At 37.8% G+C, this 120,760-nt stretch overlaps 5 protein-coding genes and 2 long non-coding RNA genes across 8 annotated transcripts; 4 read left to right on the forward strand and 3 right to left on the reverse strand.

Annotated features, from left to right (window-relative positions):
- Window positions 1-5,563: 5,563 nt before the first annotated feature.
- Window positions 5,564-9,052, forward strand: admp (anti-dorsalizing morphogenic protein). The gene is made up of 5 exons (NM_001045692.1): window positions 5,564-5,890; window positions 6,242-6,384; window positions 6,532-6,654; window positions 6,999-7,191; window positions 7,622-9,052. Exons 1-5 carry the CDS (start codon window positions 5,584-5,586, stop codon window positions 8,026-8,028), a joined length of 1,173 nt encoding a protein of 390 aa, NP_001039157.1. The 5' UTR covers window positions 5,564-5,583; the 3' UTR covers window positions 8,029-9,052.
- On the reverse strand, window positions 7,060-18,847 carry LOC116412039. The gene is made up of 3 exons (XR_004223491.1): window positions 17,862-18,847; window positions 11,285-11,381; window positions 7,060-7,146 (listed from the first exon to the last, which is right to left on the reverse strand). It is a non-coding gene; the product is annotated as an uncharacterized LOC116412039 (long non-coding RNA).
- Window positions 18,848-23,629: 4,782 nt separating this feature from the next.
- On the forward strand, window positions 23,630-41,477 carry LOC100145428 (tetraspanin-3). The gene is made up of 7 exons (XM_002934794.5): window positions 23,630-23,922; window positions 27,714-27,905; window positions 29,168-29,242; window positions 32,960-33,049; window positions 39,653-39,799; window positions 40,472-40,555; window positions 41,324-41,477. Exons 1-7 carry the CDS (start codon window positions 23,860-23,862, stop codon window positions 41,408-41,410), a joined length of 738 nt encoding a protein of 245 aa, XP_002934840.1. The 5' UTR covers window positions 23,630-23,859; the 3' UTR covers window positions 41,411-41,477.
- An 8,462-nt stretch (window positions 41,478-49,939) lies between these two features.
- Window positions 49,940-66,127, forward strand: elavl1 (ELAV like RNA binding protein 1). Its single transcript, NM_001005461.1, is given in 6 exon segments — window positions 49,940-49,998; window positions 53,776-53,957; window positions 55,401-55,504; window positions 56,088-56,241; window positions 63,094-63,319; window positions 65,515-66,127. Coding segments are annotated over 5 exon segments (981 nt in total). The 5' UTR covers window positions 49,940-49,998; window positions 53,776-53,785; the 3' UTR covers window positions 65,840-66,127.
- Window positions 66,128-80,472: 14,345 nt separating this feature from the next.
- On the reverse strand, window positions 80,473-99,690 carry LOC100496215 (excitatory amino acid transporter 5). Its single transcript, XM_018097029.2, has 11 exons — window positions 99,332-99,690; window positions 90,277-90,356; window positions 89,884-90,096; window positions 89,014-89,056; window positions 87,277-87,499; window positions 86,040-86,139; window positions 84,570-84,803; window positions 83,966-84,160; window positions 82,762-82,896; window positions 82,560-82,659; window positions 80,473-81,738 (listed from the first exon to the last, which is right to left on the reverse strand). Exons 1-11 carry the CDS (start codon window positions 99,506-99,508, stop codon window positions 81,604-81,606), a joined length of 1,635 nt encoding a protein of 544 aa, XP_017952518.1. The 5' UTR covers window positions 99,509-99,690; the 3' UTR covers window positions 80,473-81,603.
- On the forward strand, window positions 81,688-101,184 carry LOC105945613. Of its 2 annotated transcripts, XR_001925254.2 has the most exons (4): window positions 81,688-81,773; window positions 82,226-82,304; window positions 85,150-85,209; window positions 100,302-101,184. It is a non-coding gene; the product is annotated as an uncharacterized LOC105945613 (long non-coding RNA). The 2 variants fall into 2 exon arrangements; XR_001169167.3 differs by lacking the exon at window positions 81,688-81,773 and having other exon boundaries at window positions 81,910-82,304.
- A 5,521-nt stretch (window positions 101,185-106,705) lies between these two features.
- mhc100494167 (HLA class II histocompatibility antigen, DP beta 1 chain-like [provisional]) lies at window positions 106,706-119,102 on the reverse strand. Its single transcript, XM_002934793.5, has 7 exons — window positions 118,879-119,102; window positions 116,391-116,478; window positions 114,343-114,609; window positions 112,493-112,753; window positions 111,718-111,996; window positions 109,736-109,833; window positions 106,706-108,014 (listed from the first exon to the last, which is right to left on the reverse strand). The coding sequence occupies exons 2-7, from the start codon at window positions 116,437-116,439 to the stop codon at window positions 107,919-107,921; spliced, it is 1,050 nt and encodes a 349-aa protein (XP_002934839.3). The 5' UTR covers window positions 116,440-116,478; window positions 118,879-119,102; the 3' UTR covers window positions 106,706-107,918.
- Window positions 119,103-120,760: the final 1,658 nt, after the last annotated feature.

The raw sequence follows: 120,760 nt of genomic DNA on the forward strand, positions 1-120,760 counted from the left end.
AGACTTGCAGAGTCAGCGGGCCAGATTAAGAAGGCCAACGGGCCGGACGTGGCCCGCGGGCCTTAGTTTGCCCACCCCTGCTTTAAAGTATGGCTACAGAGGTGCTTGTATTATAGTTTTGTGCATGAGCAATAGTGATTTTAAAGGAGAAGAAAAGTCACTTAGGGGTGCCAAAATGTTAGACACCCCAAGTGACTTTAATCGCTTTCCTTTTACCCCGGGCTGGTGCCCCTGCTATGAGAAAACCGCACAAGCCAGGGGTACCTGCGAGCGTTTCCTCTTACTTCTTTGCTTGCGCATGCACAGTAGATTGAAAAGCCGAACTTTAACAAAAAATTTGGCTTCTCCTTTAACCAGCATTCTGAAAGTTCTCTGCAAAGTAACCAATTTACTTTTCTACACATTTATTAGTTTATTTGCCTGTTGGCAAAAAAAAAAAAAAATTAGCCAAAAAAATTCAAATTTAAGATCTCCAAATTAAAATCTATTGGAAAAATGGTTTAAGTATGTTCTCACATATGTTTACTTAAAGGAAAAGTAAAGTTTTAATAAGGGGTACTAATGAGGAGCAACCTGCTATCATCTTCCTCCTTTTCTGTTTATCCTCTCTACTGCTCTTGGCAGCTGTGCATTTGCAGTAAAGTATTATTGTGTATAGCAAGCTAAAGTTTGGTTTTCACTCTGCAGTGCATGTGCACTGCATATATCAGCCACAAAAACTGAACATGGTGAAATGGTGTTTATATAGCAGTAGCGGTAAAACGGTGTTCTTAAAAAGCAACACCAGCTTGGTACCACTGAGGAATGCATAACAATTTTGCGCTCCCCCATGATGGCTACCCTTCTCCTTTAGGACATGGCTGACATGTGAGGCCTTACCCTTAAGTTAGCCATACACGGGCCGATAAAAGCTCCCAACGCTCCTGTGTATGGGGCCTTCGGATGGGCTTGCCAGATGTCAATAGGGAAGGTTAAAAAATTACCACTGTGGCAAGGAGCGCATCAGCACGTTGATGTGGTCCTTGCCCCAACATCCTGTATCCTGTCATGTTTCATGTGGTCCAATCACTTGGATCAATATGATATTGTAAACCTCAGGGTGGGCAAGTAGGTGAAAGATCTATTTGTTTGGCGACCTTGTCAAACAAGTGGATCTTACCATGTATGGCCAGTTTTACGATAGCTAAAAACAAGTATATCTGAACATGTTCTACAGCGTTGTTTATAAGGCATTAAACTGACAGTTTAGGGAGTAAATGAAAATGATTTTTACAAGAAACATCAATCCTTGTGCAAATGACAAGGTTATTCCATGTCCAGGGTCTTTACCCCATTTTTATGTATGCCTTATGTTTATGTATAATTTGTCTGGGAGGCACTACCATGGATATCTCAAACATTTTATTGTCTTTGTGCCTTTCCTTTCTGCTTAGGTGCTGTGTTCTCTGAGCTGTTGGCCTAACACCCACTAAGAGTAACCAAGCCCACCAGTCTTTTTGGTCCCCCCCTTCTAAGTTATGGAGTATTCCGCTGTTTTGGCTTAAAGTTTCCTATAATCAGCTCACAGTCAGTAACAGATTTACATAAAAGACAAGAAGCACATTACTCTTAATATAAGGGATAATTCCCCTAGTATTGATCATTGTCGAGAACCTTTAGCCAATATTCATATCATGAATATTGTTTACTGTGCCCTGCTTCATATATAGTGAAACCTAAATATAATTATGTCGATACAACCATGTATGTGTTGAATGATTAAAAAATATGGAAAAACAAATATCCAAAGCACATTCGCTGGATGCTATTGTCGAAAACTTTTTTTAACTACAAGTATTTCATTTTCTTTCATAAGCTTTCATAAAATTGTGTAGACTGACACAGTGGTTACCATTTTTCAGCCAGTGCATTTCATTTCTGCATTCCCCCTGTGTGAATGGGTTTACCTAGTTGCATATCTCAGAACTGATACAGTTATTTCATTGCCTAAGCTTTGCTAAATGTTCTTATAATTAATGCTCTTAAAATGGCTCAAAATCCTGCAGTCACGTAAACAGTTGGTTTCAAATAAAGTCTCAGTTGTGACCTCAGTGATCAGAATGCTCTGTGAAGGAGATGACACATGTGGCAATTAGTTGCTGTAACTTTTTAAAAAGTTGTGGTGACTAATCTGGTCAGAAAACCCAGCACACATTTAGCTGCATCGACCTATACAGTACCCTATTGTGTGAAAGTCGCCACAATTTGACGCTTCAACCAACTTAAAAGTCTAATCGACCCATGTGTCTTCGCCCTTACAAAGATAACTAGAAGCTTTGCGATAAGGGTAAGAACACACAGTGAACTGCTTGGGGTAATAGCACACTTTGGGGCTCATTTATAAACTTTGGGCAAATTTGCACCTGGGCAGTAATCTATAGCAACCAATCAGTAATTACATTTTTACACTCAGCAGCAGGTATAACAATGAAAGCAGACTACTGACTGGTTGCCATGGGTAACTGCCCAGGTGCAAATATGCCCAATGTTTATAAATGACCGCCATTGTGTTTTATTCTGCCACCAAAATACCTATGCATTCCCAGTCATTTTTGCAGTTACCAATAGAATGCTTTGGCACCAGATCATTTTGTAGCTTCATTGGAGGGGATTATATGTTCCATTTACTCTGAAATTGCCTGCAAGTGCCTGGCTCTGTCAGTCTGTCAGGCTTTTATTACTTTAAAATGCTCAGTGCCATATTTTGGAGTCATAAATAATAACAATAATAAAATGGTGATTTTTCCATTTTTGCATCTCGCTCCCATTTCATTAATTAGCCCTTTATCACTTAATTGTCTTGCTTCAGCACAACAGCTCCCTCTTGTGTCAGTACTGCAAATAAATGTGCAATAGAAAACCTTGGTAGTAATCTACCTGTTGCTGCCTCTAGTGCTTCTTTGCTTCCTATAGTGATTATATGGGACATGCGCTACTTAATGTACATTTGGCACTGACAGGCAGACCACCATTAAGGGCTGTGACAGACGGGGAGATTAGTCGCCGCACGAGTGCTAATCTCCCTAAAATGGCATCCCACCGGTGAGAATGTAATGTGGGATGGCATACATGGTGCCCAAAATCGCAGAAGTTTCCTCTTAAGGCAACTTCAATGATTTCGGCGATTTACATTCTCACCCGTGGGATGGCATTTTGGAGAGATTAGTTGCCCGCGACAAGGGAGATTTGTTGCGCGGCAACTAATGTCCCGTCTGTCACAGCCCTAAGAATGTGAAAGTAAACCTTTATTCCACTCTTTGCTTTGGGTGTAACAGGGTTATAATTGCAGATTTGGTATGACAGGATGGCAACAATTTCAATATGTGTCCTTATAACAGTGTAACTTGCAGGAAACCACGTGCATTGGTTAGTGGTGAAAAGTACACTTATGTTTTTTGGGTACTGGAGTATATTTTTTTCCTCTATTCCAGCCTTATTTTATAGCTACATTATTAAAAAGGATGAAAATATATTTGCTTTTACATACTTCATCCACTAAGGTCGAAGACACATGAGGCGATTAATCACTGCGTCTATTTAAAAAATTGTTTGCGGTGACTTACCGCCATAGGTTTCTATTCAAGTCGCTGTGACTAATAATGTGCCATTTGCACTGCAAGGATTCGTCACTGTGACTTTTTAAAAAGTTGCAGCTACTAAGCGCTGCGTGTCTTCACCCTTAAAATCTGCACCTAACAACCTATCTGAAATCTTCTTTATTGACATACAAATCAAAGACTAAATCTATTTCTGTTATTATCACGTAATTATAAAGAACACGTTCCACAGATTCCACTGTACAATAATTAGGTGTATACACTGAACATACCAATTACATATAAAAGGCAACAACTGAAAACTCATACCAAATAATAATCTTATTGCATATGACAGAAGTGCCCAGAGAAGATAAACAATATTAATTGATTCATTACATACATATAGGATATCTATCAGGATATCTATTAGGCCTATTAAGACCTTCAAATCGGAATTTACAGTTGTATATATATATATATATATATATATATACACACACAGGTATGGGACCTGTTATCCAGAATGCTCAGGACCTCGGGTATCTCCATGCTTAAGTTTACTGAAAAATCATTTAAACATTAAATAAACCCAATAGGATTGTTTTGCCTCCGATAATGATGAACTATAACTTACTCAACATTTAGTAAGAATCCATGCAGAATAGTCTATCGCTCCTCTCTCTCTGTATATATATTAGTATATATATATATATATATATATATATATATACTAACAGTATATCTTGCCCAAAGACTACATTGTGTGGCTAAATAAAATATTAGTAACACTGTTCTAAATAATTAAACAAGCACCCCTGTAGATTACTTGGGTGCATACACAGAAATGAAAGAGGGAAATACACATACTCATTACATATGCAGATTAGCAGAGAAGCGCAAGATAATGGAAAACTTGGCTGAGAGGTCAGAATCCTGTTCCCTTGTGAACCTCTTTATCTATTTCAACCCATCAGTGATCAGTTCATCTCTTCAGTCAATAAGTGCCCCTGTACCCAATACACATTAGGACATTAATCCGTCATTTGCAATAATATAAAACTCAATGCATTGTTAAACAGATTGAATCTGTTAAGGAAAACAGTTTTATCAGCTCTGTGTTTTTATTCAAATGTTCTTTAAAACTTATATATCTAACATATCATAAAATCTTTCAGGCCTATCTTGCAAAGAAATAAAATTTAATTTTTTAAGTTGCAAGTTTACTTTTATAGAACACCAAGTAAGGTTATAGTCAAATTAGTAAATGACTGCATCTTTTAATGGTAAAATGTCCCATTAAGCCAACAAATCATGAGCTTTGTTAAGCTTGACTGTGTTATTTTAGATTTGGAAAGCCTTTCTTTCTGTATCTCTTTCATTATTGATTCCAATCAAAAAGTAACAGATTTCAGCATGTACTTTGAAATCACATTGGGCAGCTATTGATATACTACAGGCAATCTGTGTAGTTAAAATCTCAAGGCACCTTAGTTATTTTCCCCCTGTATTTGCTTAAGAGTGTTTAATTCATGGAAGTAAATGTTCTCTTGTTTGCCCCATTAATAAATTCATTAGAAGGAAGTTAGTCTCCCAGGGAGAGCAAACTGTCCTCATTCAGCCTGGTACAATAGAATAATTTCACATTAAGTCCAGAAAAAATGATAAACAAACCAATCCTCTCCAGGTGTTTAAATCTTTGCTTGCTCTTTCTATACAATACTGCCCATTTTCTTTCAAAATAAGGAAAGTACACAGGACAAGAGCTTCCAATTTCAACCTAAATTGTGTACTGTAGGATAATTGCTGCCAGAGCATTGGTAGTCTTGTTTCACACCTTGTTAGCACGGCAATTAGGTTTCTTTACATTTACTGATTGCTGTTTTGCATATTTGACTTAATTCCATCTTGATTCAGAGCTCCCTGCTAGCTTTGATATAAATTCTGTGACTTTGCAGTCAGTGTGTCATTCAGTCACAAGAAACCACAAGAGCTGCAACTTGATGAGATGGACCTAAGGAAGATGTTGGGTTTTATATTCCTGTTTGTTATCATACAAGACTGCACCTCCAGACCTACTGATATAGTGGACACTACTGACCTTGAATTAGAAGACCCTGAGCTTGTAAGATCTCAAGCTCTTAAAAGACTTTTGGAAGTATTTGGTATTGAGGAACCACCACATCCTCTTCAGCATGTCAAACAACCACCTCAGTACATGGTGGACCTTTACAACACAGTAGCTGATGAAGATGGTGTAACCAAGGACCCAGACCTTCTAGAAGGGAATACAGTCAGGAGTTTTTTTGACAAAAGTAAGACATTATCATTATTTCCTATAGCTTAATCTGTCATTTCATTGACTTGTATAGTTTTTAGGCAATATAGACCTGGGGGTCTATATTGTGAATTTCACATTTTTATACATATACGTCTGTGGAAAGTTTACTTAAACTTTATGTAAAAAAAGTAAACTCTGGTAGTCTGTAGAACTTGTTTTACCATCATTTGCAGTTTTTATATGATTAGTTCAGTAAATGTATAATTATATAATGCCTGTAAAACAAAATGCCATTATTATGCAATTAAAATGTAGAAACAAGGTCTTTGAAACTGTGCAGTTTATTTTCTACAGTATTATATCTAACCGCAAAATAATTTCTCAGTTCACAGTGACCATATGCATTTCCTGTTTAACCTCTCAACTGTGGCCAGAAACGAGAAGATTCTAACAGCAGAACTCCATCTTTTTAAACTAAAGCCAAGGCCTTCTGAGCAAGCTTACTTCAAAAGGCACCACTTCTGTCAGGTAAGTCTAAAAAATGTTCTTTTATTAGTGTCTACTACTATTTGCAATTTTTGGCAAGCCAGTTGGGTATGCCCATTTAAGTTATATAAGATAATAACATATTAACACACACAAGGAATAATTAAGTCTTTGTTCTATTTTTTACAGATAAGTGTCTATCTGGTCCTAGATAAAAATAAAATACAGTTGCCACAAGGGAGAAAACTGCTATCATCCAAACTTGTGCCTATTCATTCTTCAGGATGGGAAGTGTTTTCTATAACCCAAGCTGTAAGTATGCAGATCAGCTGCCATACACCTTTTTTAATATGTAATGTTATTTGTAACTAGTTGGAAGATTTGCAGTTATCGGTCTTTGTTTTTGTGTTTTGAGGTAGCACTTGCATATATATGGAAGGACAGTCTGCCTGTAAATTATAATAATAATATATGTCAGCATATAATTTGACAAATGAATAAAGGTCATATGTCATAGATGCCTGCAGTGTACAGGCTAAGGACTGTGAGGCAACATTATATAGGTTATGAGGTGTAACACTTTAATGTCATCAAAACAAGTTTAGTAGACCATATAGGGCAGTATCACTAACATATGGGTTTCTGTATTAAAACAGGTCCGAGCTTGGAATGATGAAAGTGCTAATCATGGCATCCTTGTAACTGTCCGAAATCTGGGAGGCGCACAAGTTGATCCAAACATCATCCGTTTTGCATCTGGCAGAGATCACCATGAAAGCAAACAGCCCATGCTGGTTTTATTCACTGATGATGGAAGGAGAGGAATTGTCTCAGTGAACAATCAACCTGGTAAGACTACTCTACTTTACACAACTCTTAAAGATAACATATATCCCCCTTTTTACACGAGTTCATCAGGTTTAGAAGATAGAATCTGAAGCTTGAAGTCCTTTGTAAAAAATTTACATTTTTTTCTGGAAATAACCGAATGTTAAAAAGAGGGTATATTTAAATATTTTCCCTTTAATTAGTTTGGTACTGCACCTGCAATTTCCTAAAATGTAAGTTTAAAGCATAGTATATGAAAGTCAAACTAATTATAATATTTAATTGTATATTAGATGGGTAATGCCAACAATGTGTTTTTTAACAAGAGGTATGATTTGGAAGAATGTTAAAATATTACTGTAACTGTAAAATCAAAGCAATACATGAAGTTTTATACATCATGTGCCTTCTGATATGTTTGCCCTGGCTAATTGCATCCTTCTATATTTAGATGGACAGATGGTACCCTTACCAAATGGACCTTTTGTGCCAGCTTCAAACAGAACAAGGATTAGCAGATCAGTAGAAGATGATGGACAACTGCCATGCCAGAGACATCCACTCTATGTAGACTTTGAAGAAATTGGCTGGTCTGGATGGATTATCTCTCCTAGAGGGTATAATGCTTATCACTGTAAAGGATCCTGCCCATTTCCTTTGGGTCAGAACATGAGGCCCACAAACCATGCTACGGTGCAGTCTATCATTAATGCCCTCAAACTTACGAAGGGTGTTAGTAGCCCCTGCTGTGTTCCTGATAAACTTTTTTCCATCAATCTACTCTACTTTGATGATGATGAAAATGTTGTTTTGAAACAGTATGATGACATGGTCGCTGGCAGCTGCGGGTGCCACTAAAACCATTTTGGACAAACACCTACAAATGGTGGCGCTGTTTAGGGTACCATCTAGGATAACCTATAGAAAACAGACCCCATGTTTGGTGAAACACTGATAAGCACTGTATTTTCAGTTGTTCTACAACTGAAAGTTTCTGAGTCCAGGAATGGTAAAAGTGTTACATTTTATAGATCAAACATGCCACTTAGTTTCTACATTTCTAAGACATGATTAAAAGTTCAAAAAGGCCTGTATCTATAACTTGTAAAGACTGGGAGATAGTATTGAACTTTCCTATTGTTTAAGTAAGTATCTATAGCAAACTCTGATATTTAACTGCAACAATGAAATACAATGTAGTATCTAATATATACTGTCTAAGAGGGATGAATTTGAATATCCACATCCATATACATAGATTACTGTTAACAACTACAGAAAGTATCATTATAGCCACCATGTGGCCTCATGAGTGAAAATGCAGTACACCCCAAATCCAGTATGTATGCGTCTAGATGCATTTGCAATGTTTTCCAAAACATAAATGTTACATTTTAGGCAGCTAAGCGTGGAAGTTAATTACAGGTGGGTGCAGCACTAATGCAGTACCTAGTATCTAGCAAAATTAGAATTTAATATATCTGTCTAGCACCACGCTGGCTTGTTTGTAATTTTTGCCCAAATTCTATAAACATTCTCCAACAATTTTGTTCTAGAGCCTAAGTGAGCAGCCAGTACATAACTGAACACAATATTTGCCAATGAATTTAGAATGGAATTCCACCAAAAATGATTTTGGGTGGTTAGCCTTTAAATATTTCTGAGCTCATGTGGCTCTATGCAAAACTTGCATGTACTGCGTTATTACTCTTTGTAATATTTGTATATAAGCAAATTGTTAATATATAATGCTTGCATTGTAAATCTGTAAACTTAACGTGTGAGGATAATTTTCTTTTTTATAAATGTACATATTAAAATATATGCATTAAAATATAATTTCTATGCAAGAACCTTGGAAAAAATAAAAAATGAAGAACTATTTTTTGCTTTATTATTTATGCAACTTGCATTTTATAACCTCCAACAGATATTGTAAGTTCTCAAAACACGTTTCCACAAAAAGTCCTGTCCACATAGTCTATTTTATTGGCCATCACCCCCTACTGTGACTCCCAAATATAAAATAACTTGTAACCTAGGGTGAAACTACACTAAGCAGCTAAAATGAATGTTTGCTAACTATCATTTACAATAGGAGAGTGTTGGAGGCTGAAGCTTCTATTTCCTCTTAATTCACACCAAAAGTGTTGACTTGTGCAATTATTTAGCAGAAACTGTAGCTTGCTTAGCAAATACACTCCAATATCAGCACAAACATGATGGATTTCTTAGTACTAACTTCACATTCTTAGACATACTATTTTTATATCACTAGCTCTACAGTCAGTTTCACCAGGAACCAATCAGTTTTTTTTATATATCTACTATATCTACTGTATCTACTGTACAGCAATAAGAGTCTTTTTTACTACAGTATTCAGCAGAACAATGGGAGGAAGGACGCAATATAGGAGCTCCCAATAGATATCAGAACAGCACTCAATAGTGAGAAATCAAAGTTCTGTTAGCTACTCATCCAGTTACATGGAAGTAGGAGAAACAATGGGTTACCTGAAAGCAGTTATAATTTGTAGCACTGGCTCCTTCTGAAAGCTCATACTCAATGCACTGAGATGGCTGCCTACATACCAATATTACAACTAAAAAAATACATTTGTTGGTTCATGAATAAAATTTTAAATGGCAGAGTGAATTATTTGCTATGCAAATAGCGTAATTTAGAAATAAAAAGATTCTGTAAAAATCATTACAGAATCCCTTTCAATGTTAACAAAGCTGCATAAATCCATATTGGTTGCAAAACAATCCTACTGGGTTTAAATATTTTTGGGAGACTTAAAGGAACAGTAACATCGAAAAATTAAAGTGTTTTAAAGTAATTAAAATATAATGTGCCGTTGTTCTGCAAAAAAAACTGGTGTTTTTGCTACAGAAAAGCTACTATATAAATAAGCTGATGTGCAGCCATGGGGGCAGCCATTCAAGCTGGAAAAAAGGAGAAAAGGCACAGGTTACATAGCAGATAACTAGTAGATAAGCCCCATATAATGGGGGTTTATCTGTTATCTGCTAAGTAATCTGTGCCTTTTCTCCTTTGAATGGCTGCCCCCGTGGCTACACAGCAGCTTACTTATATAAACTATAGTAGTCTTTCTGAGGAAAACACACCAGTTGTAGCAGTGCAGGGCAACAGTACATTATATTGTAATTACTTTTATACACTTTCATTTTTTGGTGTTACTGTTCCTTTAAGATATGGTGATACAAATTTTTATTCAGAAAAACTCAGGTTTTAAGGGCAAGGGCACACAGGGTGGATTGTCAGCCTTCGGATAAGTGCAAACTGTATTAGTATTAGTATTCCAGATAATTGATCCGATACCTGCACTAATCTATCTCAAAGACTGATAGTCCTGTTTGTGTGTTTTGGGGTTTTCCAGTTGTTTATTTGTAAGTCAACAACCCTTTATAAGTAAATAAGATAATTTCATTACCGTGTAAAACTGGCAATACAAGTAACAATTTTTCTTTCCTTAACCACAAATTTCAGTGTGATCTGACACAACCGTCAAATTTTTGTGAGGTTAGTGTGCAGAAAATAATTGTACATCTAGCGATCTTTCATCTGACATCAGTCAGAAAATCGATGGAGCAGGCTTGAAAGTTTTCATTGCTAACAATGAAATTTGTCCATTGTCCAACTGTTTGCAGGACCAAGCAGATATCTTCCTAGCTTCAACTAGACAAAATTGCTTGAAATATTCATTTTTGTTGATGGCCAATCTTTTAAACAATCTTTTCAAAATAAGCTTGGTTGTATAATACGGATAAGATCTTTTAAAAATCTACACTTGTATGGCCTACTTAAACCTATTTTATAACCAGACCCATAGCATATGTGGTTTTCTGTTTACCTTTGCTTAATGTATTTTAATAACAGTTAACACTGTTAGTATGTTAGTAAAAGAGGAGCAGTAAATCTATTGATAGTAAATATTAGTATATTGCTATAATTACTAGTAGAAAAATAATCAAAACAATATCCTTTACCTTGCTTAGTAGAGTGCATACTTAAAATCATTAAACTGTCTTTGCATTAAAATATTTGGGCCATATTGGGATCTATATTTTTAAAGATAATTGGGCTTACTTGTTGGCATTTCCTTGGTGTTAAGTTTTCTCAGTGGAAAGTTGCTTAGAATTATATTTCTTCTATCATGCAAAAAAGAGGTTTGGGTGGAGTTGCCCTGTAATCAGAAAAAAATTTAAAGTTTCTATTGTTCATATTTCCACTTAACTAGCACAATAATATCCTAATAGTCTCTAAAGATGTTGATTGCTGAAAGTCAATTCCCATTCAAATTGGCCCAGTCAGATACTCAGGTATGAATGCCTTGTTTTATTTACAGCTTACTAAAAGAGCGAGGAGTCTTTCACTGTTGGGGTTAAGTGCAAATATAATTAGCATATCAAGCATTACACTGATGTGTTATATCATTTAAAGATCCAGCTTGTTGATGAGTAGAATTAAATTAAGTAGTAAGGGCAAAGACGCAATGTCACAGCAACAAGATACCAGAAAATTCCTTCTAATAATAGGTGCATTGAATTGATATAGGGAAAACACTTCTTCTTCAGCGGTTCCTCTCCGTATGCAGCTCCTTGCGCGGTGGTGACAGGCCCTTTTATAAGGGCGCAACCTTATAAAAAGGCCTGTCGCCGCCGTATAAGTAGCTGCATACAGAGAGGAGCCGCTGAAGAAGAAGGAGGAGCTTGTATGGGGGGTACTGTGTATGGGTGTACTGTCTCGATATTGGGGGCGCTTACTATGGGGGTGTTGAGTATGGGGGGTACTTTCTATGGGGGCACTGGGTATGGGGGTACTGTGTATGGAGGGGTACTGTCTATGGGGGCAATTTGGGGCACTTTCTGTGGGGGGTACTGTCTATGGGGGGTACTGTATATGGGGACACATTTCAGGCCTCACTGGGCCCTTTATCAAGACTAAAGGTGACCATACTCGTTAAGATTTTTCTCTCCCCAACGACCAATTTCAGTGTGATCAGACAAAAATGTCAAATTATCGTAAGGCTAGTGGGCACCAAGTGATCATACATCTAGCAATTTCTCATCCAGCATCAGTCAGAAAATTGATTGGGCAGTTTTAAAAAATGTATGTCCATTTATATTCCTAGACCAAGCATAACTTGAAATAGTTGATTTAGTTGATGTCCCATGGAGTGTGTTTGATGCCCGTGATAGATCTCTGCTATCACTGGTGACTAACCGCTTCGAAATGCCTTTCCACCAGCAAAAACAGGTGTCGACGGTGTAAAGGCCTTCACATTGCTTCGGTTTAATAAAGTTGAGTGATGTTGCCTGCATACCGCACCTCAGACCTTCAATAAGGTGTTCAATTGTATGTTGGTTTTAAGCATTCATCTGTCTTGTGAAACTTCAGCTGTGTTAACCAGTGACTTGCCTAATTATACATAAATAGTGTGTGTCTATATATATATACACTATGGCTAGAATTATGGCATGGGTCACCTTTATGTCATAATTCTAGCCATAATTGCTTAATTAATACTGCCAATATTAAAAATAATTCAGTAAATATGAATTACTAAATATAATGAAATTGTTATCCCTTCACTGAGATTATACATTAGTCACATCAATTACTGCCCCAATGGAGCTTACAATCTAGGTCCCAATCACATTCACACACACTATGGTTACATATATCCAATGGACCTGTCTGTATGTTTTTGGAGTGTGGTAGAAAACTAGAGTACCTTGAGAAAACCCACGTACAGGGAGAACATACTTCTTGCAGATAGTAACCACAGTGGGACTGAATTCAGGCCCCAGCGCTGCAAGCCACAGTGCCGCTTAACAAATGTAATGTTACATAACTTTTTATATTGCTTCCGCAGACAATTTATAACCGTTCAAATCAAGTCTTTCAATTTCGAGATACACAAGAAAATCTTTTCAACTCATATTTCATAACTGGCCCTTTATATAGAATCTAGTAGTAGCAGTTGAATTTGCCATTTGTGGGGACAAAGGAGTCCAGTTGGACCTCTCCAAATTTGTGACATGTGAGGTCTCAAAAGAACTGGGCAACAGGCCTGCAAGTAGACCTTTAAAACTACACAGAAAGCTGTGTTGCCTGCTGTATACTGACAGTAAAAGTCTGCGTGCAAAACAACAACCTTTAACAACTCTTTTACCACAGACACTTCAGGACGCAACACAGTTTCCACATGGTTTTTTGTTAGGCCTAAGCTACGGTGATCCAAATTAAGGAAAAATCCCTGCTTCGAGGAACCCCAGTTTCTAAGCATTCCAGATAACAGCTCCCATACCTCTACAGTGATACTCTAATGGACCACAACTGGATATCATAAAGGATGCATTTGTTCAAAACTATGTTTCTTCCAAAATGTACATATTTGTTATCTATCCTTTCTCTTTCGCTTACATATTGCACAAAATAGTACATATTCCTGTGTAACATTTTTTTTTACAACTATGGCCATTGCCTTAAAGGGGTGAGGGTATACTACACCCTTAAAGGGATTTCAATTAAATGTTTTTTCACTATTTGAGTCTACATATATAAGTAAGTTGTTAATAATAAAAGCTATTTTTTAACTTTGCTTATTGTTGGTTTTTATGGACAATTACCGCTTTATGGGTATGGGGAACTGCCAGATAAGTGACCTTTGACTTTAAATCTAAGTTCAGATTTAAATGTGCAATAATCATGTAATACTGGATGCTGGATGAGTACTTCATGAATGAATGAATAAATACACAATAACTACCTGTGTGGGGTTAAAGAAAATTAAACCCCCCCGAATGAATACTTAACCATCATATTGAGTGGCCTATTAAAGAATTACATCCTTTCCCTTGATCCACCATTTAGTGAAAGGCTGTGTGCAGAACTCTGTCCATTATTTGGCTGATGTGGCCTAGCATGTATGTGTGCCTTGGCTTGCTTGTGTGCACTGTGAATCCTATGATCCCAGGAGGCCCTTAATTGTTAAAATGGCAATTTTCTATTTAGGAGAACCCAATAGCACATACTACTAAAAAAGTACATTTTTATAAAAATGTTTTGTTTAGATGAAGCAGGGTTTTACATATGATCTTGTTTATGCAATATATTTTTATAGAGACCTACATTGTTTGTGGGTATAGTTTTCCTTTAATTAACTGAGTTTTACAAAGAGTGTGGATTTACCTGAAACACTGTTATGATCTTACTGCCAAGAAAATAAAGGCATTTTAAAAATACTAAGGTGCTTTTTAGAAGAATGTGATATTGGGAATGGTGAAAGTGCATAAAGCCCCTGCGGGCAGTGCCATTCCCTCATTTATGAATTTGTTTTAAATTATAATGTAACAATTGTGATATGCTGTAAGGGTACTCACCGGCCGCTCCGCTGCCGCCGAGTCCCTCCAGCGCATAGCGCTCGGCGAGTGGAACGCATGCGCCATTTGCGTTCCAGCGCGCGCATGCGCAACGCTTGTACTTGACGCGCGCATGCGCGATGACGTCATGACGCTCACTACGTCGGCGGGAGATTTAAAAACCCATTTGAAATAGTACACTTTGCTCGGTTATCGCTTTTTGTGTGCCTAGCAATAACTTCTGATTGAAACTTTGTGATTTTGACCCTCTGCCTGACTCTCCGCTTCTGAACCCTGCTGCCTGCCTTTACCCGGACCTGTTTTGACTTCGCCTTCGCTTACTCCTTCGGTACTTCGCTATTTGGCCTTCCAGCCTCTCTCCACTGCTGCGCTTCCTGTCTCACTCTCAGGTTAAGCCTCCAGCCTAGTGTGAGGTGCTTGTGGGTGGCAATCCCGTCGGACTCGCTTGGCTTGACATATGCTTGCAACATTTGTTCGAAAATACACAGAAACTAAGGTGAGGCTGGTGCTTGGCATACTGTGAATTTGCTTTATTTACCTGTGCTTCTTTTGTAAATTCCACCCATATCTCTTCTCCCTTGTAAATCTCTCCACTAACCTCTTGGCTTCTGCGTTTGGGATATTTCTTATGAAGCTAAGGTTCCACCTACTGGGCAATACTGGGAACCACAACAAATATGCCAAGCACCAGCTTCAATAGTAAGAAACAACAAGGCTTAACAATATAAACATAGTAAAATTTGTGTCCAGCAGCTGGCTGGGGGATTTTTTTTTGTCATTTTCTTATGCAACATATTTCCTAAAAGACTGTGGCACAGGCAAGCACCAAACACAAGTGGAAGGCTTCAATATAGACCTGTATTTATTCTTGCATTTCCCTGAACTGGAACACATGAAAGATCCACTGAAGTGGGGAGGAATGTCCACGTGTAAAAGGTCTAACAGAAAAAACAAGCCTTGTTTAGGTGGATACATAACATTTTTGTTTTCAAATTTATATTAATATTGTTTGCCTCTCCACCATTCTGGTGTTTTATTGACCTTAATAATTATACCACCCTGGCCTGTTTTTCATTGATAGACAAAGCACATTATTGGTTTATTGTTAGTTTTAAGGACAGTCTGGCCACATGGGATGCTGTATCTAGAAATGATTTTCAAATGTCAAATGAAAACAAATTTAATGCCAGTGTTTGTAATTTGAAAATCAAATATATTTCATTTGAAGGAGGTACTTTACTTTCACCTCTCGAAATCACAAAAATGCACTAAGTCGGCCAACTAGATTCACTAGAAGTGCCACTGAAATCAAAGGAATGCAAAGTATTCTGCTGTTTTCTTAACAGAATATGTTTTTAATAACATTTATGATCTCTACATTAGTAGGTAAAATATTTAAAATTGTGGTATATAGGTGGTTTAAACTGTAGATTAAAGTTAAATAAATATAAACAATTTGTGTGATATGCAGAAGAGTATAAATTAGTGAATTGAGTAATGCTGAAAGTAGACAGTCTGTGCCAAGGTCAGTGGTGTAGAGCCTCGATACATACATACATCTAACTACCGTCCTGTCTCGCTTGTACCGCTTGCCTCCAATATCTTAATGCCCATAATTTATTAGACCCACTGCAATCTGGTTTTCGGCCTGCACACTCTACTGAGATGGCCTTGTGCAGAGCTACAAATGATCTTCAGGTTGCCAAAGCCAAAGGTCACTTTTCTATACTAATCCTCCTCGATCTATCGGCTGCTTTTGATATGGTCAACCACTTCCTCCTGATGCAAATTCTGCATTCTACTGGTATTCGTAGTCAGGCTGCATCCTGCATCTCTTCTTACCTCTCTAGCCGTTCATTCACTGTCTCCTATGCTAACAAAACCTCATCTCCAGTTCCTCTTAATGTGGGGGTACACCAAGGCTCTGTACTTGGGCCGCTGTTGTTCTCGCTCTACACGCTGTCCTTGGGAGATCTTATCCATTAATTTGTCTTTAAATATCATCTGTATGCTGATGATATCCAAACTTATTTGTTGACCCCTTCATTAACAGTTGAAACTGAGACTCAAATCTCTAACTGCCTCCTAGCTATCTCCAATTCGATGAACCAACGCCACCTCACCTAAACCTAACAAAAACTGAACTAATGATCTTTCCGCCTAAGCCTGGTCCTACCTCCCCCCCCTTTACTATCTCTATTGATGGCACCCTCATCAACCCTGTTGATTTGGCGCATTGTTTGGGGGTGGTCTTTGACTCCTGTCTCTCCTTCTCTGACCATATTAACACCGCTGTCAAAACCTGTCACTTTTTCTTACGCAATATTGCCAAAATCCATCCCTTTCTTTTACTGCAACAGCTAGGCTGCACATGCATGCTCGCATCCTATCCCGACTTGACTACTGTAACCTGCTACTAACCGGCCTCCCTAACTCCCACCTTTCCCCCCTACAGTCTATATTAAATACTGCTGCCAGAATTCTCCTCCACTCATCCAGAAGAGTTCAGGCCCTTTCCCTGCTAAAGTCCTTACCGTGGCTTCCTATTAAACAAAGAATATCTTACAAACTCCTTCTGTTAACCTGCAAAGCCCTCCATTCCTCTGTTCCTCATTACATCTCCTCTCTTTGTCTCCGTTCCTGGCCGACTCCTTCGTTCCTCGCAGAGCAACCGCTTGGTTGCGCCCCCCACTACTACTGATGTCTCCCGCCTTAAACCTTTCTGCCTTGCTGCCCCTTACATTTGGAATGCCCTCCCTGATTTCCTCTGGAGAGAATCCTCCCTCAGTCTTTTTAAAACTAAACTTAAAGACTACCTTTTGGAGCACTCACCCAGCACCTGATCTGGCACTTATTTTGTAATGACACCCACTGTGACCTACAGCACTTATATTTGCCTATTTGTCTCTGTAAAGTTACCCTCCCATCTACGGGGCAGGGACCTCCATCCTCTTGTGTCTTTGACTCTTAACTTATTGCAACTGTATCTTGTATTTATTTGTATTTACTGTTATACTGTGTATTTATCTATTATTATCTTAATAACCCCCTGTTTGTATTAATGTATTCTACTATACAGCGCTGCGTACATAAGTAGCACTTTATAAATAAAAATATACAAACATCTTACAGCCTCCAGTTTTGTGGTCTACAAAAATAAAACTTTCTCATAAAAAACTGTAAAAAGTGCTCACATAACACCAGCTTCCTGCTCTTCACTATGTTCTACTTTCTGATCTAGTACAAAGGGTTAAAGATTTATAATGTACAGTACTTACTCAGATTTTCCAGCAGAACAGTCAAGTGCCAGCAAAACCTTGGATCTCCTGGTATCCCATATCTTTGGCTACACCGAAAAAGGTTCAATCACAGGGCTCTAAAAAGTCTTGGTCTGGTGTTATGTTGAAATTAGAAACTGAAATAGGATGATGCCACTGTTTGCCAACCACATGATCATGCTGCAGTGAGGAAAAACGGAATTGTCTTCATTGTACAGTTACTGACATCATACTGTAGGCAAGAGTATCACAAATACCACGTGGGGTTCTGTGCTACAAGAAATTAGCCATGACCTGCTGCTTGCTAGAGTCCTTGTGGCTACATTTTAAATGCCTATGCAAACCTTTTCATTAACCAGTTCAGGTTAATTCTAATTCCCTATTTTCTGTGGGTGCGTAAAAGTGTGTCACCTATGTTGTTTAACTTCTAAAATATTCTGTTTGGTGGGCCTTTTAGTCTAGGAAATCCTTTTGTATTGGACTGCACATGTTAAGACAAGTCACGGCATGTTTTCAAAACAATTACGTATTTTAATACAGGCATGGGACCGATTATCCAAAAGAATCGGGACCTGAGGTTTTGCAGATAAGGAGTTTTTCCATAATTTGGATCATTTGGATCAGAACTTGGCTCCACTGAGCCCTCTACACCTCTGCCTCTATCCCCTGGCAGTTATGTGTCATTTATTACTATTTTTATAAGCCACAAATACATCTGTAAAGCATTCTGTCTTATGACAGTGAGGCCTGAGGATGAATAGCAACCAGTTGTTGACCAAAAAGCTAGAATAGACCAATACTGCAACATGGTGCTAATCTTCTGAACCCCCACAAATGGATCACATCTGAACTGACCAAATCTGTTAGACAAGGGGTCCCCTTTTAAATAATGGCCTTTATTTGGGTGGGCATGGATTGTCCTCTAGTTTGAACACGGGCTATAGTACATGGTTTTAATATGGCATCACTATAACTAGAGATGGTCATAAACACACCTACTAGAATACGCTTATTAGAAGTACATATCACAATGTAAAATGCTACAAGGCTACACTGCAGTATAATTCTTTTCACATTCGTGCTCTATTAAAGGTGAAGTGTCCATCTGCTCTTAGTGCCAATTTACAAACTTAACAGTTTAAGCACCTATGGGCTACTTCAGTATGTCTGTACAGATGCAGGTAAAGTAACAGGCTGCACACTTTCTCATCTGCTGATGCAGCTATTATGCACTGGGCAACATGGCGCATTGGCAAAAAAAAAAAAAAAATGGCAAATCTGCCTGATCCAGGGGCAATGCTGGAAAGTTACCAGGGGCGGCAAAAAGCAGCTTTATACTACATTAGTGCCTCCCCGATGCAAAAAAGGCACCATCATCTTGGCCGCCTGAAGTGGCGCTGGCTTGATCCCCAAATTGACCAATATTCTTAGTGCATAGTACATTTTGGTCAAGACCAACGCCATACATATGTAGATAATTGTTTCATACAATCTTATATGTGTGTGCATATGACCCCCTCACTGGTAATTTTTGACAAGAGCCAAATAATCTGCCCTGGTGGAAAACTAACAAACTGAGCTAAGGACCCCAGAGCTGCAGACCTACAGGCTGTGCCCCAGTGCCACTGCTGCACCCCTAATACAGGTTTCCCCAACCTCTATTACTCGTGAGCCATAGTCAAATGTAAGACTTGGAGAGCAACACAAGCATCATAAAAGTTCATGGAGGTGGAAAATAAGGGCTAAGATTGGCTATTAGGTAGCCTCTATGCACATTATCAGATTACAGGAGGCTTTATTTAGTAGTAAATCTTGTTTATTTTCAACCAAAACTTGCCACCAAGTCAGAAATTCAAAAATAACTACCCGCTTTGGGGGCACTGAGAGCAACATCCAAGGGGTTAGTGAGCAACAAAGGATTCTCCCATGTCATTTACAAAATAGAAATCTTTCTTGTTTCACTTTGGCTGACAGATAATTTTTGTTTAAAGGGATACTGTTGTGATTTTTATGGTGTACTTTTTATTTCTAAATCACACTGTTTACATAGCAAATGGTCATTCTACTCTCTATTGATGTGTAGGCATTTATCTCAGTGCATTGTGCCCAAGTCTGAGTTTTCAGAAGGAGCCAATGCTACACATTACGACTGCTTTCAGGTAATCTATTCTTTTTCCTACTCCCATGTAACAGAAGGAGTCCCAAGGCGGACTTGGATTTCTTACTATTAAGTGTTATTCTCTACTAGGACCTGCTATCTTGCTACGTTCCCAATGTTCTGCTGATCGGCTGCTGGGAGTGGATTAATATCACTCAAACTTGAGCGCAGCAGTAAAATTTGACTGAAGTTTATCAGAGCACAGGTCACATGCCTGTGGCAACCTGGGAACTTAAATATGGGCTTGCCCCCGTGTTTAAAACCAGACACATATTAAAGGGCATGTCAACCCTAAAATTCATTTTTTTCTTAATAAAAGAAAACATAATTCTAAGCAATCTTCCAATATGAAATAATTTAAAATTTGTAGCGCTTTAAAAGTTATTCGTAAATGTAATTGCAATTGAAAGCAGCATTTGCTGAACCCCTGGTTGTCACTTTTTAAACAATGTTGCAACTGTCAGTCTCCTCCAGCAAGGCAGGTGTCTGGATAAGTCTGGTTTCAAACACTGCTTGATGTGGTTCTGGCAGTGTGCATTTACCTCCTGAGCCACTGGAGGCGTTTTGGGCTAGTTCTGACTAATCCTCTTTTCTCTATTCTGGTATTCTGTTTGCTCCCTTTCCTCCGCCCACCTCATTATCCTCATGTGTCTCCCATCTTCTAATCATGACCCTTTATAAGCCTGTCCCTGACCATTGCCACTTGCTGCATTGTGCTACATTGTTTCAACAGTCAGAGCCCCCAGGGCAGAGAATAGAAAAGGACAGGCAGACATTGCTTTTAATAGCAATTATATATACAAATAACTCAAAAACCATTACAAATTTGTAATAAATGTATATTGCAAAGCTGCTTAGAATTTTGTTTTCTTTTATTAGGCAAAACATTAAATTTTGTGTTGCCTTGTCCTTTAAATTCACATTCTGGATAGAGAAAACTTCACCGGAGGGGAGGTTTAATAGGTGCTTCTGCCACTAAGCAAGCAGGGGGCAGCTAGGGTTGCCAACTGGCCAGCGTTTCAGCCAGGGCATTCCAACCCCTAGTACTGCCCTATGGAATGCTGCCCTACATCTCTAGTGCAGAGAGCACAATAGTGCTCTCTGCACTAGCAGAGCCTTAATTCCAATTTGAAACATTTTTGGCTCTTTACCAGAGCGGCTTGCTGCCACCTGAGGTGAGTATCTCAACTCACCTCATGGCAGCAGTGCCCCTGCCAAACCCACCTTCATCCTAGTCCTACCCATCATCTCTTTAACATTACCTCCTCCACAATTCTCTGTATGCCCCTTTTGTGGCTCCCAAATCAGTGGCTGGCAAGAAAAAAATAAAAAGGTGGCAAACCCTAGTGTTAACAGGGGCAGAAAATGTGGTCCCCCCCCCCACTTAGCATCAAGCCAGCGGCTTTAGGGCAGGACTGACAGCAGAATTGCTGCTTAGTTATTAGGCACCCCACAGTGAATAGTATTGCAACTAATATAACAAACTAGTGAATTTTATTTTTCATGTCCTTCAATATGTGCACAATATTAAATTGAGAGGTTGTAATCAAATTTAAATACTTGTTCACCTGAAAACTATCACCTCACACTTCTGAAACTAGAAACATAAGGCTAGTGCCACACGGACGTATTCTCGGCAAGCCGAAAACCGCTTGTCGAGAATACACCCTGCTACTGTTAATTCAGCCTACATTGTGCCTACACATGAATGAATGGAATACTCTTGGGTGCAGGCACATGTAACTGATATCCGTCAAAAAACACGAGACTTCATATTTTGGGGGATACTGGCTACATGTGCCTGCACCCGAGCATATTTCATTCATTCGGGTGCAGGCACAGGTAGGAGCGTATGGAGCGTATTCTCGGCAAGCGTTTTTCAGCTTGCCAAAAATACGCTCCATACACTACGCTTGGCATTAGCCTTAAATGGACACTGGAAGAACTTCCTAATAACAAGTCAAATTGAACACTTAAAGGAACAGTAACACCAAAAAATGAAAGTGTATAAAAGTAATTACAATATAATGTACTGTTGCCCTGCATTGCTACAACTGGTGTGTTTGCCTCAGAAAGACTACTATAGTTTATATACGTTAGCTGCTGTGTAGCCATGGGGGCAGCCACTCAAAGGAGAAAAGGCACAGGTTACTTAGCAGATAACAGATAAACCCCCATTATATGGGGCTTATCTACGAGTTATCTGCTATGTAACCTGTGCCTTTTCTCCTTTTTTCCAGCTTGAATGGCTGCCCCCATGGCTATACAGCAGCTTATTTATAAAGTAGCTTTTCTGTAGCAAAAACACCAGTTTTTTGAAGAGCAACAGCACATTATATTTTAATTACTTTAAAACACTTTAATTTTTTGGTGTTACTGTTCCTTTAATAGCAGCTTAGAAGCCTGTGCAGCAAGTCTGAGAATACATTTGTAATAGTAGCTCACCAGCTAATAAGTGTAACAATGCAAATAAAGGTGCTCTGTGCACTTGCCAAAGGGGGCCCAGTCGCTACATTTCTTTTCCCACAATGCAGTGTTTTTTTCCCCAAGAATTGTAATTGCAGGGCAAAAGGGAAATGTTCTTAATGCAACATCCCTGTACCTACCACAGTTGTGTCTGATTCTTCAAAATTAACACAACTGCACATACACTTTGATGTGCATTGGGCACTGTTGCACTAAATATTTTTAAAGTGTGCCTGGCACCATTTCTCTTGTGCACATGTGAGTGACGTGTGCCTGGCACCATTTCTCTTGTGCACATGTGAGTGACGTGTGCCTTATTCTTTAGGCGCAACTTAACTGTTGCATTTGACCTGCGTCAATAGGTGCAGCAGCGCTGAGTTTGGAGCTGAAGGCAGGAAGGACTGAGCAGCAGCCAGCTTAATAACTATACATAAAAAAAATACTTAACTCTAGAGCGCCCTCCTCTGTCCAGACTTCCCAGATGAGGTCTTATGGGGTAAAATAAAATAAATAAATAAAATAAAAAAATAGCGTAATACAGTTATATGATATTAATAATCACCCCTCTAAAACGTGTTTATATCTAAAACAAATCTAGTGAACACCGTTACTAAATTTACTTCACTTTTCTGTGAAAACACATAAATACAATCCACCGCAAAATGTTTAAAGTTCGTGTCTATTTAAATAAGTGAATTTCCGTATTTCACACTCTTCCGTGACTTCTTTTTATCCTTAGCCAATTGTGCATATACTTACAGACCAACACTGTGGTCTTGGAGCTTGTAACAAATTCCCTCGTGGTTGAACTATAACTCCCAGCTTCTCTTTTTCCACTTTCTCCTGCTGCTGGACAAATATACAACGGACATGTGTAAAATCCTAAAACTTTATTCTAAAACATATTAAAAGTTTAAACTCACAAACGCCATAAATATTGCGCAGCTTAACTATACATAACTGCAAAAAAAAACCATTTTCACTAAAGGAAATGGTTTTACTTGCAACCGACCGCGGGGAAATTGCAGGTACTACAACCGCACTTGCAGACGTATTGGAGCCCTATTGTGTGCAGCTGGAACCTCCGCAACACCACAAATAAAAGTCGCTACGTTCTCTTTGAGTTACACACAAATATCCTATAACAATTGCTTGTATGACGCAGCACTTCTTTTCAGAATCTACTAGGCGAAAGGCAATACGGACTGCTGTACCGAAGCCCCATATTGCCATTCACTGCACTTTACCTGGGTTCCTTTAAATCCCCTCAACCTGGCTGGAAAATGCTGAAGTCACCGCAGATCATGTGAGTGGAAAGGGCGGAGCCTGGGGGGAAAGTGCCGAGAGGCTGTGGATGTGAGAGACAGAGTCACCATGGGGAGATTGGTGGATACATCGTCCCGTCTGTGCCTAAGGATTCTTGCTCTTCTCTTCTGGGTAAGAACCCCCCAATCTGCTTGCCATTAGGATAAAGTCCCAGAATACTGAATGAAATGCTGTATACCTGCTAGAGAGGAGTCGTTTAGTTTGCTCTCTACCCACCCTTTCCTGCTTATATGCCTTGTCCCAGAATGGTAGAAATACACCACATATGTGCACTCTGTACCTGGATAAAATGAGGAGTCTTTGTTATTTGGGCAGTTCTGAGGTTGTCCTTTACTTCATTTCACCTGTTTTGTACATATGTATACTAAAAGTATTCCATTTCCTTTGCAGAGAAGTTCATTCCAGAGACAGTGGCTGGTTATTGCTCTATTTATAAAACTATTTTAGCATAAATATATCCTGCTGTCATGTAATATTTACCCTATACATCTCATGTTCCTATTCAGTGCCTGACCTAAAAGCTTAACTTGTTAAATATGTTGAATAGTTGGCTAAGAAAATATAGAAGCCCTAAATGGGGGTTACCAGATCCTTTGAAAATATTTGTACATATTCCCACAAGGGTATAGTGTATACTGGTAAAAACTGAATGGTCAGTGCAGCAATGCACCATGCTAGTACAAACAGGGCAAGGCCTTAGTTTAGGGTGACCAGATCATTTGAAAATTTAGGCTAGAAGGGCTTCACTGATTGCAATTAAAATACAGTGAATATCAGTGCAACATGCATTTATTATCTGCTATATATGGGGTTTTTTTTTTGGTCTTTTGGATGTACCTGTACCAAATACATAATTTGTATGTATAACTTTATAGATAGATATGCAGCACTGTACACCACTGTTTACTGAAAAGTAAACAGAGGGAGGATAAGCATTATAATAAAAAATAAATACATGTAAATATAAGTGCCAGGTGGTAGGAGACACAGCAGGAAGGAGGTTTCTTAAAGCGGTTGTTCACATTCAGGTTAACTTTTAGTATGTTATCAAATGGCCTATTCGTAGCAACTTTTCAATTGGTCTTCATTTTTAATAGTTTTTGAATTATTTGCCTTAATCTTCTGACTCTTTCCAGCTTTCAAATGGGGATCACTGACCCCAGCAACTTTGTTATTGTTACTTTTTATTACTTTTCTTTCTATTTAGGCCCCATCTCTTTTCTTATTCCTGTCTCTCTTTAGATTAGATACTAGCAACCAGATAGTAGCTGATAAGCTGGTAAACAAAAAGCTGAATAATTCAAAAACCACAAATAGTAAAATATGAAGACCAACAGCAAATTGTACCATAAAGGTGCCATTACATCATATTAAAAGTTAATTTAAAGGCGAACAACCCCTTTAACAGTAGAGCTTACAATCTTAGTGGATTCATACCAATTCTTGCCAAAAAGATTTTGCTTTGTACTCAAGTCTAAACCCTAATTTTCATATAAAATTTAAGCAAAATCCCTCTAAAATTTGTATTATCTAAAAAAAAAAAAAGTTACATTCAAATATATGTTAGGGATGATGGCAGAAACCAAAAAAAAATCAGTAACAGCGCCATTACCGTTCCTGCCTTCAGTTGCACCTACCTGATCTTGTAGACAGGGGGCAGGTTTTGGCTTAAAAAGTAACACACATTAGTGTAACTTGTTCCTACTGGTAAGGTCCTTGTAGCCATCTGCCCGTATAAATGACGAGAGAAGAGGCTTATGACATTGATAATACTGTTGCTATACTGTAATCAAATATTTTTTTATCCAGGTGCATAGTACATTTTTCTGTACTTAAGTATACTTCTAAAAGTTTTAGGCTCTTACATATGGGGGTTCTTATCTGTGTTCACCTGCAGTGGGTCTCCACTGCACATGAGGGGAACACAAGAAGAAACACAGCCCAATCTATTAGTTTATACTTACTGTGGTGCTGACAAATGCGTAATGCAGATGGAACGCAACTTGATGCATATCACCAGCAACAGACTGCACTGCGTTTCCCCGCAATGAAACGCATGAAAGATCCACTGCGGTGGAATGCAGATGAGATTGCCCATGGGTAAAGTGAGTTATTTATTTCTTAATTCCATTTTAGGTATTCTCGTCTGCTTTCCATATTGTTGCAAAAACACCTGACCTCATGATTGTGAGTCAGTTGTGTTACTGAACAATTTGTCAGCAGATTTTTATTGGGTTAAATTAGTTTAAGTAAAAGAAAACTGCATGCTTCTCCAGTCTAAGAACCACATTATGTATGTATAACTTCTCTATATGTGTAGAAAAGTAAATGCAAAGAGGGCAATATAAATTATAAGTAACAAGCATAGTAATTAAGTAAAAAATTGATAGAAATTAAGTGCCATGTGTTAAAAGACACAGTAGGATGGTGGTCCCTGCACAGTAGTGTACAATTTAAAGCATGTTATACATTTCATTAGTGCTCTTACCAGTAAACTCGCCTTAAAAGCGGTGTTTCCTGAAAGGAAACATGAAGAAGTGGTTGGGTGTTACTGACATAAACACTAAAGCAAGAGAAATTATTTCTAAAAGTCTCAGTTTTAAAACACATTATGCATCACTAGTTACTTGACACTGTTTTTTTTTTTAAAGATATATGCAAGTTTGTGAATTGTACAGACACGGAGGTAAAGGGAAGATCATGTACGACATGTATTTTTTGCTTAGAAACAATCTAAATAAAACTTTGCCTCTTCCTAGCATTGAATTTAAAATAGAATTTAACTAACTAGTTCCTGTAACCTTTGCAACCAGGAAGCAATTTGCTGGTGAGGCTACAGTTTTTTTTGTAATATCTTGTCTTTTAGTTCCTATTTTCTTGTCTGCCACAGATGTCATGCTGTGCATCATGTGAGTTCAGTGGTATGGGGGAGCAATGCTCAGATCATCATCAGATCATATTAGCATTATGTTTGTGCAGACAAAGTTATTAAAAGAAAACCTGTATCCCCAGAATAAATACTTAACCAACAGATAGTTTAGATCATGTTAAGTGACCTATTAAAGAATCTTCCTAAACTGTAATATATATAATAATGCAGCTCTAACTGTAACAGGAAAAGACTCTGGCTGATGTGGCCTAGCATGTATGTGTGCCTTGGCTTGTTTGTGTGCACTGTGAATCCTATGATCCCAGGAAGCGTCCCTTAATTCTTAAAATGGCAATTTTCTATGTAGGAGTACAATGTTCTATGTAGGAATAGCAAATGCTAATAAAAAAGTGTTTTTATGAAAATGGTTTATTTAGATGAAGCAGGGTTTTACGTATGAGTTTGTTTTGCAATATATTTTTATAGAGGCCTACATTGTTTGGGGGTATGGTTTTCCTTTAAAGGAGAAGGAAAGGCTAAGTCACTTGGGGGTGCCAAAATGTTAGGCACCCCCCAATTACTTAAATCGCTTACCTTGTACCCCAGGCTGGTGCGGTTTTCTCCTAACGGGCACCAGCCTGGTGTTAAAGGTAAACGATTAAAGTCACATGGGGGTGCCTAACATTTTGGGACCCAAAGTGACTTAGCCTTTCCTTCTCCTTTAATTGCAAAAAAGAGAATTGCCTAATCACATTTGTAACCAAGACTGCACATTTAAAGAATTTGTATGCAGAGCATACCTATATCTGTTTAAGAAAACTTTTATTTAGATATAAAATTATATATTGTTAGGTATAAACCTCTTTTGTATTAATACATTGGGAGACAAGAAAAACATAAAGATTGCCAAAACGCGCTTCATCTCAGGTTTTTTACACAATGAAAGTAAATGTAATTCTTTTTTAGAGTACTAGAAAATGTTTGCAAGAATGACTTTGTGCATAAATACATTTTCTTTTTTATACTATCTTAGACTGCTGCAGGTTGCCTACTGTATGCAGGTTATTACAATATCAAAACCTACAAGAGCTACCAGTCCTTCTTTCATGATCGATACATCCTTATACCTTCTGGCATGGCTGTTACTGGAACATTTTTCCTTGTAATTAATGGTTTGTTGGGGTGCTGCATCTCAAAGAAAGGATCGCGCTGCCAACAGGGATGCGTGAGTAATAAATAAAATTTATAGTTTGCAATGTAAGGTTAAGGATGGCAATTTATGCTTTAGAAAACATTTTAACCCCACCTTAATTATTGTATGTCATAAGAAATTGTGTTCCGCTGAAATTACAAGTACATATATGGGATCCACATGGTCCCAAGCATTCAGGATAACAGGTCCCATACCTGTATACTAGAAATTACTGATGAGTTACTTGATCTGTATAAAGGCTAATGAAACCGATACTTTGAGGGGAGGATCTTGCCTGTCAAAATGCCCTTCCCCTCTTGCAGTTACTTCCCATAAATATGTGTGGCACTTTCTCATTCAAAAAATTCTTGCTTTGATGTTTCTGATAAATTCCTGCCTAGTTGTGCTAGATGTGTTCAATTCAGAAAAATGGATATGTGCTGCAGGCAAGAAGAAGCATTTTGACCATCAAGATTCTTCATGAGAAGCCTGAAACAGCCAAAATACCCTTGTGCAATAGTGTAAAGCTCTCCTGCAGCTGCAGCCTCTAACATCTTATATGCTTATATTTTATAACAGGGTGTACTTTATTCTCTATATGAGTAGCAAGTGAAACCAGTTTAAGTGGTTATAGTAATGTAAATGCATCCTATGTAATATAGTATAAATGTAATGCGTTTTATATTACTTGCAACTCAGATTCAGTTTAAATTCACATCCCAGATTGTATTTTTTTTTTTTTTTTAATTAGTTGTGTTGAGAATAGTAGAGAGACCATACTTTGTTTAGCCTGCCTAATAGTTTCTTTTTGTATTTTTAGTTATTAAAAAGAAGAAAATAAATTGAATAGATTAAAAATTTGATAAGCAAATATTGTGCATCACAAGACAAGACACATTTATTGGTCAAACTAGATACCGTTTTAGTAGGTGAAAAAAAAAATTCCTTCATGCAGGTTTATTGGAGCAATCAGTGAGAAGGATACAGACGTTTCGGGAACCTCTCAATCCCTTTTTCAATGTAGCATTGAATGTAGCATTGAAAAAGGGAACGAGAGGTTCCCAAAAACGTCTGTATCCTTCTCACTGATTGCTCCAATAAACCTGCATGGAGGCAGTCACCTACTGAATCGTGAGTGACTTCCTTTTTTGTATTTTGCACTTAATATGTTTATAGCCGGAAGCCACGGCTTTTAGGAATACGCACTCCAAGTTAACTTTATTATAGACTCTATTTTGGATAGCACAACGATTTTTTCTTTTTGCATTAGATACCGTTTTACCTTTCTTTCATAGTTCATGTACTTCGTTGTGATCGTGCTCTGCTTAGAGGCTTCTGCAGCGGTGCTGGCATTTCTTTATATGGACAGGGTAAGTATCTAAAGGCACATGTGCAATTAGTGTATAGTGTATTGACACCTTAACAACTGAAGAGTTGGGTAAAGCAGACCATGCATGGGGTGATCCAGTCATTTTTTGAGATCTTTAAAAGAATAGATCTTTGCTGATTTCTTTGCCAGTGTTGTGGGCAAATCAGGCTGATTTGATCTTGTTATCCAGAAAGTTCTGAATTACGGAAAGGCAGTCTCCCATAGACTCTATTATAAGCAAATAATTCTAATTCTAAATATTATAAAATGATTTCCTTTTTCTTTGTAATAATAAAACAGTACCTTGTACTTGATCCCAACTAATATATAATTAATCCTTACTGGAGGCAATATAATCCTATTGGGTTAATTTAATATTTAAATTATTTTTAGCAGACTTAAGTTATGGAGATCCAAATTATGGAAAGATCCCTTATCCGGAAAACCCCAGGTCCCGAGCATTCTGGATCACAGGTCACATACCTGCACAATAAAATAAAGATGCCTTTCAAAGTTGCAGAAATACACTTTGTTGTTTAAAAAATGCATATCAATACAATTTGTGTTTTTGCACTTGAAAGAGCAAAAAAAAAAGCTTTTCTTCATATTGGTATGCCTTCTTTTAAACTGTATTTTGCTGATGCACATGTTCTTTTTTAGACAACATGGGATGCAAAGTATTCTAAATTGGGTAATTTTAGTCACTGATCGCAAGTAATTTGTGTGCTCGTTTCTTACAGAAGTGGTGTAACCAAATAAATTCTGTCACAGTAGGGTGCCCAACTGGTAGCCCTTTGCATCTAGTTGAATTGCAATTCACAGAATCCTTTAATATCTAAAGGATGATTAGTTGTAGTACAGCATAAGCATCTATAGGATCTACACTATGTTTTAACATAGTGGCTAGGACATGATGAAAACTTGCTTAAATAATTTCACTACATAATCCTTCTGGAGCATAAATCTCTGCACAGTTGTATAAATTTTTATTTAGTGTTAAAAAATGCAAGTCCACTTCTCAAAGGGAATTTACACAATACTAAAAATGTCGCATTTTGACATTGTGCCAAAGATAGATCACAGCAACTCCAAATCATATTTGAAAAATGGCAAACAGATATTTAATGCACACGGAATCATATTAGCAGTAAGGTTAGAACTGTTCTGTGCCCAACTTGTTCTGCCTGTTGAAATGGTGAAGCAAATTCTTCTCCAGCAAAGACTCCTACAATGCCTTGCATTTATGAAAACAACTACAATTAAATACATTTATTGAGGCATACCTAAAATACTCATAACCCATAAAAACAATACCGGAGGTAAAGGGCCCTTTCTCTAAACAATTACAAATTGTGATTACCATTTAACAGAATACATACATAGATGTTTTGCATACAGTGGCCAACTTATAGTAAAAATATCCATCAAATACTTTTACATGTAGATGTACACATATGCTATAAGAAGCACCATGCAGATCCATCACCAGAGTAAGGTAAAAACGCAAGTCCCATTATATTTCTGTCAAGAGTTTTTAGTTCTGATAATCAATGTAATGCCCCCTTAAAAATTACAGGGGGCTGCAATATTTAATAGGGCATTCACGAGTTAATAAATTGGTGTGCCTGTTCTCTCGGGTGTAAGATGCAGTGTGAACTCAAGCAAAATGTCCCAAAGTAAAATATTTGTGTATTAGTTATTTGGCTGTAGTTCCAAGACTAATAAATATTCACCCTAAACCTCAACCCAACTTACCTTTAAGCTTTGCTTTCAAGTGTATCTATGAGAGTAAATGACAGTTCTCTCAAAATAGTGTATACTGCCACTGATATAGTCCCACAATTTGGGAGCCACTGCCCTACATGTTAGAATAAAAACAATAAAAGCAACTAAACTGGCGTACCATCTTTTTCTGTGTGTATGGCAATTTGCTTATAATTCTTTGATGTTGTCAATGTTTTTTTTTATATTATGGTTCTGCATACACAGACATTGTGTATCTCTGTAGCTTACAGAAAAACTAAAATCTAAAGCCTAAAAATGTGTTTATGTTCAGTGCTTTCTGTATGAGACCAGAGGTTCAGTAGCCTTATAACAGTAATGTTCCATGCCTTTAATTTCGTCCACAGCAGTTCCCCACCTTTAATCATGTTAGGCCGTCTTTTGTATGCCGGTGGCACTGCAGATTGTTAGTGTGTTGGGGGGGGAGTTGAAAATCACAAAAATATTATCAGAAAGTGAGGTACAATGGCCGTAGTAGCTGATGCTACAAGGCTGATTACTTGTTTATTTTAATATAGAATGCTATAGATTATAAGCTGTCATGTAACGTGAATCTGAAATTAACTAGTCAAACTTGTTTTGTGATTTTTATTGGTGGACCCTAAGGGGCTGATTTACTAATCCACGAATCTGAATGGGAAAAATTCAGATTGGAAACGAACATTTTGCAACTTTTTTGTATTATGTGCGATTTTTTTCGTCGCCGTTACGACTTTTTCGTAAATTGTCGCCACTTTTTTGTAGCCGTTACGATTTGCTCGTATATTGTCGCCACTTTTTCGTATTGAGCGCTCGTTAACGGCGGGCAAAACTTTCAGACTTTGCATGATTTTGGAAGCCTCCCATAGGACTCAGTGGCACTCTGCAGCTCCAACCTGGCCCAAGAAAAGTCATGATACTGAAGCTTGAATGAATCCGAAACTTTCGTAGCGCGAAGGCTACAAAAAAGTTGCGACAATTCGCGCAAGTCATAACTCTATGAAAAAGTCGTAACGGCTACGAAAAAAATCGCAAAATAACGATCATTACGAAAAAAACACATTCGGACGCTTTTCGGACGTTCGTGGATTAGTAAATGTGCCCCTAAATTTAGATAAGTCACAGCAGCAAAGAGCATGTGCGGTGAAAAGAAGATGGGGAGCTACTGAGGGCATCTCTGGAGGCACAGATCTTAGGGCTAAAGAGCTGTGGTGGCCTTGTGCTGGTACAGATTCCAAGACATTCGGTGTGACATATCTAAACTAAGGGGCTGATTTACTAACCCACGAATCCGACCCGAATTGGAAAAGTTCCGACTTGAAAACGAACATTTTGCGACTTTTTCGTATGTTTTGCGATTTTTTCGGATTCTGTACGAATTTTTCGTTACCAATACGATTTTTGCGTAAAAACGCAAGTTTTTCGTATCCATTACGAAAGTTGCGTAAAAAGTTGCGCATTTTTCGTAGCGTTAAAACTTACGCGAAAAATGCGCAACTTTTCGCGTAAGTTTTAACGCTACGAAAAATGCGCAACTTTTTACGCAACTTTCGTAATGGATAGGAAAACTCGCGTTTTTACGCAAAAATCGTATTGGTAACGAAAAATTCGTAAAGAATCCGAAAAAATCGCAAAACATACGAAAAAATCGCAAAATACCGATCATTACGAAAAAAACGCAATCGGACTCCATTCGACCCGTTCGTGGGTAAGTAAATCAGCCCCTATGTGTTTGTTGAGATTTAGTTCTTCTTTAGACATATTTTTATATTGCTCAGTTTGCATTTGCATTCATTTATACACCCATGAATGCTTTACCATACAATTTTTGTATACATTTCTTTTTTTGGTCGATATTGTTCTGGGGAATCTTAAATCTTAGATTTTTTTGTGCATGCTGTACTATTAATGCCTTTCTAATTATTTTTTTTTTTTTTTTTTTTGTTACCTCATTCAGATGGATTTTGAACTGAAACCAATGCTCGAGGCATTTGAAAACTATGATGGAAGTAAATCTGACGTGACTGTCAATAAAATTCAAAAAGAGGTAACTAAAATCAATTTTCTTCATACCGGTGTAATTTTTTCTATGTCCAGAAGTAGTAACAGTGGGTATAGGGGTATAAAAAAACTAATTAAATAACAATTACTATGTGTACATATAGTGATATTTATTTTCTCACTTCTTCCCAGTAAAAATTAAAAAAAAAAACACTGATGTTGCACAAAGCAAGCCCCTGTCTGAGAATTATGCAGATTAAAGTGTTATGCTTTTGTTAACTGTTATAAGAGAAGGATAGGTTTATTTACTGGGGTGGGGCGGGAGTTGCCGACTTATCTGCCCATGTAGAGGACCTTCCAGTGGGCCTGCTAAACGGATACCTGGCAGAAAATTGGCCAGATATCTACCAGACAGGTTTAAAATTCCTGTCAGCACAAGGAACTTATTGGTCCTCACCTGGTAGCCTGCACTCTCACCATTGTGATCCATTTGGACGAGCCCAATATTGTCCAGTCTTGCATATCTTTCAGTAAATTCTCAGATTAAATATTTTCCAAAACTACCTTACAAAGCCTTACTGATCCATTATTTCACCACCTTTTATTCATTTAATTCACTATTGTAAAAATGTACTGTTACACATCATCAGACTTAAGCTGGCCATACACGTGGCGATCTCACGATGTTTCGTACGACCGTCGGTCGCACGAAACATCGTCAGATCCGCCACACACCATTCAGGGCTGAATCGGCAGGTAAGGAGGTAGAAACAATAGGATTTCTACCTCCTTCTGCCGATTCAGCTCTGAAGGGAGAATTTTGGTCAGGCGCCTTCTATGGCGCCCGATCAAAATTTTCTAACTTGGCCGATCGGCGAGTCGGCCGATATCAGCAGCTTCCTGCGATATCGGTCGGCTCGCTGACATGCCATACACGCACCGATTATCGTACGAAACGAGGTTTCGTACGATAATATCGGTGCGTGTATGGCCACCTTTAAAAGAAAAAGGAAAATCTGTAGAATTCAATTAATTACATTTGGGCAACAGGAATTACTCTGAGTACTGTTAAGTACTGTAAGGAAGCAATTTTAAATTCCACTGTGTTTTGTTTTTCCAGATAAAGATAATGCTACTTATAAAAAACATTTTAGAAAAAAACATGGCATCAAAATACTGGGCTATGTCTTTAATCTCTTTCCATAATGATTTGAGGGAATTAAAGGAAAAGTAACACAAAAAAATCTATTCTACCCTGCCCAAATAATTGCCCTATCCTCCTGAAAACCAGTTATTATTTTGAATGCTGTAGAACAAAATACCTGTTAAAAGTTGTCTTCCGGTCATTTGAAGAAAAGCGATGCAGGTAAAGTATCAGGGTAAGCGTTTGATTGAGCCTAGCCTTCCTTCTGTAAAGGAAGGAGTCAGACTAGGCTCGATCAATCTTTAACCATATTAAATAGGGTAGAATAGATTTTTTTTACTTAGAAATTTTTTGTGTTACTTTTCCTTTAAGCTATAGACTAAGTGAGAAACTTCAGTCTTAAAGGAGAATGCAAGTCAAAATTTAAAAAGCATACTGCCCAATAGTCCTCCTATTGTTTAGTAAAAACGCCACACTTTTGGCTCACCTAATCAAATATTTACTCAGTCACACTTACTTCACATTTTCTAGAACAGGCAGCCATCTCTAAAAAGGTATTCTCCCTTCCTTTCCCTCCTTGCTTCATACTGCACATGTTTTTCATTCCCTCCCCTCTGCCAGATCTGCTTCTGATTGGCTGGTGGGCATGTGTAGCTCAGAACAGCAGACAGGATCAAGTTACACACATGCTCAGAGAACAGGAAGGCTGCCGCTGGCAGTCTACAGGAAGGACAGAGAGATTTCAGTGATGTCACTGTAGTCTTCACACTGCTGTAGGCTGCCAGCACCATATCTCAGAGAAGCAAGCAGGGATCTGGGAATTTAAAAGAATGCCTTTAGACTTACTTTTAATTTATATTAACCTTTCATTGTCCTTTAAAGCATATACTGAAACAATGACTTCTGTGCTTTACTTGTGCCATAACTGCACTGAATTAATTTTAATCCTTCCCTACCAACAGCCAGTGCACATTCGGTAGAATCTGAAACACTTCCTATGGCCATGTAATGGTAAAATGCTAACAAACCCGTGCCGTTTGTCTTTTGTTTATAAAACATCAGAACATTTTGCAATGTTTTTTTGCCTTTATACAACAACAATAAGAAATATAATAGGGGAGTTTGCGAAGATTCTTATTCATCCAGGTCATGGTATATCTGTAGTAATAAGTCAAATCAACTGAACTTGCTGTGTTTTTCTTGAAGACAGTCATCCAACCGGCTTTCTCAGTTCATAAGATCTTCCTGGAATAAATACCCTTGGCAACAGAACAAAGCTTAAAGTCAGAGAGGGTGGAAAGCTAGAAATAGAGGTCTGCAGGAAACCAACCACACAGACCAGTACATGCTGTTTGACTCCCACCATCCACTAGATCACAAACTGGAGGTTATCAGAACCTTACATCACAGAGCAGAAAAGATCCCCACCAGCACAGGGGCGAAAGTGAAAGAGTTGGAACATCTCAGAGGGGCCCTTAAAGAGCAAGAAAAGGCTTCTACTATAGCCCTTAATATATTGTAGAGCCCCCTTGCCTGTAGCAGATCACCAACTTTATTTTTTAAAATAATGCTCCCTTCTCCCAAAAACAACAATGCACATGCGCCGCCTACAGTGTCTTGGTCGTAGGGTCTGAGCAGGAGTGATGCATTATGGGAATCCTCTTTACCCAGCTCAGCATTTTCTCTTCCTGTTTAGCTTCAGAGTCTTAAGGGCACTAGTGAGACAACTGAAGGTAAGCCTGCAGCTTGAGATTAACTCTTTATTAGCCTTTCCTTCTCCTTTAAGACATGTGGATATCCAGACTGGGCCTTTGTTAAAACCAGTAGAAAGAGAAGCAATAACACCAAAACTACTGGTGAAGATGGAAACCAGGACAGGCGAAAGAACTTGGTCTTTCCATATATAGCTGGGGTATCTGAAAAAAATAGAAAGATTTTTAATAAACACTGCATCCCTGTCTGCTTTAAACCCAGCAACACACTGAGGCAGTAACAGGTTCACCCGAAAGACCCAAACCATAAGAAGAGTAACATCACTTATGCAGTACAGTGCAGTGAGGAGTGCTCTGACGTGTATGTGGGAGAAACCAAACAACCAAACCCAAACCATAAGAAGAGTAACATCACTTATGCAGTACAGTGCAGTGAGGAGTGCTCTGACATGGATGTGGGAGAAACCAAACAACAGTTACACCAGCTTATGGTGCAGCACAGAAGAACCAGCCCCTCTGGTCAGGACTCAGCCATGTACCTACATCTAAAGGAAAAATGACACACATTTAAAGACTGCCAGGTCCAGATTCTAGACCGGGAGAGCAACTGGTTCAAAAGGGGTGTCATATATATGAAAACAGAAAAACCGAGTTTGAATAGAGGCGGGGGTGGATGACATCTATTATCTGCCACATAAAATGCTGTTTTGGCACCTCTTCCTGGAAGGTTTAATAACACTTCAAAGCTCCAATCATGCTAATACAATCAATACCTCACCTTCTTGAGATCCCTGATAATATGCTGGTTATGATAAACAGTTTATGGTGATTGGAGCAACATTCCAGGGTATTTATTCCAGTTAGATCTTTGTATAAGTCATTCTGAATTGAGAAAGTCAGTTGGATGACTGGCGAAACATCTTCAAGAAAACCACAGGAAGTCCAGCTGATTTGACCTATTATTACAGATATAGAATAGGGGAGGTTCATCTAGAGATCATAGCATCAAAGATTAAATAGGAGAACTTCTTAGTCATATCTACAACTTTTGGGATCTAAACCCATCCAGCCACAAGGGTTAAAAGGATAAAATGTGACTCTGGGGGCTGCTTTTAGAATGCTCAAGCCTTTGGGCACTAAAACCATGGGCTTTGAATAGCTTGGATTGCTTTTTTCCTAAATGGGGAAAAAAAATAAAAAGCTTGGCACTTAAAACCTAGAGAGGTTTCTATTTTTTTTTTTGGCAAATCTGTCTGGGATGTTTTTAGTGCCCGAATTAAATCTGCCAATATGTGTGTCCCTTAATCCCAGGGATTGCTCAGCATTCACTTTAGTTTTAGTTTAGTAAAACTAGGTTGTAAGCTCTATCTGCCAGACTCTTCTCTTCCAGTAATTAGAATTTAAGAATTCCATGTCCGTTTTATATACTTTATTTTCCTGTAATGCAATAGTGCAGATAAATTTAAATAAAAGTTAAAATAAAGCTGCAGTGTTTCAGGTTTGTGGTTGTGCTTTTGTATGCTTGATAGCATCTGCTGACCAAAATTGTTTACTGCAGTTTATTTTTGCTTAGGCAGCTATATGATTTTGTTGATTAAAAGTGGAGACTCAAACAAAATTCAAATAAGAAAAAACAAACATTTAGGAACACCATGAATAAACTGCTTGATAGGAAATGCAAAAAATAGGAATAACTTTGAAACTGTCCTCTTAAAGGGGCTCTAAACACAAAAAATCAATTTGATGTAAAATCAGAGTACATCTCTGAGCACTTTTGCAGTTTACAGTCATTTACTTTTTTTTAATGAGACATTAGCATTTTTAGACTGCTAATACCAAGCTTTTGGCTCAACTGTGAGTCAGGTATCCTAGGGTTAAAAGAATTCAGCAAGTGCATAGACACTATGGGCCTTGAAATAGAGCTGTTGAGTCAAGCCTGCCTAGCAGTATAAAACTGTCTAAAAGGGCAAATATCTAATAAAAAACACTTAAAACAGAAAGTGAATTCATTTGTAAAAGTGCTCAGTTGACCACCTTTAACAAGTTTACACTAATTTGTATTCTGAGGCAGGGCCACTATCAAGGGGTAGAGGGGGTACAACTGTACTTAGAAAGCTATGTATCTTGCCTAGAACTTAAGTAATTTGCAAAAAAAAATGCAGAGAAGCTTTGCAGGGACAAACTCCACTGACTCCCAATGAATTAAAAACACTTAAGGTAAATGGGCCCCTACGCTTACGCAATTTACATAACTTATGCAAAAACTTGCTTTCAAAGAAACTTATGTTACTTACATATAAACTCCACTGACCCCTCCGCCCCAATTAAGATACTGACTTATAAGCACATTAATTATTTAATATTATGCAAAAGCATCCATATTAAGCAATTACAGTACAGTACAGAGCAGGGGCAGGTAGGTGGGAAAGGGTTAAGCGTAGGGCAAAACCCCACTGACCCCCAATAAACTCACGGAATCATTAGCACATTAATCAGTGGAACTCTTTATCAGCTGCATATATTATATTGCAAACACAAGGGGCGTGGACAATATTTTTGTACTGCACGTGTTCATGGGGGGGGCCCCCATATAAATAACTTGTGCGAGCCCCAAAGCTTCTGATGGCGGCTCTGTTTTGAGGTATAGATTACCTTTAAGTTATCACTTGAAAGTCACTGGACTCTCTTCCATCTCTCCACGCTACCTTTAAAACTTATGGTAGGCCTTGTCTTATCACATATTGTGATCTGACCATTCTATACTTGAGTTTTGATGTGTATATCCTCTTGGTAATCACTTGTTAAATTTTTTATCTTCTCTGAAATAGAGGTTTCTTCTTGCATTTCATTCTTTATAGTGTGTAACTAATTCATTATTATTTTTCAAAATCTATGAAAGATGAGACAATGTAAATTCTAACATCTCAGATACATGATTGTTGGGTAGCTAAATGTCACTCTTCTTCAGGCCCTGTATAAAAAAAAAAAAAAGTCTCAATTTTCAAAAGGAAACTAATTTTTACTGTTTTTTCATAAGCTTTAATTTTGGTCATGTGTGGGGAAAAATTAGAGTGACCAAAGGGCAGTCAAATCAGATATTATCTAGGCAAAAATTAAGTTGGACAGAGACCTTTTTTCAATCAGAAAATTACAGGGGCTCCTTCCTCCTGCTCCCCATACAATTTGGTGGTCTCCATGTGGATCCAAATAATCTTGTGTTTACTTATGGTGGCATATTAGGGGTGATTCCATTTGAAATGGGACCTTCTGGGCCACAGGCTAAAGAGACAGACACTACACAAGGGACCATTCATTGTATAGCCACCAGAAAATGGTACATTGGCAGATCAACATTTTGAAACCTGTACGATTGACCTGATGGGTAGAGCCACTAAAGGTAGAGCACAAAAATGATATCAAGCTGAGAAGTGTCTTCTTAATCTTTTCATACAATAAAATAGTAGTGGTGGTATTTCACTAATATGTGTTTGCTACTGAATGAAAGAAGGGTGGGCATTTTTGTTTTTTCTTCTTGTCTTGCATAAACTCAACCTAACCATAGAATAAGAATTGTTTGATATTAAACATTTGTTCATCAAAATAATGATATTTTATGTTACTCACTTAGATGTAGAAATAATTGCCTCTTTAGTACAATCTTCCCTACCCTTTCACTTCTCTTAGCTCAAGCTCTGATAGTGAAATAAAGGATCATATATAGTAAATTAACTGCACTGACTGATATTATAAATATTACATAAATAGTCTTACACTGTGTTTTATTTTTCTAAAGCTGCGCTGCTGTGGCCTGCACAATTACACTGACTGGGAAGCCACTTCATGGTACAGGCAGAATTTTACCATACCGAAGACCTGTTGTAATGAAACATATACAACATGTTATGGAAACACTACAGAGTCAAAAGCATTTTATCAAGAGGTAATGTGTTTTAAAAAGATAACAGTGACCTTATGTGTCCATGTGTATACCTTCTAACATTTCAACTACCAAATGGACAAATTAAGCTATGCCCTTGCACCACCCCAGCCACTCCCAGTTACACCTGGACCATTTACATCCCCTTTTTTGTCTGTGATGTGGGACTTCCCAAAAACAAAGACCATTGGGAGGTAAGCATTTGAAATGCAGAAGTTGAAGATAACCCTGATGTGTTTTTTTTTCTTTTTTTACATGCGAGTCTGACATAAAGATCAGAGCAGAGCAGTAGAGTTCACTGGTGCCATCTTCTGTCTAGCTGGCTCATCTTCTGTCACTTAACCAAAACAGAGCTTGCAGGAGCATAAAAATTTGGAGAGAAATTTGGAGTCTGTTCTTAGCTTTTGATGTGCATGCACTGTCCTTGCAAAGTGAAAGAAGATGGCGACTGTGAACTCCACTGTACTATTCCTTAGTGATGGAGGCCAGTTGAGAGTGGCTTTTTTTTGGGGGGGGGGGTGCTATTGAGTTCTCCTTTACTATCCAATACTGTTTTATTTTAACAAAAAAAAGTATGGTAAAAATAATATAAATGTTGAAAGGATAATGTCATTTAAAGAATAGAACAGTCTAAAACTAGATCTTATTCTGTGAAAACTGTTTTTTTTTTTACAGGGTTGCTTTGATAAGCTGCATCATCGGCTTAACTATTTTATGACTTGGCTGTTTTGGTCATGTATTGCTGTATTAATTGCACAGGTAAAGAAAATGGGGATAAAGGGTTTTTAGAAAATGCTAATATGTGCAGATGTCTTTTTGTATAGTAAAGTATTTCAGTTATGTTTTTCACTGTCTATATACTTCTCAAATAGAATAATATAATTCTTAATTTATAGTAGAAAAATAGTAAAGTTTAAAGGGAAAGTTCATCCTAAAATTAATTTCTAATATGTGAAGACAGTGACATTTTAAGACAAGTAGTAAATGGTTTATATTTAATCACCCTAGTAACCAGGCAAGCATTTGGACCAAATCACTTTTTCACCCAGACTGGTAGACTTCATTAATAATAGTAAACCAATAGTTTGATGTAGAACTCAACCTGATAGCCTTTTCTGTGTTCCCAGGTCCCCACTGGTGCTTGGGCTGGCAGCATTCACAGTATAATAATTTTTGAAAGCCATAATGTACTGCATATGCACCCACCCTTGGCCACTGCAAGGGACTTCTGAGAGCACAGAATGACACTGCTATGTTTTACATCAAATTATTTTGGACTAGTTTTTATTTAAAAAAGGCACACTGGCCCAGGTTAAAAGGTTAGTGCTTTTGTTACCCTTTTGTTTTTTTTATTTTTTAAATCAGATTTTTATCACTTGCTTGGAGAAATACTTATTTGGTTACAGTTGTAATTATACTAGGGCCTTGTAAAGGAATGCTGAAAGCATATATATGGCTGCCATACATATATAAAGTATATATAGTTTTATTTCTTGTAAATTTGCTATGATTATCTCTGCCCAACAGGTACTGGCAGCTATTGGTGACGGGTTACTGATGACTAGGAATCCATTCCAAGATTTTCGAATTCTTGATTCCGCAACTTTTACCTAATACTGAAACATGGTCATTTTTTCTGTTTCTGTCTCTTAAGTTTGTTAAATATATTTTATTTAATTAACCCTTTTGTAAAGTATTTTCTACTGTTTTTCATTTGGCATTTTGTGGAGGTACAAAATGGACCATTTTAAATGTTTATAAATATATTTTAATTGAAATGGTTAGTGGTGAAAACTAAAGCATAGCTTTAAAGTGATACTGACACCAGAAATCAAACCTTTTTTTATAACATTGTCATAACATTGCCTTTGCATGCTATTTATAATTTTGCCATAAAAGTATTTGTCCAAGCTTTTGCATTCCCTATCTGTCCCCCATGTTCCTCTATGAGGGGGCGGCCATATTTGTCCAGCAGGAGGCCGTTAGCATTAGAAGCTGTAACTGTCAGGCTGAGAAGGGACAGTCAGGCTGGCAAAACAGTCAGGTTTCGGGATTTCAAGTAACAATTACTTACAAAAGCAGCCCTATCCGTAAAAAATGATCAACACGACCTATAGGCAACTTTTTATGTAGATTCATATTTTAAAAAGTTGTTTTTTCGTGTCAGTATCACTTTAAACAATAAAGGGTAATGGTCTAGGAGTACACTTTTTAAACATCATGCTTTTGCAAATATTTCTCCAGTGTTCCTAAACCTAGAGAATATTATGGGTATTTTTTTCTCCCCCACATAATTTTCCAGCTGACATTTTGTAGCTGTAATTAGAGCATGTAGGCCATTTATACTACAGTGGGGGGTTTTTTTGGAACAAAAGTAGGAGCTTTGGAAAACTTGCCTATGCTCTAGTACAGTGATCCACAACCAGTAGCTCTTGAACATGTTTCTTACCATCCCCTTTGATGTTGCTCCCAGTGACCTTAAAGTAGGTGCCCATTTTTACATTTGTGGATTGAAGGCAAGTTTTGGAAGTGCAGAGATGCAGTTTTATTCCAAGCAGAGCCTCCTGCAGTCCACATAGGGCTACCAAATACCCAATCACAACCCTTATTTGGTATCCCCAAATAACCTTTTTTCATGTTTGTGTGGCTCACAAGTAAAAAAGTTTGGTGATCCCTGCTTTAGTATCTCTTTTGTGCTGATGATACATGCACAAGAAGATGGGTTTGGTTTGCCCCACCATCTGAATAATATTTTTTAGGATTTCCTAAAATAGAAAATACCTTACTTTACTCGACTGGAAGCATGCTTCAACTTTATTTCATAAACAGGTGTATGCTGTTCTATATTTATAGGGGCACGTGCAACCTCAGATCAGGCAAAGAGTTAATACATCTTTTATAACATGCACTTACAAGACACTGCATGTGGGACCAAATAAAAATAGTTACCACTCCACCTGCAACTAGTAAATGTTTAAAGTTCTTTAGATGGGTAAATCCTGTAGAGTTTGTTTTTTTTGTATCTTATTTGAGGAATCATGTTCCAAATATAAACATAAAATATTTATTTTAAGTACAAGTCATTGTTGAGGCAACAATGTGATAGTTGGGGGGGAAAATAATCGGCAGAGGAGTGGCAGTGAAAAGATCTGACACTGCTTTCATGAGAAGGTGTGGCAGTTGGAAGCAGGATTAATACTCATTGGTATAAGACCAATTTGCCTGAACATATAGATACTGTACATAGGGCCATATACAGCATGGCCCTCATTTTATTTTTCCATTCCTTTTGGCTCCTCTACACTTTCTCATCTTACAATGCACCATACACTGGCAGACCATGCAAACATGTTAATCTTCTTCCCAAATAGCCACCTAAGGTGTGTAATATCAGGCTAATTTGATCATTTGGCCCTAAATGGTTGTTATAGGGACTGTCTGATCAAGGACCAAGATTAATTGTTTGGATAGCAGTGGGTTAAGTGATTCTGCTGTGTTGTACTGGTAAAGTAGTCAGAAAAGCCTAGTAACTTCTGGTACATTAATATAACATGGCAGGTAAACTTGTGTGAAAAGAGGAACAGGATAAAGAATCATAGACAAATGGCAAATAGTAGGAATACCCTTAACCAAGATGTCCACACAAGCAGAGGTTACTACTTCCTCCCTTTTAAGCAAAAAGTAGATCTCAACAATAAGGTTATAATAACAATACCAAACAAACAAACAAACAACTATATTTCTGAAAGATTTTAAGGCTGGAAATGTCTATAGTAGGCAATTATTCCAATAATTAAACAGAAAGTGCCACAGTCACTGGCAACAAATTTTCATTCAAGCTTTCCTAATTGTTTGAACAGCCCCTTCAGCTGCACTATTTGAAGCTGTGTGATAAAGTTGGGTAAATTTGTGCCTGATACCATTTTGTTTCAAAAAGTAATGGAATTACTGGAATGTGAATTGGGGTCCAATATCAGAAACCAAATCGTTTGGCAAACCATAGGATGCAAACATCTTACGCAACAAAGCAATAGTTTTCTTGCTTGTACTCATTTTAGTGGGTAGCACCTCCAACCACTTCAAACATCTGTCTTTAACCACTAGGAATGTTTGCTAATTTATTTCAGCATAGTCAACATGGATTCTTTCCCATGGTGATGTAGCCCATGTCCATGGGTGAAGTGGTGCAGTGACTGGCTCATTTTGTACAGAAGCACAAGCAGCACACTGACTTACAAACATTTCTATAGCCTCATATAGACCTGCCCACCATAGGTAACCACAAGCTCGTGCTTTCATCCTGTTTACACCTGAATGGCCCTCATGGAGTTAATGCAAGAGCCTCTTTTTGCCTGTTTTTGTGGGGTATGACAACCCATATCCCCCATAGTAAGCAACCTTGACTTATGGAAAGCTTGTTTCTCTTTTCAAAATGTGGCTTAAAGGAGAAGGAAAGGCTAGTAAAGAGTTAATCTCAAGCTTCAGGCATACCTTCAGTTGTCTCAATAGTGCCCTTAAGTCTCCCCATATTTCACCTGTTCAGAAGATCTGAAGCCAAACACTGAGGAAAAACGCTGAGCTGTTTAAAGAGGATTCCCATAATGCATCGCTCCTCCCTTGACTGTAGGACCGGGGACATTGTAGGCAGCACATGCGCTTTGCAGTTTTCAGTGTAACAAGCAAAATTGCAGATGACACAAAACTCTGCAGACCAGTCAATTCTATCCAGGATGTGACATCCCTGCAGCAGGATCTTGACCAACTGGCAATCTGGGCAGCTAAGTGGCAGATGAGATTTAATGTGGATAAATGTAAGGTCATGCACCTGGGATGTAAAAACATGCAAGCCCCGTATACCCTTAATGGGATTGCACTAGGCAAATCCCTAATGGAGAAGGACCTTGGAGTCCTTGTAGATAATAAACTTGGCTGTAGCAAGCAATGCCAGGCAGCAGCTGCAAGGGCAAACAAGGTTTTGAGCTGTATTAAAAGGGGTATAGATTCACGGGAGGAGGGGGTTATTCTTCCCCTTTACAGAGCGCTGGTAAGGCCCCATCTAGAATATGCTGTTCAGTTTTGGTCTCCAGTGCTCAAACGGGACATTACTGAGTTAGAGAGGGTCCAGAGAAGGGCAACTAAGCTGGTAAAGGGTATGGAAAGTCTCAGTTATGAAGAAAGACTGGCCAAGTTGGGGCTGTTTACACTGGAGAAGAGGCGCTTAAGAGGTGACATGATAACTATGTATAAATATATAAAGGGATCATATAATAACCTTTCTAATGTTTTATTTACCAGTAGGTCCTTCCAACGGACACGAGGGCACCCACTCCGTTTAGAAGAAGGGAGGTTCCATTTAAACATTCGGAAAGGATTTTTTACAGTGAGAGCTGTGAAGTTCTGGAATTCCCTCCCCGAATCAGTCGTGCTGGCTGATACATTATATAACTTTAAGAAGGGGCTGGATGGATTCTTAGCAAGTGAGGGAATACAGGGTTATGGGAGATAGCTCTTAGTACTAGTTGATCCAGGGACTGGTCCGATTGCCATCTTGGAGTCAGGAAGGAATTTTTTCCCCTCTGCGGCAAATTAGAGAGGCTTCAGATGGGGGTTTTTTGCCTTCCTCTGGATCAACTAGTAGTTAGGCAGGTTATATATAGGCATTATGGTTGAACTTGATGGACGTATGTCTTTTTTCAACCCAACTTACTATGTTACTATGTTACTATGTTACAAGCAGGCGCGCTCCCCCCTCCCCTACACAGAATGAGGAGCGATCAGAGCGAAGAACAGGCGAGAGCTGTGGGGAGCGGGGTTTGAGAGTGTGGCGTTGCGGGTTGGGGGTGCTCGGTCGCGAGCGTGGTGTATTTTGGTTGTGCAGGGACGATGCTGGGGGAGCCGGGGGTGAAATTCCAACATGGCGGCCACTGCAGGGTGAAAAGAGAGGAAAGTTTGAAGGCACATTTTGGGACAAGGGAGGGTTATTTAAAAAAAAAAAAAAAAATTGCCGATCTGCTACAGGCAAGGGGGCTCAACAATATATTAAGGCCTTTGGTAGAAGCCTTTCCTTGCTCTTAAAGCATTTTGTCAGAGCTGTAGCTGGGCCAACCTTTGGAAATATAATATCACATGCTAAACTTAGAGGTTTACTAGGGTCATAGATATAGCTAGCCTCTTGCTGTTGGTTTGCATCCTGAAATGCTTTTTTTTTTTTTTTTTTACATTCAGAAGTCCATTTGGTATCTTTCTGCAAAAATGTAAAGGTTGCAGCAATGTGGACAGGTTGAAAAAAAAACCTTCCATAGTAATTTAGCAGTCCTAGGAAAGAGCGCAGTTCAGACACATTTGGGTGAAGACCTAATGCATCTATACAGTATCCTAAGTATTTTGATAACACCCTATCTAACAGTTCACTGCAACACATGAACCTGTAATTTAAAATGTCATCAAGAAAACAGACCACATGATCTATTCCTTGGAGAATCTAATCCATAGAGTGTTGAAAGATTGCTGGTGTTGTTTATACTCTAAAGGGTAATTGCTGGTATTGGAACCAACCCTTATGTATGTTGATGGTAAGATATGGTTTTAAATCAGGGTCCAGTTCTAACTGTTGATAGTGATTTGATAAATCAATTTTACAAAGTATTTGCCTCCAGCAAGCGTTACAAACAAGTCTTCTGCATTTGGTAGTGGGTAGGGTACTGGTTGCACACAGTGATTGACAGTGACCTTGTGCCTACTAGTTCTTTCTTTACAGGTTATTTTAAAGCATGTGGCATGTCCTAAAATCACATTTTGATAAATCTGCCCTTTATTTCACAAAATTGAGTACTGTTGGTACTATACTTTCACAAAGAGGAAATGACAATAGTGGAATATCTGAATTTAACTTCAAATGGAAGATGAGGCTGCACTTATAAAGCGGCATTTATCAACTTTCTGATTTTAGTGGTTTTATTTCCCCTACAACTATGTAGAATCATTCCAAATATATGGTGTTACTGTTTCCTTAAGTATTTCGTGAAATTAGTATAATCCATGATTTTTGAAAACGAAAAAAATACTAATGTTAGAAAATGGCATTGTTGACATTGTTTCATAGAAATATACTATACATTTTTAGAACTGAGCCCTGCTCAGGAAGCTGGCAGTTAGGTCACGGACGGGGAAGGTGAGCAGGAGAGCTCAACCCGAACTTGTTGGCGACATGCAAGTTATGTGCTGAGGTTGGCTGGAACCTGCCAGACCCACGGGTATTGGGCCAGCCTGCACAACACTTTTGTGTTCTAACAGGAACTTGCTTGGAGGACATTTCCAACTTTCAGCTTCCTGGTGTAATTCACTGTTGTTGTTCATTTGGGTTTTATATAAAAGTATGAACAAGATAAAACATATTATATTGGAATTTCTTTTATACACTTGAAATCTTTGGTATTACTGTTCCTTTAATGCGCTCAGACATCTTTCTATGCAAGTGCAATATTTTATTGTACTTCTTATGATGATAACAATAAGTATGTATCTGTGTGGACCATCACAAAAAATCTGACATATTGCATATTTTTTTTTCCTTCTTTCTACAACCTTTGGCACTGATCATTTATACCAAAATTGTTTTTTATTTTTATAAAAGTGCTTACAAATATTTGACTACAAGTGTCTCAGAAGGAATACTAAAGAAGAGGCTTAATCATTGTGGATTGGGTACGAATATTCTAGTGATAAAGAATACATTCTGTGTGTGCAGATTCACCCACAGAGCCCCTCTAAATCGGATGAATTCTGTTCTCAAGCTAGCCTTAGTTACGTCAACTATAGCCTTGAAGACAGAACCACCTATTTCTGTGCTACTAACTGATATTTCTATGCCCGTACACTGGTAGACTGGTAACGCCTATGCTCATACATTTCTCATGCCATACAGTTTGTTACTGTCACAAAGTCTATATAAACCCTGTGCTGTCTTTGTTCTGTAGTTCTATCTTTTGCTCAGAACCCACGTACAGGTCTAATAAACCTTACCTATTTACCTAAAATGACTATCGGTTTCTGATATTTCCATAACACTAAGCACCCTCAGTGATTATAATTTCCAACTTTGCTGGTGCTCCTCTTTGCTAAAAAAAAATGCCCCAGCCCAGGGTTTTACTATAGGAAAAGCCACAATGCTGTGGCTCTCCCTACAATATTCGCTGAGATCTTTACTGCTGCTCTCTTGGTTGTCATATAGTTTTAATTTTGTTGTATTGTGAATGTGCAATGTGTAGGGCAGCACTTACGATTAATTAAGATGCAAGGTACTTTGGTACTTCCTATTATAGTACCCACATCTTGCAGCCTAGAGTGTTCTCCAACACGTTGCTCACCAACCCCTTGGATGTTGCTCCCAGTGGCCACAAATTAGGTGCTCATTTTTGAATTTCTGGTTAGGAGGCAATTTTTGGTTGCATAAAAACCAAGTATAATGCTAAACAGAGCCTTTTGTAGGCTGCCAGTCCACATAGGGGCTATTAAGTAGCCAATTAAAGCTCTTACTTCTACCCATAGGAACATTTTTCATGCTTGTGTTGCTCCCCAACACCATCTCCATTTAAATGTAGCTCATAGGTATAAAAGATTGGGCATCCATGTTAGAGAGTTTTTGCAAAGTATGGGCTGCATCTTCCTTAGTTGCCCTGCACATGAATGATTCACCAGAATGGAATGTGGGCAAAAATGCCAATGCCAATGCGTAAGAGCCCTTAGGATTTACTTGTCCTTGAGATATTAGGGCAGGGATCCCCAACCTTTTTTTTTTTTTTTACTGTGAGCCACACTCAAATTTAAAGAGTTGAGTAGCAACACAAGCATAAAAGTTCATGGAGGTGCCAAATAATGGCTTATATTGGCTATTTGGTAGCTGTTATGTGGACTGGCAACCTACAGCAGGCTCTGTTTGGCAGAACACCTGGTTATATTGCAACGATAACTTGCCTTCAGTCCAGGAATTAAAAAATAAGCACCTACTTTAAGACCACTGGGAGCAACATCAAAGGGGCTGGGGAGCAACATGTTGCTTACGAACCACTGATTGGGGGATCACTGTATTAGGGTATTTATAGAGCTGTCAACTTTCTTGAATTCAGCACAGGGGAGTCCATGGCTCACGCCAGTGGGCCAACGAAAATTTATGGTACCCGGAAGTGGCGCATGCTGCACAAATGCTTCTGTTCACATCACCGCTTCAGTACTGCATATGCATGCGCAGAATTTGATGTGAAGTTTGGGGGATTGCAAAAAAAGTGGGGAGAATGCAACAGGAGACCAGAGCACAAAGGAAAAAGTGGATAACTCCCACAAAATAGGGGGCTTGACAGCTCTGTAATTATTTAATCATATATTCCTAAAATGTGTACATTCATAGCTGCTACCCAAATTACTTAAGTAAAAGTTTATTTAAAAGTTAACTTTTTGCTAATGGACAAAAATGTTTAGCTGAAGAATTTGAATGCTTAAGAATTTGAATGAGGTAATGCAATAAAAGTTACAAACAATGCTCCAGAACAACTATGATCCCCAGGCAATCAGAGTGGTAGCAAGAGCAATAACCTTGAAATGAAACCGTTTATAACATACATTTTAAAAAAGAAGGTTTGCCACTATTCGGGAGGGCGGCAGATTACACATTATAACATACAACCCTCTTTGTGCTATATGCGCACCTTAGGTAACTGCATACGTAAAATGTATCTATGTTAAAATGCCCAAGCTGTTTCTCTCTACACACAGATTCCCTCGTAACATTGTTTCCAAGCAACTGCTTGTTTTTTTTTAATTCCCACGTATAGGTAAAGATGCTCTATATAAATTAAAGCAAGCACGCAATGCCTGCTGGGAGTCAGAGTACCGCCACTCTCCCGCTCACTCTCACAAACCATTCCATACTCTCTGACCGGATATGGCGCCTAAATTCCGCCCTCTGATAAACACAGATATTGACCAATTGCTTTAGACTGTCAAAGGCGCCAACCACTTAGGAATGGAAGTGGGCGGTGCTAGCGCCGGCGCTGGTGAATTCCGCCATGTTGGTTTCTTTTTTTTTTCTTTTTTTTTTTTTTTTGGACCGTGTGACGCTAGAAACTCGCTCGCTGTTCTGGGAACGTCCGAACCGGGACACGGACCGAGCCGCTCAGTAGTCTAATAAGAGCGGGAAGCTCCCAGAGGTAAGAGCTGTCCGAGTGTTATATCCCTTAGCGTTAAGCAAGAGACGCCTCAGAATAGAAGGGAACGCGTGTAGTAGGGTAGGCCCCTAGTGCAGCCCGCCTCCTGGGTACGCTTCCCTGCAGCAGTGCTGAGGGGGAGGGAGCGCGGCCTAGCCATACAGTGAAGTTCGCTGCAGAGTCCTGCTTTCTCTGTTGGGAGTGAATTCTGTTAAAAGATTGGGTTGTTCTCTTTTTGCACTTTTTATGTCATTAAAAGATTGCTTTTCGTGGATGCTGACAGTTCTTCTCTCATCCCATACTCGCAGTTGGGCTTGGAGGCTTTGTGGGGACAGCTTGTTCAATTGTCTGAGTACTTGTTCTCTTGTGTGCCCTCAGATTAAAGGAGCGCAGGGCTATAGTTTATTCACCGGTGCCACAGATTACAGCAGCTCATAACTGCTCTGTGCTTTACAAAGAAGTTGCACTGTAGGATTATTTGTTGAATTGCACCTTGGAGTTAGAATAGAGTTTTGTTATTGGATAGATCCAAACTCCTCTATCAGGCCTGAAATTCTACATTTTAATTCTAAAACATAATAAAAATGACTAATCGTGTTTATTTCTTAGTTGGCATCGGAAATGTGCACCCTTTATCTACTTTTTGTACATTTTATCCTTATATACTTTTCTCCACAGCAAAAGTAGAGACCCCCCCCTCAGATGCAACATTTAAACTAAAAGCCATGGAATGAGCACAAGATGGTAAAATTTGGTACTGCAAAATAAGTGGGACAAAATACTAGAAATTCCTCTCCCCCTTCAAAGTGAGTGGGAATGAGTGAAATCTACAAGTGACTGGCTCTACACTCTTCATGCAGGGCGCTGCATTTTCCAGCAATACATGCCTGTCATTAGACAGGACCTGTAATGTGATTTGTGCTCATTGTAAATTGGGGGTAATTGCTAGCATTTTGTCTCTCTCCCATAAAGCAACAACCATACACTGCTTGTTTATCTAGGTTACCAAATGAGCAGATCTCCCCAAATGCCCACCTAAGGTGGGTGATATTGGGCTAATTTGATCGTTGACCTAGGGCCAAGTGGTCAAATTAAAATAGCGTCCATAGCCGCAGTTGGAGCAAGGACTGCATCAGTGAGCCAATGCGGTCCCTGATCCAACGGAAAATCAAACCTGCCCGATTAAGATCTAGCCAATTTTAGGCCAGCTGTCAGTCAGGCCTGTTGGGGGTGCCCATACAGGGGCAGATAAGCTTTAGAATCGGTCTGAAGGGCCTGAATCGGCATCTGAAATCTGCCTGTGTATGGCCATCTTTACTATAGGGCTACACAGGTCACTAGGTGCTCAGCGTGATCCTGCTTTAGGCACTTAGGTCTTGTTAGTGTTTGAAAGCAAAAGGTGCGGTAGATTTATGCTGCAAAAATGTGGATTGAATACACTTTTTCCCTTTAAATGTGTGAAGCTTGCTATATACAGTTCAATAAATTATGATTATTTGGCAGCTTATTGGCCCACATCTGGGGACTGACCAACTGTTATCTTGCTGAAGATCAATACAATATTTATTGGGCTTGTTTGAAATTCCTGCTAAATGGGAACCACGTCAGCTTGTTACTGTGGTCAGCTCTCAAAGGGGCTGCATAGACCTGCATTAAGATCCAATTGTTGGTCCCTCAGACCAACAACCAGATAAGCCAGATTTAACCATGCATATGGATGACCAAATTCTGCAAAGATGTTTGGCTTGGTTAACAAGCAAGCAGCTTTGTTTGTGCATGGGCAGCTTTAGCTCTAGACCTGTAAGGGCAAGTACAGATGTAGCGGCTACAGGAGATTTGTTTTTTCCTGCAGGCAACAAACTATTTGAGATTACATTTTAATGGGGATCGCTGCATGTGATACACATTCTATATTACTTAATTGTGGGAAAATGCTTCCTTCTGCATTCTCAGCGATCCAGCTTAATTGCGTCAAAATGCAGAAGAAAACATTCCCACAATTAAGCTGATCAATTCATGTAAAGTGTTTTACATGTGGCGATCCACATTCTTCTGGGTTTAAAAGGTATTTTTAGATTTTGTTACCTGCAGGAGAGGAGATCGCCCGTCAGCAAAAACGCGTGATATTTCCCTAAATAAAAACAGTACAGTCTTTGATTCAGATTAAAAATAGCTGGTCTTTTGAATCTTGTGACTTCTGATTCTGTTTTAAAATCGGTGCCCAAAGGCAAGATGGGAGTGTTAAAGGGACGTTTTGGAGATCCACTTGAAATCTGATTGTTGTACTACCGTAATTAAAAAAAAAAATATGCTGTGGCAAAAACTGTCAAAAAGCCTTAAAATCCACCATTGCTTTACAATTTTAAATTTACTAGTAAAGAAGCTCAAGGGGTTTATATTCTGGTGCAGAAAGGTGCAGCGCAATACAAAGTGACCTATACACCCGATTTTAAAGCCATTGTTCCATACTTTGCTGCTGACAGAACCCTGTCCACAGTGTTTGGTTACTACATATGCAGATTCTGCAGCATGTTATGTATTTCATGGGATTCCAATTTTTAGCAACATCTTTCAGTAAAGTTGTAGTCTAGTCACTGTAGGTTACTACCCTGGCCAGCATTAACTTCCTTTACTCTAGCCATGGGAATTAAGGATTTTTCTGAGAGAGGAAGTCAGACATCCAAACATGTTTACAAAAAAGGAGAAAAGAAATCCCACATTTCTTTTGATAGAGGACTCAGTGCAGCTTTTCTGTGCTTATGGCTGTATTTACATTTGACCTTTCTGCTTACTTAGTTTTAAACTTTTCTTCTCATTTAGTAGATTGTTTTCTCTGCAGTTCTCCACAGTTTAAGTAACATTCTACCTACTAAGGAATCCTTTTTTGGTACTGCCCCAGTAAGTTTAAGGAGAAGGAAAGGCTAATAAAGAGTAAATACCGAGCTGCAGGTTTACCTTTAGTTCTCTCAATAGTGCCCTTAAGTCTCCCCATATTTCACCTGTTCAGATTATCAGAAGCCAAACAGGAAGAAAAAATGCTGAGTTGTGTAAAGAAAGTTCCCATAATGACTCACCCCTGCACCGAGACCCAGACCCGGTGTACATGCTCAGTTTGTAAGACTATGTGGAAGCTTCCTGTTGATTGGCTCAGATCCACATTCCTAACGGGGGAAGTGAGTTGTTAGCATTCTTGAGGGAGGGGGGAGAAGAAGAGAGCTGCGTGTCTGGCACAGGAAAACACACAACAAATCTTTTGACGGAGAACTCAGTGCAGTGTTTCTGTGAGTGCTTATGGCTGTATTTACATAGACTGTTCTGATAAAGCTTACTTAGTTTTTAACTTTCTTTCTCCTTTAAGCATTTTTATATTTTCATAATTTAGCTTTTCTGCTTGCAACAGCATGGTGACTGTCAGGGGATCAGAGCTCTGCCTGTCACCACCCACATTCAGATAGAGGAAGGCAGCGAATCGATTATATGTCACAAGCCTAAGATCAGAAACAGGCAAAGGATTGTAATAGAATGTTCTACCTTAAATATTGACAGTATAGTAACATTGGCAAAACCACTATACTGTGTGCAAGGTTGCTCTAAGGAGCACCAGGCCTGGGTCCAGGGTAACTGGTGTGTGCATAACAAGTTCCTCCCCAATTAATTGTCCTTTTGTTGTCCTTTAACTGTGCTAAGTTGACCCTGTCAAATTTGGATGAAGTTTTTTTCTTTTATCAAATTTAAAAAAAAAAAAAAAAAAATCTAAACTGGAAATATTTATCTTCACAGGTAATACAAAATGTCTAACGGTTATGAAGACCACATGGATGACGTGTGCAGGGATGACATTGGTAGGACCAATCTAATTGTGAACTACCTGCCTCAGAATATGACACAAGATGAACTGCGAAGCCTTTTCAGCAGTATCGGAGAGGTAGAATCTGCAAAGCTTATTCGGGATAAAGTTGCAGGTAGGGCTTAATTAATTAAAAAAACCCAGGTGTTTAAACCAGGTCACCACTTCTTTTCGCTAAGAAATGCACCAACCTGTTGTATTATACTAGTAAGCTCCACACTGCCACCTTGTTGAGGGTCCCATGTGTCCCTGGTGGCTATGCATGTGTGCAGTAGTAAAAGTTTAAACTTTTGCTCTACTGCGTATGTGGGTCACCCAGGGTCTTTTTTCATGTCCTTTAAGTGCTTGATTGCTGTAGTTTGTATAATCTATGGTGAATGCTTTCAAGGACCGGACTTCCAGTGCTGTGGATTTCCAGCTTTCATTTTGATGTATGACAATCCTGATGTTTACTGGCAACAAGCAGCATGTCAAGATCCAAAAACTTGTCTTTTTTAGAATGTTTTAGTTTGTCATTTTATTATGCAACTGTAATTAGTGTTAAGTGGTTTCCCTTACTAAATTTATACATTTTTCCTATAAATACATGCATTAAAATTGTGGTTTTGACTCCTTTGCTTGCTGTGCTGCAATCCTTTTATAGATAGCTAGAATTTTAAGACATCCATACATTTGCTGATCTTGCACTCTGTTCACCTGATCAGGCTATCGGGTGAAAATGGCAGTAAAAAGTTCGAGGTGCTTTTTATGTTATGGCCACCTTTCTTCTTCTTGTTCAGCTTTTCAGCCCAAATGATCAGAATAGCGGGTAATCTATAACTCATCTTCACACTTTTAATTACTGTTGCTAGCTTGTGCCGGGATGAAGATGTCAACTAACGCCATGTCATTATGTTGATTGGGCATTTCTGAGACCTTGAGTTTACCATTTAAGGCGAAGAATTAGGTTATTGAAAATTCCAGGGCGTAATCATTAGCATCCTACTGACATGACATTGACAGTAGACAGGTTTACATAAAGCTTGGCAAAACTTTATAGTGGAAAGGAAGACACCTAAGAATAGTTGGGTCTGCCATGTATTTTAGGTTTTTACACTGAAGAGGAAGAGAATTACTGTCTCCTATTTAAAGAAGGAAGGAAAGGTACAATCAGTGGGGGGTGTCAAATTTTAGGAACCCCTGTAATTGTAATCATTTACCTGATACCCATGGCCAGTGCTCCTATTAGCAAAAACTGCACCGGCCTGGGGTACCTGCGAGGGAACAATCCTCTTTCTGCCATCTTCTTTTTTCACAATGCCCGGGCAACACACGCAATAAAGTTAAAAAGACATGTAACACAAAACACATAAGACTGTCTCTTGGATAAAAACATTCTACTTAAGAATTCCACGTGCCTGGTTGGAGGATTGCTTGAGTGCCTGCTCCTACTTTATGTGTATAATTCTAATGAAGTGTACTGTATACTCTATATTTGTATTTTGTACAGTTGTGACAGTCATTTGTTGTGGTTGAGCTGCACATGCATAGTTGTAAAGATTTAAATTCTGTTTTGCAGGGCACAGTTTAGGCTATGGTTTTGTGAATTACCTTAATGCAAAAGATGCAGAAAGAGCAATAAACACTCTTAATGGCCTGAGGCTGCAATCAAAAACTATAAAGGTAAGTCTAACTTTGTGGTTGCAAGTGTTTTTATGTTTGCCTAAATCTGTTTAAAGGAGAGGTAAAGTCTGACAAGTAGAAATGTTTTTAGCTAAATGTACCAGCCCAGAGGTACAGTGTACCATAACAATCAATATCCATATATCTAAACATATATCGCAGCTTCTTTGCTGCTCAAACACCCATCATCCATGTCATCTCTCCTTTGGGATCTAAAAAAAAAATTAGACAGTGATATTAAGCAAAACTTTTTAAACAAAGGATTTACAGTTGGAGTCATAACTGATTACAGGTTCACAAACTCCCAAGGCCTCTAACTGCTTTGAAAAAACACTTTTGAAAATATTGGTATGCACAATCAAAGCAATAATTAACCTTTGTTGTTGGCCTTTTGAGCATATAGCAAGCCTGGATTTGCAAAATTTGTTGACTTTGTCCATATTAATAAACAGTTTGAGAAAACTTTTTTCTTTGCATGTTTAACGTTGAGCTTAAAAGGGAAAAAAAAGCATTTGTTTCTTTGGAATTTTGCCTGGCTATGTTTTTTTCTGGTGGCTAATGCTGGTAATTTTTGTTTATTGAGGTCTCCTTTGCTCGTCCAAGTTCAGAATCCATTAAAGATGCTAATTTGTACATCAGCGGGCTCCCAAGGACAATGACACAAAAAGATGTAGAAGATATGTTTTTACCTTTTGGGCGTATTATCAATTCAAGGGTGCTGGTTGATCAGGCAACAGGTAATCCCAATTTTACTCTTTTGTATGTTTATTTTCCCTTTTTATTTGTCTGATGGAAATATTAAAAGGAAATTGTATATGTTCATCTCTTACTTTGTTCCCCCTAGGAAGATGATCATGTCCAAGCTTTTTAGTTTGACTTGTGCCACACAGGGACTCTATGCTTGAAGAATCTGCAAGTTGTGCCTGCACCCAGAAGTATTGCTTCACCGGGGTGCAGACACACGCAGACTATTTCAGCCAGAATCAGCTTGAGTATGCAGTTTGGGGCTGAAATATGATGCATCTGCCTTCAGGCAGGTGCAAGCACAACTTGCAGATTTTTGGCCTGCGTTTTTCTGCTGGCCAAGAATCTGCCTGTGTGGTTCTAGCCTAAGTCTTTTCTAATCTGCTATTTAATCTTATTCTGGCTGTCCAAAAGATACATTATCTTACATAGCTTTCTTGTTATGTTAAATATCCTGCCAAGAAGCCAGCCTAAAAAAAACTTAAGGTGGGCGTACACAAGCAGATTTCAGGTGCTAAATCGCAACCTTCAGACCAATTTGGAAGCTAATCTGCATGTGTATGGGTCTACCTGATCTATATCTGGCCTAAAATTGGCCAGATCACGATCGGACAGGTTTGAATTTCCCATCTGATTGGGGACTGTATCGGCTTATTGATGCAGCCCTTGGGCCAGTAGCCCATAGAACCGCTGTTTTGAATTGATTGTTTGGTCCTGGGGCCAAAAGATTGAATTAGGCCAGTATCACCGACCTTAGGTAGGCATATTGGGAAAATATCTACCAAACCAGCCTCGCTAAACTAGTGGATCTTACCATATGGCCACCTTAAGCATAATTATGTGAAAAGGTGCATTGTACAGATTTTGCAATATTTCAGTGCTAAAACGCAATCTGAAAGCTTTGTGCAGCCATTCAGTTAAGTAAAATCAATTAACTTGTGCACTTAGGTGTGATCAGGAATGGGGGGTGGATCAGTGACCCCTATAAACACTGCAGTTGCTTTTTTTACTTTCTTGTATGCACATTGTACTGGCAGCAGATATAACTATTGACTGTGTCTCCTGTCAGCCTGGCATTGCTTCCTATGCCTGTGACAGTGCTGCAAATCTAACATAGCAGTATGTTAGATTTGTGATATGCTGAGTGTGTTCCCTATGCCATTGCAAGAGAGACCTTAACCAACGACCTTTCAAATTATGCAACTGGAGTGCAGAAGCAGTCAGTGAATTGGTCCAATAGGAACAAAATAAGGGCAAAGCCTGGACGTGATGATGTAATCATATAGTAAGTTCTCAATGAATGAATGGGAATGAAACACGTGCAGTATGAAGCAAGGAGGGAAAGGAAGGGAGAATACCTTTTTAGAGATGGCTGCCTGTTCTAGAAAATGTGAAGTAAGTGTGACTGAGTAAATATTTGATTAGGTGAGCCAAAAGTGTGGCGTTTTTACTAAACAATAGGAGGACTATTGGCAGTAACGCTTTTTAAATTTTGACTTGCATTCTCCTTGTCCAAAAGATGTCCAAAAGGTTCTTCATTTAGAGCAATAACACTTGTTTCCCATGGTGACATTTAAATGCAGTTAAAGGGGTTGTTCACCTTTATAAAACATTCAGAAATGTAACGGTTCATGTACAAAAAATAATCAATCTTTGCCGTGTAAATGGTTAACAGAAAATGTGCAGTTTGAACCCTCATTTCATTATGGGCCCTATGCTGGGGGGGCAAAAAATGCTACAGTCACTGCTGTACTTCCTTGTATGATGTCACACATAGTGCTGGTAGAAAAAGCTTTAAAGGAACAGTTCAGTATAAAAATTAAACTGTATAAAATAGATAGACCGCACAAAATAAAAAATATTTCTAATATAGTTAGACATCTGCCCACTCCAGTCTTTATATATTACATTTTTGCCTAACATAATAGCTTTCTGGCTACTTCTGCTTTCAGCTCTTAGTGACTTTAGGGGGGCCACATGGGACATAACTGTTCAGTTAGTTTGTGAGCAAGCAGGTCAGATTCAATAGCAATGTAACTGAACAGTCATGTACCATACTCCCCCCCCCCCCCCCCCCCTCAAGTCACTGATTGGTTACTGACTTCTAACAGCTTTGAGAGCTCTAAAAGAGGAAGTGGTGTTATGGCCATTGTGTTAGACATCTCTTGGAAAGTTGTCCTTAAAAAATATTTTTTGCAGGAAAAGAATAATGTGTTCTTTATCACAGACAGAGGAAAACACCAGGCAATATGATTCTGTAGATACCACTAGGTTTGAAAATAGGAGCACCTTCTACCCCATTTATTTTAGAGGACCTCTAATAGAGGCTTATCAAAAAAAGTTGAGGAAGCTCTGTGACAATTACATGGAGAAATTACTAGACCGCTACCCTCTAAATCTGACTGGGGAAGAATGGAGAGCTCTCAAGGAGCTACAAGCAGACAAAGGGGGGATGGTAGTGATACTGGATGTAGAAATGTATACATCGGAGGCACTGAGGCAACTTAAAGATAGAACAGCATATAAAGTGTTAAAATCTGACCCTGCAAAGGAGTTTGAGGAAATTGACTATCTTAATAGAAGAGGCATTTGAGGGAGATTTAATCACCAATTTAGAGAGAGAATATCTCATTCCTTAAACATCCGGTCATTTCAACTTTCTATCACCTTCCTAAGGTGTGCACAAGTAACATAGACCTCTTATCGGTAGGCCCATTGTCTCAGGTATCGGCTCACTCATTGAACGTTTTTCTCAGTGGGACGATGCGTACCTTCAACCTCTGGTTTTACTGTTTGAGAGTTGTGTGCAAAATAATACACATGTCTTAAAAAAAAAATTGAATCAGGTAGGTTGGAGGGATGGATATGGATTGGCCACATTAGATTTGGCCTCCCTGTATTCATCTATCCCACATAAGAAAGGGCTAGTTGGCGATTAATAATCACCTAGAAAAATACAGCCAATATTCTAGTGGTTTCAAAGATTTTATTTTATGGGCAATTGAATACCTTTTGGAGCACAATTATTTCATATTTTACTCAGAGTTTTACCTGCAGGGATGTGGGGTTGCTATGGGAGCGAAATTCACTCCCTTCTATCCCAGCCTATATACGGCTTGGTGGGAGGAGTCCCACCTCTGCAGATTTGAGGACACATTTAGGGCCCTATTTATTAAAGTACGTCAGGTACGAAATACAAAAAATTCGTATTTGTTCATACTGTGTGTATTTTCTGCAACTTTTTTGTACTTTGCGCAACATTTTTGCAACAAAATCGATTTGTCGCGCAGCGTACAAAAGTTTCGGATTCATTCAAGCTTCGGTATCTTGACTTTCCTTGGGTCAGGTTGGAGCTGCAGAGTGCCATTGAGTCCTATGGCAGGCTTCCAAAAACATGCACAGAAGGATCTATGATCTATCAGACTATGATCTATAGCAGTGCTGTCCAACTGGCGGCCCGCGACCCCCCTCTGTGTGGCCCCCCACCTGTCTGGCTGCTTTGATGGCTTACTCTTGTGTAAGCTTTAAATAGTATCAGTACTGAGATTAACTGCCCCCCCTGCATGGTTCTCACCTCAGATTCAGGCTGTAATCAGGCTGTATTGTTTAAATATGTAATCCCCTGTGTTGTTCACACCTTTTAATCTCTGCATTGTTCACCCCCTGCAGTGTTCACACCTCAGGCTCAGGCTGTAATCACCCCCATTGTTCCCCTGTTCACACCTCAGGAGCAGTAGAAACCCACAAATAATCCCTGCATACTACAAAAAGAACATATACTGAGGTGGTACTGCAATTAAAAAGTTTTTAAATATATAGTTATTGAGCAGACTGTAGGAGCAGTGCCAGCATTGTGTCACTGTAGGCTGCCTGTGTGTGCCATACACACAGGCAGCATAGGGCAAGCAGAGTATGGCACACACAGGCAGGGTAGGGAAGGCAGAGTATGGCACACACAGGCAGAGTAGGGCAGGCAGAGTATGGCACACAAAGGCCAAGTTTGGCACAAACCAGCCAAGAATGGCACACACAGTGAAAGTATGGCACACGCAGGCAGGGTAGGGAAGGCAGAGTATGGCACACACAGGCAGGGTAGGGAAGGCAGAGTATGGCACACACAGGCAGGGTAGGGCAGGCCGAGTATGGCACACACAGGCCAAGTATGGCACACACAGGCCAAGTATGGCACACACAGGCCAAGTATGGCACACACAGTGAAAGTATGGCACGCAGGCAGGGTAGGGCAGGCAGAGTATGGCACACACAGGCAGGGTAGGGTAGGCAGAGTATGGCACACAGGCAGGGTAGGGCAGGCAGAGTATGGCACACACAGGCAGGGTAGGGAAGGCAGAGTATGGCACACACAAAGGCAGGGTAGGGCAGGCAGAGTATGGCACACACAGGCAGGGTAGGGAAGGCAGAGTATGGCACACACAAAGGCAGGGTAGGGCAGGCAGAGTATGGCACACACAGGCAGGGTAGTGAAGGCAGAGTATGGCACACACACAGGCAGGGTAGGGCAGGCAGAGTATGGCAGGTTTTTGCTGTACTACAACTATTAAAATGGGTATGGTCATGTGAAAACATGGGTGTGGTTTCAAGTGGGTGCGGTTTCAAAAAGGGGAGTGGTCAAAACTGGCTTCCATTATCGGCCCTCCACCACGTAGGTCGGAAAAATTCCGGCCCTCGGTACAACAGAAGTTGGACAGCACTGATCTATAGTAAGCCATGTAGTGGGAACACACTTCTACTAGCCCGTTCGTGCCATCCAAGAAATTTGATCGCACACTCTGAGGCATAGCCCACACCTTAAGGGACAGGTTATCTGCTAATTTCTTTAAGAATAAAAGTGGATGTGAAAGGGTGTATTACATGTGAACACCTTGAAGTCTCAAGGGAATTTCGGTCATCAATCACAAATAAAATAGAATACAGAACTTTATTAACTGTAACAGCACAGCAGTAAAATATCTAGTGACATGTCAGAAATGTAAAAAACAATATGTGGGATGTACAATGCGGGCCCTAAAGGACAGGGTCAGAAAATGTTGAATTTGTTACAATAAATATAAACATGAAATAATGTCACTAGACATTTTGCAGAATGCAACAATAGTGATGAAAAAATTATTTTAAGTACAGGCAACAGAACAAATAAAAATTGGAAGGAGAGGAGGAGATACCCTTACCCTTCTCCATAAATGTGAAGTGTTCTGGATTTTTTATTTCCATACATGTATACCTTTAGGTAGATTTTGCTTTTGATGTGACTTGCTTTGTGTGAAAAATATACTGTTTATTTTATTCTTTGTTTACTTTTACTCTGTAACACTGTGATATGTATTTTTTAGCTTTGGTAAAACTGACTTTTTACTAGATGGAGTTAACTCCGTGAACTGAAGTGTCTGTAAAGAGGGGTAGTAGTGAGGTGTCTCACACTGATTGGTTTTAATCAAGCTTGGTGTATTTTATACCATGTATTTATAGCTGTACAAATAATCATTTTCTTTGAGCCTATGATTAAGTGCTGGATAAGCATGAAACGCGTCAGGCTTTGTACATGGGGTTTGTTTTAATGGATTATAATATAGTTGTTAAATTGTAACTTTTTTGATTGTTGCAGACTTAATTGTTAAATTGTATTGTTTCCCTCTTTTGGTCACTAGAGGGCCGAGCCTGCACATTTGAATCTGCCTCTGATCCGTCATCTGCTTCAGTGTGTTCTGTGAGAGTGATTAATTTGCATACACTCAGCTTTCAGTGCAGGGAGGAGAGGGCATGGCTCAGCATTTGAGGAGGGAAAGAGCTGCCACTTTTTAGGACTTGGTGTGCCAGCATGCTGTAAGGAGGAGTCTGTTATCTGTAGGGGTTTATGTGACTTGATGGAGGTGGAAGGAAAAGTTCAATACTTAATTTCTGTGTGTGTTGCTGTGTATGTGGGGAAGGGGAGGGTGAGGAGATTGTGCCTGCTTGAAGGAGGTCTGACACAGAGAGGGGAGTAGGCAGGGAGCAGCTATGTGAGGAGCAAGAAGTCTATAATTCACATGGAGGGAGGAGGGGTTTGTGGAGTGTCTATGTAAGAAGGGTAAAGTTAGAGTTGGACTGAAGGAGGCCTGTCACATGTGGGGAGAAGTCTGGTTTTTTTCTGGGGGATGGTGGGGAAATGGCTGTGTAAAGTAGGGGTTTGTGAGAAGAAAACAAATTTTTTTGGCATGGGGGGTGCAGGTGAATAGCGTTATTCAGAGGGAAAAGTCAGTCACTTTTGGCCAGGATATATAATATATATATATATATAAAATAGTAAGGGCAAAGCCTAGGAGTGGTGGTGTAAGCAAATAGTTTCTCAGTTTGTTTGTCAGGACGAAAATAGGCCACTCCCATCCCTTCAGAAAACTGACCAGAGAGACAGGTGAAGGACTGACTTATAAGGTGTAAAAATCAGCTTTTACAATGCACCTTTTGCTTTTTTTCCCCCTAACACATGGAGAGCATTTTTAGTGGGTTTTATATGATTTGCACATTGAAAGTGAAACAATCCGATTAACATAGCCTGTGCTTTTCTATCTGTCTCCATTAAGGATGCAAATCCATTATTTTTGGATTTATTTTTGGGTTTGGCTGAACCCTTCTTTAAATATTTGGGTGATTACCGAACCAAATCCGAATCCTAATTTGCAAATGGAAATAAGGCTCTGTGTTCGTTTGACCAAAAGTCATGTGATTTTAAGGATTCGGGGTATCAAGACACTTGAATTTAGTCGAATCCCGAACCATATTTTGGATTCGGTGTATATCTAGTCTCCAGACACCATAAAAAAAGAAAACCCTTTTATTCATTATTTCAGGTTTGTCCCGGGGAGTTGCCTTTATACGGTTTGATAAAAGATCCGAAGCTGAAGAGGCCATTGCCAGTTTCAATGGACACAAACCACCTGGATCTTCAGAGCCTATTACAGTAAAATTTGCTGCCAATCCAAATCAGAACAAGAATATGGCCCTTCTTTCACAGCTTTGCCACTCTCCAGCTCGACGATTTGGAGGGCCTGTCCATCACCAGGCACAAAGGTTCAGGTGAAGTAACAATTGCGCTTTTAAAAGATAATTTGTTTTGCCATGATTGAGGTTTTAGAGAACTCCACAATCTATTGTGAAATATCAATTGATAGCAGTTTGTCTACCCTTTGCTCTTCTCTTCTCAGATGTTTGCCTAGCTGCAGAAACAGTGTATTAGTAGTCGGCACTCTTCCAGCCAATACTCCAGTTTCCGATATGCATTTTATACTACTTGTCGGATCTTTTAATTACAGAACATGCAAACCGTGAGAGTTGTCTGCTAATACTGTGGCTGGAACATAGGTGCTTGCATTTACCCATAGAAATTAATCAGTTCTTTGTTTTTTTGTTTTTTTTTAACTTGTAGTAAACTTTTCAAAGATAATTGGTTAATACTGGTGATGTAATTGAGCACCTGTGTTGGTATATAATATCAATATTATTTTAGTGGCGTGGGTATTGGTTGAATGATACACATAGGGATGGCGTCTAATCCGAAAGCCCATTTTTAAAAAATGGTTGATTCTAGTAGCCAAAAGTAATGGTGCCCCAAATTACTGAAAGACCTCTTATATTTGGGAGTGCAGGGAGAATTGCACTGGCAGCCCTAAATTTGCTTTTAAATTAAGCATCAGTCTGTAATAGCAGGTTGATACATCGAGAAAAATGGCATAAATTACCTTAAAACTAATGCACAAAAACTCCTTTGCAGGGACTACATCCCTATGGTAATTGCCTGCAGGTACCCACTGACTAATGCATTTTCAAGGAATAATTGTGTAGTGCAAGCCATTACCAAAGGTATAAATTTTATGACCAATAAGTGCTAAGTGTGAAAACAACTAAAAAAAAAAAAAAAACACTAAATAATTGCCAGTCCTAAAAAGAGCACTTATTTCAATTACAAATGAACAACTCTTAAACTTACGGTGCCAAGAGGCTATTTACAATGCACCACTGTCTTTAATGCACATCAATTCTTCTATACAATGATAATGTGTTTACATAACACAGTAGTTGCTCTAAGGGCAGACGTAAATGATACTACAGATTGAAAAGAAACCATCATAGTCTGCCTTTAACTCATATGAGCCATTATGATCTCTTCCAATCCATCACTTCACAAGAAAAAAAAAAAAACAGTGGACAAAGCTGAGGGAGGGCTTCAACTGACTCCTGTCAGCTAAAGATGGGCTTGGAAAATTATCCTTGTTAGTCAGGCAAACTATTAGGGTTTCCTTTTAAATTTGTAGCATCTGCTGTTCAAGTAATGTTTATGCCCCTTACATAAGCCCAGATGCATTAGCTCATGTCAGAAATATTATGGGGTTGTCCTTGGTATAAAAACTTTCATTCAGTTCTCCTCATTTTGGAGAACTTCTGACTGAAATTATGCCCCACAGCAGTAACACTCGCCAAGTGCCATTACCCTGAACTTCCATTTGTGCATCTTAAACTTGTCATTTTAACCAGTATAAAAAGTTGTTTCCTTTAAATGCACATTGTACATATAACTTTAGTTTTATTGTCACCCATTTTATGAAATAAGATTCTACTTTTCAAACATCACTGATTTGTAGCATAGTTGACACTTTTTTTTTTTTTTTAGATGCTTTTCAGATAAAAAATTTTTGCTGGCCAAGAGGAGTTATGTGGTACAGCAATTAAGACCTGAACCATTTTCTTTACATTTTAAATATTCTATATTGCAAAGAATTGCAAATGCTTTAAAAAAAAAAAAAAAAAAAAAATTTAAGCGTTCGTTGAATGGTAATGGTGAACATAATCCATTGATAACAGGAAGATGTCACTTAAGCTATGTTTATGATTAATGTTTCTGTGTGCATAGTTTTATTGATACTTTTCAATGATGAGATCACTCATGTTTTCAGAGTTCTTTGTAGAACACAGCTTTTAGAGTATGAGACCAAGAGGAGTAATCCTACAGGAATCAGAGCCACTTTCAGGTGTATACTAAGTAGAATTTGAAATGAGAAGTAATGGGATTGGTTAAATATATTTAAATGTGCATATACAGCCAAAGTGACGTTTTGGTCCTCCTTGGGATCTTTCTCAAGGTTTCTCATATATAAAGCTAATGCTTCACCAGGAATGCAGCTTAAGTTGTTCAGCAATGTATAGATCTACATATTTGATAATGTTTATTTGCTTCACCAACCTTTTTCTCTTTTTCTGTTTTACTTTTTTGACAGGTTTTCTCCAATGGGTGTAGATCACATGAGCAGCATATCCGGTGTAAATGTTGCAAGCAGTGCATCTTCTGGTTGGTGCATCTTTATCTACAATCTTGGCCAAGATGCCGATGAAGGAATCCTTTGGCAAATGTTTGGGCCTTTTGGAGCAGTCACTAATGTCAAGGTTATTCGTGATTTTAACACCAACAAATGTAAAGGTTTTGGTTTTGTGACCATGACAAACTATGAAGAAGCAGCAATGGCTATCGCAAGTCTTAATGGCTACCGTCTAGGGGACAAAACCTTACAAGTTTCCTTCAAAACCAGCAAGTCACACAAATAACTTGCTCTTAAAATTTTGTATGTAATAGAGAAATTACGATCTGCTAAGTTGGGGGGAGGGGAATCCATTTTTGTCTTTTTTTTTTTTTTTCTGTTAGTGTTCTCATTGCGCCAATTTTCAAGTGTGTTTTGTCTTATCAAAATGAAAATTTTTTATACTCTGGGGATGCAACTTACATGTTCAAATGTTTGAGAAACCCCATCGTGTTAGACCAATTTTAAGTTCCTTAAGTTATTTACTTTAAATATACAAATAAAATATGGATAGATTTGACTAAAATATACCCTACAGATGGTGTTAAATTGAAGCATGCTTGAACCTTGAAGATGTTTTAAATTCTTGCTCTGTGGGTTGTTCTATATTTCAGACAATGTGTTTTTTTGTTTTTTTTTTTACCTTTAATGCATCTGTCAAGTAGGCAGCCTTTTTTCATGGTTACCCCTTCCTATAGAATTTAAAGGCTTATGATATTGAGTTTAGTACTTGCCTGCAGTTAAGTTACCCTAGAGCCAACAGAGATCCTTTCAGGCTTCATAAGGTAAACATCATTAGTAACAGCATGTCTGTTTATTACGTGCAATCCCGTGTAGGACATGACTAATGACTGTGATTTGTCTTAAGTAGTAAATTACCATTTATATTTTGGTTTTAAATGAAGGCTTATGTTGGCATGTGTGGAAACGTCACGGCTTAGACTCTACCTTGCCCATATTTTGTTAGCTGTTGGGATTGTAAATACCTGAGTCCAAAATAAAATACGCCTTCTGCCCCCCCCCCCATCTCATCTTGATTCTCCTGTTGTAAATGAAAACAATGAATAATGGAGAACAAAAGATGAGAATCTCTACGAAGCATAATTTAAACTGTAAATATATATCTGAATTGGTTTAATCTGGCTGAATACTCTCCATTTATTCTATTGGTCCTTTATGGGACCCTATTTCTGAGAGAGAGATAAACTTTGCTCAGTTTTTTGTTTTGTTTTGTTTTTTTTCAGTCTGAAAGTCTTTTCTCTTTTTGTTTTTTTTTGTTTTTTTTTTTCTTCTTTTCATTAGCCCATAGAATGATAGGGATGGACCAAAAAGTTCATAACAAACTATTCCATTATTATATTTAAAGGTCTAAGGAGAACATTTATGTAGCCATTCTTGACTGATTTTTATCTGGCATATAATGTTTGCCTTGTGCACTCCGTCGTGGTACACATAAATTTCATTTAAATAAGCATTCAGTTATTATATGAAGTATAATTCGGATTAATATAGATATCTTGTTTGTACTCCTTAAACATTTGAGCATTGTTTAGTTATTTTCCCTTTGCATCCCGTTATGACCTTTGTTTTCTGCTTTATGGTTTTTTCCTCAGTTTTTTAACATTTAAAACAGCAGAACCTATTTGAAATTAAATATTAACAGAGTTTGATTCCTAGTTAAAAATCTAACACTCTTCCCAAGCTTTGTTCCTGTTGATTTTCTTTTGTTTTTTTTTGTGTTTTTGTTTTGTTTGTTTTACTTTTGCATTTATCATTAAATTTGATTTTGTTTTGCTCAACTTTTGTTTTTTTTGTTTTGTTTTGTTTTTCTTTTTAATAATTTGGTACCTAGGGCATTGAATTTATTTCTTTTTTAGGTTACATATACATTTCAAAATATCTAGCTGATAGTGGTCCTAACAATTAATGATAAATTTATGCTTTTGGAATAAATGAGATTTATTTTTACATATAATTTTGATTGTTTTTCCCTTGAATTTTACTGTAGCAGCACAATTGATACTACAAATATCTTGTTAAACTTGTTTCATCATCAGCATTTTCACCAACTAGTAAAAGCATCATAAACTGGAGACGCATTGTAGAAAGTATTGGTCCCCCTTTATATACCCACTGTGTGTATGCTCTGTAGAGCTAGAATTTTCTTCCTTTCTCTACTCATATCTGAATTGCATTTCAGCATATTGTTCAGGCTAATTTCTGATTAATAGGCACTGTGACAATGGTAACTACATATTGATTGATAATCAAGACTGCAGGTTCAAAACCCAAAGATAATACACCAGGTACATGTTTGGGCTCTATTTGGAAGTTTTGGGACCTTGGATTTTCCAGATAAAGTTTTTTCCCCCCCATATATGGTTATCTATCTTAGGATCAAGTACAATGTTCTGTTTCATTAAAACAGAGAAACAGGGCATTATTTTAAATCATATAAGAATTATTTGCTTAAAGTGGACTTTACGGGAAATTACCTTCCCTTATTCAGATATTTGCATTTTTTTTCTTCAGATACGAGAATCCATTACCTATGTAAAGTCTTATTAATAACATTGTCAGTCCTTTTTACTTCAGCTATTAATTTATAATACATGTAGTGACCTACTTGAATTGTTTGCAGTGCAGATTTTTCAAAAATATTTTTTTATGTAATTTTGAGGACAGTTTGTTATATACTGTCTTTACAGCCAATTTTTTTTTTTTTTTTCATATAATAGGTTTTAGCATTCCATTTTGGAATATGTGCACTAAAGAAAAATACATTGCACAGCCTCAGAATGACTTTTGAGTTTGTCTATAAAGGGGCAATTATTCCCTCTTTGTTCAACATAAGTGCAATGAATAGGGCCGCGTCTGCCATCCCGCCGGCGACTTACATGTTCGCCGGTGGGATGGCAGGGGTAGGCAACTCGGGGAGATTAGTCGCCCGCGAACAGGGAGTTTTATCGCTGGCGACTAATCTCCCCCGTGTGCCAGAGCCCTTAAATCCTTGTAATGTAAGATAATTAGATACAAGTGCACAGATAATCGCAAAGTGGAAAGAGACGGGTTGTATAGTGGTAACCAGATTACCTGGTAAGGACAAAACTTGGAGTAGTTGCCCTGTTTAGATTATGAAATAACAAAAACGATTTTTGAAAGCACAAGCCATATTCATTGAACTCTTGGTAACAAGGGAGTATACTGTCCAACACATTGTTTAAGTAGCTTATTTTCAGTTTGAGTTTATTACAAAAAAAAGTTGTTTTTATGATATTTGTACTACTAACTTATTCACTGGCTCAAGCAGCCTACCTCTACATCGAGTAAAGGCAGTTCTGCAACTCACTTATTTGTATTATCTTTTGGCTACCAAAAGATAATGGATAAAGGAGTTAGGAAAAAGAGGGCTTGCACAAAAGTCTTTATTCTACATCAGTGAAGAGGAAATGCTGTTTGAGATGGTGATCCAAAAGCACTTGTATTTTCCGTTTAGAACGTATACTTGTATGGAAAATAACTAGGCACATGTTACTTTATTATTACTTCTGTAAAGGTGAGTTTAATTTTTTTTATAGAAATAGTAGTATGACCAATGAAGATGGTTTTGAATCGAGTAACCTTTAGGGCGAATACAAACGGGTGATTTGTAGCTGTGCTTTTAAAAACTTAGTTGCGGCGACTAATCCTTATAGCACTGTAACAATGACGTCCTACTTGGTATATTTCCGCATGTGGAATTAGTGGTCGCAGCGATTAGTTGCTGTGTTCGAGTTCTTAAGGATCATGGCGACTAATTGTCCCATTTGTCTTCGCCCATGCAGCTTTAGTTGTTAAATACTTGTGGTTTGACAGTTTTAGAAATAAGGGGTTTAAAATTGTTTCATGTAAAATGCAGTATTCTTATACATATTTCAACTTATATATTAATGTTTTGTCATACAATGGCATTTCGTGTGGGTCAAAAATATTCATCCCACACACTGATTTATACACCCTTGCCCGACTGCTCCTTCTCTAAACTTATCAGAGGGATAGGTGAGTGTGAACATATAAACATGTTGTAGAGAGGTTGTGGGAATGGCTGGGTGACAGCAAATTCAGCACCCCACCCTCCTGCGACCCACCTCTGGGGGTAGTTGGTTGGCCTAAAGCTTCCCAACCCTCACATCCTTAATGGCAAAATATGAAAGTATAGATTTCCAAAAGAAGGCCTTTAATACAGTGAGCTCGCTATGCTTTTTCATCTCATTAAACACCTGGATGTTTGAAAAAGAAACTTCTTGTTCTAAACTAAAGAAAAAACTTTTGCACTTATCTGTTTTATTCATAAGCTGTACTGTGAGTAATTACTTAACTATATTATAGAAAAAGTAATTGGGGTTGTAAGTTTAAATGAACAAAATTGAGCCATATATGTTTACTATATTGCATATCATAATGTCACAATTGTGCTCTCAAAAGTCACATATGTAACAATATGTTGCTCAATGTGTATTCTACAGTAGTCCGTTTAAAGTTAATGGCAAAGGCTGGTTTTCCTTTGGGTAAAACTGGCAGTTACTTTTTTGTGAGGAGCAAAGTGCAGATGACCCATAAAACCCTGGCATCTGCCTTTTTTGTGGGTTGGAGATAGGACCTGTGCTTTTTCTGGGCAGTTTATGGGAATGGGATATGGAAATGGCAGAATTACCTTGAGGCAGAAGGAAAGGTTAAGTCACTTGGGGGTTCCAAAATGTTAGGCACCCCCAAGTGACCTGAATCACTTACCTTGTACCCCGGGCTGGTGCCCCTGTTAGGAGAAAAGTGCACCAGCCCAGAGTACCTGCAGCAAGCGCTTCCTTCTGTTGTCAAAATCCTTGGGCCGGCACATGCACAGTAAAGTGAAAAGCCGCCTTTTTTTGTTGAATTTCGCCTTTTCGCTCTACTGCGCATGTGCAAGCGCGCGAAGAAGGAAGTGGATACCACACTCGCAGCTACCCCGAGCTGGTGTGGTTTTCTCCTAACAGGGGCACCAGCCCGGAGTAAAAGGTAAGCAATTAAAGCCACTTGGGGGTGCCTAACATTTTGGCACCCCCAAGTGACTAAGCCTTTCCTTCTCCTTTAAGAAAATCAGTGACCAAACAACCATGTGCCCAATTGGCCTTTAAAGTTTTTTTCCATTTCTTAAAACATGCACTTACACAGAATTATCAGTTCAAAAGAGTATATTTGTTTTATAAAAATAAGCCTCACATGCCAGACTGTTCTCTGGTGAGGTAAAATAAAAATTTGGTTGTCCAAACAATAACAATTGTTGAAGCAACGTTTTTATTTAGTTTTCAAAATTCATTACTACTTAATATAAGTCACTTTGAAGGTTCAAATTATTCGCGGGCAAATTTCAGAGGTCTTGGTCTCTATGTGGTCAGCTTAAATTGCTGTCTTAAGTAATGTGAAACCCAATGTTTAAAGGTGGCCATACCTTTCCCACGATCATTGGTCATAGGAAAGATTGTTCTTCTACTCTACTAACATTAATACAGGTAAAAACATAGGAATTCTTTACCCGTATCTGATGATTCAGCATACAATGTTCTAGCACCATCAAAGGCGCCAATCAAAATTTTCAGTCCTGCCTGATCAGTGAGGCAACTATTATCCAAGACTTTTACCATAAACACCCCGATAATCATACAAAATTAAGTTTTAGTATAGGTGCGTGTATGGCCACCTTAAGGCGACCGGTCTCAGAACAAATGGTGCCATAATGATTGTTCTGCAAAGTTATTTTGTTTGCAGCATTTAAAATGTTTTTGTAGAGTTTTGTGAATGTGATAGTATAGAAACACCTCTACCTGTGCTCTACCTGTATAATTTTTTTTTTTTATCAGATGTTTTGTAATGACTTGCTTTTTAAAATGCCCAGTGTTTTTAATGGGTTAAATGTAATTGTAATCCAGGAATGAAGGGGCCTGAAATAGTGGTGTGTATATGCCCTGACATTGTTTCCATGTGAAAAGATATTGTCTTGGGTATTTTCTACCATTTTTGTCCTGGTGGCTTTTTTTTCCGGGAAAATTCTGAGAAAACTAAAGGCCAAACTGCCCTATTCTGCATTGTAGAAAGTTTTTGGCTGTATAACAGTGTTTGTAGTTCTGGATTCAGCACTGGACTACAAACCATCTTGTTCAAAAGGTACATCAGTTTATACTTCTGTTCATTTTGTCATTGAAGCAATCTGTAAAATTTCTTCTGATTTTAATGCACCTTTTCTTTTATTATTATTGTAGAATGTTTCCCCACTTTACCTTACTGAAGGCATTTGTAGGTCACCTTCCATGCACTGCATACTTAAGATATACTATAATCAAGTTTTAATATTCAACCTTAAATTGGTTTCTAATACCCAACCTCTTTATCTTCCCTTTCCTTACAGAAAGTGGAACATTAGCTATTACAAGGTGCATCTATAATGCTTTGAGGTTGTGGCATCCTGAGACACAGTAAATATTGCTCAGGGCAAAGTATTGTTTCACAATACACAAACAATATTGCTAGGTACATTTACAGCAGTTTTTTTTGGTGGAGAAAACATCAATACAGCCTGCTGCAACACTGATTGTGTAATAATAATGTAATATCTTGCATTACACCAGTGATCCCCAACCAGTGGCTCTGGGGCAACATGTTGCTCACCAACCCCTTGGATGTTTGCCCCCAAACCAGGTAGTTATTTTTGAATTCCTGATTGGCGGCAAGTTTTTGGTTGGATAAAAACAAGATTTACTACCAAATAAAGCCTTTAAGCTGTAGTGTGCAAAGAGGCTGCCTAACAGCCAGTCTTAGCCCTTTTTGGCACCTCCAAAAACTTTTATGATGATGTGTTGCTCTCCAAGACTTTTTACATTTGAAAGTAAGAAAGGCTGGGGACCCCTGCATTATAAGTTTTTGTCAGAAAATGCTTAAAACACTGGGTTAAAATCGGCTCTATTTAGCAGTAATGGCAAATTAGAGTCTGATACTACAGATAGGGAAGAAGTGTCTGCATTTTGTCTGCTGGTGGAGAAATTGTTTAAATATGAACAGTTTTCTGTGCATTTTAAATGGTGCATGCTTACTTGTGTTTTCACTTACAAAATCAACGAAACATATGACCAGAACATCCAAGACGTTTATTGTATAACAATACACATTTTATCGGCCTCCCAGAGTATTGCAGTTAAGTTGAAATGTGCAGGTGTATTAAAAAAAAATTTTTTGTAAGTGTATAAAAATATTTCTATGCATATTTCCCCATTTTTCTTAACGTTTATTTCCACACCTTTTATAACAGAACACTTTAGTTGATTTTGTGAGTGCTGCTTCTGGTTTACCTTTACACCACTTTTTAGGTCATATGAAAAGTTGTCTTTCAATAGATTCTTTAATAGTTTATTTGAATTATTGGTACTTACATGAATACATTAATGATACAATAATGTGCTAAGTTAATACATTTGAGCTATTGTATTGGTTCATATGGTTGTCATGCTTATAGATAGTATAAAATTGGGGGAAAAAGGAAAATTTTGTGGGTCGCAGATAATGCTATGACTAGTTCTGTAGCCAGCTACAAGCATTCTAGCTTCAAAAATTGATGGTGATATTTGAATATTTTGAAATTATGTAGTTAGAGTGGAGCTAGATTTGGAGCACTGTGAAGTTTCCCCTTCAGTGATATTTCATCATTTCTTTAAAGTTTATATAATGCCACCCTGATAGTACATTGTGCATCACATTTCTTAGCTGTGGGGGAGTCAGTTCTGGGTTCTATGGAGTTACATGATGTCAACCATGACAGAATGTAGCCTCTTGTGCATCTGTGCTACCAGAGCCACACAAATGAGAAGCAAAAGTGCTTTTATAGCTTATTGAACCTGGCAACATTTCTTATTTTAAAATTGCCTTGGTCTGCGTGAACAAATTTTTATTTGATGCCTTATGTACTTGGCATATAGTTTGACAGGTAATAGGTGATTTCCCAGAGAGAGTACAGATAATAGGTTCCATGAGTAGTATTCTGCTAAAACTTTAATCATCCCTTCCTTGCTTCTTGGTTAAATAAAAAGAAGCAAAATTAGAAGGGTTTATATATATTTATAATTGAGCTTCCAGGTGGGGTAAAAGGTTGGATCCTGGAGTGTAAGATGAGTGGAGGACTAATATTTTTATAAATGTCCCGTAATTTTTCATAGCCACTGCCTATAAGCAGCTCTATGATTCTTCTTGTGAGCAGCAGCACTTCCAGTTAAGACTTCAAAATGGGTTGAAAAGCTTGCAGTCTGTTAGGGAACACAAACAGTGTAAGTATTTCTAAAGCATCTTCTCCTAAGGTAACTTGTTTGGGTTAGGGAATTGTTTTTGCTTAAAAATTAGTTGCTGAAGCTATATTCTAAAACCTTGGGTATGGTGTTAAATGTCATTGTAAAGAAGAACTTACTCTCCATTTAGGATACTAGCTGCAATCTCTGATTACTTTGTAACATATGAAATGTAAGCATTTATTTATTTTGGAAAATAGGTCCAGAATTTTAATGTATTTTACATTTTAATTTGCCTATAGGTGTATGGTCTCCCTGGCAAGGTATGCAGCATTAAGTAGCACTGCAAAAACTGTTTGCACGATTTTCTACTACATCATGTTAAAATTTGCTGGCAAATTGATTTATTTATTAGTTTGGATGCAACTTATTCAGTTTCATACTGGCAGCTTAATGGCTTTCTGTCTTAAAGCCTGGCTGAGTCCCCATAGATGATCTGCTGGGGCTAAAGTGTAGATAACGATGAACGTTTTAAGATTTGTGCTTGAGGCTGGGTGTTCAGATGCCTTACTGTTATGGATCTTGTAAATACGGACTTCAAATTATTATGTGCATCCCTCCGTCTCCCCAAATTCCCTTCTCTTATTATATACGCTGTTTTAGACAGATCTAAAATTAACCAATGTATAAAATATTTGGTCATATAAAAGGGTCTTCGTTCAAATAAACTTTGAAACCACTTTTTGGAGAACACTATTGTATTATGAAAATTCCTGATATGTTTAATTGTTTTAAATATTTATGTGAACTTTTTTTGAGACCATTGATCTGTTGCATCCATTGTAAATATTATTACATGTTATTTATTTCTTTATAAAGGCATTGTAAAGGCACATACCATTTAGAAAATCTTTTGTTAAGTGTTCTTGAACATTTTGTATTTAGATGTTGTGCCTTCATTTCAGAAGCCTTTAATTTTTTTTTATCTAAAAGTAAAACAGATGTTGCAATATTTTAATATTGGTGTTTTATTGCATTAATATTACAAGTTTATTGTATTATTTGTGTTCCATTTATTTTACATGTGTGCATGGTGAAATCGTGCAGGGCACTTTTAAATATCTTCTTAGACTCTAGGAAGTTATTGTTGACACTTTAGTCAATGGAACACTTAACAGCCCTATAGCCTCACTGAGTGACAATCCCTTGTCCTACAAGTGCACCCAAATGATTCTTTTCAAAACCATGGGACATTACTCCACCGTCGTGAAAAATTAACCTTCATTAAAAGCATTCTAAAGTCATCAGTCACAAGGAACCAAAAAAGAGACAGTCTGCCTACCACTGAAATAATTTGAATTTCATTCTGTCTAGAAATGTAGTTGTACAAGGATTTGCTTTTTTAGATATGGTAAAGTAACTTTTATGCAAATACCATGCAAAGTGGTTTGTGGAACTTATTCCAATTTGGACGAAGATGTATCCTGAAATTTTCTGAAGCAAGGGATCTAAATAACAGTCCTCTATTAGATCTGTCAAGAATTACTTTTAAGAAGTGTTATGATGATCTGAAAAACTGTCAATATACTCTAGCAAAGCAGAGAAATTCCATAAAAGCTGTTAACTGGTGCAATAGTGTCAGGGTTTTTTTAAGATAAAATGACCATGCAGAGGTCAAATGAGGACACCAATGGTCTGCCAATGAAAAAATGTAGAAATACATGTGATCAAAATAACTAATGACCACTATCCCATGCAGAAATTTAGTTCTACTGTTTCCACTTATTTCCAGTGTTCTGCTTTGATTTTTAAATATTTCATGTGAGATGTTTCTGAAGGCTTATCTTATATTAGAATTTTTAATTGGCACCAGTTTTATAAAGGGTTATTCTGTTTTGTTAGGTAGAAGGGCCATTAACAGCTAAACCTAGGTACTGGATGACCAAACCAGGTGGCGAAACCCCCCCCACCTTCAAGGCCCATCAATGTTTGTTTTGTTGTGTTTTTTTTTTTTTTTAAGATTTTATCTTCGTTACACAATCACTACAGGGGGATGGGATTAGACTTAAAAAGGGGAAGTTCACATAACTTTAGTATGTTATAGAATGGTCTGTTCTTAGAAAATAGATATATTGCTATTTTTAAAGTTTTTAAATTATTTGCTTTACTAACTTTTTCCAAATTTCAAATGGGCATCACTGACCTAGGAAGCCAAAAATTTGCTCTGTGAAGCTACAGTTTTATTGTGATCATTACTGTTTATTACTTAGCTCACGATCCAGGTCATTTCCTATTCATAATCCAAGTCTCTCATTTAAACCGCTGACTGGTTGCAAGGATGATTTGGACCCTAGCAATTAGAAAGCTGCTGAAATTCCAAACTGGAGAACTGCTGAACAAAGAAGTTAAAAAAAAAAAGAAAATGGACAAAATATGACAACCAATGCAAATTTTCCCAGAATAGTACTTTCTACTTCATACTAAATGTTAGTTTAAAGGTGACCAAGCCCTTTAAGAAGAAGGTAGCATACATAGGAACGCAGGCTTAAAATGGGGACAAGATCGTGTACCTGCTAAGAAGAGCCCACTTTTACAATTAAATATTTGAAAAGACTGACACTTTAAAGCACTTAATATACAAGAAGAGGGTATGTGTAAATGAAAGGTAAATTGGTTGATGAAAGCAGGGAAAGGTTTTAAATATGAACTGTTTTCTTACATTTCTAACAGCTGAGAAACCATTTAATGGAGGCTTAATTCTTAATAGACCCAGTTTTGAAAATTAAATATGGATGGCTGAAGGAAGGAAGTTCAAAAACTACTAAAAAAAAAGTGTATACAAAAGGCAAGGACCCGATAGTTGTCAATTCAGCACATTAAAAACTTAGCTCAGTGGTTGCCAGCATTCTTTGATATCTGGAATGGATTTGCCAGCTAGTTCAAGCAGCAAGGGGCTTAGGTCCAGTATGGGCAGGGGACAAATTGTCACCTGCCATTGTGTGCTCTAACATTGCGTGTCTTTTAAGGTGTTCCAATCCATGCCAATATCCAGAAAAAGAGGGAAAGATAACCGTTGCTCCAAACATCATTTATAATAATATGCTTCAAACAAATTTAGTGAGAGTATGGTGTCCCCTCCTGTTAAAGTGGTATGTACCATTTTAATAACCTTTACAGCTAATTCATTCACTTTTGCTACAGTGTTTCCCTATTGGTGATTTGCTGTCACCTGTATTCAGGGGTAGTTCATCTTCAAGTAAACTCTTATAGTATAGAACAGGGGTGGCCAAAACGTCAATCGTGGTCCACCAGTCGGTCCCCTGTGGATTTCTGGTGGACCACATCGAAGCCTGGAAGTGCAGTGGTTCCGCTCATTTATTGGGTTGGTGTATGTACGCTGCATCGCATATGTATGCGGGGAGGAGCCAAAAGTCGATCGTCACGGGAAAAAGTCTGGGCACCCCTCGAATAGAATGTCCAAAAAGTAATCAAGAACTTGCTACAATTCAGAAGAGGTCTTGAGTTTTCAGCTAGGGAAGTGGAACCAAGCATATGAGAAGTCCTCCAGGCAAGTGTACAAAACAATAAGTAGCATTTATTTTCTCATCCAAACTGCTGCCTGGTTGCTAGGGTAATTTGGACCTTAGCAACTAGATAGCTAATGAATTTTCAAACTGAAGAGCTGCTGAACAAAAAACTCAATTCAAAAATCATGAATAATAAGAACTGAAGATCAATTGCAAATTCTCTCAGAATATTACTCTCTACATCTTACTAAAAGTTACTTCAAAGGTGAACAACCCCTTTAAAGGGATGCACAGTTTTTTTTTTTTTTTTTTTTACAACATATTGTCTCTTACAGCTCTTAGATTCCAATACATAAATACACGGTTGGTATTACAATGCATACTACATCATTCTACTTTTAAAGGAATTTCTGGCCTTGAAATCAAAAGTAGGCAGATTTCTAGAGTTGAGGTTTGGAAATTCAGTAGTGTACTGTTGGGAGTGTTTGACCTATATAAGTCAGAAATTTCCATGAAACTACAGTGGTGTGAAAAACTATTTGCCCCCTTCCTGATTTCTTATTCTTTTGCATGTTTGTCACACAAAATGTTTCTGATCATCAAACACATTTAACTATTAGTCAAAGATAACACAAGTAAACACAAAATGCAGTTTTTAAATGAGGGTTTTTATTATTTAGGGAGAAAAAAAATCCAAACCTACATGGCCCTGTGCGAAAAAGTAATTGCCCCTGAACCTAATAACTGGTTGGGCCACCCTTAGCAGCAATAACTGCAATCAAGCGTTTGCGATAACTTGCAACGAGTCTTTTACAGCGCTCTGGAGGAATTTTGGCCCACTCATCTTTGCAGAATTCTTGTAATTCAGCTTTATTTGAGGGTTTTCTAGCATGAACCGCCTTTTTAAGGTCATGCCACAACATCTCAATAGGATTCAGGTCAGGACTTTGACTAGGCCACTCCAAAGTCTTCATTTTGTTTTTCTTCAGCCATTCAGAGGTGGATTTGCTGTTGTGTTTTGGGTCATTGTCCTGCTGCAGCACCCAAGATCGCTTCAGCTTGAGTTGACGAACAGATGGCCGGACATTCTCCTTCAGGATTTTTTGGTAGACAGTAGAATTCATGGTTCCATCTATCACAGCAAGCCTTCCAGGTCCTGAAGCAGCAAAACAACCCCAGACCATCACACTACCACCACCATATTTTACTGTTGGTATGATGTTCTTTTTCTGAAATGCTGTGTTACTTTTACGCCAGATGTAACGGGACACGCACCTTCCAAAAAGTTAAACTTTTGTCTCGTCGGTCCACAAGGTATTTTCCCAAAAGGGCAATCTTGGCAATCATTGAGATGTTTTTTAGCAAAATTGAGACGAGCCTTAATGCTTTTTGCTTAAAAGTGGTTTGCGCCTTGGAAATCTGCCATGCAGGCTGTTTTTGCCCAGTCTCTTTCTTATGGTGGAGTCGTGAACACTGACCTTAATTGAGGCAAGTGAGGCCTGCAGTTCTTTAGATGTTGTCCTGGGGTCTTTTGTGGCCTCTTGGATGAGTTGTCTCTGCGCTCTTGGGGTAATTTTGGTCGGCCGGCCACTCCTGGGAAGGTTCACCACTGTTCCATGTTTTTGCCATTTGTGGATAATGGCTCTCACTGTGGTTCGCAAAAGTCCCAAAGCTTTAGAAATGGCTTTATAACCTTTAACAGACTAATAGATCTCAATTACTTTTGTTCTCATTTGTTCCTGAATTTCTTTGGATCTTGGCATGATGTCTAGCTTTTGAGGTGCTTTTGGTCTACTTCTCTGTGTCAGGTAGCTCCTATTTAAGTGATTTCTTGATTGAAACAGGTGTGGCAGTAATCAGGCCTGGGGGTGACTACAGAAATTGAACTCAGGTGTGATAAACCACAGTTAAGTTATTTTTTAACAAGGGGGGCAATCACTTTTCACACAGGGCCATGTAGATTTGGAGTTTTTTTTCTCCCTTAATAACGTAAACCTTCATTTAAAAACTGCATTTTGTGTTCAATTATGTTATCTTTGACTAATAGTAAACGGTTTTTGATGAGCAGAAACATTTAACTGTGACAAACATGCAAAAGAATAAGAAATCAGGAAGGGGGCAAATAGTTTTTCACACCACTGTATATATTTGGTACTGGCATGTTCAGGAGATGTGCCATTTCAAAATTAGTTGTACTTTGCACAAAGAAGCTTGTTTAATAATATAAACAATGCCTGCAATATATAGATATCACAATTATGATAAGACCGTGTGTCTGACCTCTTTAGCTTTTTGTTAGAGGGCACCTCAATCTAGGTGGTTCAGTGATTTTATTTGTTGACCTATTGCCTGCAATTGTTACAAGATATAATTACAATCATTTCTATATTTTTCTTCTGGTAACCTACCAGATCTAGATCTCATAATCTGCCCAGTATGTGTGCACATTGTCAAGAGTGGAATTAGCATGGCACACAGGATGGATTTCAGACAGAAACATGCACAAACTTCTGGGCGTAGTTTTGCACCTACAGTATAGTGAACCGTTAGTATGGTCTTCAGAGTGTGAGGGTAAAAAAATCTTACCTACAGTCACAGTGCTATGCCTATGGTCTATGCTAATGCCCCCAAAATTATCAAGTTCTTCAAACTCTTCTCTTAGCAATATGTTTCCCAAGGTGCCATTTGGTACACTAAACAATTGGTAGCTACTTCTTTTCTGCCCAAATCACACTGAGCATATAACCTAACAAGATCCAATATGTCGAGCTCCTGTGGACAACTTTGATGGCCTGGATTATTGCAGTTAGAGGGCTACTGCTTTTAGTTCTTATAAAAATACTAAATAGTATAAAATAAAACTTTGGACTTTGGTTCTTCGTTAAATGTATTCAAGAAGAAGTTACTACCCCGTTGTAATTAGAAATAAATTATTTAGTGCCCCAGACACATGAAAACTGCCCTTTCCGCTTTCATGATTTATATTTATTTTGATATTGTTGGAATATGTAAGTGAAGTCATATGAAGTATTATGATCCCATAAACACACACACATGTTCATAGTAGTTCACAGCAATTTATTTACAAGGTTTAATTGTCTTTTACATTAAAAAAGAGATATATATATATATATATTTTACAAAGGCTTAATATTTGTACGTGGATAATGATTTATATATAGAGTAATTAGTATGTAAAGTGAGTTACAAAATATACAGTTTCAAATAAATTTGAAAAGGAATAGAGTGTACAACTGACCTGATTCTTGTGGGCTCTGTAAATGTCAAATGGCCCAGCTGACCAAAAATCTAAGCCTATCAAAGGTCTAAATACTTGAAAATGAATGTCACGTGCTTTATGCTTCCCTCAAAAATTAAGCTTTCACTGCTATTTTAATGTGATAATCACAGACTGGTGTCTCCTCAGAGTATTCCGACAGCAGGACTATTTAAAGACAAAATGGCCCAAAAAAAAAAAGCTTAATTTCAATGAAAACAAAAATGTAGTTGGGTTTCTGCAAAGAGGTTAGGCACACACCAGTATTTTGATATTTTTGGGGGCTTACGATAATTGCTATTTAGGTACTGTACATTATTTCTATTACCTTATAACTTTTAAATATGGCAATGGCACAGTACTGATGCCTTCAGCAGCACTCGCAACCTTTGTCATATGTTGTGCTTGATGTAAATATGATGCCTATCTATAGATGGTGGTGATGGTTGGAGGACAATAAATAGAGCCCTGTTATTACTGTATGTTTCTTACTGATAGTGGTTACACTGCTTTCAACAGTAAACACTGTCCTGTGTGCAAGTTATAAAACATTAAATAGGCATAGTTGTTTATGGGCTTTGTATGCTGTACTTTTTTATACACTGTCCTATTATATTTTGTGTACCCTGTCATTAGAACGAAGGAAGGAGGCTGCATTGCTGCCAGTCAAATAACCACCAACATGGACTCCATATCCAGTTTTACATATCTGGCAAGTGTCCTTTAAAGAAATGAGGGTCATCATTGCTTTTAAATCACAGTTGCTCCAATAAAGCCGTGAATATTTTATCAGGTTTACAAATTAATGTAATTTATATCCTCTGGATATGATAAATATAAGATGCCATCTTTTTCTGTTTTTACATAAAAAGAATTCTTTATGTGATGATTCAGCTGTTAGGTCATATAAAGAGTAAATCACCATTTAGACCAAGCAAACATTGAACTGTATTCTTCTCTTTTCATACATTGCCTCTTCTACCATTTCCATGATGTGGCTGTCAACATGTACTGATTCTTCCTTGATATTGCTCCCTTCTTCTTGGCCCACTTGATCCTGCTGCAGAGAAAAAGTACATATGTTTTCATATACAGGTATGGGACGTTCAGAATGCTTTGGTTTTTCTATATAAGGGGTCTTTCCGCAATTTAGATCTACATTGTGTATTAAAACATCATTTAAACACAGAGTAAACCAAATAGGATTTTGCTCCCAATAAGGATTAATTATATGTAAGTGTAATTGTAAGTCAGAGCTTTCTGTATAATGGGTTTCCTGATAACGGATCCCATACTTGTACTTTACTTTCATGTCTTTAAGTCTACCTAACCAAAGATCAGTTTGTTCTTATACACAGTATTATCAAAAATTACATCTGTTGTCATTGTATAGCTGTTAAATAACAAGGTACAAGGATGAAGCTCAGAATCCTTTCGATGCTAAACAATTGTAAGTAAACATACTCAGAATGAGATGCATTTTGATCTCCCCTACTGCTCTTATATGATTCCCATGACCTTGTCTCACAGCTGTATAATTTCTCTAGCCGGCACCTGAACACTGCTGAAATAAGAATTTCTGCATCTGACTCGCTTCGCCCCCAGAGCGGTGTCTCCTACACTCAGGTAAAAAGTGGGGGGCATGTATTGACCATATACCTTCAAATGTCACGTAAATTATAGCAGCTGAGTAACACATTTTGATCTGAACCTGTTGACTGCTTTAAGATCTCAATTTGCATAGGACAGGCCATAGATTTTTGGACAGCTGATTAAGCATAGTTTTATAGACTTTCAGGATACAGGTTTTATGAAAGAAATTTAAGGTTTAGTAACTATTTTATATTTTGATATTCACTGCATACATTTCTGTATAATTACCTTTTCTGGAAATGAAGCAAAATCTTTCTTACATATATGGGCCACAACTCCTGCAGCCAGGGCATCTCCAAGAACATTGGTCATTGTCCTAAACCTATCTCTAAATGAAAAAAGCACATTGAAGAACAAGGTCCCGATTAGGAAATGTAATAGTGGTAAACCACTCATAACAACATTAGTCACACAGCATTATAAGACTTACAGTGCCCAATCAACTGCAACAATCAATGTGATGTCATCAGTAGGGAGTCCAACTGACGTAAGTACGATAACCATTGTAACAAGCCCAGACTGCGGTATGCCTGCAGCACCTATGCTTGCTGCGGTTGCAGTTATGCTGCAAAGATAAGTAAATAATTATTGAAGAATGCAGTGAAAATCTAATTCTCCTCTAGGACATCTACCACAATGTGGGGCATAAATGTGCACCCTTTAATGCTCACTTAAGCCCTGAGATAAGTTGTGCCCTGCTCCTTGGGCCGGATTGTATATTGTCTACACTGACAGTGTATTATACATTAGGACATTTCCTGGGAGAAAACTTTGTTTACCTAGGAAAACTTAATATTGTTGTTTTTAAGGCAACATAATATCTGACATTAAACACCTAAAATGATTTTTTTATAATACAAAGACATACAATGTAAGCATTTTCTTTTACATGCATAACTGATTTTAAAACCAACAAAACCAAATGTATTCACTTTTAATCCTGACTTAGATTAAATAGAAACCCATTGCAGTACAAATGTGAATAGCACCACACCAGACATAAGTACAGCTATCCATTAAAATATAAGAAAAAAAAATGTGGTAGATTGAAAAATATACCCTTAAATAAATCAAAAGGCTAAAAGTGAAAGAAAGTCTATGTTTAAAGGGTTTTGCTTTTCTATTAGCCAGCAGCATTTTACATCTGGAAAGTGAATATAGACTGATGCTTTTTACATGCTCAAATAAAAAAAACTATTTTTTGTGAAATCTTAGAGGATATAGTTTTCATATACTGGCTTTGATCCTAAGTTTCATAAGCAGTCTCTCTTAAAATTATTATGAACAACACCCAGAGGATGGCCCTAAGAGTTGCTGAGAGTGGCTTTTTTTATCTGTGCAGAGAGAAACAGACCAGAGGGCAAATGTTTCCCAAATGAGTAATAAGGGGTGTGTTCTTGCACTTGTGCACCTTTGGTTCATAAATTACCCCTATGACCTCAATCCTCTCTATCACAAAGCTGCATGTATGTGAAGCTTTATGGCAGAGATGTAAGATAGTTATTACCAAGTAGGGTTGCTACCCAATCTGGCTTTGAACTAAACACAATTTGAACCACAGTCCGAGTCTGGTGCACCCCAACCATTTGCCTGGGCAAGGGTAAAGGAAATTTGATAAAACTACAGACACTTACCTTATTGTAATAATTTGACCTAAATCAAGGTCATATTCATTTACTTGTGCAATAAATATGGCAGCTACAGCTTCATATAATGCAGTACCATCCATATTGATAGTAGCTCCAACTGGTAACACAAATCTTGCTATCCGTCTGTCTATCTTGTTGTTTTCTATAAGGCATTTCATTGTTATTGGCAGGGTTGCTGAACTGAGAGGTGAAAGAGAAATTTGTTTAGAAAATCTTTGCAAAAAAATTCTATATAATTAAACCAAATCAGTTTGATATCTGGATTCACCCAAGCCTAAACCAAACTCGTGTCCCAAAAGACTCACTAGCTGGGTGATATAATGATATTATCGAAAATTTCTATAAATTAAAAAAACATAGGATTTTTTTTCTGAAAAAAAAAATTGTGGTTTAATGAATGGGCCCCTTAATCTTCTTTCTGTGTTTTTCAAATCTATGGACTATACATGCATTTTTATGCCTGATAATACACTTTGTACATTTACTTAAATATGTTTGTTTTTAATGCTATAATTGTTTCAACTTATTTGTGTTAGCAAATCTTTTACATATGATTGAATAGCATAATTTTTTCCCTCAAATGTTTCACCTTGATGAAGTAGCCAGGGCAATCAGAAGAGCCTGTAGTATCCCTTTAATGAATGCAAAGGGATTCTTTCTCGTTATGATAAGGAACAAGAGTGGCAATAGCAATACGCCGTGTATAAATAATCCTGCCATGACAGTTATAGCATACATCCCAAGCTTCTTCCCAATTACTGATGGCTCTTCCATATCTAAAATCTTTCCAGCAATGAGAAAAACAATCCCGAAGGGAAAATACCTAGAGAAAAAGGAGACAAATTAAAATTACAGGACATTAAAAAAAATTAATGAATTCCCTGTCCAATATTATAAATAAACCAATGTTAGTTTTGGCTCCTCCCTCTAATTGAGAGGTGGTCATGGTTATTGAGCGATATACCCTTTAATATTTGCTGTTTGGTTTAATTATATCTTATAAGGGCCAGGTACGGCCCACATTGATACTTTTACGTTTCTAATGAACAGGTATTTACTAGCTCTTGTAAAGACTGACTACATTGGTTTCATTCTGTAAATTTTTCAGGTAAAAATAGTATGGCTTCTTTATCTCTAAATATTATTTCATATCCTAATCTATCTTCAAGGGGCAGAGAGGGACCAGCCGATTCCCTTTTCTTTCCTCACCTACATGGCTGGAACTAGAGGTAAGCAACAAAGGCACCTTTCTAGGGTGCAGCCGTTGTAGAAAATGGCAGGGGAAACAATTCCAAACAAAATATTTTCATTGTGGCTTATTGTCAATTAATCCATGAATGAAATACAATTAAGCAACTGTTAACTGTTATTAACAAATTAATAAAAGTATCACATACCCTCATAAATGTGTACTACCGCATTGAAATGGATCATCGGAATTCACCTTCACCTGGATGCCAGGTGACAAGTGTCAGCTGGTTTGTATCTGCCACTAACTTTTTAGACAAGAGAAATGGTGTGGTGGCTTGATTCAAAGAGTGTGCCACAGGTCTATGTGCTCCAAAAAAAGGGTTCCTCAGGTCCAAAAAGGAGCACAGAGGCCTGCTGCCATTCCTTACATGCATCACACAGTGTGCAAGGTGCAAAAAAGGCTAACATTTTTTCTGCACTTTTTACACTGCACAGTACAAGAAGGAAAACCTTTAACTGAAGAGATTTGTTTCCATTTAGCAGAAATTGAACATGTTCCACAGGAACAGAAACTGTATTTGGGCAGTTTTGTATGCAATTTGTTGGTGGTAGAAAGGGCAGGGAGTGTTAGTGGAGATGACCAATCATCCCTCAGTGATCAGCAGATTCAGAAACTAAATTAGGGATGAAAAAAGGACAAGGTATGCTTGATTGCTAAGGAACCCCTATTCTTAAATGTTTTTCTTTCTGGCAGCTGACCCATAGGGAAATTACAAAATTAAAATAATTGCATTTCCCCCTCTATACTATTCAGTTAAGATAGTGAAGAAGTTACAATAAATAAAAAAGGTGTATTAAAACATCTTACCAAACTGCCACTGCAACAATTTTCATCACTGCTTCATTAAGACTCAGGCAAACATTGACTAAGGGAGTCCCTCTGTCCCCCATTTTGCCTAAAAGAAGACCTAAAAGGGAAATGAATGGCAATACCTGAGCACATTGTGTGGCTGTAGCATGCAAAAATGTTTTTCAACCTCTAGCATACGTTTTCATTTTAATACTAATAGAAGCACTTGTCATTAGATGATGATTATGATAGAATAATATACATGTATTTATTATATTACAGTTAATTATGCTGTAAAATTAACACATTTTCCCAGATGGAGATATTCTGCTCACTTTATTAAAATGCCGGTTACAGGAATATTGTCCAGTTTTCAGTTCTGGCTATTCTACTACAGCTAGAATGGCCAAGAGTAAATGGCACTGCTATGTGTTTTATATTTTCTACCGATTGCAGTAGGCGTTTATTCCCATAATATCTTAATACAACTCCAGTATATAAATATTTTTTAAACATAGATTACTAGGAAAGCATTTATTAGTAGCTTAATGCACAGAACCTCTTATTGTCCTATATACATTAATATAGGTGAGTGCAGGGGACCTCTTGTTTCAGTCAATATGACTTTTGTGGTCACTGCCATACTGCCCCTCTGTCTAATGGTTTCAATTTTAGTTCTTTTTACTATTTACTTCCCAACTAAAGTCAGGTGATTCCAATGGTGGCCAATAAAAAAGGCAACTCCACTCCAAAGATCAGGTTGAATAGTAAAGAGAAGGTTCAATGGGTCCCACCAGGTCTGGTCTGTAAACTCTGGCAAAAAAGATGCTATAGACTGCCACTTTTTATTGGGCTTATGGGGCTGTTTAGACCTTTGTCAGTGGTGAATTAAAGAGGGGGCAGACCCCACAACTGCATAGGGCCCAGGGAAGCAGGAAGACCCATGAGAGGGGTTGTGGGTTATCCTCAATTTTGAGTGGGGGAGGGGACCTGAACATTTGTAACCCTGCCCTTTGTGTACTTTAAGTGCCAGAGCCTATTTTAAACCTCAGTCTAGTCATGGGTCCCATGAAAAATACACACACACACACACAAAACATTCAGGCCCAAATGCCAGGGTAGCTCAGCTCCTCTGTCATATCAAAGTTAATCCCTCTCATATGCAAATGCCATATAAACTTGTGAAGTGGCAGTGGGAGAGAATTGTTTTAATCTATTCAGCATTTTTCATCTTTATTAATATAGATAACATTACCTATTGTAGCAGAGAAGATAACAATTCCTAAGACATTCATTTCTGTACTTGTCCCAGGAAGTGTTTTGTATCGGATGTCTGGAGATGGGGTAACTTCCAATATTACTGGTCGATGAATTAAAGGGTTTATATCATCGGGTGCAAAATAGAGAAAGTTTATTGACTTGCCACTGGATTTTGGATTAGTTTGTGATTTCACCACTGGAACAAGGACTGTCCTATACTGTAAAATAACAAAAATAAGAAAAAAACCTTTTAACACAACAAAAAATTGTAGATTTCTTTTATATAAAAAATGTTGTTTATGAAATGTCTCAAATTCTTCATTCTTCATAAGAGCACTTTGAAGATTACTCACCAAACAAAATATTCTTAAAAGGGACCTCTACATCAAAATTAAAGTTCTTGTTTTTGTCTGAAAATAATGATATAGAATCCCTTATCTTATAAAGCTGATATCCAGAAAGCTCTGAATTATGGACAGGCCATTTAAAAAATAGAAAATTATTCAAATTTTTAAAAATAACTGCCACTCTCTGTGTAATAACAGTACCTTGTACAGGTATGGGATCCATTATCCGGAAACCCGTTATAGAGAAAGTTTTGAATTACGGAAAGGCCATCTCCCATAGACAATGATTTCCTTTTTCTCTGTAATAATAAAACAGAACCTTTTACTTGATCCAAACTAAGATACAATTAATCCTTATTGGATGCAAAACAATCTTATTGGGTTTATTTAATGTTTAAATGATTTTTTAGATTCAAAATACTGATAGGTCCCTTATCCAAAGGCCCCACCTGGTCCCAAGCATTCTGGATAACAGGTCCCATACCTGTACTTCATGTTACTAAGCTGCATGAATCCATATTGGTGGCAAAACCATCCTATTGGGTATATTTAATGCTTATATGATTTTCAGTAGAATGAAGGTGTGGAAACCCAAACTACAGAAAGATCTTTTATCCAGAAAACCCCAGGGTTTTGATCAATGCTGTCATGATTGAAAACATTCTACAGAATGTTTGGGACCTGAGGCTTCTGGATAAGGGATCTTTCTGTAGTTTGTATCTTCATACCATAGGTCTACTAAAACATCCTTTGAACATTTAATAAACCTAATGGGATTGTGTTACTGACCATAAGGATTAATTATATCTTAGTTGGGGTTAAGTACAAGGAAAAAAAGGAAATTATTTTAAAAAATTTGAATTACTTGTTTAAAATGGAGTCTGAGAGATGGCCTTCCCATAAACTAGAACCGTTACCTGTAGTTACTTTTCTGCTGATTCTAGCTTGGTCTCTCTCTATGACAACCCTGCAGCTAATAAATTAGTTCACAGAAAAAGTAGAAAGATAAGAAAATGAACAATACCATATTTTTACTTTTTCACCTTTACTATCACCTTTCACCTTTTACTATCTGTTCCAATCTGTTAATCAATTTGTAATGATTTAAAAAGGGCCCACTGATCATGCCTGTATGAACAGTTACAAGTTTGTGACTGGAAATTAAATGTACGGTAAGCCCTTATACAGCTACAAAAAATAATATAAATCAATTCTTTTCACATAAATATATTAAAAAAAATGTATAAAATACTTTTTTCATTCCATTTTTTTATGAGGTAGGGGGGAATAGCTTTAACACATGGGGTAAAATTTAAGGCAGCTATATATTATATCACAGCAATAGGTCAGCCACAAATATGCAGTATCCAGATCAAGGGTCTCACCTGCTGGAATGATGCTTCAATCAAATTTGCAGGAAACATATTCCTATGGTTAAAAAGCAAAATATTATATAAAACTATTCTAACATAAAATATTATATAAAACTATTCTAACATAATAATGGCCACAGAATGTATCACAAAAATGAAGGAATTCACCAGAGAACTATAAAAAATACCAGGTCTGGACTGGGATTCAAAATAGGCCCTGGCATTTCAAGTACACAGAGGCCCAAACAGCCCACTAAATAGTGACTGTCTGGCATCTTACACCACCCTTCTGGCATTTTCCAGAATCCACAGATTGCCAGTCCAGGCCTGGAAAATACTAGGGATGCACCGATTCGGTTCGGTATTCGGCAGAGTTCGGATTTGCCCGAATCCACGGTCCTGGCCAAACCTAATCCGAATCCTAATTAGCATATGCTAATTAGGGGTTGGAAGGGTTAATGTCGCTGCATAAACATGGAAGTGTAAAATTTTTCACCATGCGCTTACAAATCCTAATTAGCTAATTAGGATTCAGATTTGGTTCGGTATTCGGCTGAACCTGGAAAACTGGGTTTGGTGCATCCCTACCCGATAATGCAATAGGAATTAAACTAAAAATATATATATTGGTTATATAAGTCCAAATCTGCTCCCCCATCCTTGTCATCTTTAAATTGCACAGGCAAAGTCGCTACTTAATCACAGGCCTTCTATGCCCTCTGTACTGCAGGAAATTATATTTTTAAGCGCATCTTGGCTCCTGAGGTCATTGGGCCCTTTTGCTTTTGTACTCACTATAGTTACACCCCTGTTTTTCCAAATTGTTTATACCAACAATCTCTCTTAACATCAGTATCACAACAAAAATAATTGCTTGAGTACCTTATTAAATCCAGCAAGGCATCAGCAGAACTTAGGACCGGCTTCCCCGCAAAATACTCTTCTTTCTGGGCTGCAGCTCCTGGGTGGATGGTGATTACCAAGATGATGCCCACTGCAACTGCTAGGAATGTGGTCCAGAGATAGTATGTGATGGTAATTATCCCCATTCTGCCACAGGCTTTAGAGTCCATAGTTGCAAGGCCTGACATCAAACTGATGCATATGAAAGATATAGATCAGGGAGGAACAGGCAAGGATTGGCATGCTAGATCGACTAGCACTATTTCTCAGTATAAATTACTTTTTTTCTGAATTAAAAATGCAAGTGTACACATACACACACATTGCATTCCATTTTAAACACATTCAAAGCAAAATAAATCAGATACTTACCTAGAAGTTATTAGTGGCAGAATTAGCATTTTCAACATTCTCATAAGCAGTTCCCCAGGAAAGGAAAAATACTGTTTCTCCTGAGAAATAAGGTAAGAATTTGTTATGTAAACATGGTTTATTATAATAAACGAATACTGTTTCATAAATAACAAACACATGCAAAGCATGCATTGGCTAAAGAGCCTATAAACTCTACATCTGTTGTAGGCAAACTGACAAGTAGCTAAATGTGCAAAATATATTGAAGGGAATGGTAATACATTATATTTAAACAGTTATGCTTATTTGGTTGATCTAATAGAATTTTTTATTTTGTATGAATTGTCATGGATAGACATGAACACATAACTGTGCTTTTCTAAATGTATGCACAAATTTATTATTCCACGGAAGGTCATATTATAATAGATGCAGTGTGCTACTTCTCTAGCAACTCACTCAGCAGGTAGCATTTACTGGTCTGCTCTCTAGGAAAAAAACATCTGATTGGTTGCTATAAGGAAATATAACATTTAGGTGGGATAAATTAATAGAGAAGTACATTAATATCTAGCAGCAACTTCTGTTGCTGTTTGAAAAGCATTATACAGGCCACTGTAGAAGTATCCAGTAGGTGGCAGCAGAGAAAGAATGCTAAAACCAGGATACACAGGTGCAATACCATCTGCATAAGCAACTTATTAAACCTCTTAATTTGGTAATTCTCAGTATTGGCTTGGTCTCTTGATGGGTGCCCATGGGAAATATGATAAGTCCCAAAAAATATTTTGCTAACACTTATTTTAGTATACAAAATTAATTATATCTCTGTTGTTGACTTACATGTGTTATTGTTTTTCTGTCTTTGCAACTTTATAAATGATGACATTTAAAATAATGTTAATTAGTATATGTGTGTCTATATATTAATTTTCAAAGCAATATTTAAATGAACAGCTTTTTATTAGATTTGTTGCTTCATAAATGAAAGGCTCAGTGTTCTGGGAGAAATGTGTGGGTGGTCCAACAGTAAGGAGGTCAAATATCGGTCCAATTCATGGGTGCTCAACAATCACACAGACAGTATGCACACATAGAGGTGTGTTCCTAGGTGTAGTTTGGATACTGGATACTTTCGAAAGTGCTGCATTCATCATGAATGCACATACAAGCTAATCATAAGACCTGGGTTACATTTACTAAGTAGAATCCTAGACAAGCCCTTGTACACACTAGAGAAAATGAAGCAATCATGACTATGTTCTTCTGTCTTAGTATCTCTGACATTTGAGCACAAATGATTGTTTACATATAGACATAAGACTTAATTTTCTCTGTAGTTCTTTAATACAATATAACGTCTCGTTTCTTTTTAGTTTCGTTATTTATGACTGGTGATACTCATTACATTACCCATGGGGATTCACCACAACCAGATACTTTCTTGTTTAAGTGCTGCATTAGTGCACCTAGTGCTCCAGACTATATGCACCCCTTTTATAATGGAAATACAAAGAGTGCCTCCTATTCTGCCCAATATCCACCAAGGTTTGCCTTCCACAGATATCAATAGGTGGTGGCCCTGGTGAGAGTTACCTTGCATGTGTGATTGTTGTTAGTTAATGCTCTGCAATTGGATAAATTTAAGAAATTCCCACAGGATTCTTTTTCACTTTTAAAAAAGTACAATACCGGTGAATCTAGAGAAGATGGTATAAATAATTCTGTGATATATAACTGTGTGTGTGTGTGTGTGTGTGTGTGTGTGTGTGTGTGTGTGTATATATATATATATATAATGACCCTTGGTGTTGGCTGTGATTTATTATTTATTTATATATATATATATATATTATATATATATATATATATATAATATATATATATAGGGGTGCCTCTCAGTGAGGCAAGGGCAGAAGAGCCACCTCCCAAGCTGTTTACGTAGCTACATGTCAGGGTATTCTAACAAGTTGCTAGGCTTAAAAGACAGAATAATTATAAGTATTCAGTTACAATGTTGTTACATTATTTATGATTTAGAAGTAATAACCATTTGTTAATAGAACCAAATGTTTCTTTTGTGCCTGTGTCAAGACCGAACTCCCTAGTCACTTCTAATGTCATCGTAATGTACAGTAGGGGTTGTGTTGCTCCATATAATTAATTAATATTAATTTTAAAACTACATATTAACAGAACTAGGGAATGACATGAAGAAAACTGTTAATCTGTCATATATTGGTTTAATGGGAGCTAAAATAACTATAATTACAAAAAGCATGTTTGAAATCTGTATTCAGAATAGCATGATGAGAATGACAGTGACAGACAATTTGGAATGCAGGATAAATGATTAAAACACAATTACGAGAATGCCTTGGTTAAATGGTGAGAATGACTAGGGTAATGGTGTGGTTAGTCTATGCATTATGGATTGGTAAGAAAGACTATGATAAATAGAATACTTTGTTCAGATTTGAATTATGAGAATGCCTGAGCTACATAGAATAGTTAGACTGCACAGCACATAACAGAGAGATAATTGGATAAATAGAATGGATAGATTAAAAAATAAAAATTTCGACTCTTGAATGCAGGAATAGAAAGGTGACAATGAACACAATGGAACATAAACATAGATTTTTACTTTAACACATATATATTTAAATTTTACACACAATGCTTGGGACCTGGGTTTTTTTGGATATAGGGATACATGTCCATAATTTGTTCCATGGCGCCTTAAGGCTGCTAAAAACCATTCAAATATTATATGCCATTATTATGAATTTATTAAAGCTTAATTTCAAATACAAGGTAAGTCTTAATTATTACAGAGAGAACACAACCTCTTAAGAAATGAAGAATTGCTCGTTTAAATATAATTTTATGGGAAATTGCAATTATGTATTTTGGAGCTTTCTAGACAAGGATACAGATATGGGATCCATTATCCGGAAGCCTGTTATTCAGAAAGCTCCAAATCACAGGAAGGCCATCTCCCATAGACTCCATTTTAATAAAATTAATAATTAAATAACTAATATTTTAAAAATGATTTCCTTTTTCTCTGTAATAATAAAACATTGAATTGTACTTGATCCCAACTAAGATATAATTAATCCTTATTGGAGGCAAAACAATTCTATGGTTTAATGTTAAAATATTTTTTTAGTTGCTTTAAGGCATGAAAATCCAAAGTATGGAAAGATCCCTTATTCAGAAAACTCTAGGTCCTGAGCATTCTGGATAACAGGTCCCACACCTGTTATAGATCCCATAGCAATACTAGTAAATAACAGGGCTGGAATGTCTATACAATAATGGGTACAATGTTAAGAATATATGAGAAAGAATGTTTAGCATGACAGGGAAGGAATGACTAGAATAGGTTGGACAGGTGACCTTCACATAGTGAGAGTTGGAGCTAAAGATATGACAGTATATAGTTAATTTATATTTGTGCTGCTCTGCACCCTTTAGAACCAAAAGACTTTACATTTTTTTTAATTAACAAATTGGATTCGTAGTGTATTCCAGTTAATGGATCGCTTGAAGGTTAGACATTAACAATGATTAATTAAGGTAATGAATAAGCTTTACTATAAGAGGAGGATTTTACTGACGTCAGAGTTTAAAAAAAAACAAAAAACACCCTGTTGCTTTAGTGAACATAGACATATTTTGTAATGAAATAATAATGCAGCCAGAATCTAGATAATTAGCAGACCTGCAAGTAAGCATTCAAGGCTAATTCATATTTTACTGAATGTATATTAGAAATGTCTTCTACAATTTCTTTAATTAAGCAAAATAGATTTTTGAATGGATATCCCCTTTAACAGTGGAAAATGTATATTTGAAATAAAAGAGCATTTCTACCACAACTGGCTGTACTGAAGAGGTGAAATTTCATTAGATACAATACTGACAGCATTTTCTGCATGGGTTCCTTGATTATTCTATATTTCAACTAATTAAGCAAGGCATAATGGATGTTTGTATAGACACATGAAAATCTTCATCCTCTTTGAGGATCCTCGGGATCCTCACACTGCTTGCATTTTATACTATGTGGGCAATTCAAATTTAAGCCTTTCAACCAGTTGTTTCCAGGAAAATGATGTCAGGACTGGGCATATATTTAAATGCACTCATTATGACATTTTCTTTAAAGAACCAAATGAAAGTGACAAAATGTTGAAGATAATGCTTTCTAATTTCTGATGTATATATATTGTTTACTCCATTCTTTCATAATATATTGTAATATTAAACTTGTTTTACGTATGACCTCCATAAACCCAAACCTGACACAAGCAGAACATAGGCAGTCAGGCACAAATAAGCAATTTGTATTTTACAAGGTCATATTATAAAATTATATAACGTAACATTATCAACAATCTTTTATACATAATATTAAAATTAAATAAAATCAAAGTTTATATATAAAATTAAAAATACTGAGAAAAAACAAGCAATGACTTTGTCACTAATTATGTGATTTGAAAACATTCTCAAAAACGTCCTTCCTATAGGCGATCCTTGGATAACAGGAAATGTAAGTGACCCCACCTGCCCAATGCTTTCTATGTAATTCGACCATTCAGCTGGGCGGCTCACTGGTTGGATTAGTCAATTGTGACCATCCACATGAGCAGTCCATTCATATGTAATCCGATTATGGCTCAAGGTCACTTCAATAAATTGGGGAACTGGGCAGCAACCTGGCAAATGAGTTTGGTTGGCAAATACAAGGTTATGCACTTGGGTAATAATAACTTAAAAGCTATTTATACATTAATAGAATTGTGTTTGGGGTATCCTCAAGTGAGAGGGATTGTAGGGTTGTTGTGGATAACAGAATTTGCAACTTTAGTCAGTGGCAGAGAGTCAGAGGCAGCTGCAAAAGTATTGCCCTATATAAAACAGGGCATTGATTAGAGGGACAACAACATAACTTATACCCTTTATAGATGCTTGGTAAAACTTCACAGTGCAGTTTTGGGTTCCAGTCCTTAAAAAGGATTTAGATGAGCAGAGGATTTAGAGAGTGCAGAGAAGTGCTAAAGAACTAAACTGGTAAAAGGAATGGAACAATTAAAATATGTTAATGGTCATTACAAACAGGTACAAGGGGGGGGGGGGGTCTATTATCCCAGAAAAATGACAAAGGGGCCACCCTTTTAAACCTGAAGAACAGAATTTTCATCTGAAGCGACTCTTAGGGCACTTAGTCCATAGAAGTACCACCAGGAGATTGTGATAGCAGATTCCTTTAATGGGACTTGGATGCTATCCTGGACAGACAAACTACCAAGGGTAGAGTTAGTTTTGAGTATGTAAGTTTTTGTGTTTTTATTTCTCTGTAGTTATTTTTTTCTGTCCCAGTATGGGTCAGCAGTGCTACGGATTACATTGTTGGTTGTCTTTTTTGTTTGTATTTATTATTTGTTGTATTTTTTTTCAGCCCATATTCACAATGTAAAATGAAATTTGGAATCAAAAACTACAACCTACAGGTCAAGTTTAAAAAAAATAAACAAGTTTTATAAAATGTGTTTACTTGGCCTTGTTATAACTGGCCTGTAAGCTGGAGTTTTTGAGAGCATGAGACCAATTTTCTTTTCTACAGTATACCACTCCCCTTGGCTAACGGTTTGGGGTTCCGCACCCTAACCCACCGTATATACTGTTGAGACTTTTTTAGCATTTCACGTAATTGGGATTTGATATTGATTATGTATCTAGAACCCATGATGCATGTAGATTTACAGCAACTAGTATCACAGTGCAGTCAACAGTCTGTTTGATAACTGCTACCCTACTTTGAACTCACAAATGCTAATGTACAGTGTACAAGTAAGTGCAAGTTGCACGTGTAGGTGCAAGAAACACTAAGGAAACACTATATGTAACACCTCCTTAACATAGATGTTAATTCAATGACAACCTTGCATCTTAGGGCCTGTACTTTGCACCTTATGCACAACTGTGTCCCAATTTATCCGAGCAGGGTGAGCAGAGCACAAATATTTTTAGAAAAGCATTTATGCAAGTAAGATGTTAAGCACATTTTAGTGCTTTTAGTACAGTGTTCTATACAGATATTAATAAGCTGTACAAAGTTCAGAGAAGGTTAACCGGAATGGATGGCTTAAGGTATATAGGAAGGCTTAACAAATTGGATTTGTTCACATAGGAAACCTAACTAACATGAACAGTAAGGTCCCCGGGTCATCTGAAAAACAAACTTAAATAACGTAAATAAATTCAACTTGCTGAGCTGCAATTATTGCAAACAATTGAAAATTTAAATTAGTGCTGCCCTTCTAACCGAATATTTCCAATTGTACTGTAACCTTAAAATATAGCATATATACAAGGTCAATACAATATAATATCTAATGATATTTTATTCTGAGGAGCCTAAGTTTGTCATTTATCAACGTTCAAATTTGAAATTTTTTCATGGCAGCTAAGAGCTTTAGAGTTTATGTAGAAGTCAATGCAAGTTTGTCCTAGGCAAAGTCAAGCCATATTTTTAAGTCAAGAATTTCTAGTTTTTTTGTTAACTCAAACATTCAACGTATTTGAAATTTTTATTAAAACAAGTTTTTCATATTAATAAGCAAGCAAGCATTCTACTTTTATTAAAATGTGAGTTTATTTGAATTAAAAAAACAAAACTCTTGAATTCATTATCTCGAAAATTGATAAGTAAGCCCATAAAGGGCAGATTTATCAAAATTTGAGTTTAGCTCAATACATAAAACCCCCCCACATTCTATTCATTCCTATGGGATTTTTAGAAGTGTTTATCAAATGGTGAGTTCTAATTTTCACCCACTGATACATACCCTGCTTAAAATTTCATAGGAATGAAAAAAATGGGTGTGTTTTTATGTATTAAACTCACATTTTGATAAATCTGACCCTAAATCTAAGAAGGTAGGGGTCTAGTATCATTTACAGTAATTATGAAAGTCAAGTTCTTAAATCTCTTGTGTTTTGTTCAATTAAATTATGTGGCACATTTTAACAGAAGGGCTTGGAAGTCAGCAGAGCCTGTCATTCTATAAATATGGTTAGAAATTAGGCATGAGGCTTTGCAAAAACACCAACTATAACCTGCCTAAAGTATGAATATGTATGTGTTAGTCAAACCTCACAGCATGTAATTAATATTATCAATTAGTAGTGCATAGCCAGGGAGAAATTCCCCAATATTGGGCTCTCATTACACATGTGTACATTATACATGTGTGAGGCAGCTGATTTTGTTAGCCTTTCTCTGGATTGATAGGGTGTTCTGTACAAATGTAGGCTGATATGCACAATTTCTAAATATATAACTAAATATATATATGTCGAACTAACTGCAATTAGATGATAATTGCAGATAAGCAACTAGAAATGTGTTATTGGTTATGTATTATTATGAGGCTGTGCATGTCTGTAAGTACATTCCCCACCTGGCTAGAAAATGCTCTGCTAATACTGAATGTTTCATCTACAGTGAGCAAGGCCCCCATCAGGGTTGGGAGGCAGGGGAGACTGTTGTCCTGGGCCTGTTTAAATTTTGACCCAAGGGGAGGCCTGGCAAGGTACTTGCCTAAATTGTATATAATTGTGTACTTTGTGTAGGGATGTGGACAAAAATTTTGTGTTCATGGGGAGCCCCAGCATTGATGGTGGCCCTGACAGTGGGTTGTGTGACAGCAATGCAGTTGGTGCATTTCAAGGTGTATACCCTCAGTGTATTGTATAAAAAGTAGCAGTTAAATCAATTTTGAACCTTGCCGTATCTGAAATAAGATTGCACCCACACACTGTATTTATGAAATCTATTAAAGTAAACATCAAGTGAGCCAGTTTAAAAAATACATGGTGATTAAACCTAGAGTGGCAACCCTTATTTTAATGATACCAGTTTTTCCTTTTGTGTTTTAAGAGAGTATTCAAGATGATCCTATTAAAACTATTTTAAATAGACAATTTTATAGTCTGTCAAGTCATTTTTTTTTTATAGGGTTGGAGAATTTTAAATATTTTGTCACTTTAAACAAAGGACTTTTGCGCTGTTATTGTTTTGCACTGGTCCAGTGTTTTGTGGCTGTCACTAAAGGGCATATTTATCAAATTTCTGATTTGTGTAAATTTTTAGTTTTTTTACTAAACTAACTTTTGAAAAAAAAAGCCTAATATTGTCTTTTAATTTATTAAAAAATCTGAGTATAAAAAGAGTGAACGCATAAAAGTACAGAACAAATATGAAAACGAAAACCTTTGAATTCTCTTTTTTTAAGAACTTTAGTGCGATTACAAACTAAAACAAACCCAGAAAAATTCTAAAACCTCAAATTATGTAAAGATTTCACATTTGGATAAAGTCAACTCCCACTGATTTACATGATACATGCCCTCTTCAGCATTTTGATGGGAAAGTTATGTATTAGAGTCTTTTGTGGTTTTTAAACTTAAATATATAAATATCCATTTTTTTGGTTTAGAATAAGTAGTAAAATTCACAATTGTTAGCACTAAAATGTAAGATTTGGGAAAATGAAAAAAAAGAACACTAATAAATGGGCCCTTACGTATGAGCTAAATGACAATGCAAAATCTATTCCATTAATAAACAGAGAAGATTTTTTAGAGTGCACCTGCTACATCTTTAAAGAGATACTGACACCTCAAATTAAATTTTTTAAAAAATATATCATAATATTGTCTTTGCATGCCATTTATAATTTTGCCATAAAAATATTTTCCCGGTGCTTTTACATTACCTATAATATCCCCCATGTTCCTCTATGAGGGGGCGGCCATATTTGTGCAGCACCAGGAGTCCGTTAGCATTACAAGCTATAACTGACAGGCTGAGAAGGGACAGTCAGGTTGGCAAAACAGACAGGTTTAGGAACTTCAAGTAACAATTACTTACAAATCAGACCTATCAGTGAAAAATGATCAACATGACCTAGAGGTAACTTTTTATGCAGATTTGTATTTTGAAAAGTCGTTTTTTTAGTGTCAGTATCACTTTAAGGGAAGGGGATGTACTTACCAAATCACTGAGTTGCAGAATTCTTAGTAGAAATCCAATAAGGCATCCAGTAATAACAGAGAGAATAGAAAGAGTTAACAAGCCATTCTGCCTCCAGAATTTTTGTATCCTTTTCCAAATGGCTTTCCGGTCACACGTGGACATCCTCAGAAGGGAGTTTTTGCTGCATTCCCACATCTTGAAAGAATGTCCTTTACCAACAATCCAGTGTGCTTAATATCTAGATGCAGTAAATGCGGCAATAATAAATACATTTACCATCCTATCAGAGACTTTTCGTGGACATCCTTCTGACAGAAAGTTCTCATCCCTTATCCCATACAGCTGAGAATTCATTAGTGGAGAGATCAGAGCACAGAGCTCTGCCAATCCCAGCTAATTCCACAAGATGAATTGGATAAAGCTATTTTAAGATCAATAAATTTGGAGGAGTGGTTAAGTTGTGCATATGCTTCTCTTCTGGGCAAGTAAAAAGAAAAATATTGTAATGTACTATATGCTCCAAGGAATTATATGTACCTAAAGTCTCTTCTGTATAGTTAATATATTTTTTATGTGAGAACCTAAAACAATTATTTTAGTAACAAGTTAAAAATTGTTTAAAATATTTTTTATTCATACATTTCCCAGGGGGCCATGTCAAAACTGTAAATTCTAGGAAAATTTTAAATCTGGCAAAAAAAAACAAATAACTTGCGTGAATGGGACTGTAACAAAACAGCGTCAATTGCAGAAAAACGTAAAAAATCCAGAGACGTTAAAATTGGGGTTCTTTTGTATTGTGACCAACCACTTTTCAGTTATTTGAAGTTGCATGTATATTTATTTCAAGTATTTTCCCTTAAAAAAAATGTAAATACAATTTTATTTTATTTTGCACACTTTCTCCAAGGAAAATAATATTTATAAAAACCGTCTCTCAAAAATGCATTCATAAACAGGTTATGTATTTCTCTTTTTATCTATATAGGCTTAAAATGATATGCAGCTATGTACACGGAATTATCAGGGCATGGTGAGTTCATTCCCACAGAGCCTAAGTTTGGTGCCTGAGGTGAAGGATTAAGGATTTAACCAGGACCAGAAGGAGATGACGCAATGGTTGGGATTGAACTTTGGAATCCCCAGGAGAGGTAGCTATAATATTTCAGTGACTTTCCTTCTCCTTCAGAATAGACAATGTCCCTACAAGAGCAGGAAAAGACAATAAACTGATATTATGGGGGTACTGCAGGACTGATGATAAATAATACTGTAAATCCAGAATCTGGGGATTGTCTGCTATTTTTGCTTTCCTTATTAGATGACTTTTTCCTACCACGTGAGAGTACCATGTACAGGTATGGGACCTGTTACCCAGAATGCTTGGGACCTGGGGTTTTCTGGATAAGGGATGTTTCCGTAATTTGGATCTCCATACTTGAGTCTGCTAAAAAAAAATCATAAACTGTATACCCAATACACCAATATACCCCATTGGAGTTTGCCTCCAATAAAGATTAATTATTGGGAAAGTCATGGGGAAAATCATTTGTAAATGTTTCAATTATTTGATTAAAATGGAATTAATGGGAGATGGCCTTCCAGCTTTCTGGATAATGGGTTTCCACATGATGGATCCAATTTGGCTTTTCCTATACATAAAAAGGCACGATGAACCATTTGTATGATATTTGGTATTTTCGTTTTTTTTGTATATTCCTCCAAAAACGTCTTTTAAAAAAAAAACTTTCCATTTTTTAATTCAAGCAGTTTAATGAATGCTAGAGTTCAATTTACTCAAGCCAGGCAGTAGCTTGAATGAAAGACTGAAGATGAATAGGAGAGGGTTTTAAAGGGGTTGTTCACCTTAAAATTACCCTATATACTCAAGTATAAGCCGAGTTTTTCAGCACGAAAAATGTGCTTAAAAACGAATGCTCGGCTTATACTCGAGTGAATATGGCATTCGCAGCCTGTATTCCCCAACCGCTCTCCTACCGGAAAGCTGGCAGGAAGTGAGGAGCGCTTAGTCCCTTTATTCCCCTCCAGCTGTGTAATTTCCCAACAGTGTATGACTACTAAACCACTCCCTATAAACAAACCTGACTTGTTTCAGGTAGGGAAACATTACTGAGGTGCAATAATGGTTTGATTGGGATGCACAAAATGAATTAGCAGTTCAGCTTTTCAGGCATGTGAAATCTGCATTCAGCTCTGTAGAGCTGTGTTTCTGTTAAGCAAGGACCCATGGGATTCATGGTATACTCTGCTTGATTACCGAAAAACAAACCACGCTGAGATGTCAAGTCCCACTGCTGCCACCGAGGCAGTTGCAACCGCATCTCATTATTTTAGACAAGTTCACGTCTTAACCTTTTTACTGAGAATGGCTTGTAACAGAAGATTGTTTTTGCAAAGAGGGGTTGGCCACATATAGTACTGAATGCGCAGATCTGGTACCACTTTGTTCATCCTCATTTAGGGCCAAATTGGGCTGACTCCATTACAATTGGATCATCTACTGGGCTTATGGAGACGCGTCAGGTGAGGACCACATTAGTGCAATGGTATCAAACACAGAGACAGTATTTTTGTTATGAATGTTAACTAGTAAGTTGGGATCCTGTTGATGGGTGCCAACTGCCCAGGATATCCTCTAGATGTAGGTGATAGGATAAGCTTTGATTGGACAATTTGCTTCCTTTATTAATTATTTGATTATTGAAACTTAGCAGAAGCTGCTGCATTTCCCACCCTAGGCTTATACTCGAGTTTTTCCAGTTTTCTTAGGTATATACGGTTACTTTTTTAGTATGATATAGCGCTTGGTATTCCAAGAAAATTTGTAGTTTGTCTTCACTGTTTATTTTCTGTTTTTTTTTTAATTATTTAGCTTTTTGTTCAGCAGCTCTCCAGTTTAGAATTTCAGCAGCTATCTGGTTGCTAAGGTTGAAATTACCCTAGCAACCAGGCAGCAGTTTGAATGAGAATCTGGAATATGAATAGGAGATGGGCTGAATAGAAAGATAATTAAAAGTAACAATAACAATAAAATTGGAGCAACAATCGGCCATTCTATAACATAATAAAAGCCCCCTTTGGAAACTGGAAAGAGACAGGCAAACCATTTAAAAACCAAAAATAAGAAATGCAGACAAAATGAAAAATAGGATGTTCTAATGCATACTACAACTTAAAGATGAACTACCCCTATAGAGGAGTACATATACGTGGGAAAACAGAAAACATGGTGTGGCAACATACTGATACCCTAAATAAGGAAGGTCAGGTTGTGGAAACAAGTCATTCGGGTATGAATTGGTCTTGGGAGTGACAACGGGGCTGTATGTTCTGTACAAGCACCCATGGGCCTGATCCTAGGGCAGCACTTTCAGTGGCTGTGTCATACTCAGTTGATCATGTGAAGAACAATTAGCATGGGCATTCATCTTTTTTTATGTTTTATAAGAAATACAAACAGAGCAGTTGCTCTTACATTAATGATGGCAGCCTTTTAAGATTTCAATTCAGCTGTATTTCTGTTTCTAATCTATGTTTTTACAAAAAGGATGTGGTAAAGCTGGATTAAAAAAGAATTTCCGCATAGTACCAAATGTCAGGCTGTGCTAAGGAAAGGAGATTAGAATTAATTAGTTACTATCAACATAGACCTTTCTATCTAATTGCAGACAGCCCAGAAGCAATGGCAAACTAATGTGATTTCTTCTGGTTACTGAGAGACTATTTACAAAAATTAATGCATTCAAACCTATTATGACATTCATTATCTTAATGTATAACTGTGCCTACTGACGTCTATTTTTGATTAGAATGTAAATATCTATTTTCATGTTTAATTTTAAAAAGACATGTTGGTACAGGTAAGGGATTCCTTATCTGGAAACCTGATATCCAGAAAGCTCCAAATTACAGAAAGCCTGTCTCCCATAGACTCCATTTTAATCAAATAATTCAGATTTTTAAAATTGATTTCCTTTTTCTCTGTAAATATAAAACAGTGCTTTGTATTTGATCCCAACTAAGATATAATTAATCCTTACTGGATGCAAAATAATCCTATTGGGTTTAATTAATGTTTTATTGATTTTTTTTAGTAGACTTAAGTTATGAAGATCCAAATTACGGAAAGACACCTTATCCTGAATACCTTTGGTCCCGAGCATTCTGGATAACAGGTCCTATACCTGTACACAGCTTTCCATCTTTTTGTGTTGCAAGCTTGATATATTATACACACATATATATCTAACCACAAACATGTGGCAGAATTTCAGCAAAGAAAGCACAAGCTGTGCCACATATCCCTTTCCCCTACCAATAGTACCTGCTCTCTGATCCTGCACTTTTCCAGTACATATAATGCAATGCTAAGGAATTTTTACAGAAATACATTGCATTAAAGAATCTAAATAGTCTTATGGCCAATTAGTTCTCGGTGTCCGTTCTCACTCTCACTGTTAAAACTCAGTTGCACGGTTATAACCATGACCCCAGAGCATGCCATATGTTGTAGGTGTGGAATAGATTAGACCAACACACATGCAGAGGGTGTGTAACCCATTCACAGTCAGTCATGCAGCATCTTACCTATATCCGGTGCCCATCAGTACAACCTACTGCTGCCCACCTGTGAAAAATGTTCCTGAGGGACCTGGCGCAGAGCAGCAAACCATAACGAGCCCCCTTTCTGCTTGTGTACAAATCCCAGCCCCCTGTGTTACCTGAGAGCGGGGGCGCAGGGATTTACTTGCCATAATAGAGAAAGCTGACCCTGTGGTCCAAACTCCCCGTGACGTCTGCTTTGTTTATTGTTACGCCACTGCATGGGAACCATCCTATGCTGGTTTAACAATTGGGTTGCACACCACTGGTTTCTATTTTGATGTGATCTGTTTTTCCCATTACAAAACACTGGGTTTTCAGTCCAGTTACACACAATACATTAAAATAAACAGATAGCACAATGGCAAGGAAACAGAATTTAGATGTCCATGCCATTTTACTTTGTATAACCTCACAGGCCCAAGAAAACAAGACAGTCATGACAGTGCATGAAGTTTATTAGACAAAATATATTCATAAAAACAAGGGATTCACAAAATACCAGAAGCAGCAGACAAACAACAATGTGTGGCTCCTTCCTACAATCCTGCTCCAGTGATGAAAAGATAAGCAATTTTGGGATCAAATCATGGACACAAGTCCCAGGGTGCAACCATTTAAAAGAGTCCTAAGCTTAATGCATTTCACAGGCCTTCCATATTTAGCAGGGCAGGATTGTAGAAAAAAAAGATTTTAGCTTTATTTGCAAAATACAAAAGATGCACAGGAAAAATCTGGCCTATAAAACTAATTTAACAATAACCCAATGTCATAAATATATTCATGCATTTCGCTACCTGAGATCAGTAGGACTTAAAGAACAAGGAAAGGCTTTAAAGTAGGCAACCCCAGCACTTCCACTGGAACCCTAGTGACTCCTTTCTTTTAAAGCCAGTCCACCTCTTTGGTTAGAAATATTCCTGGTGGCAATGCCATGATCCTGGCAGTGCATGTGCATTAGCACTCACTAAACTGATCTGCCAGGATGGTGCCACTACCAGCCAGGCAGACTTTTTTTGTCTAAAGGAATACTGTCATGGGAAAACATGTTTTTTTTCCAAAACCCATTAATTAATAGAGCTTCTCCAGCAGAATCCTGCAATCTAACATTTTAAATGGCAGAGTGAATTATTTGCTGTGTAAACTGTGTAATTTAGAAATAAAAAGAACACCAGAAAAATCATGACAGAATCCCTTTAACGATGTATGGTTGGTGGGGTTTGTACGACAACGTGCAGTTCCTAGACCAACACATTCTCTATGAACTGATGTAAATATGCAAATATTTTATTTGGTTACATTTTAGAATTCCTTTAAGTCACTGCCTCTACAGCTTGCTGCATTACTACCCATAGGGTTTTTTTTGGTCAACTGCACAACTGAACTCCATAAACTGAGCCCTAGGATATCTTTAAGACAGCCCCTTGATAAATATACAGTTTAATTTCTTTAGATTTATATTATTTAACCTTGTATTAAAGGCAACTTTAATACATCTCTTCCAGATTTGCAGTTGTTTAAATGTTTTGTTTGTAAGTTTATTACCATACAACCAACACTTTTTTGCTTAACATGTGTTTAGAAAGTGCAAACATTTGCAGCGCTGTACAATAAAACAGTATAGATCACAAATAAACTTAAAAAAATACATAAATTCTTTGACCAGTATAAAAATGTTTACAATAATGTATATACACATGCATAGCTTAAAGGACAAGGAAAGCCCAGATATGAAATGGTACCATCATAACAAGCACTCATAAAAAGTCATTTTTTAGCAGCGTTTCTATGTACAAAACTGTACCAGCAATTCTTACACGATGTAGGATGTCATTTCCGCCATTTTAAAGTTTTGCCACTTCTTCTGTCCAGAAAATGTTCACATAGAACAAGGAAATTCTTACAGAGCTAATGCTACAAATGGTCATCAGATGGAACTATATTAACAAAGCTGAGAGGAAGAGTGGCCTGATTCACAACAGTGGCCAGGTCCCTGGCAGAAATGACAAACTGTGACATGTATCTTTAAGAATAACAGGTTTTGCTATTTTAAAATATGAGTTGGGGGACTTTACTTGTCCTTTAATTTTCACATAAAATGAAAGTCAGTCATGCTTAAAATGTTTACATTCCCACATTACATTAACATACAGTACAAGTAGAAATAATATTATTGCAAATTTCAGTCTTTGTAAATAAATATACATAAAAATATGTCAGCTTGTGCCAAGGCCCCTCTATATGCATGAGCGTTACACTGCCTATCTGAGTAAACAACTGTATGGTGCATTCAAACTGATTAGTCCCCCAGCAAACAGTGTGACTGAGGAGTGAGACCATATTGCACTTACCCTTATCTCAGAAGCTCTAGTGCGAAAAAAAGCTTTTAAGCCCCAGCTAATTAAGGTAGAAAATCCTTAATGAGAAAGCTGAGCAGCCATACACCATGAAGTGCCCAATAAAGTTAGAAAAGCAAACAAACGTGCCTACAGAATGTAAGCAAAACAAAATTACATGCAAAAGCATATGCAAACGCCATATCTGCCTTAAAAGAAACTAAGAAGAAGTGGTTTAAAAAGTATAATAATATGTAACAGCTATAAAGCTCCATCTGCTGACTAAGGGTGAAGGCACGCTGAGCTACTAGTAGCAGCTACTTTTTTAAGGCTACTAAACGCCAGAAAATACCCTGCCATAGACAGTACTGAGAATTGCCTCTGCTTAAACACACATAGTGACAATGTGTAAATGATCAGCATTGTCTTTTTTAGTAGCCCCGACAAGCAGGCCCGGATTTGTGGCAAGGCCACAAAGGCCCAGGCCTAGGGTGGCACAAATTTAGGGGCGCATGCGCGATTGGGGAGCTTGTTCGCGCATGGGGAGGGGGTGGCCGGATTTGAAATCCGCCGCTCTCGAGAAATGGCTGTGTGTCTTCACCCTTAAGGTGGTTCTACTCACAATTGTAACAACCATTTATTTCTTCTAAAAAATGTGTTCCCATTAGATACAATCCTTAAATGTTTCAAGAAGCAAGAGGCAGCTTTAAAGGCAAATTGAAAAAAGGTTACAATAATCATAATTGCAGCAGAGCACAGGGTGCATGCGGTGATGGGCATGGTGATGCCCCTGGCGCTTGTAACATTATGTAACATATGTCTACATCTTTGCTTGATTTGGCCACCTAGGTGGAAGAACCATAAACTGTCCTCCCAGTAATCTACTGTTAATCAATGGAGTTGGGGTATTTTACTGATACTGTTGAACACCTGTAGGGGGTGGAATCAGCAGCCATCTAGGGTAGAGTTTAAAGGAAAAGGAAAGGCAATAGATTAGCTGCAATAATAACAAACCTGAGTTAAGAGCCCTAGAAGCTCCCTCTGTTTGTTTAAGATAGCAGCTGCCATTTTAGCTAGGTCTCTGTAACTTCCGTTCTGCAGCTCTAGCTACTGGTAGCTCAGATCACACATTCTAATAGGCAGGAGAAGGGAGAGAGCTGCACAGAGGGCCCAGGGAATGAAGGATTTTTCTGTGAGAGAATGTTTGATACTGAAGAACATGTTTACACAAAAGAAGACAAGAAATCCTGTGTTTCTATTGATAGAGGACTGCAGCTTTTCTGTGAGTGCTTATGGCTGTATTTACATTGGCCTTCCTAAAAAAGGTTCCTTTAACAGAAATTCCAACACCCCCAAATTTAAGTGCCCTCCTTAGTCCATAACAAAGTTACAGATGTAAATAATTAATTTAGCCAACAACATTTGGGACAAATAATGTATGTTTACACATAATGTCAACATAACTGACCTGCAGATTGGCCTTCCAGGAGTATTTAGAAGGCTAGATACCATGACTTTGCAATAGAGGCACATGCCTAGGGCACAAAGTGTATGCATGGGGGGGCTAGGCACATACCTCTTCTGTTGCCTATAACATACCAAAATGTAACTTAAAGGTGAACTGCTCCTTTGAAATATATGTTTGTTTAATGTGTGGTCTCCACATTCATATGATCTAGCTCCTGCTGGTCTTGTGCATCCCATGCACGATTTACACGGGGTTGTGAATGTTGATTTTCTGACTGTTGGAAGACAAAAAAAAAGTTTGTTTGTTTTCTATAGTGCATTGTCTATATATTATTTTAAATATATTTCTATAAACAAATAAGCAAATAAAGCACCTTATAAGCATTTATAATGCTGACAGCCTAGTTTAAGCTCTTCTTGCTCAAGGTTTGGGATAATAAAGACAAGGTATTTAATGTAGTAGAATCTAGTGCATGGCTAATGTATTTATTGATGTACAGAAAATTCCAGTGTGTGAAAAAAAACTCTCCTACAAAGAGTCATTTTTTAAAGAGATAGGCTCAAGTAGCAAAAATTGCAGCCCTTAGAGCTCCCTCTCTACTCCGTGCTGGGTGGAAGAGAAAGGGCCCCTAGTGCCTTGGGTCACCAGGCACTCTTAGGGGCTGATTTACTAACCCACGAATCCGACTCGAATTGGAAAAGTTCCGACTTGAAAACGAACATTTTGCGACTTTTTCGTATGTTTTGCGATTTTTTCGGATTCTGTACGAATTTTTCGGATCCAATACGATTTTTGCGTAAAAACGCGAGTTTTTCGTATCCATTACGAAAGTTGCGTAAAAAGTTGCGCATTTTGCGTAGCGTTAAAACTTACGCGAAAAGTTGCGCATTTTTCGTAGCGTTAAAACTTAACGCTACGAAAAATGCGCAACTTTTCGCGTAAGTTTTAACGCTACGCAAAATGCGCAACTTTTTACGCAACTTTCGTAATGGATAGGAAAACTCGCGTTTTTACGCAAAAATCGTATTGGATCCGAAAAATTCGTAAAGAATCCGAAAAAATCGCAAAACATACGAAAAAATCGCAAAGTACCGATCATTACGAAAAAAACGCAATCGGACTCCATTCGACCCGTTCGTGGGTAAGTAAATCAGCCCCTTAGCTTAAACATTCTGAATGACAAAACAAGGTAAAAACATGCCCCTATGCCCCCCCATCTCATTTTCCTTTATACAGTGCTGCACACAGAGACTCTGTCACAGACCCCATGATTTGTTCTTAATTTTGGGACAGCAGTTTGGGAGTTAATCCTGTAGGTGTTAAGGTGGCCATACACGCACCGATATTATCGTACGAAACCTCGTTTCGTACGATAATCGGTGCGTGTATGGCATGTCAGCGAGCCGACCGATATCGCAGGAAGCTGCTGAAATCGGTCGTCTCGCCGATCGGCCAGGTTAGAAAATTTTGATCGGGTGCCATAGAAGGCGCCTGACCAAAATTCTCCCTTCAGAGCTGAATCGGCACAAGGAGGTAGAAATCCTATTGTTTCTACCTCCTTACCTGCCGATTCAGCCCTGAATGGTGTGTGGCGGATCTGACGATGTTTCGTGCGACCGATGGTCGTACGAAACATCGTCAGATCGCCACGTGTATGGCCAGCTTTAGGCACTGCCTTAGATGTAAAAAATACAGCACTCAGCACTGTGCGGTTTTCTGTAAAGAAAAACGTTATGATTCACAAAATAACAAGATTATGGAAATACTTAAAGGGGTGGTTCACCTTTTTATAGTTTTTGAGCAAAAATAGAAATAGTTAAAAAAATTAAAAAATTCCCAATTCCTATTTGTTTTTTTTCTTGTATCTCGAAAAACTCAAATTTTGATAAAACTGACCCTAATGTACTACAATCTATTTCATTCATTATACAAAATATTATTTATTTTTTTGACATGCCAGGCTAGATCATAAATATCCAGTGTGTTACAAATTACCTTAATCCTGTACAGTATAATTCCAGCAACCAGTAATAAAACCAAAAACAGAATGAGCACATAGATCCAAACTATTTTGATGGTTGCAGCTGGTGCACCTGTTAGATGGAAAAAAAACATTCATTAGATGCTTTTTCCTTCATTCCCACATAGAGATACATTCACGTATCATACTGTGTACTATATTGGCAAGGCTTATAAAATACCCCCAGCAGCAGGCCAAGATATTTATTTAGCCTTCTAGAGGCATTTATTGCGGGCAGTGTGTGAAAAAAGCACAAGATGATTTTTAGGATATGCTTTAAGAGCCACTATACCCTCATTTTTGCATAATGTAAATTTTAAAGGTTAAATGTATTTACACTGTAGAAGTATGGGACCGGATATTCATAATGCTCAGGACCTGGGGTTTTACGATAAAGGGATAATGAGTTTCTCCATAATTTGGATCACCATACCTACAAAAAATATTTTAAACATTAAATAAACCCAAGAGGATTGTTTTGCCACCAACATGGATTCACATAGTTTAGCTACCATTGAATATAAGGTACTGTTTTATTATTACAGAGAAAAGGTAAATCATTGTTTAAAACGTGAATTTTTTTATTAAAATGGAATCTATGGTAGATGGCCTTCCTGTAATTCTGAGCTTTGTGGAAAACAGGTTTCTGGATGATAGATCCCATATGTTTAATTTATTCCTCCCTTCTAAGTAGGCATTACTGGCAAGGATTTTAGTTTTACCTTTGGCTAAGCATGCATTTTCTCTTTGGTGGGTTAGCTACAAGCTTCATTATCACCTCCTATTGTTCTACAGTGAAAACTCAAATTTACATAGGAGAACTAAACCATAAAAATGAATATGGCAAGAAATGCCAGTTTAAATATACCAAACTTATTGCACCAACCTAAAGGATTGTCATCTTTATAGTAGTAAAGATCCAGGCCTTCAAAGTTGTCACCATACTAGACTCCGTTAGAAGTATCTGTGACACTCACATGCTCAGTGCTCTCTGGGCAGCTGCTGAGAAGCTAAGTGTAGGGGTTGTTGCAAATTATCAATCAGAAAATGAGATTTGCCTGCCATAGAAGCTGATGCTACAGGGCTGATTACTAATTTCTGATGCTTACTGTGCTGGCTTCAGAGCTGCTATGTACTAATAATCTGATCAGCCTTATATTGTGACATTTATATTCTATATTTACAGTATATTGTGAGTGGGTCCCTAAGCTCAGAAAAGAAGATGGGGAGCTACTGGGGCATCTTTGGGGGCACAGATTTACCCTGCTAAAGGGCTGTGGTTGCCCTGGCCTGGTGCAGAAGCCAAAAACATTTTACAGTGTATTTTTGAGGTCCCACCAATATAGAATTTATTTACCTGGTTTTACCTTTTTTTGGATGTTTTCTAATTTCCTGAAAATGTAAAATAAGGGGTTCTACTGTATAATCGTATTCCAAGCTCCCACAAAAGGCTTGGCATAGCAGTTCAAGGGGTGTGGTTAAATAAATAGAACCATACATAGCACCCTCCATAGCAGGAACTACTACCTTGGTGTTTCATAGCCTGTACAGAGAAATATTATAAATCTAAAGGTGGAAAAACAATTAGATCTTTTCCAATATGCCCATGGTAAGCCTGTGCATGGCCACCTTTAGACAGCACAAACTATTTTAGAGTATAGTGGCCCTTCAAGCACTATTCACCAACAGAATATTACTAGATTCAGGCTGCAACATGGACTACTATGGTACAAATTATTTATAAGAAACCAGGCCCATATATTATATACATAATGGACATATTAAATAATGGATATAAGGTCATATTCACTAAAATTTAACACTTTAATTTCATGATTAGATCTAAATGAAGATCTCATTAATCTATTGCCTGTTGGGCAATAGATCAACACTTGCTTTGGTATGCTTTTGTTACTAATTTGTTTACATTTGTTTCTGGTTTGTTAATATTTCTTACCCCAATCCACACGCATTTCATTCTCCTTCAGACTGCGATGCTTAACTATGCAATGGTAATCTGCAGTACTTTCAGGGTCTTCTATAACCACTCCTATTTGGTATGTTAAGTCACCATTCGGCAGTGTTTCGCCCCTTATCTGCTCATCCACTAGGGAAATGTTCCCCTTATACCAGATCACATCAATATCACGAGGATAAAATCTAGTCACGTGACACATCAAACGGGCAGGGTCGGTGCCATCTGGTTCTCGATAAAGTATTCTCACCTTTGGAGTAGCTTAAATAAACAGTTAAAGTTTAAGAAGAGAGTGTAACAGGGGGAGCAGAAGTAACATGCACATCCTTATTCACTTTCCTTTGTGTCCTATATATGGAATTTTCATTTCCACATTCACAAAGTGATTCAGAAGCTGATTTGGTCCATAGTGAACCATGATAAACTCTCTTTCTCATTTGTAGAAAATTTTGTATCACAGTAGCAATTACTTGTACAGAGTTTGTAGGCACTGAGGATAGTGCACTGCACCTTCCCCTATGAAAGGGCTAAATTATTAATGGTGTGAAAAACATTAAGTGCAAAACCGTGTTTTCTTTAGAGTTTCAATGTACTTGGAGTGTTGCAACCAGGCACAAAATCTTGCAGTGATTAGTGAAAGCTGTACTGTTGGGCTAATGTCCATGGCTCACAACACTATACCTTTTGAGTTGTGTCCCCTATTCAACCCTGACTGAACACTATGACTGGCTGGTAAAGTTAGTGAAGCATAGTGTACCTGTTTTGCTGTACAGCCAAACCAGATTTTTTTGTAACCGTTCCTGGCATTCCTTTTCACTGATTATATTGTAAATTCCAAACTTTTTGTTCCATATCTGAACAATTCTCTGAGAAGCTGGGTGACTGGACTGCCATTGTGAAGTCTTCAGGTCGACATGCATAAAATGTACCCCATTGAGCGCGTAATATGTAAAGCTGCTCATCTTCCCACTTTCAGTATCCAGCTCACAGCCTTTTACAAACTGGAGAAAGAAGAAATCTGTGAAGAAAGAATTGAGAGTACTGAGAAACAAACTGCAGAAAGGGTCATTTCAGAAAAATGGCAGTTGCAGCACAACAAGCAGCACACATGTTTTGGGTTTTGCTTTCAAGCTACTGTTAATAGATGCATACTGACTGCAAATATGTAAAATTACCCCAGCCGGGCTCGAAACGTCCGTTTTTGAAATATATTGTGGAAGGAGAATCCGGGCCTGTTGGGGACTTGCACCACATACTTCTCTATAACAGTGTGCTGTGCTATCTTTGAACATAGATATATATATATGATCTATTAAAAGGAACATTGATAAACATTGATATTTGTACTTCAGCACACTGAACTTCAACTTTCTTCTGGGCCTATGATCTTGTTGCCACTTAAAAAGTAAGATTGATTTAGCAAATACTGTAAGTAATTTAATTTAGAATCTATGCAAGTTTATGTAATTTTAAAAACAGGGGTTTTTAGCTAAGCCTCAAGGTAAATCCCAAATTTTCTCAACTATTTACCTCTGGTCATTTCCCCAAATGGTTGCATTTATTGGGATATGCAAATTTTATGATCATAACTTTTTAACTAAAAACCCTTGTTTTTAAAAATATATGCACTTGCATAGATGAAACGGGGCCAGGGAATTTCCATTGATAAGTTATTCTGCAGGAAGAATGGGGAGAAGAGGGAAAAGATTACACCCGTGAAACCAATGCTTTTGTATATTATATAAAGAATGCAACTTAAAAGTAGATGCAATGTGAGCAAGGGGCACAGTGCAAACAAATGACACCATGGTTGTAAATAAGCCAGACTGTCTCTGTGCTGAAGCACACAAATATACCTGGCTGTATTTTATTGCATTTTATACCTGTATATATTTTATTCCTCTCTGGTTTGCAGACCACTAACAAAATCTTTTGGAGCTGGACAGCACCTACTAAATGCATATATATATTATATATATATATATATATATATATGAATTGGAAAAAGAAGCCGCACTCACAGGACTTAAGTACAAAAATAAAAAACTTTTAATGGTAAATCAGTGAACTGACGTTTCGGCTGAACACCTCAGCCTTTCTCAAAGAAAAGAAAGGCTGAGGTGTTCAGCCGAAACGTTAGTTCACTGATTTACCATTAAAAGTTTTTTATTTTTGTACTTAAGTCCTGTGAGTGCGGCTTCTTTTTCCAATTCGTGTTCATTCTAATTTTGAGGATTGCACCCAGGCCAAGCTGTGGATTATACGTGAGTGCCAGTATTTCATTTTGTTTATATATATATATATATATATATATATCATAGTTCTATTGCAGTTGTCCTCAAATTGGACATAGGGGCACAAAGTTAATGAGTACACCCCTGTGGGTCAATGCAGCTAGCTGAGCAAAGCTAAGAATTAATGGTTGCCATGAATAATTGCCCAGTTGCAAATTTGCAAAGAGTAAGTAGGCCCATTGTCACAATACTACAGGAAAATACTAACTCCTCAGATTGCCATATTTTTAAATAAATATGGAGAAAACACAGCAGGTTAAGTATATATGTGCCTTTTTGTTACTAAAATACTGTAAATGGCATGTAATCTTACCATCATTCATATAGGTCATGTTTGTGTCCCTCACAAGATCATCATAATCACCATAACGCAGACGTTCACAAATCTGGCAATGGGAAGTCTGGATGCTTTCTGACACAAATAATTTCCCTTCTGATCCAAAACCATTTATATATTTAAATATCTTGGTTTTGCTGTTATATATTCCAGTAGGTATATCGTCAATGAAGCTTATCACCTGATTCGCTGCTTGTTGATTTTCTCTGTAGATGTGTTTGTACCAGCCAAATATATGAATTTCTAGGGAAAACATCAGCATCGTGAAGAAGTCATATAAAAGGTGCAGACAGTGTTACTTGCATTCAAAGCAAAATCATTAGAAATATACACAAGCTAGCAGATTTGCTGATATTTATTGTTTCTGATAAAACTGTCACTGTAGCCTGCCTCAGGTCACCTTTCAAGATCAGTTTGAGTTTATATATTGCTGGTTATTGAACTGTAATGCTTAGCTTGCAACGAGTACCTCAGTTTTTATATCTTGCTGTAGTGAGGCAGATACCTTCCAGCAATAGCCAGCACAGCAGTAATATATTTTTGTTTGAACCCAACTGATTTTTTTTTATTTTAACCAGTAAGTTACTACGGTTTACTTAAATTGGTCCTATCCATTTCCAAAATATATTTTTATGTGATTTACCAAAATAATAATGCCCTTAACGCAGACCTTTCCCTGCCCCATGCCAAACTATCAGCAGCTGTGAGTGTTCTACACTGTCATGACTAGGCTTATCCTCTGCAGTTCTGAGTCAAGGACAGGCTTTGAAAGAGCTACGGTATAAGGCAGTGCTGTCCAACTGGCGGCCCCCCTCTGTGTGGCCCCCCACCTGTCTGGCTGCTTTGATGGCTTACTCTTGTGTAAGCTTTAAATTGTAACAGTACTGTGATTAACTGCCCCCCCTGCATGGTTCTCACCTCAGATTCAGGCTGTAATCAGGCTGTATTGTTTAAAAATGTTTTGTTCACACCTTTTAATCTCTGCATTGTTCACCCCCTGCAGTGTTCACACCTCAGGCTCAGGCTGTAATCACCCCCATTGTTCCCCTGTTCACACCTCAGGAGCAGTAGAAACCCACAAATAATCCCTGCATACTACAAAAAGAACATATACTGAGGTGGTACTGCAATTAAAAAGTTTTTTTAATATATAGTTATTGTGCAGACTGTAGGAGCAGTGCCAACATTGTGTCACTGTAGGCTGCCTGTGTGTGCCATACACACAGGCAGCATAGGGCAAGCAAAGTATGGCACACACAGGCAGAGTAGGGCAGGCAGAGTATGGCACACACAGGCCAAGTTTGGCACAAACCAGCCAAGAATGGCACACACAGTGAAAGTATGGCGCACGCAGGCAGGGTAGGGAAGGCAGAATATGGCACACACCGGCAGGGTAGGGAAGGCAGAGTATGGCACACACAGGCAGAGTATGGCACACACACAGGCAGGGTAGGGCGGCAGAGTATGGCAGGTTTTTGCTGTACTACAACCATTAATATGGGTGTGGTCATGTGATAACATGGGTGTGGTTTTAAGTGGGTGCGGTTTCAAAAAGGGGAGTGGTCAAAACTGGCTTCCATTATCGGCCCTCCACCACGTAGGTCGGAAAAATTCCGGCCCTCGGTACAACAGAAGTTGGACAGCACTGGTATAAGGCATTAGATCAATAAGCACTGTTACAGGGCCTCTAATCTTCCGCATACTACTAAATCAAATTGGTTAATGACCATTAACTACTTTACAGGTATGGAATCCATTATCGAGAAACCCATTATCCAGAAAGTTCCCAATTAGGGGATGGCCATCTCCCATAAAGTCCATTTCAATCAAATAATTTACATTTTTTTTTAATTATTTCTATTTTCACCGTAATAATAAAACACCTACTGGGTATAATGAATGTTTAAATTATTTTGCAGTAGACAAAATATGGAAATACAAATTTCCAGAGACCCTTATCCAGAAAACCCCTGGTCCTGAGCATTTTGGATAAACAAGTCCCGTACTGATTTTTTTCAACCTACCTGCTGACACCGAGGAGAACAGAATAAATGCAGGCATCAATATGTCCATCCTGCATGATCCTGGTTTACAAATACCAGTAGGCCGGTTCTAATGATAAAAAAAGTAAAGAACCTTTTAGTATAGATTGCAGATAGAAGACATGTGTAGAGATCATGTTGAGTGTCGAATAGATTCCCCTTGCAAAAACACTTTCCACCCGAGTTATAGGCAGATCTGCAGAATTTTGCAAAGAAAGCCAACAACACTTTGCCAAATAATATGTGATAGATCACAGCCATTATTGAATTTGCACAAACAGCATTAATAAATAATATGTAGGGCCTAGTTCTGAAATGTAAGATCTGGAGCATTTGTTTGACTTTTAAGTTTATTTAGGTTATATTGCTAAGCAACAGATTATTTGACACCATGTACATTGTAGTATGCGTTTTGTTTCTTGTTTTGTGCAAATCACGCTGGAAACTTGCACGCGCAGAGAGATGTCTGTTGTCCAGCATATCAGCAGAAAAGAGAGCACACCAGTCTTCTGGAGCGTCTTATAAAAACTCCCTCCAATTAGAAAAATCCCTACAAAAAGAACTGACAGACTCTTAAAGGACATGTAAAGCCTACAATGTATATCAGTTGGGCATGTCTCCCCACACAAATGGCATCATAATCTTAATTTTTAAAAGTGTTTCCCTTTTTCTTTGTAATAATAAAATAGTACCTTGATTCTAAGTGATATAACTAATCCTTATTGGAGGCAAAACAATCCTACTGGCTGTAATTAATGTTTGAATAATTTTTTAGTTGACTTAAGTCATGGAGATCCAAATTATCAAAGACCCCTTACCTGGAAAACCCCAAGAATGCTACATCAACACTACCTTACAACAGTGTGTAAACATTTGGACGTGTCAAAATGGCTATTTTCTTTGTTCCTTTGTTTTATAACGTGTAAAATAAAATGCAGCTGTACATTAAAGGGCACCTAACACCCTAAAATCGCTTCCCCCACCAGAGTTAATAGAGCCCGGACTCCTGTTGGGGGAAAAATAGCTCCCTACAGTGTTACGCTTCCTGCATCTACATCACATGCTTTATAAATAAGTTAATAATTATTATTTACAGAGAAGCACACTTTCTTATGCCCACAATCCTGCTGTGAGAGCTATAAACTTGTAGGCGCTGGAAGGAAGGGGGCGCAGGGGCTCAGAAAAGTAAAGAGGTGGCATACTATGGGGCATATTTATTATGCTGTGTAAAACGAATTCGCAGAGAAAACATACCTCCCAACATTTGAAAAATGAAAAGAGGGACAAAAAGATTTGTCGCATGCAGCATGGCAAATGTTTTTGAACACCCACACTTTGTGGCCACACCCCAATTACCACACCCCATTTTCTTTTCAAAAAATACTCCTTTTATATAGTTGAAATGGTGGGATCAGACGCAAAATGTGCTATACCCTCATACTGTACTACCTAAGGAAAACAATATAGCAACTCCTACATATAAAATACAAATATAGAGAGAAGGCAGTCAGTTATAAGTGAGTTATAACTATCTACCAGCTTTACCCCCCATACACAGTGCCCCCCATACACAGTGCCCCCCATAGAAAGCACCCCCAATTGACCCCAGTCAGTAGCCCCCATACAGAGTGCCCCCATAGAAAGTACCCCCCATAGACGCTCCTTTTTCTTCTTTTGTGGCTCTGCTTCTTGTGCGGCGGCGGGCCTTTTATAAGGTTACAACCTTATAAAAGGGCCTGTCGCCGCCGCACAAGGAGCGTAATCTTTTACGGAAATGCAGGACATCGGGATGCACTATAAAACACGGCACAGTCCCGCGGAAAGCTGAACAGTTATGGTATGGAGAAAACAGTGTAAAAAGCTGTGTGAAATAAATGGAGAAGATTGACGTCCAAACACCAGATTTTACGCCGTCATTTTACGTAAGTTCCAGCAAGAGAAAAACTGCATAAAAAATATTACTCTGATTTTATGATGGTTTTTGCATGGCCTGTAGATGTGCAGCAAATTTTCTCTCTGGTTTTTACACAGCATAATAACTAGGCCCTTAAGAGTTAAACGTATGAGTGCAGGGAGTGGGTGGGGAGCTCTGGGGGCTGCACGTTTATACAGGAAGTGGAGGCAGAGACTGGAGTGCGTACTAGAAGCATAGGCACTCAGTAGAGAAAGCAACAATGTACTAATGAGGAGTTAATGGGCCTCACCAGAAAATCAGTTTATTTTTCATAAACACACATTAACTCTTCTCAGAGTGTAGGTGTATCTATTCATACATTAGCTGGCAGCGACTGAGGTTATCCTACATGTGGTATTTCTGCTATTAGAACTAATGTATCCGAAACTTTCATACGAATTCTTATTCAGTCTGCTACGCCCAGTAATTGTCAGGGCTCAGGAGCTCATGTCTACTCTCTCCCGCAGCCCTCCGTCACGCCTCGCGTAACGCCACCCAGCTCCTGGCTACACATACCTGTCAGGCCCCCGGCAGGCGTAGCGCTTTCTTGCTTCCTAGTTTGCGGCTCCCAGGGAAAGTCAACAGCACAAGTCGGTAGGAAAAAGAGTGAAGCGGAATCTCCGAAACGTAGTTCAAGCTGAAAGTTAGGGTTGGATATAACAGCCCCACAGCAGAGCAATATATACACCAAATTGTCACGGTGACTGAACTAGAAAATGAAAGTAAAGCAGCTTTGAAACAACGGGGACAGCTCCCCCTACAGTTCACGCTTCTAATAACAGTAAAAGGAAAACCCCCTCAATGTATTAATTAGGAAACATGGAACACGATTGCGTGGTTAAACTGAAAAAAAATGAAGAAATTATCTGTACTAGTCAAACAAGAGCATAATGCTATGTCGAAAGTCATGCAAATCAGTAATGAAGGTGCAGTTACTGCTGAACCCAGCCCAGCCCCACAGAGAACATATAAATCACAGACGTGATGGCAGAAATCAGGATAAGGGCTCAGACCTCAAGTGGTTTCGTTGTGCCGAGGATGTTAGTACTGGTACAGTACACTTTTGTATTATTTCTATTTTATTACTGTATTGACCTTTGTTGTATTAATTTATTGCACTTTTGCAAAGTCCTTCATGAACAAGTGCTGCTATGTAAATAAATGTATACATACATTAATTGTTCTTGTATTGCTTTTGTTATGTTCCACGTTTACTGTGTGCATTTAGCCAATATATTTAGCTATAGGTGGCCATACACTGGCAGATTTCAGCTGCTGATTCAGGTCCTTCTGGTCCAAAATTGGGCAGATCTCAGTCAAGCAGGTTTGATTTTCCCATGGGTTAGGGGACCGCATCGGCTTGTTGATGTGGCCCTCGCCCCAACGGTCCATATATCTGCCATTTTAATTCAATCATTTGGCCCTAGGGCTCTCCTCATGGCAGCAGCTCCCCTGGGTAATTAAACTGAAACAGCTCGGTTGGTAAAGGTGGCCATACACGCACCGATAATATCGTACGAAACCTCGTTTCGTACTATATTCGGTGCGTGTATGGTATGTCGGCGAGTCGACCGATATCGCAGGAAGCTGCTGATATCGGACGACTCGCTGATCGGACCAGTTTGAAAATTTTGATCGGGTGCCATAGAAGGCGTCTGACCAAAATCTCCCTTCAGCGCTGAATCGGCAGAAGGAGGTAGAAATCCTATTGTTTCTACCTCCTTACCAGGCGATTCAGCCCTGAATGGTGTGGTTGCACGAAACATTGTCAAATCGCCACGTGTATGGTTACCAAACAATAACTGATCTGAGAGTATTACCAATACTGTACTAGTTTTCTCTGCTTGAACCATATCTATGTGATTGTCTACAACATATGGATTCAGTTCCTCTGGGTTTCTGAAATGCTATGACTGAAACATTGTATTATCACCCTCTTTTCAATAAAGATTTTCTATATTCTTTATTCCTAAGACATCTGAATGTGTAATGTGCTTTATTTACTGTTTGGGTTTCTATCCCTATCCAGCAAAGAAAAGGGTTAATTCCTTCTCTCTCTTGCGCCAGTCAGGTACTATGAAAGGCTTTTTATAGGGTAGGAAAGCACAGGTCGAGAATCAGACCCTCTGCTAACATCAGCCTCCTACCTTGCCTGCATCTGCTTTGTGTCCACCCAGGTGCAGGCACACAAGACGGATATTGGTTTGAAATTAAAACTTTTGCATTTTTTTTGCCGATATCCACTGCGTGTGCCTGCACCTGGGCTGACACGATGCTTTTGGATGCCGGCAAGGTAGGAGGCTGATGTCCGCAAAGCAGCCGATTATTGGCCTGTGTTTTTCCACAGGCTGAGAATCAGCCCTGCATGGCATCAGCCTTAGTGTTAGCTAGGGCTTGT

This window comes from Xenopus tropicalis, chromosome 1, assembly GCF_000004195.4.
Source record: "Xenopus tropicalis strain Nigerian chromosome 1, UCB_Xtro_10.0, whole genome shotgun sequence".
Taxonomy (NCBI): Eukaryota; Metazoa; Chordata; class Amphibia; order Anura; family Pipidae; genus Xenopus; species Xenopus tropicalis.

Excerpts from the sequence above, each read along its gene's own strand:
- LOC100496215 (XM_018097029.2), bottom strand. The coding sequence starts at position 99,508 with ATGTGGGAATGCAGCAAAAACTCCCTTCTGAGGATGTCCACGTGTGAC. Across the intron at positions 89,057-89,883 it reads GCCTTGCTGGATTTAATAAG|GAATATGTTTCCTGCAAATT; the intron begins GTACTCAAGCAA and ends TTTTAACCATAG. Across the intron at positions 87,500-89,013 it reads TTGAAGCATCATTCCAGCAG|TATAGGACAGTCCTTGTTCC; the intron begins GTGAGACCCTTG and ends GTTATTTTACAG.
- admp (NM_001045692.1), top strand. The coding sequence starts at position 5,584 with ATGGACCTAAGGAAGATGTTGGGTTTTATATTCCTGTTTGTTATCATA. Across the intron at positions 5,891-6,241 it reads CAGGAGTTTTTTTGACAAAA|TTCACAGTGACCATATGCAT; the intron begins GTAAGACATTAT and ends ATAATTTCTCAG. Across the intron at positions 6,655-6,998 it reads TGTTTTCTATAACCCAAGCT|GTCCGAGCTTGGAATGATGA; the intron begins GTAAGTATGCAG and ends GTATTAAAACAG.
- mhc100494167 (XM_002934793.5), bottom strand. The coding sequence starts at position 116,439 with ATGGACATATTGATGCCTGCATTTATTCTGTTCTCCTCGGTGTCAGCA. Across the intron at positions 112,754-114,342 it reads CATGACCTATATGAATGATG|ATTTCTTCTTTCTCCAGTTT; the intron begins GTAAGATTACAT and ends CTTTCTTCACAG. Across the intron at positions 109,834-111,717 it reads TGAAATGCGTGTGGATTGGG|GTGCACCAGCTGCAACCATC; the intron begins GTAAGAAATATT and ends TCCATCTAACAG.
- LOC100145428 (XM_002934794.5), top strand. The coding sequence starts at position 23,860 with ATGGGGAGATTGGTGGATACATCGTCCCGTCTGTGCCTAAGGATTCTT. Across the intron at positions 27,906-29,167 it reads CGCGCTGCCAACAGGGATGC|TTCATGTACTTCGTTGTGAT; the intron begins GTGAGTAATAAA and ends TTTCTTTCATAG. Across the intron at positions 33,050-39,652 it reads TCAATAAAATTCAAAAAGAG|CTGCGCTGCTGTGGCCTGCA; the intron begins GTAACTAAAATC and ends ATTTTTCTAAAG.